Raw genomic sequence first — 141,549 nt, forward strand, 5'->3', positions numbered from 1 at the left:
TTTCCAGCTAGTTGTAAGCCTTTATAATAAATGAGACATTTCTGCAGTTTGGATTTTGTTATAGAACAGTCATCTCTTGAAACATTATTGTCCCCTCGCCTCCCCCAAAATTTAAACAATCCAGAAATCGATAACCTGCAGTTACCGTTACAAAAAGTATCTACTAGAAATCCTAAACTTTCTCTGAACTAGGCTCTAGGAAGCAGGGAGTGAAAATAATTGAAAACAAATAGGGCTTATCAACCTTCTTCAAATTGGCAACATACATTTTTGGTGATATGTTGCATTTTTACCACTGCCAAAAAAAACCCAAACATTTTAAACTATTTTTTGACTATTTCTTCCTGCTTTGCATGCACCTAGCAGGCTAGTTGAAATTTGGGATTTGTGATTAAAACAGCTGTCAAAATTCTAAATTTCAACCAAAAAATGGGAGGTCGGATTAAAATTTACAAAATTCCACCTGGATGGACGGAGCCTAAATGCCCCAAACCTGAGGGTGTTGCAGCACTCCCCTCACCCCCTACGGCTCATGCATATGGCACCCAAGCATCACCACTGGACTGAAACTTTGCCCAGGACACCTGACCATTGAATGTAGACACATTATTAGGGTCTGCCCTTTTTCCACCAGCTCTGAAGGATGCCTAGAAGTCCCCACAGACCAGATGGATAATCATGATGCCAGGAGAAATTTTAAAACTTGACCCTTGTGTTGGAGCATGATGTTGCTCTCGGTCACTTTGTAGAGAGTGGCAGAAGAGGTCACCAGAGGGGTTTGCTGAGGAAAGTTTACTGGTGCTAATGACGACCAGGAGCTCCCAATGGTGGAGTGCAGGTGCTGAGCTACACACACACACACACACACACACACACACACACACCCCCCAGAGCTGGGGCTAGTGGCTAGGACCTTGTATATGGAGCTGGTGGCTGGGACCCTGGGGCCAGCACCAGAGCCTTCAGGAACTGGGCCGATGGCTCACTGGAACTCTGGGGCCTGCTGAGGTGAGCCCAATGGCCGAGCAGGACCTGCAGCCAAACGGGATCTGGGGCCAGAAGCAGAAAACCCAGGCAGCAGCAGTTCTAGCTGCTGGTACCCCAGGGGGCAGGAATGTGGAGCCCAGATGCCCAACACCTGAGGGTGCTGCAGCACTCCCCTGGCCCCTACATCTCATGCATATGGCACTCAAGCATCACCCCTGGACTGAAACTGTGCCCAGGACCAGCCCACAACATTTTGGCACCTGAGGCGGGGAGCTCAAATGATGCCCCCATGCTCCCCTCACTGCACCAGCAGCAGACACAATTGTCTATATTCTGGGTCCTAGCGCCCTCCCCACCACACACAGTCTGGCACCTGAGGCGGCCGTCTCAGTTCACCTCATGGTAAGGCAAGTGCTTCCCAGGGCTCCTGACCTCTCAGTGTAGACACATTGCTTGGTGTCTGCCCTTTCAGACTGTGGTACCACTGGCCTAGTATCAAATGCAACCCTGATTTACTGCTCCCCCATCTTTCCCTGTCTTGTTTTTTTCTTTCCTGTATTCACTGTATTCATCTGGGGGTGGGTCTGTGTTCACTCTGGGAGGGGGAGAGGGAGGGTTGAAACAGGTGCCTCTTGAGTGAAAAGAACATTTCCTGTTTGTGGAATTCCTGCAAGCACCTATTCTTGGCCAGAGCTGCCTGCAAAACAGACTCCATCATGGCCACAACGGTGCTAAAGTTACACACATTTAATGGCTCAGTACCCAAAAAGGCATGCTGGAAAAAATGTCCCCCTAAGAGAGGAACTATGCAGTGATATAACTAGTCCAGACCAAGCAGTCACTAAGGAAGGTCCTTATTGGGAGAAGGGAGGTCTGCATTGTATACAATCATTGGTATAGAATTGAAGGAAGACCTATGGGTCCTCTCTTCTTTACATGTAGTGAAGATATAGAAAAAAATCTTTAAAGAAAGGTTTTGGCTCACTGATCTCCTCCAGCCACCTTTCAACAAAGTAGAGCACCATGGGAAATAAAGTTTATTTTTCAAGGACCAAACATTAATGGTTAAACCTGGCAATATATAACATTTGTATGGTCCCCATCCCCATAGTACTGATTGCCTGACAATCATTAATGTATTTATCCACAAAACACCCCTGAGAGGAAGGGATGTCCCATCATTCCCATTTTATAAATGGGAACTGAGGCACAGGGAGACTAAGTGACTTGGCCAAGGCCACACAAGAAGTCTGGGGCAGAACACAGAATGGAACCCAGGACAAAAATAAGTCCCAGGCTAGCTCCCTAACTACGTTCATTTCTAAAACAGGTACATTTTTCATCACCATTGCTATGAAGAATTCATCCCCCTCAATTTTTTGACCAAGACTGTCATATAGTCAGAATAAAGGAAAAACTGAGAACTGGTTGAAATTTAAGGGCTTGTCCCTACAAACACTAGCACGTGAGTAATTCTACACATTTGAGTAGTCTCAATGACATCTCCAGGACTGATTATAGGAGCAAAAGCCAAGATTTAGGCCTCTGATTTTTGGAAGCTTTATGTCTGTGTTTAACTTTATGTACATAAGTAATTCCATTCAATCATTGGCACCACTCATACACTTCAAGGTAAGCTTATAGGTAAGTGTTTGTAGAATTGTGACCTTCACAAACGTAGCTACTTATTACTATAGCAGAGTCTAGGGGCCCATCAGTACTTACTGCATAGTAAGAGACAGGCCCTGAGGTCTCAAGAAGTCTGTTGTCCAGTAGATGAAAGGTGCAAGGGGAAACTGCAGCTAGAACATTTCAGTCACAGGGAAAGCCCCAGGACTCACTTAAGTTCACACCATATTTCTGTAGTAGAGATGTGAATGGAACTGAGATCAGAGCATTAGCTACTCAGTCACAGAGCCTTTCCCCCAAAGGATTATCTGCACCGCTCTCACCTGCCACATTCATTCGTCCCAGAAGTTCCTCTGGTTTAGAGAATACAAAGGCAGAGCATGTATTCTGGTGATTACTGCAAGATTTTGTGGTCTTTTCTCTCCTGGCTTCTCTCTAGCATGCTGCTTCTCAAAGAGTAGTCCATGAATGGCAGTGTTCTGCGGAGCCCATTCCAGGGGGAGGTGCGAAAAATAAAACAATTTGGGAACCAAGCATTAAAATAGGATGAGAATCTTACAAAAATGCATAAAATGGCTTGAGAGTTGTTGCTCTTATGACACCCGATGCTGCAGTTGTATTGAATTTAGCGGGTGTTCTATGTCCAGAATAACAGCCCACTCAGGACCTTTGAGGATGAGCTGTAATCTAAATCTATAATTAAAATAAAACTCCTAAGCAGCACTCTTTTATATCTCCTAATCTATGTTTCTACCTTTCTCACAGCCTCAGGCATTTTTAAAGTCCATTGCAAGACATAACACTGCTCTCCTCCCAGAAAGTTAAGTGATAAGACCTCTGATAACATCTGTGTTCAGACAGGTGTACTTTGTGCTCCACTGAAGAATGTCCCATTTTTCATAGTAGGATACTGCTTGGGAACCTCATTAGAAACCAAATTACAACCTGCATCAGATTTACACTAATGTATTGACATCTACAGCACTTGTTAAATGAACCGTAAATCCAATACTCTAGAGTCATTTTCAACTGAATCAAATCAGGTTCCAGTCAGAAGAATTGCAATTGTGATATACTTAATGCCTGGCACTTTCATGGTGTCTCTGGCTAGAACATTTCAGTCACAGAGAGAAATTTTTAAACCCATGAACAGTGCAAACTAAATTGGATACACTGCATGCATACTAAAGATGGTGCCAAGAGTTTAAGGACAATAATTGACTCTAATTGACTAGTTGGTAAAGCAATCCAAGCATCTACAGTTCTTTATACTAATCTGCTTTCAATATACTTTATTTCCTTCTCTCAGTTAATTTATATTTTTGTGTTCTAAGTAGCATTTGTTTTCATTTCCTAGAATCCATGCTTTTAGCCTTTTAACTTGCTATCACTTCACAGAAAATAATAAATTGGGTAACAAATGCAGATTGAGTTGTGTTACTAAGAGGACAGTAGTCATTACTGTATAGGGCTTGTTTGCATCGGGAGTTACCCCCAGTGTAGCCAGTCCTGATTAAATCCATGTGAGGATGCTCTTATTCCAAAATAAAAAACCTTTATTCCAAATTATCTTAATCCATTTGAATTAAATTAATTCAGAACAAATCATTCTTATTCTGGAGTCAGTGCATACATACAAGCAGTTAATTAGAAATAGTTAATCCACTTTAAATTCACTTCCTACATTATTCTGGATTAATTTCCATGCACAAACGAGCCCACAGAGTTCTTGTATTTGCTTAAGTATGGATTGACATTAGAACAAACTCTGTGCCTCAAGGACATAATTGTGCTTGAATTTTGTGGTTTTTTTCCACCAGTTAACATCTTGTAAAATTGGCCTACACACCCCTGAGCATGTGTGAGAGTGAGGGCAGCATGCTGTGCTGCTTTCTCTTTCCCTCAGAGGGCAGATGATTTCCCAGGAAATCTATCTGAAAAGTGGTGTCCCAGATTTGGCTGTGCTCAAGGAGCTGCAGTAGTTTTGATTAAATGAATGCTCCCAAAAAGAGTTAATGGTGTTAATATGACCCTGTAAACGTCCACCATCAGTCAGCTTTAAACAAGGTATGGAGTTTCACAGAGCCCTCAGCCTGCTTAGTACCATGGCAAATGCACAATTAAAAGCCTTTTATTATTATTAAAAGACCCAGAAAAGAAGAGGCAGAAAAAAAGACAGTGAGGAATTGTTGAGATGAGTAGGAACTGTGGTTGCTGCCATGGTTCCTGTCTCCAAAGGCCCTACATATTTTGACTAAAAATACAGGAAAATGGAATTTTAATTGGAAATCTACATAGCTCACAGCCTCAGCCAGCTACACTGGTTAACAGCCGCTATGGATCTGGAACATGGCTCATGTTTTCATTTGGTAAAGGAATTGAAAGATCTTTCTCAAGTCTCTAGTTTTCTAAATCCTGGGCAGATTATCTCTGTTGACACTCTTCTTCCTTGCTCTGAGCCGTGCTGTCTCTGTGGCATTTGCTTTCCTGCAGAGCGGTTCATTGCAAAGGTGGCTGTAGGAAGGAATAAAAGGCCACGTTAAATGTATGCAGCCTGGAAAGCAGCAACGTTGCTCACTCTGAAATCAATTGGTGAACTTCTATTGTGAGTCAAAGTATCTCAGCAAGGATGGGAGAATTATCCTCTGCCATCTCTTTACAGGGCCATATTGTCTCAAGTGCTGTTAGGCTGTGCTCTCACACTTTAGTGTGTTAACTGCTTTTCACATTGCTCTCTGGTTCCTCTCCCCAAAGGCCTAACAGAAGGTCTCTGAGCTGGTGGGCTTCAATATATTTTTCAGCCTGCTGACACCCATCAACAGTGTCTTAGTTGAAATTATAGCCATTCAATATATTGCTTTCCTTTACACTGCTGCTGCTGCCTGGAAATAGGACCTGTCCCTTATTTTACAGGGATGGTTCTTCTGATCTTCCCGAACCATTGTTCCTCAATGCATTCAGTATGTCCACACACCTGATAAAACCCAAGCCACGCTGGTGGAGAGCCATGATAGCAACACGAGCTAAGCGTCTGCCCCAGAAGGTTCTCCAATGAGTGCAGGATATCCCGCCCAGAATGGAGAACGTGACAGGTATAGGTGGGACCAGGGGCCCAACTAAACTGAAGATGAATGATAAATAATTATCCTCACCTTGTTGTTCAACTGCATTTTCCTGTTACCCTCTGAAGTGTTCCCCTTCTCCTTTCTCTGTCCCACTCACCTTCAGCACATTAGAATCATAGAACCCTAGGGCTGGAAGGGACCTCAGGAGGTGATCAAGTCCCACCCCCTGCCCAAAGCAGGACCAACCTGAACTAAATCATCCCAGCCAGGGTTTTGTCAATCTGGGACTTTAAAACCTCTAGGCTACTTCCATATTGCGCTCTCTTGTGCAAGAACATATGCAAATGAGGTGAGACGAAGAATATCACCGTGCCTCATTTGCATACTTAATGCGCCGCCATTTTGTGCAAGGGGCTTTTGCGCAAGAAGGAGCAGTCTACACTGCTCCTTCTTGCACAAAAACCCCCTCTTGCGCAAGAGCCGTTCTGCCGCTTATATTCATCGCTGCGCCTCACTTGCATATGTTCTTGCGCGAGAGAGCGCAATGTAGATGTAACCCTCGGGATGGAAATTCCACCATCTCCCTAGGGAACCCATTCCCGTACTTCACCACCCTCCTAGTGAAATAGTTTTTCCTAATATCCAACCTGGACCTCCCCCACTGCAACTTGAGACCATTGCTCCTCATTCTGCCATCTGTTACAACTGAGAACAGCCTCTCTCCATTCTCTATGGAACCCACCTTCTGGTAGTTAAAGGCTGCTATCAAATCCCCCCTCATTCTTCTCTTCTGCAGACTAAACAGACCCAACTCCCTCAGCCTTGCCTCATAAATTATGTGCTCCAGTCCCCTGATAATTTTTGTTTCCCTCCACTGGACTTTCTCCAATGCATCCACATCCTTTCTGTAATGGGGGGCCCAGAATTGGACACAATACTCTAGATGTGGCCTCACCAGTGCTGAGTAAAACGGAACAATCACCTCTCTACACCTGCTGGCAATGCTCCTCCTAATTCACCCTAATATGCCGTTAGCTTTCTTGGCTACAAGGGCATGACCTTGCTCTGGGCTGCTATCAGTTTTTCTCTTCCCCTTCAAATTGCCATGCCAGACTATGTTTCTATTACACCAATTTTACACATGGATACCAAGGATCCCTATAAGCTATGTATTGGGTGTCCACCCAAGAGAGATTAAAATGCCATCCTGCTGAATAGCAGAGTTTCCACAGCCAGCAGCATGTGTTTCTGTTGGTGGTGCACATCTGCACATGTCTTGGTGCACATTACAACATTTATTCAACATGTGGATGGAAAAAATTAGAAGGAAGGTGGGTAGGTGCCTCGTGATTTCAGTGGAGTAATTCCTGTTTACACTCCTGATGTAAGCAAGATCAGAATGAGGGCCTAGAGGTACACCACTGGGCTGTCTGCAGAGTAGCAATTTTCTGCAGGGATCCTATCACATGGGGTAGCTATAATGGTTTTCAACCAGCATCTGTGGATTGCTTGGGACCTGCAGACTATGTCTAAGGTTTCCCAAGAGGTCCACACCTCCATCTGAAAATTGTTAGGGGTCCAGAAACGAAAAAAGGTTGAAAATGGCTGGGGCACTATATGGGGAGGTTGTACTGCCTCTGCTGTATCTGCACAGGGGATAAATTAGGGAAATCACTCATTAGCTTTCAACATTTTACCAGCATTAAATTCATTTGAAAACATGTTTAAGGAAAATAATGAGCCTGATGCTCTGTTGCCTTATAGCTCTTACAGCTCATGTAGCCAATTATACCAGAGCAAAGTGGTCGTACAACAGCCATGTCAGCAGGGTAGCATGACAGCCACCATATTGGCTGGCACACCAGGGACTCAACTAGGGATCTTTTTAACTAAACCTATTAACTGCTTCAGCTTGAGATAAAGAGTCAAGGCACCGTAGCTAGACTGTACCACACTTGTCTGTGGATCAGAAATAGCAGAGACCTGTCACACGCATGGACCAGTGGGTTGCACGTGCATATCACATCCACTTAGTAGTCACTTTGCGCTCTGTAAAGGACCAAGAAAGTAAAAAGCCACGGCATTCCAGGAAAGCTTTTTCCATAGCATGGGGGGAGGGGAAGGCAGAAAATAGCTAAAGATTCTGCCCAGCCATGGAGAGATAGAGTCAGAGAAGTTATAAAGTAGTTCTGAGCCAGATGCAAAAGAGTTAAAAATGATTGGGGTGGAGCTCTGCAAGAATTCAAAAGCCAACAGCAGATCCAAAAACATGTACATGAAGGAAATACACAAAATATAGAACAATGAAACCGGAAAGGAAAGTTGTTTCAGTACAGAACTCTCCAAAAATAACAGCTGCAAACAGGCTAATAGACTAATGATCTCATGGAACAGAATGTGAGTAGACTCGTGGTAACATAGTATCCGTGCCCAGTTACAGAACAAACAAAAGCAAAAAACCCAGACAGTGCTAGCGTACATAGCCAAGTAACTGATGCATGAGACCATAACCCCCTCTGCAAATACCTTTGAGAGAATCTTCTGCCTGTTGAACTGGAGGCTGTGCTTCAGTCTCTCATTTCCATTTACATTGTTGGTCTTCACCCAAGCTAATTATGCCCAAATCAATTGTAAGGGTGGATTTAACATTGATTAAGAAAAATTCAACAGCGTCCACTAATGATAAACAGGTTCCAATGCATACAAATAAATCCCTCAACTGTCTCCTCCTTGCACACTGACATAGGTATTTAGTTTATTATTTTAAAGCACCCATCATCATGGACTCAGTGCATGTGACAAAAAAGCACAGAGATACAAGTAGCTCCCTCTTCCTATACTGCCACCAAAACTATAAGATAACCCTCCTCTGCAAGGATCCACAGCCAAACAAATGCTTGACTAAAAGGATATTGGATCTCAAGGTCAGTAAACTAGGGCTCTGTTCATAGAGCAGGTCCTGCAATAAAGAACACTCTACTGAATAGGATGGCTAGATAGAATGTAATTCAGTGAAGACATGTGCAAATTACTAAGTAAGAAAAAAACAAATGCACATCTACAATATGGCAAGTACGGATGTAAAAGAGTAGTCAAATAGGCTTATCGGGTAGTCGAGTCTACTACTTGCATTTCCCTCCCCCTTTTTGCCTCTATATCAGAGGCAGCAAGGGGGGGGGGAGCAGGAATCAGTGCTAGGGGGAGCTGGCTTAAAAGCCGGTTCCCCCCAGTACCATCTCCACAGTGTGGTGGGAGCCAGGTAGCTCTTACTACATTTAAAAGGCAAAGCCGTAGCGGTCTGGACCCGGTGCGAGCCAGGACTGAAGCCCCCACTGTAGGTCTGCAGTTTAAACGAAGTAGGAGCCAGGCTGCCTGCATGCCCAGCTCCTACTACATTTAAACTGCAGAGCCCCAGCGGCTCCTTATCAACTAATCGTGTTCTCGATACAAATTGTAGCGAGCGCACAATTAGCCATGTACTCAATACTTAACACCCTTAATGCCGAGCCCTTGGCAAAATGGCAATACTGCTGAAACTGGGAGTTATAATGGATCACACCTTGAGTATGAGTCAACACTGTGACACAGTTGTGAAAAGGGCCAATAGTCCAACGTGTAACAGCAGTGCCATTTGTAAGATATGGGAGGCATTTTTCCTTCTCTCCTCAGTACTAGCGAGGCCTCAGATGGAGTACTGTATTCAGTTCTGGGCACCACACTTTATAAATGCTGGGGACAAACTGGAAAGAGTCCAGAGAGGAGCAGCAAAAATGATAAAAGGTTTAGGAAACCTGACCTAAGAGGAAAAGTTAAGAAAATACTGAGAGGCACCAGTAACAGTCTTCAAATGTGTTCCAGACTGTTAGAAAAAGGAGAATGATCAATTGTTCTCCATGCCCAATGAAGGAAGGACAAGAAGTAGGGGGCTTAATCTGCCACAAGGGAGATTTAGCTTAGATATTAGGGGGAAACTTTCTAACTGTAAGGACAGAAAAGCACAAAATTAGACTTCCAGTGGAGGTTGTGTAATCTCCGTTACTGGAAAATGAAGAATGGGTTGGACAAACACCTGTCATGGCCGGTCTAGATTTTCTTGGTACTACCTCAGCACAGATGACCTCTCAAGGTCTCTTCTAGCCCTATGAGTTTAGCATTTTTAGACCTTGCCAGTATAGAACCAGATATTTAACAGACAAAATAAATTGATGGGGCTCCATTGACTTTTAATGGAGCTTTGTCAGTTTATGCCTGCTGAGAATACAACTCTTAATGCTGAATATATCAGTCTTCTGCTGATTTACAGACAGAATCAGTCCATTGTCTCTGTTTTTGCCTGAATTCTTCCCTGGACTGACTACTGAATTCTGAAACAGAGGTAAGCAGACCTGGCATACTGATGACAGTACTTGATTCCTTAGTTAATGTGTTTTGAACTTGTAAACTGCTACACATGGTACATGTAGAAAAAAACTTTTTCTGTTTTTCAACTACCTCACTTTCCATATGAAAGTCAGCCTGCCTGTTTACAAGGGAGCAGTTCTTTGAGGGAATTGCAGGTGAAGGAATTCCCTTATAGAGTCAGAGAGAATCATTGTTTTCTATCTCCCAGGGTTTTTTCTTTTTTGTTTTCTTTAATTTAACTTTGAAGTTACCAAGGCTGACAGTACATGTTTGGATCCTTGTGCATGGAAAACATAACTGTGTGAGTACAAAGAATTATTTTTAGTATGACTTGAAATGATGGAAGCAAAAAAAAAGCATTTTGAAACATTCCTTCTACATTTGAAAATTGTGTTTGCTTATAAGACAGAGCATTAGTCTCAGCGGAAGATTAATTTGCTCTTTGCTGAAGAAAAGTACTCTTCAGGAAGAAAGTAAACGTTCTGAAGACAGATCTCAAGGGAAGTGGTAATGAAATATTGTAAAATGCATTTCACCTCTAGGTCACTGGTTCAAATCCAGCCTATGTTGGCAGTAACTTAAAACTTTTAACATCTAATGGCTGTTCAATGGTCTGTGTAATATGAGTTTCTGTGGTTGTGTCTACATTGCAACCGACAACCTTATGAGCCTTTTAGCTGTTAGGCCAAGGACTAGATAAGCAATGTGAGTGATGATTCTTCTCCATTTCTTTTCAGGATAGCATTGATGCATGTTGGCAGGGTGGTGTGGGGAAACTTCCCCTTTTGCTGGCAGTATTGTATCTGATCTGGGGTTAAACAAGTTATTTCAGGCTCCAGGGTTTGTCAACTGAGTATTTCTCACAAGCATTAAATTCCTTTCAAAATGAATGTTCTAATAGGCAGCTACCACCCAAGAAAATGTGCCAGAAACAAGGCTTGATTCACTGCCAACAAGTCTATATCTATAAATAACTGTTGTTTTAAAGAAATATGTATTGGAGACCACAGACAATTCTGATCACTTTCCAGGTGAGCTAGAAAAGACAAATTCTACCTGGAAGGGGCAGCTACAAATAGAAACCCGAAAAATATAGCAGTAATGAGGCATTAATGCCAGATTTTGCATCCAATTCACATACTGAGTCACCTTTATTCACATGAGTAATCACACTTCAACATTTAGTATATTTATTGTCTCCCAATTTGTTGTTTCCCAATTTGAGCTGGAAAGTTTCTGAGGACAGATTCATAGTTGTCCTAGTGATCCCAGGGGGAAACAGTTGCTCTTTCTCTAGGTCCCAGTAACATTCATTAACAGCCCAAAGCAGATGAAAACATCTGAGCCAAAGTCTCAGGCCCAGGTATGTGAGACCCAGTGCATCAAGGAAGGAGCAGAAAAGGAGAGAGATTGGCATCACTAAAGTTACGTCCAGACTGCATCCCTGTCGACAGAGGGATGCAAATGAAGCACATCAAAATTGCTAATGAAACAGGGATTTAAATATCCCACGCCTCATTAGCATAAACATGGCCACAGTTTTTTTTTCCGAAACTGAGGTTTTTTTTAAAAAAACGGCAGTCTAGACGCAGATCTGTTGAAAATAAAGCCCTTTTCAACAGATCCTGTATTCCTCAAAAAAATGAGGTTTACAGGATCTGTCGAAAAAGGCTTTATTTTCAACAGATCCATGTCTAGACTGCCTTTTTTAAAAAAACTCCGTTTTGAAAAAAGCAGCAGCCATATTTATGGTAATGAGGTGCAGGATATTTAAATCCCTGCTTCATTAGCAATTTTGATGTGCTTAATCTACATCTCTCTGTCGACAGAGGGATGCAGTCTAGAAACCTCAATACCTCCATGTCCCAGGGACAAGCAGGCATGGGAAGGTGCTGCTGAGATCCCCTCTGCTTCTTCCCCCTCCCAGCAGGCTCCTCAGGCAGGGGCTCAGTGTCTCTTTCCTTGCCACACTTGCTCAGGGGCAGATACTGAAGAGAGAGGCAGAGAGAGAGAGAGAGAGAGAGAGAGAGAGTGTGTGTGTCTCTCTCTCTCTCTCTCTCTCTGTCTTTGGCCCCTGCCTCCTTAGTGATGGCTTGTGGTGGGAAGGCTTCCCAGCACAGGGTCAGGAGTAAGGCAGGCCTCTCCAGAAACCCTGTGAGCAGGAGCGCAGGATTCCTGTGTGGCAGCCTCATTGTGGCTGTGTGCTCTGGATTGGTGCTCCATGTAATTCACTTGCACAGGCTGCTGTGCAATCCCCAGGCTGAGAAGGCCAAGTGAGGAGCACACAGATCCTCTCCGCTTGCCACCTCTCACCAGGTGTGTCTTGGGAAATGAATGCAACTCACCTGATGGGCCGCCCCTGGCTTCATCTGACCCTTGGGTGACACCCTGCGCGGGGGGTACCGGATCCAGGAACAGGCTGACCACCAGACTGGCGGGCATGCTGCTGATGCTGGCCTCTTCCTCTTCCTCCTGTTCCTCCTCCTCCTCGTTGTCCTCCTCCACAGCCCTCATGGAGGCTGATGGCAGGTGTGTCCAGGCTGGCATCAATGACAAGGAGGGGGAGGTGACTTGCCTCCGTCTCAGGAAGCCATCCGGGGGGCATAGAAGTGGCAGGTTTGGGTTGCCACTCCTGACCGGGAACTTCTTTCCCTGGCCATGGTGTAGGCCTGCCTCAGCTCCTTAATCTTCATTCTCACCTGGCTGTGCCCTCTCTGGACCAGGCTGTCAGCCATCCAGCCATAGACATTGGCATGTCACCATCTGCTGTGGAGGTCCTGGAGGTTAGACTGATCCCCCCAGATCTCGATCCATCCAAGATCTCCGCTTCGGTCCATGAGGGAACCCTCCCCTTTTGCCCTCGGTCAGGGGCTTCCATGGTGGCTGCCAGCTCCCTCGTAACCATGAGAGACTCATTGGGAGCACAGGGATCTGCCATAGCAGCAAGCAAGGCAGTGATGGCTGCTGGCATGTGGCACAGGGCTAGCAGAGTCTGTTTTGTGCCACAAGCCCTTTCCTCCGTGGCTGCAGCTTTAAGGGCCACAGGGGAAGGGGAACTATAGAGTCCTGAAAGAGTCGGTACCAGGGCACCTGTAAGAATCTCTGGAGGCCACTTATTTCAAAAAACCCAAGCTGAGCTGGCTACACACACCCTATTTTGATATAACTATTTCAAACTAGGCGTTACTCCTCATGAAAATGAGGATTACAGAATTCGGAGTAAAAAGCCCCTTATTTTGAAATTATTTTGAAATAACAGGCTTGCTGTGTAGACATGCCTTCTGAGACTTACAGAATGATTAGGACATAAGCTTTCATGGGTAAAACTCATCAGATGAGTTGGAGTGGAAAATACAGAGGCAGGGATATATATAAGAACAACAAAAGAAGTTACTTGTCAAGTGCAGAACCAGTGTTAATGAGGCTAATCAAGTCAGGATGGATGTGTCTCAGTCACAGCATTTGATGTGCAGATGTGAATAATGAGAGAGGGGAAATTGCCTTTGTACTGCGTTAACCTGTTAAGATCCTCATTCAGTCCTAAATTGATTATATTGAATTTGCAAATGAATTCCAGTTCAGCTATCTCCCTTTGTAATCAGGTTTTAAAGTTCTTTTATAGAAGGATGGCAATTTTTAAATCCACTACTGAATATCCAGGCAGGTTAAAGTGTTCCCTTACAGGTTTATGTGTTTACCTTTCCTGATGTCTGATTTTGTTCATTTATCCTTTGGCGTAGAGACTGTCTGGGTGGGAAAGTTAAGGATTCCCCTGACACGGCAATCCATGAGTGGTGAATAGTATATTATCAGAAGTTCTCAACCTTTTTTTCATTTATAGACCTCTAAAAAGTTTTGAATAGAGATGCAGATTCCTTTGGAAATCTATTCTCTAAATATAGTTGAATTCTGTTCAGTTTTCATTCTTTCATGGAACACTTCAACATAGTCCACAGACCATATACATTTATACGCATAATAAATACTTACCCTAATAGGTCTCCTGGTGTCTGTTTTATAGGAATCACATAAGGCATCTGTTTCTTTAAACTGCTGATTTCTCAGCAATCCTCAGTGACTAATAGTTTTCTCCCTTCAGATATATAATAAAAAGTGGCCTTGCCCTTTCTGTCACAAAAAATCTGCTCTCCAACTGCGCTGCCTGAAGGCTTTGTAAACGCTGCTTCCAACCTCTCCGGGAAGCGAGGGGAGAACACAGCAGCTGCTCTGGAGATTTTACCTGATCACATGGGCCCAAAGAGATTCAAAAGACACCACCAGACTGACAGCTTAGTGTTTCTGCAAGGTGGTGAACTTCTCAACAGTTGCCCCACTAAACTGCACCGAATCCACTGATGAGGTCATAATTTATGAGCTCTGCACTACTTGGGCTGTTTTGCACTAGTGTTTAGCGGAGCCTTCAGCTCATTAGTTCAGGCCACTAATAGTTGGCTTCTTCCTTCTTCATTATCAGCCTCGATGGATTTCCATTTGCATGAAGCCACACAGGCTGTTTCTTGTTACCTACACTTTGCTTTTTAGAGGAATTGTGCCAGACATTGCAACCAGGAGATTAAGGCTTGGTTTACACTTAAAAGTTAGATTGACATAACTATATCATTTGGAAGTGTGAAAACTTCACACCTATAGTGTAGATATGTTCTAATACTGGATAGAATCCATCAAGGGTAACCCTGAACTTCTTGCAGTCTACCTCAACAAATCAAACTCACTGGAAGCATGTACACAATTTATATGTATAATTATTACCTTGGACATCTAAGGGCCTTTTTATACTGGATATATTTGACAGGGGGCTAAGCCACCACAGCACCATTTTACTCCAGTGTAGAATATTTATACTGGGATTTGCACTACTGTCACATGTCTGTACAGGTAAAATAACCAGAGCATAGTTAAGCTACTAGATCCACTCATGTACCTCAAATCCATGTGGACAGGGACATCTGCCAGGTGTAACTGAGAGGTTTTTTTGTTTTTTTGTTTTTTTGTTTTTTTTTAAAGAATAAGACTTTGCATCTCCAGGGAACCGAGAGCACTCAGCTCCCCACAGAAGGCAATCAGCACACACAGGATCTGGCCCTTGATTTGTTGGGCAATTTTGCTAACATAACAGCAAAACTAGATGCTGCAATTGCAGCCACATAAGTAAACCCTGGCACCAATGTGGGTTCAGTTACAGTAACGTCTTTTTTCTTTCCAGATTGTACAAAGTTACTGTCTCACATGGGAATTTTAGGTTCAAAACCAGATGCAATTTACAGAAACTTCCACCATTGCCCACGACAGCAGCCACATGCTTCTTCACCAGATTACAAAAGCTGATCTACTATCCTGATTGTGTTAGCCTATTTGGAATAAAGTAACTTTTAATAAAGTGCACTGATGGCAGAGAAAAATTGATATGATCACAGAGCTGGTATAATAGGATTTAATTCTGCTTCAGATGTGCTAGTTTTAATAAAAAAAGGATTGAGCAAATCTAAAATAAATTACACTGAAAGGTCAGGCTTATTGCTTGTACAGTTATGTTAACTCTTCCACGGACATTTTTAGAGACTGTATTTATGAGACCTTATGATTTTTGGAAGCAAGGTATAAAATACATCTTCAATTTTTCCATTATTTGCAACCTTGTTTCATTTTCAAGTGTCAGTTCTCAGCACTTAAATACAGTGCTCTCTAACAGAAGTAATCTAAAATGATGAGTTGTTTATGGAGTGATTGTGTTAAGTAAATTAGTGAAACAATCTTTCCTTTCCTTTGGAAAGCTATACAATTCTACTAAGGGCTTTTTTAAATGGAATGAGGATTCATTTGTGTCTTTTTGTGACATTCACTAATTCTGCATTTGGATTCTAATTCACTAATAATTCTACAGACACATCATCTATTCAACAGGAAAAAACTGTTAATTGCCCCCCTTGGGATTAGTACCTCAGATCCCAGTCCTGTAAATTACTCAGCGCCAGAGCTGCCTGCCGAGAAGCTTATTTTATTATTATTAATTTTCCAGTATAGCCTAGAGGCCCCCAATGAGATATGGGTCCCATTGTACCAGGCACAATACAAACACAAAGCGAGACTTAGTCTCTGCCCACAAGGAATTTACACTGTAGATGAAGAGGTAAGAGGAGGAGTGGGAGGGAAACCAGGAACAGACAGGAATTTCTCAAGGTCACCAAGCAGCAAAGTTGCAGAGCTAGAAATACACTGATTCCTAGTGCAATGGGAAGCAGCCTGCAGAATCAGAACATAAAAACTGTGGGCCAAAATCCACCAGGCCATCACCAGCTGCAGCGCCACTGATTTTACTTGTGTAGTTCCACACCTTTGTGAGATTTCACGTAACTGCGCCCATAGCCAGTTGCACAGGAAACCCTTTTTTGTTACATCACTGAGGATACAGTGCCTATCTTGCACATCTGCAGCCATATGTTTTTCAACTCAGGTGCATGTGGGCCTGGTACTGAAAGGATTGATTAATATTTAAAGTTTTTATTTGAGGTCAAGCCTGATAATGATATCACTGAGGCTATCTCTAAACTGCACAGTTATTTTGGAATAAGCTATTCCAGAATAGTTATTCCAAAATAGCTTATTTCGAAATAGCACATCTACACTGCAGGGAAGCCTCAAAATTAGTCTGAGCCAGGTTTCCCTCATGTAAACCTGGTGAGGGGCTATTTCGAAATAGCAGAAGTGGAGTGTCTACACGCCTTAGTTCTAAATAGCTATTTCGGAATAGGCATTATTCTTCGTAGAATGAGGTTTACAGAAGTTGGAATAAGACGTCTGTTATTTCGAAATAATTTAGAAATAACGGAATTGCTGTGTAGACGCTTGCATAGTTATTTCAGAATAACGGCTGTTATTCCGAAATAACTTTGCTGTGTAGATGCACCCTTAGAGGTGGACCCAGGACCCAAAGGGCCCAATTCTCCACTTTAGTGACACCAGTTTTACAACAATGACACCCTGCTAAATTCAGCCTAAAGCTAACACAACAGAGCAGGAAACTACTTTCAGAGGAGTTTGGCTACAAGGTTTTGGTTCAGTCCCTCAGGAATGGGGCCAGCTGCACAGTCTGCATTTCCACACTATATCATGCCATCCAGAATCAGAATCCACTTCTCAAAATCACTGAGAAGTTCTGCTTAAAATCTTCTGGTATGACCATGCTCCCAATTCCAAATGTTCTCAAAGTAAATGGGTGTTAGGAGCTGGGGTTTTACTTGGTTCCATTCTGCGCTATAGTTGTGTTAATGTCAAGTGCCACTAAATTTGATAATTTACTCAATGCGCTGACCATTCTGAAGATATTGGGCTCGACTCCCTGGTAGGTCAAGTCTACTATGTGCTGCTCCAGAAGCACCCAGGATGCACACCAAGGATGCACTTGGGTGTATTTAGCCAGGCCCATGGTGATAGACAGCTACCAGTACAGGGCACATGGCCAGGATATGGCTGGGGCATCCCACACAAATCCATTGTCACTATAATCTCTTGTGAACATTGGCAGCAGGAACAACTTACAGTAGCCCGGAGACTGCTCTAAGTTTCAGTGGGAATTGGACCAACCCTTAGACAGCTCCGAGACTGGTACATGGAAAAGAGGTTAAACCTCACTTTTGCACTCATCCCCTCCCAAGTTGCACCAAACATCAATCACCATTCAGCAGCAGCACAGCAGCCAGGCCTCAACTAGCTTATCCCGAGCCTCCTGCACTCTCCCATGGCATTTATTATTATGTCTGCTACTTGTACAGATGCCTCTTCCACAGTATGAAGGAGAGAGCTGAAGATTCTTAAAACCCAAAACTCATCTCTGATTTCATTATGACACAAGCTCTAGCTTTCTTTAGGAAGCAGGCGGGGGGAACGAGCTTCCTTCCATGGTGCTGCAAATATAGTGAGGGTGCAAGGAAAAGCTGCCCAGGAGCCTGCCAACATAGAATCGAGATATGGAAGTGTACATTAGACAGCTCCAATGTAATACCATGATCATAGGTACCAAGTTATGGGACAATCTTGGATTATTTTGTGATATCCTATTGTTCCAGGAACTTCGTTTGGGACACCTGACGTAGTGCAGCTTTTCATTTTTATGCATTTGCATTTTATAACTTAATTTTTTTTCCTTTGAAAGGGATTGCTGCCTTAATTTGAATTCACTGCGCTTACTAGGTGGAAACAGTCAGTGGATTGAGAATCCAGTGTGAACAGTGATTGCGACAAAGCAAAAATTAACTTTTAACCATGTTTATTACAGTAATGCCAAGGAACCAGCCCGGACTGGGGCCCCATGTTAGGAAGCACCAGGCAAACAGAGCAGCATATGGACCCCACCCCAAAAACCTTACAATCCCAAAGTTGAATGGGTTCATACGCTATCAAAGCTGGTTTTTTGCCCAAAGTGAAAGCTACCCCCAACATTTGTGCAGTGCTTCATGACACTGCTGCCAATGAGTTTAACATTTTCTGGAGGAGTTGTCATTCTGAGAAATTATCCGTATGTTGCCACAGAGTCAGAACCTGGCAGCAACAACACATGCACACATTGTTTTAAGGACATTTTTTCTGTGTTGAAAATATGGTCACCTTCACACGGGGCTATGTATAGCAATTCCCATTGACCTACATACTTGCATACTCCATAGTGATTCATGTACCCCTTTCCCTTCAATATAACTGGATCTCTGTCATACATCATGATAGCTATCCATCTATCTATATCAGAGATTCGGCTACATATATGCACACAGTGAGCAAGCAGCCTTTGTGTAGAGGACCTGCTATTTATAACCTGCACAAACTGCTGCCATGATTGATGCAGAATCCTCTGATCTCTAGCAAGAATGCAGACCCCATCTGACAAAACTGACTATTCTGGTTTGTCTTATTTTGATAGGCTTCCTGCCAACTGGGCTCTCTCCCTATTTGATCAAGGGCACTCTGTCTTCAATTAGTCTCCTTATTTTGCTCTCTTTTTAAGAGCCCACTGAGTGAGGCCAATGAAAGGGGCAAAAATATTGTAATTACTCAACTTGTATTACAAGTTCTAATGATTAATAGCAATATTTTCTATAGCAATTCTCCACTGGAGATCTCAGAACACTTTATAAACTTTTATTTACTGGGGTTAGATCACCTTACAAAAGTTCTGAGCCCAGGTTGCAGGCACTCGCCCTGCTCTAGAAGGCTTATCTTCCCAATATACTATACATTTTAATCAGAATATATTTGGAACCTCACCATACAACCTGTGAAAGAAATCATCCGCAATCTCAAGACATTACTGACAATTCTCAAGGCAAAAATCACCCCTTTGGCTTCTCCAAAAGCCTATTCAAAAATACACACCTTGCAACATTTTCAAGTGTTAGATGAGTCAAACTGTTTGGACTTGATATGGGGAATTGAATTCCAGAATTGCATTGCACTTATACCGATGACCTGGGTGCATGTGGGCAAAAAAGCTAAAGATTCTACAGGGTATATGGAAAGCTAAAAACCCAGTGGCTGGGTGCTTTCTTACACAGTAGATCCTTGGATTTCCTGGTTCAAATCCTGCCTCTGCCCCTTTAGAAGAGGTTTGACTGGGGTGACCGACAAAGTGGCAGATTACTGTTTTCTGCCCAGGGAGGTTGTGGAAACTCCATCATTGTAGATATTTAAGAGCAGGTTAGATAGGCATCTATCAGAGATGATGGTGTTTTGTCCTGCTGTGAAGGCAGGGGACTGGACTTGATGACCTCTTGAGGTTGCTTCCAGTTCTAGTATTCGATGATTCTATTGACAGCCTCTTCCTTTATAAACCAAAGGAGGTTCCACACAAGCAATTCTATTAAGCACAGCTGCAGCAGCATTGCATGAGGGTACAGACAGTCTCACTGGTAAGATTTTCCTAGATCACTTAGCAGGGGTAGGCAAAAATTTTTGATGGGGGACCACTCCAAGAATTTGGAAAGTGGTCAAGGGCCACACTCTTCCATATTAATGGAGGTGAGTGGTCTGGGATGGAGGTTGGGTGCAGAAGGGAGCTTGCAGTAAGGGATTGGGGTGCAGGAAGGGGTGTGGAGTCTGGGAGGGAGTTTGGGTGAAGGAGGCAGTTGTGACCTGGATTAGGGGACTGGGATGCAGCTGTTTGGGTTATGACCTTGGGCAAGGTGGGGGTTGTGTCCTGGGGAAGGGGACTAGAGAGCAGGAGGAGGTGGAGGGGTTTGGGCTGTGATCTAGGGCAAGAGGGAGTTATGACCTGGGGCAGGGGACTGGGATGTAAGAGGGAGTGCAGGGGTTTGGGTTGTGACCTAGAGCAGGGGATCAGGGTACAGGATATGGAAGGGTATATGGGTGCAGGAGGAGGGGTAGAGGATGGAGTAGTGGTGCTGAAGGGGGGACAGAGGATTTGGATTGTGACCTAGGACAGGAGAGGGCTGTGACCTGGGGCAGGGGATTGAGGTGCAGGATCTGGGAGGGGATATAGGAGTAGGAGGGGGCAGAGGGTTTGGGTTATGTGAAGTAGGAGGTTAAAGGATTGGGGTGCCAGAGGCAGGCTCTGGCTGGGAGACTTACCTGCATGACTTCTCAAGCAGATGCCCTGCCTGCCCTGCCCCCACACTGACTACAGGAGCCATGTGGTTTTTGAAGAGCTACAAGCCTGAGGGAAGGGGAGAAACCAGCCAATGGGATTATACTGGGGGCAGGAGCAGTGGATAAAGCCTCTCCTCCCTCCCATAGGCTCATAGCTGTACAAACAGAACCCTGCAATGGCCACTTTTCTCAGCAGTGTGTGGTGGGCAGGCAGAGAGTCTGCCTAAGGCTACCTGCTGCATCCGCAGGCTGGATCCGGTGGCTTGGCAGGCTGGATCCGGCCCGTGGAGGGTATTTTTCCCAGTCCTGACTTACAGGGTAAAATTAATCCCTTAAATTTAACGTTGAAAGCAACAGGCAGCCACTGAAGCTTCACAACCTACCAATATAGAAGGTGATGGGTATACAAGAATCACAGCCACCTCTTTGGTGGCATTTAGTAGTTGTTAAATAGCTCACAGCAAAACTAAATTATGGGGCTCAGAGCAAGAAGTGTCCAAGACACCATATCCAGTTGTAGCTGCTGGGGAAATTTAGGAAGAGATGATGTATCATCTGGTTTGGAATTAAGTTGCAGCACCACAGTTTTACAAATGTGTCAGAGTTCTAACTAAAAAAAAAAATTGCTTAAAAACAAGTGGTCCTGTAGCATCTTAGACTTAGGGTATGTCTACACTACCACCCTAGTTCGAACTAGGGTGGTAATGTAGGCAACCGGAGTTGCAAATGAAGCCCGGGATTTGAATTTCCCGGGCTTCATTTGCATCTTGCCGGGCGCCATCATTTTTAAATGTCCGCTAGTTCGGACTCCGTGCCGCGTGTAGCTGCGCGGCACGGAGTCCGAACTAGCGGACATTTAAAAATGGCGGCGCCCGGCAACATGCAAATGAAGCCCGGGAAATTCAAATCCCGGGCTTCATTTGCAACTCCGGTTGCCTACATTACCACCCTAGTTCGAACCAGGGTGGTAGTGTAGACATACTCTTAGAGACTAACTTAAAAATAAATTAGAGTTCAGGTTACCTTCTGCTTTTCCAGAAGTCAGTTTTCCATCTGCAGCAACGCGGCACCCTCTATGGCTAATCTGAATTAGTTTTCCTGCAGAAAGTAGAGTGCTATTTATGGAGTCACAAATACTATTTCTTGCATGTCAGGTGCACAGCTTCTGGAACTGTTTTTTAGTGCTTCATTGAACCTTAGCCCCTTGATATCAATCTCTGCAACCAAGGCAAAGATTAGCGTTCAAACGCTTTTGTTACTCTTTTGCATCTCGTGAAGACACCTTTTATGCCAAAGGGAGAGAGCTCTCCCATAGGCATAACAACTCTACCTTTGCAAGTGGAAGCAGCTACGTCAGTGGGCTCTCTTGCTGACATAGCACCATGCACAAAGGTGCTTAGGTTGGTGTAATTTACATAGCTCAGAGTGATGGCTTTGTTCACATTCCTGAACTGTGTAAGTTATACCGAAGTGGTAATGTAGACCTGGCCAAAGTTCCTTTACACTGCTCTGGAACCATCTCTTTGTTATATCTCTTACGCTCGTGAGCAACTCCTCTAAGTCCTGGTTTACCCTAAGGAGTTATTCTGAAATAACCCCCCTTATTTCGAATAATAAGCAGAGTGTCCACACTACCAAGCCTGTTATTTTGAAATAAGGGGCTAGTTATCTCGAAACCGGTACTCCTGCTTTTCTTGGGGAATAATGCTTATTTCAAAATAGTTATTTCTAAATAGCATTAGTGTGGATGCTCCATTGCTGCTATTTCAAAATAGCTACTCCCCAGAGTAATTCTAAGTAATTACTTCCCAGTTCTTCTGGGGCTTTAAGTCGAGATAGCACCTCCACATTAACGGAGCTTGCCTCAGACTAATTTCGAGGCTCCCCTGTAGTGGGGACATGCTATTTCGATTTTGTTATTTCAGGAGTTATTTCAAATTTAGTTATTTTGAAATAATTTCCTGGTGTAGACATGCCCTAACAGAATTACACTGGCATAAAATAGACACAAGAACCAGATCCATTATCTTTATATTACTGCCTTGGTACTACAAAGCCAGACTAACTGATATGCTGTGACCATGTTGTGATGCAAAGCAGCCATAAATCTGGCTCCTCAGTCGGAGTGAGCTGGCTTTACAGATGCTTTATGTGAGCAGAAGGGTGCAAAGCAGCTGGACCACATTGTTGAATCTGGCTCCGAATCTCCCCTGTCCTGCATTGACACCTATACACAGTGAATAACAATTGTTGCCAAAGCAGAATGTTAACATTCACACCTGTGCACAAAACTGGGCCAAATCCACTAGGTTTGCATCACTGGCATGGGCAAAGTGCGGCTCAAGCTTGAAGCCATTTTACACTAGGATAAACTAGATACAGTGCAACATGGCACTAGTCACAAAATTTCAAATTTTTCAATGAAAAAATTGAATGTTTTTCACCCAGTTGTAGTGCAAGACAATGGAGAATCTGGTCCCATGTCCATATAATGAACCCTTCAGCCCTCTAGGTCCCATTGATCATTTTTCTAGGAGAGTTTCTGAATTCATAAGCATGCCAATGGGTTATCTAGGGACTCTTGTTTTCTAAGAAAATGTATAAGAGGTAAGTAAGCCTAAGTTTGGCCTTGTGTTTGTATTTCTATCTTTTAGGTATATGAGCAAATAATTTACTCTGAATAGGCTCTGTGATATGCTATTAAAAAAAACCAGTCAGGAAAGACTAATTTTTTCATTTTTTGCTTTGTGAAACCTAAATCAATAATTACACCTATTGATCTAGCACATAAATTCAGAACAGTAATTTACATTGAGTAACTTAACCTAATAAAAAGGCAACAACTGTATTTGCTGAAATTGATTTCCCTTTTGTTTTCAAGATAAAATCTGCAGACCCGTGGAATAATGTGTCTCTAAGTCTTAGTGCAAAAAAGCACTTCATTATCAGCAAGTATCACAAAAACTAAAAATCCTCACTGTGGATATGAACATAAACTATAGTCTGACCAAGTTCGATAGGATTTTTTAACACCAGAGTTTCTTGTACCTCTGCTAGATGTGAATTGTGCAATGTGAATCACGGCAAGGTGAATTTAAGAGCCCAATAAAATCACTTTGTAAGGGAAACACAGGTAAAATTATTTCAGGGACAGCTGCCTACATAAGCTGTAAAGTGTTGCCAGAACATTTTGTTTTGAAAGGGTAATCTTTTTATTTATTCCCACTTTTGCAGGATTCTTAGGCCATCAATACAAAAATAAGTTGTACAAACCCAAAATTCTATAGATTCCAAAACCTTCTAGGGATGTTTACCAGTGTCTGCTCTACGCACAGAATCCTGCCACCAAGTGGTCAGTTGAGTTGGTATGAATATAGTGTGAGAAAAATCACTCAAGGCTGGCTGTGGAGAAGTTTGGAGCATTTTATGGAGGTGCCGCATCAGCGAATAACTTGAAAATATACTATCATAGAATCATAGAATAATAGGACTGGAAGGGACCTCGAGAGGTCATCGAGTCCAGCCCCCCGCCCTCAAGGCAGGATCAAGCTCCGTCTACACCATCCCTGACAGATGTCTATCTAACCTGTTCTTAAATATCTCCAGAGAGGGAGATTCCACCACCTCCCTTGGCAATTTATTCCAATATTTGACCACCCTGACAGTTAGGAATTTTTTCCTAATGTCCAATCTAAACCTCCCCTGCTGCACTTTAAGCCCATTACTCCTTGTCCTGTCCTCAGAAACCAAGAGGAACAAATTTTCTCCTTCCTCCTTGTGACACCCTTTTAGATATTTGAAAACCGCTATCATGTCCCCCCTTAATCTTCTTTTTTCCAAACTAAACAAGCCCAGTTCATGAAGCCTGGCTTCATAGGTCATGTTCTCTAAACCTTTAATCATTCTTGTCGCTCTTCTCTGTACCCTTTCCAATTTCTCCACATCTTTCTTGAAATGTGGCGCCCAGAACTGGACACAGTACTCCAGCTGAGGCCTAACTAGTGCAGAGTAGAGCGGCAGAATGACTTCACGAGTTTTGCTTACAACACACCTGTTGATACAACCTAGAATCATATTTGCTTTTTTTGCAACAGCATCACACTGTTGGCTCATATTCAACTTGTGGTCCACTATGACCCCTAGATCCCTTTCCGCCATGCTCCTTCCTAGACAGTCGCTTCCCATCTTGTATGTATGGAACTGATTGTTCCTTCCTAAGTGGAGCACTTTGCATTTCTCCTTATTAAACCTCATCCTGTTTACCTCTGACCATTTCTCTAACTTGCTAAGGTCATTTTGAATTATGTCCCTATCCTCCAAAGAAGTTGCAACCCCACCCAGTTTGGTATCATCTGCAAACTTAATAAGCGTACTCTCTATCCCAATATCTACATCATTGATGAAGATATTGAACAGTACGGGTCCCAAAACAGACCCTTGAGGAACTCCACTTGTTATCCCTTTCCAGCAGGATTTAGAACCGTTAACAACAACTCTCTGACTACGGTTATCCAGCCAATTATGCACCCACCTTATCGTGGCCCTATCTAAGTTATATTTGCCTAGTTTATCAATAAGAATATCATGCGAGACCGTATCAAATGCCTTACTAAAGTCTAGGTATATGACATCCACTGCTTCTCCCTTATCCACAAGGCTCGTTATCCTATCAAAGAAAGCTATCAGATTAGTTTGGCATGACTTGTTCTTCACAAACCCATGCTGGCTATTCCCTATCACTTTATTACCTTCCAAGTGTTTGCATATGATTTCCTTAATTACCTGCTCCATTATCTTCCCTGGGACAGACGTTAAACTGACCGGTCTGTAGTTTCCTGGGTTGTTCTTATTCCCCTTTTTATAGATGGGCACAATATTTGCCCTTTTCCAGTCTTCTGGAATTTCCCCTGTCTTCCATGATTTTTCAAAGATCATAGCTAAAGGCTCAGATACCTCCTCTATCAGCTCCTTGAGTATCCTGGGATGCATTTCATCAGGACCTGGTGACTTGCTGACATCTAACTTTCCTACGTGATTTTTAACTTGTTCTTTGTGTATCCTATCTTCTAAACTTACCCTCTCTCTGCTTGTATTCACTACGTTAGGCACACCTCCAGACTTCTCGGTGAAGACAAACAAAGAAGTCATTGAGCATCTCCGCCATTTCCAAGTTCCCTGTTACTGCTTCTCCCTCCTCACTAAGCAGTGGGCCTACTATGGATCTTTTTAACAAATTAAATGGGTGCAGATTTTTGGTATCACTGCCTAGAAGAGTTAAACAAACTCTTTGTGACACCTCTCTCTATTTTAGGATTTTGTATGAGCTTTGGCTAATAAACATTGGTAAGCTAGCATTCCCTACTGAAAACAACCTGCAGATTTGGAGGAAAATCTGCATTGTGTTATATGGTTGCCTACACAGAAGGAATCTAGACAAATACACAGAGGCTACATCTACATTGGCATGTTCTTGCACAAATACTCTAACGCAAGAGTTCTTGCGTTAAAGTATTTGCACAAGGGAGTGTCTACACTGGCATGTGCCTTTGCGCAAGAGATGTGCTTTTGCGCAAGAGCATCCGTGCCAGCGTAGACGCTCTCTTGCACAAGAAAGCTCCAATGGCCATTTTAGCCATCAGGCTTTCTTGCGCAAGAAATTCATGTTGTCTGTCTACACTGGCCTCTTGCGCAAGAACAGTTGCGGAGGAGGGCTTACTCCTGAGAGGGAGCATCATAGTTCTTGCGCAAGAAGCACTGATTTCATACATTAGACCGTCTTGCGCAAGAACTTTGCAGCAAAATCATACCAATGTAGTCACAGCCTGAGTATTTTAGTATTGTTGTGATACGATGTGGGAGTTTAACCTACTTCCTATGGCTAGGGCCCAACCAGTTTCATGGTCTGTTTTTTTCAATTGCACAGTCATAAAATGTTAAAAATGGTAAGTTTCATGATTTCAGCTATTTAAATCTGAAATGTCGTGGTGTTGTAATTGTAAAAGTCCTGATCCAAAAAGGTCTAGGGGGGTCACAAGTTTATTGGTGGGCACTATGGTATTTCAACCTTTTCTGTACTGCTGCTGGTTGCCCAGACACACACCTCTGAGGCCAGCACCAACACAGAAGTAAGGATGACATAATATAGTATTGCTACCCCTGCTTCTGAACTGCTGCATGCAGAGCTGGATCTTCAGTCAGCAGCCACCACTCTCTGGCTGCCCAGCACTGCAGACAGCAGCACAGAAGTACATTTCCCTGTCTGTAACATGTTCTTCATGGCCCCAAATTTAATAAGGCCCTACCTATATCTAATCTGGTAATGTCATGGAAGCTGGCCATGCCTCACACCTGCACTGGTGACAGAGAAGCTACAGCAGCTTACCCAAAAAAGCAAAAATGTATTTAATAGTCTAAATAAACCACTATAGTCTTGAAGCTTAAGCTTATTTGAAGGTGCATCTCTCAGTATCTTCAACAGTAGCTGCACTTATCTGAAGGCAAAGGACTTGAATTTTAATTACTTTAAATTTCAGTTGAATTTAGCACTCTTTAAAGATACTTGGAGTGAAGGCCTCAATTCATTGCTCAATGAGAGCACAGACTAAAATTAATGGAGATTGAGTCCAGTCCCCTGCCTTCACAGCAGGTCCAAGTACCATCCCTGACAGATTTTTGCCCCAAAGCCCTAAATGGCCTCCTTCAAGGATTGAACTCACAACATCCCTACATGTGCACCTACCCTGACCTGGAGGTGACTAATTGTTTCACAGTTTAAACCTTTTGCCTTTTTGTTCAAATTGCCAACAAAGGTATCACTTGGGATGGTTTCTGTGTAGTGAACAGACCCTACATTGAGACTGATCTATTTCAGATAGGCCTTTTACTCCTTTTGTACTTAGTATTTAAATAAAATTGCATCAAGGATCTAACCTACAACCTGTTCAAATAAATTGAAAGATTCCCATAGACTTCAATAGGCTGGATCATGCCCTACAGACATATATTTTCAAACCTAGAAGCATAAAGCCAAATTTTAGCACATGAATGACAGGGCTGATTTCTCAGTTCCATTTTCATTCCATTTTTCATTCCTCGCTTGCCTGGAAGCTAATGGAGGTTCTAATTGCTCAACACCTCTGAAATACTGGCCACCAGTTCATGAAAAGATGGGTTTACGTGCCTAACCTTAAACACCCCCACTTTGGCCTTGTGAACACTGCTAATTAGCAGCCTCAATCACTACTAAGTCTTCCTTTTCAAGGTGAATACCTCAGTTTACTTATGAGAAATATTTTCACTTTAAGAAAACAAATATTATTGTCAATTCCAGATAATAGCTGAAAATGCTCCTTTATTCTTTCTATTCTAGTTCTTATATTATGCCCATTACTATAGAATCTGAGCTCAGTCTACTTATGCATTCATTGCTGAAGAACTAATTTAACAAAAGAATAAAGAGTAATACTAGCTTAATGGTCAAATCTTATATATAGTGCATAGAGGAACTACCTATTGACATACACATAAATATGTACAGAAAGCATACCGTTTCCCAATTCTATAATTTACAATGTTGCTGACCTCACTATAAAATGTTTTACAAACAGTCCCTCAGTTTGACTGAAGCCTAATTAAAAATTTGCTAGATAAACTTCTTGAAGGTCCCCAAATTAAGATAGAGACATTGCTTTAGCAAGAAAGACTAAATGTTATGGTTATTTAAAATCATAGACTGATTATTTCTTAAAGACATGAAAATATTCTTTGAAATTGTCATCAGATTTCATGCAGCTTTTGCAATCTGTGAGAGCCATATTTTGCATCATTTGCATATATAAACTTAACAGTTCACAACTTTTGCTGTGAAGAGTAAAGTCCTAAACTTCACACAAAACTCCTATTGTGTGAAGACTGAAAAGTCAGCTCCTACTTTAAATAGTGTGATTTTCTTGGAATTACTTTAATGAATTAAAAGATCCACAAAAAAGGGTATTTACAATTTACATAGATATCATGAAAGGGGAATAATTTTCAATAGCTGAAAGTAGACAAAATAAAATTATAATTTGTGACTCTAAAGAGAAACCATGTACTGTATGTATCATCTTTTTTAAAAGTAAGCCCTTCCTTTGATTCAGTGAGCATGGGGTTAGGGGGAGTGGTCCTTAAATTAGTATGATTTGCTTTCTCCTGAAAAGATATTATTGGAGATTAAACACATTAATCACTTTCTGCTCTCTAGAGGTGGGCTCATTCTGAAAAAGAACATTGAAAAAGATGCATAGGAAAGCTTGCCTTGATATTGCCTTTGAGAAAACTGATCTGTTCAATGAATAAAGCAGGTTCTTCATTTTCCAATGCTGGCAAACCAGCGTCTATCTTGTAGTCAAGTTAATATATTAATTTTAAAAAATAGATTTAAAATATTCAGTCATTCTTAGCACTCTGGCTGAAAGCCCCTATTGCAGGGGTGGGCAATAATTTTTGCCCAAGGGCCACTTCAACAATTTTTGAAGTAGCCCCAGGCCACCCTGGAAGGGGCAGAGTCTAAATGGGAAGGGGCAGGACTACCCCACCCCTGGACAATGATTGGTCAGGGGGGTGGAAGAGCCCCTTTCCCTGCCTTACTATTAGGCACCCTTGCCCTAGAAGAGGCTTGGCATGCTCCCCCACCCCCAGGCCAATCAGACTCTGGGGGCGGGGGAGCGCTCTAGGCCTCCTCCCACCCTGGAAGAAGCACGTGGTACAGGCAGTCCCCGGATTACATACAAGATAGGGACTGTAGGTTTGTACTTAAGTTGATTTTGTACTTAAGTCGGAACTGGCGTCCAGATTCAGCTGCTGCTGAAACTGACCAGCAGCTGACTACAGGAAGCCCGAGGCAGAGTTTCTCTGCCTCGGGCTTCCTGGAATCAGCCGCTGATCAGTTTCAACAGCAGCTGAATCTGGACGCCTGGGACAGAGCAGCTGGGGCGCTGCCAGGTAGGTCCCTGCAGCGCCGCACCTCGGCGCTGCAGGGACCAACCCGGCAGCACCCCAGCTGCTCTACCCCAGGTGTCCCCAAGTCAGCTGCTGCTGAAACTGATCAGCGGCTGATTCCAGGAAGCCCGGGGCAGAGCAACTCTGCCTCGGGCTTCCTGTAGTCAGCCGCTGGTCAGTTTCAGCAGCGGCTGACTTGGGAGACGCATGGGGCAGAGCAGCTGGGGTGCTGCTGGGTTGGTCCAGTAGCGCCGCTTCTCGGCGCTACTGGACCAACCCAGCAGCACCCCAGCTGCTCTGCCCCAGGTGTCCTGATTCAGCCGCTGCTGAAACTGACCAGCAGCGGCTAAATTAGGACGCCTGTGGCAGAGCAGCTGGGGTGCTGCCGGGTTGGTCCAGTAGCGCCCCTGCGGGTCCAACCGGCAGCGCCCCAGCTGCTCTACCACAGGCGTCCGCGAGAAAAGCCTGGTCCACGGGGGGGAGAGGAGGGAGGAGCGCACTAGGTGCATCCCCTCCCCGCCCCCAGCAGACCAGGGAGACGCGGAGCAAAGCTGCGGAGGACCCGGGCAGCGAGACTGCGGCGCGTCTGGGCGGTCCGCGTCTCCCTGGTCTGCTGGGGGGGGGGGGGGGGGGGCAGCAGACCAGGGAGATGCGGAGCAAAGCCACGGAGGAGCCGGGCGGCGGGACCGCCCAGACGCGCCACGGTCCCGCTCAGATCCTCCGCGTCTTTGCTCCGCGTCTCCCTAGTCTGCTGGCCCCCCCAGCCCAGCAGACCAGGGAGACGCGGAGCAGCTTTCCTCGCCCCGGAGGATGTGGGCGGCGGGACCGCGGTGCGTCTGGGCGGTCTCGCCGCCCGCATCCTCTGGGGTGAGAAAAGCCCAGTTCGTAAGTACGGATCCGATGTAAGTCAGATCCGCGTAACTCGGGGACTGCCTGTATTTTGAAGTGCCGCGAGCTCCTCGCAGGGCCGGGGCAGGGTGAAGGAAGCTTCATGTAGCTCCCGCACCCGCAGGTCCTGATTGGTCTGGGGACAAGGGAGTGCGCAAAGCCTCCTCCACTCTCCCCCGCCGCTCTGCAAGCAGCGTTCAGCATTTCAAAGCGCCACATGCTCCTAACAGGGCAGGAGGAGGCTTCACACGCTTTCCCACCCCCATGCGATAATTGGACTGGGAGCAGGGCCGCAGCAGGGCCTCCACAGGCCGTATCCACCCACTTGGCGGGCCAGATCTGGCCTACAGAAGCCCTTTTGCCTACCCTTGCCCTATTGGTATATAATTTCACCTTCGGGTTTTATATAAACAAAAAATATTAGATATTGTAAACATTTTAGAAGACAAACCTGAATTGGAATGATACTGTATGTACTGATACCTTCGAGTCAACACCGCAGCATAATTCTCCTTTTAATCCTAAAATGAAAATTTAGACATTATGCATGTGTACAGAAATAATACATTGCACATCAGAATGTATAAACTGAGTTCAATTTAAAGGCTTATCTATATGGTTCAGCAGTGCACACCAGAGGGGCATCAGCTATACAGAACTCCTAAGTGTTGTGCTCTGACTGCCCATGCAGATCCCGAAAAACTCTAAAAAGGTACTAGGTGCATGTTAACACACTACTGGATTACATCAATTTGCACTAGGTACCTTTTAATACATCAGCAGGGTGTACAAGGGACAACTAGAGAGTAACTCTTTTCAATACTCTACAACAAGGCTATTCAACTTTGCAAGCCTCGGGGGCCACAATGATACTCACAGCACATGCCGAGGGCCGCAACTTAAGTGTTGTTGCATATATATGCAAATATATGCAGGTAGCTTCTTTCACATTGATGGGCATGAATACAAAGCACTTCCCATAATGCCCTGGTGCTCCCGGCACCTCCTCCCTGGGGGCTAAAAATGCCAACACCCTGTACTCATCTGTTCCAGCCAGCCCATCCCCTTGCATCTTTCAATGCTCACCTGGGAGACGCCTCACCACTGTGAAGCATGTTCCCAGTGGAGGCCATGTTCAAAGGATCCCACCCACGGGCCATGTGTTGAGCCCCACATAAACCCAAACTGCACCACAAGCGGCCCATGGGTTGCGCGTTGAGTAGCCCTGCTCTACAATGTATACCCTTCTGTTGAGCACTGCCACACAATGGAGACAGGCCTTACGTCTTTCATCAGGAATGGGTCTCCTCTTCAGAGTTTGACTTTGAAAAACACTGAACACACTGGCCCTAAGCTAGCAAAACACTCATGTACATGTTTACATTTAAGTACGAGTAAATTCATTGATGTCACTGGGACTATTCACACTGTTTTGCTGGATGGAGACAAGAGTGCTCAGCTCTTAGCAGGAGCAAGCCGGTAATCTATGGAAAACCAAGACAGATGTCTATACCAATATGTATCTGTGTTTTTGCATCCTGCAGAATCCACTGCAGGCTGCAAAGTTTCAGATGTCTTATCAGCACACAAGGTCCATGTTTCTTCTATAGCTTTGAATTATTTAGTGATCACTGAATTTACTCAATCCTTTCATTACACATGGACAAGCAGCATACATCTGCACGAAAAGCCTTTGTGCAATCCTGTGAATAGTCTCTGTCTATCTTGACAAAGCACTTGCCACAGCATGTTGCCTAAAGGTTACTTCCATCATGACACTGAAGGGGTTCTGATTAATTTGCTTATACTGTATCATTTGCTCCACATTTCAAAGAGAACTGGATTCTTATTTGTGTCTCTCTATGTAACATTAACAACAAATCAGACAAGCAATACTAATTCATCACAAGAGCAATTTCCTATGTGATATATACATACACTAATGCAAATTGTGAATTCCTGATTTCCCAATACCATAAAATAATTATCAGAATGGATGAGTACAGTTTCCTCACTCTTTGTTTGTAGTAGTACAAGAGCTTGAATTTTGGCATGATATATTACTAGTTGGGTAACATTTTTGTTGCAGAAGTCTCTAATCTGGGACCAAAATCAAAACAAATTCAAGGATTCAGTATAATCAGTTTAAAACATTAAATCTGTTCTTTTCCCTTCCAGAAATGTAAGTGCTGGACCTTTCCCTGTACCCCGCTCTCCTTATCACATGCATATCCTGAGCTGTGGAAGGTGCTAAACAATTGCATTTATATTCCTTTCCCAAAGGCAAATGAATACCTCCATAACACACATCAATTACAGACACCTGCTCAGACCTGAAGTCATTCCTGAAACTCCTAAGATGGCACTGCATTGTTTCTCTATCACACCACTTATTTAATTTTACTTTATTTTATGGCTCCGAATTTTCAAATGTTCCTCATAAGAACTGAACGTAATACAAGTTATTCATGTTTCGATTTTTATCTAAGAAAAAGCAGGACAATTCCTTTAATTCAATCCATCTAAATTTGAGTCCCTGAAGCACATCATTTAGCTATTGCTAGGTGCATATTGCATACATCTCTGCAACCAAAACAAAAGGAAAAAGGACTCATTTTATTTAATCCTGGCCAGCAGGTATTGCCAATTTTCTTTAGTTATCACTGTGGGACATGATGGATGGGGAGACTCAATATTCTGAGGAACTAGTTCATAATATAAAAGTGATGTTGAACCACAGACTTTGAGAACACATTAATCTAACCAAGAACTATAAAATATAATATATAACAAAATTCCTTTCTTGGAACAACTATCATTCTTTAGAGAAACTGAACTGTCTGATCAGGAAGATAATCTCTAGAACAACTGCACAATCTTGTGCTATTAAGCTGGTATACCACTTCAGTCAAGAAAAATGAGCATGTGGCAAGCAATGCAAAGACCACCATACGAAAGGAGAAGAGTTCCAGATATTAGCATCTCAATTGCCTGACAGTTTGCCATCCAATCACATGTTAACAAATTGGCCATGCAAAAATATATAAATGAAACCAAGTAATGTGTAGTAAATGGAGAGATACTTTTCTCATTGCAAGACTAAAAATGCTAACTATTCTCCTGATTCAGCAATGTTGCAGCAATGGAACGCGGCTTCAGATTTAGCCACCTAAATCACCAGAAATTCAATTGATTCTTCAGATCATTCACCTCGCTCTTCCACCCTCCCCCCCACACCTTTCTATTTATTTTTAGAGCTTTGGGCAAGAGAGTTGTGACATGGGAGCTGAAGAGCTACTATAAATGAGGAGTCTTGCACTATGAACAAAGTTTATTTTTCAGCCTATGTAATTCATTCCTGACTTGTAGGGAAAATCTGGTAGAAGTAGCATGTCTATTGCTCTAGCATAAAAGAATGTTGTTTGAAAAGTTACTTTCCTTGTCTTAGAGCACTTATCTTTTGGGGCCCAGTTGGATTACATTAGAAACATATTGATAGCCATCACAAAGCTGTCTTTGTTATTAACTCATCATCATATTAGTGGGGTTATGATCTAGGCATTTTACATCAATAAATAGATTTTAAAAGTGTAAATCTTGCAACATACAAGCCTCAGTAATTGACTTGTGTCCTACTACCAAACATGAATCAAGCCAATAAAAACTTTCAAAAGCTTAACCAAAAATAATATACATTTTATCCTGAATCGTCTCAAATTTGAGTTGTAGTGGAGAGAAGTGCCTTTGCTGAGAAGGACTGGTCAACAGCCTTGCAGAGATGACCTGACAGCAATGGCAACTCAGTTGATAGTAAATTCCACAGAGGCACATCAGTGGAGAATCAATATCTTTCTAGTCCTGCACCCTCAGGACCTGACTGGTGCCGAACCAGAGAATTTGTGAACTACAGGAGGTCAATATTGTCTAGAAGCATTACCGATACTTCCATTGCTTATTGGGCTCACAGAAGACATTTATGGGTAAATTAAAGCTAAACAACAGCACAGAACACAGAGAGCCAGGACTGGTAGCTATAAACAAACTTTATGGGATTGCTGGAAATTTGGCCACACCCATGATAAGTGGACATCTGGCTAACCAAAATCATGTTGGACCTCAGACCAGAAAGGTTCAACCGGTATTTGGCTGACCATGAAGACAAAGTTGTTAGGCTAATATTCACATACTACAGAGCAGGCAGAACTTATATATAATGCATAACAAAACAGTGGACGAGAGTATATTTCTCCTCAAATCACTTTAATTCAATTTATTTTCCGACAGCCATATAAATTTAAAGTATGAAACAACAATACAGCTATAGAATCTAGGTTTTCTTTTAAAGCAGCAGCATATAAAACATATAAAAGCTAAAACCTCAGCACAAGCTTCAAAGAACAAGGACTGAGTGAATTTTGCTGAAGACATATAATTCACAAAATACGATACATTAAAAGCAATGGTTTTCAACCTTTTTTCATTTGCAAACCCCTAAAAAATTTCAAATGGTGGTGTGGACCTCTTTGGAAATCTTAGACATAGTCTGCATACCGCCCCCGCCTCCAATATCGGCAGACCAGAGGTTGAAAACTATTGTTCTATGGTAATGACAACCTTTCAATGACCCCTTAATTTGGGGACACTAAGGGGACACAGAGCACAGGTTGAAAACCATTGCACCAAAGTACTGGAATGCACAAAATATAAAGCTACACATTATTTAAGTAAAGAAAGGCATTGTATAATATACAAAATTTGCAAAAATTAAACAATGACATTTTTCTGAGAGTACCATGAATACACAGAAGCTGGCAATTAACATTTGTCGATGGAAAAAAAATGTGGCAGTTTTATATTTCGCATTCAGTTTCTCCACTTTACGACTTCACTTTCTTAGCATCTTTCTTTCCAGAGTTCTCTGTTGCTGAATCTGCTTTTCTTTTCTGCGACTAAACAAAAATAAACAGCTTATTTTTCAAATGTTAAAAAATATGAGCACATGTTGTTAAATATATTATGACTATATTAAATTTTAGAATGATATCACTATTCAATCTGAAGACAGAGGCTCTAGTTTACAATGCAATGTATATTACAATCATTCCTATTCATACTAGAAGGCAAAAGAGCACAACAGAGGGCAAACAAGGTCCCCCCCCCCCACACACACATATATGAAGTTAAAGTTGAAATAAGCACAAGGGCCTTTCATGATGAGCAGTATTTTACTACACAAAAAGTTTTATTGGTTCAGGTTTGTGCATATGGTTTTGCTTGTTCTAATGAATTCATCTGAAGAACTATTTAATTAATTACTTATGTCCTCCAGTAACTAGTGTTTTACAGATAGATACATATGTGAGGTTAAAGTAAAGTCCTATATAGTTTACTAGAAGATTTACTCGGTGTTGCTCAGGTCCTTAATTCAAATACGTTTGTTTTTCTTCTTTAAATCATTGTTCTGGAGGGGGGCTGGTAGTGAAGGGTTCAGTATGCAGGCTGCCCCAGGAAGAGAGGACAACCCCAGTCGTCTCTCACTACAGCAGCTTAGGGCCAGGTGAGACGCACCTGTCCATGGCCGTTGCAGACAAAACAGACAAATTCTCTGAAATAAATTGTTGACAGCTTCTCTTTCTTCACTCCTGATCCCTGGTAGTCCAATGAGATTATAGCTGTCCTGGTTCCACAATCAAATTCCAGTTACAGCCCATTGTTCTGGCACAACCAAAACCTTACCTTGCTTTAAGTTATGATAAAAGGAAGTTGCATACTAAACTAGCTCTTGCCATTTAGGAGGACTTCTTGAACAAATGAACTTGCAGATGGATAGACAGACAGAAACACTGATGCACAAATTCTCTCAAATATATAGTAGATGTAATACTACCTACTTACATCTTATTAGGGTGTTGGGAGAGGGAATATCTTCTCAAGGAATGCACACTCTTTCAGAAGACATATCTCTATGCTACCTATATGGATACCCTTTAAAGGGAATCAAAGACCTAAAATTCTGATCTTCAGGACTTGCTAACTAAATTTCCCAGGAGAGACAGATGGACATCTATGGTACCTGTATAATCTCTAACAGTTTTGTAACCTCTGATTTCTTCAAAACAATTACCTTACTTCACACTTTATTCTAACTACACAAATCAATAAATGTTGAATCATTCCCCATTAAGAGATAAGCAAATGCTGATAAATTTACCGCTGGAACTTTTGTTCCCCTTTTTTTCTTTTCAGCTCTCTCTTTTTCTTCTATTTCCATATTTTCTTTTTCTATCAAGGATATGAGAGTATTGCAGCGTCTTTGGAATTCCTAAGAAAGGTAATAATCAAACATTAAATTCTGCATCACAATAAACACTGAAACTCACTACGAATTTCAAAACATCCGGAGACATATTTTCAGAAGTTCTCGATGACGACAACACGAACTATATTACCATATTGTTCAGGTTCCATCAAGAATTATGGGAATTGATGGGTACTGAACAGTCTTGAATTTCTGCCCAGTTCATTTAAGTGCTGAAATGGGAATGAGCTCTTTTGATAACTTGGCCCTTTATTGTTTATTTGAAAGCATCTTGATGCATGGTTATGATTTGAAGGGTATTTCTTCATATACTACTAAAATAATGCGTCCCTATGCATCCAACATAGATTAATTTGGCTCTGTTTCTTGCTATATGTTCCTGTATTAGCAGTAGGATGCTCTGTAAGCATTAGCACAAGGATTCATGAAGTGATAAAAAATGTAACTGCCATTAAGTCAATAGTAGAATATCTTAACATGAGTACTCTACTAATTTGATCATCATTAAAAAGTTTCTTTATAAACAGTTTATATGACTCTGTGTCCCCTGCTCTAAAGAACTTACAGTTTAAAACAGATAACGTGAATAGAAGACAAGAAATAGGATTTCACATATAACTGCAAAATGATTTCTGGTAAGACGTGTAAGAAATGAAGGATTCATGATAGAAATGGGTTCCCGGGAGGATATGAAGGAAGATTTTATTGGGAGCTTCCAAGATAGGAAGCCAGAGACTATTTCAAATTTATGAAAAACATAACATGAGCTGAAAGATGAAGGAAGTAGGGAATTATGTATACAGGTTTTTGAAGGTGAGGTGATAATGGTAAGAGACAGGAAGCCAGCTAAGTAAGTGAGAGAAAGTGCTGCTATGGCAAGAGATTACAATCTGAAGAGCCAAAGCATGCAAAAAGATAAGCATTATTATCCCCATTTTACAGATCAAAGTGTTTATTTCTCTTTGCCCCTTGCCATGCACAGAAAACTGGCTCATGAGGGTTCCCCATAAAAATATATTGGGGTTGCAAGGTCAAATTGTGATGTTACTGAAACTTCTTAGAGGAAATGAGTGGGATTCTTACCGGAGGTTTCCTCATATTCTCTGGAACGGAGGGCTAGATTCTCCCGCACAGGCAAGATTTGGTTTCAGTGGAGAGAAAAAGCAAAGATTCTCTGGCTATGTTTAGTCTATGGGGTTTTTCTGGGATACCAAAACTCCACCGTGTCCAGGGAATGCGTCTGGCTCTTCTGCTTTTTTTTTTTTTTTTCGGAAGAGCAGATGTGTTCTTTCAGAAGCCCTGTCTTCCTCCTCCCATGAGGAAGAAGGGCTCTTCCGAAAGAGGGGTTTTTCCGAAATTTGGCCCTATGCAGACAGGCCAAATTTTGGAAAACAGTCTTCTGAAAAATCTATCAGAAAAAGGTATGCAAATTGCAGAGCGCAATTTGCGTACCTTTCTCCGATAAGGCCCAGTAGTGTAGACATAGCCTATGTGAAGCTAGGACCAATGTTTTAAATTTAGCAAAAGGAGCAATTAAGCCAAATAGCTAAAGGATTTATTTCGTTGATATACAAGAGACTGAAAGAACATTCTGATCATTACTGCAAATTTTCTAAAGCTTTCTGAGACAGTACACATACCTTTCTTCCGTACTGAACTGACTTCCCAGATGGACAAGTTCAAGATAGTTCTACAGCACTTGTGAAGATTTGTGAGAAGATACAACAGTAAACCCAAAAAGCACACTTGAGCCACAATCTGGGCTTTCATCAGAGATTTGGATTTTACTAGCCAATTATCTGAATATAACAGACCACGAACCTCTTGAATCCTTATGAATAATAGCTCCTATTTCGGTTAGAATCTTTAACTTCACAGAGCTGTGGCGAGACTGAAAGGATGGTCTGTGTACAAAAGTGGACTGTTCATCAGAACTATCAAACACAAAAAGATACAATGCATGGCTATATGGAGACGTGTCTAGAAGACCTATGGATGCTAAAAAAAGCTCCCTTTTGAACAGCTGTTACTCAGGCTCAAGCTATTCTAAATGGAATTTTTTATTCTTCTAAAAGCAGTTTAGCCATTTGAGAGGTAAGACTGCCCTGAAACCTTTTGAATGTTTTAGCGCTATAAATAATACCTGTATCTACTTTTTCAAATGAGCTGGATGTTCTTGTTTATTGCATTTGTGGAGGAACAGGGAGAAGCATGAGAAATTAACAGGTAAAATTAAAACATTTATTGGGCTTCACAGAGGAGAGAGAAATTCTATAATAAAGAAATTCTATACTATACTTTAAATTCTATACTATATTACAAAAAAAAAAGTGAGATGACGGAGGTCATTCTGTCCCCATCCTCCCATGAGTAAGTGTGTAATGAACAATCAAAGGTATGCATGGTAGAGGAATACAGATTTTCCCAAAGATTTTCCGAGTTCAATTAATTATTGTAGTACGCAGACCTACAACAAATAGATTTTAAAAATGACATGATCTTCTGTCTTCCAGGTTGGGAGTCTAAGGGTACGTCTAGACTACAGGCTTTTGTTGACAGAAGTTTTGTCGACAGATACTGTCGACAAAGCTTCTGTCGACAAAGAGCGTCTAGACTACATTCAGTTCTGTCGACAAAGCAAGTTGCTTTGTCAACAAAACCCTGTAGTCTAGACACAACCCTATATGCAATAACACCTTCTGTCGACAGAAGGTGTTATGCCTCGTAAAATGAGGTTTACCAGCGTCGACAAAACTGCTGAGTTCTGTCGACGTTATGGCGACAGAACTCAGCAGTAGTGTAGACGCAGGTATAGTTTTGTTGACAAAAGTCCACTTTTGTCGACAAAACTCTGTAGTCTAGACACACCCTTAGCTTTGCTTTTAGTTTTTTATTTACTGGATTGGTTTTTCCCTCCATGCCATCTCCAGGAAGTCTGCCTTCCTGAATGAGAGAGTCTGATAACCCAACATTCAGAACAGACTTCCTGAAGGCAGCAAATCTATGGATATGGAAAAGGAGGTCTGTCAAGTTTCTTAACCTAGAAACAGCGCATTTTCCACCATGAATAATGGTGGATTTTGTCCTTCTTGTGTCTACAAGGTAACTAACCTCTGTGGTTAGACAAAGTAGTAGGAGGCTGAGGCAAATAGCTACTGCAGAGGACATGGCATCACTGAAGATCTAGTTGAGATAGCTTGCTAGCTCCAAATATAAGGCAACAAGGGATACTCTAAGATGGTGGGAGAGAGGCCAACAACATTTGAGCATATCTGTGGTATCAGAATGGGAAGCAGCCAAACATTTAGGGTTTTACCTTTTTTCCTGTGGATACTGACAAATTTGTGGAAGCCTGCTGATTTATGAAAAGGGGAGGAAGAACCCGCATTTTAACCTCTGTAGCAGAACCCTGACTCCTAGCACTTCAGGTACACAAAGTCTTCTGTAGCCAATAGATGGCCATTTCAGACGGAGCGGTTTGTAACAGCCCTCTTATTTTTCAGGTGGAGGAAGGTTCTCTGTATGTGATGGTATCTTCTGAAGCACAAAGATTCTCCGACGAAGAGTGCCTCGTGACCGCTTTTGTTCCTCACAGAGCAGCACTGAGTGGATCCTGTGTGTTCTAGTCTTGCTTGTGACTAGAGAGTATTTTATTCTTATTCATCTGTTTATCAGTCATTTGGTGGGGTGTAGTTGTGGGAGGAATCTCATAACCTCCTGCAGAAACCAATACTTTCTTGAAAGTCCTCATATATAGCCATGAAAGTTATCTCAAGTGGTTTATATAACTGAAAAAAGCTACAGCTTATTGTGCTATTGTGTTAAATACAGGACAATAACCTATTGTGGCAGGGTGCTGCTGAGGAAGTTTCATTCAGCTTCTGCCACCCAGCCCCAATCAGGGGAAATAGATTGGGGCTGAGTAAATAGCATTCGTTTGTCTAATTACTGAATGCACCTGTGTAGCGAGCTTTCCGCTCCACCACAGCGCCCCTGCCGTCTGCTCGGGGAATTATATCTGCCGGCAGGTGGCGCGGTCTCTTCGGGACACTGCCCTCCGGCAATGTCCACAATAGCCTGAGCTTTTCCCCCTTCCGGGGGAAGGTTCGTTATAGGCCAGCCGGCCTTTAGGAGGCGGATCCTCCGCCTTGGTATACTGGATGGCTAGTCCGTCCTATGGCCCTTCCGTGCCGTAGAGTAGTCCGAGCCCTGGCCCTTTAAAAAGGTCCGGTCCGGGTGCTGGCCGGGTGCCAAACCCCTTATACAGATGCCCAGGCCCTCGAGCAGGGCAGGGCAGCAACTGCTGGCCAGACCCCAACGCAAGGCGGGGCCGCAAACAAACCCACAGGTCTGTAGGAGCTCCTAGTTCAAGAGCGGGGCCGGCAGTGCATCTGTCGCAGTGGCAAGGGGGGTGGGAGACTGCCACCCGGTTAGTGGGTGGCAGGGGGCGCAGGCCCACCCACTCCACTGCGCCCCGGCCCAGGGGCCCTGGATGCAGCCGTTCCGCTGCTACGGGCTCAGCAGGGGCTCCAGCCCGCAACTTGCTGGCCTAGGGCTGTCCTCAGCCCATGCTACCCCCTGGGCCTCTCCTCGTCTCCCCCCCCCTTCCCCAGTACCTGTAGCCTCAGCGGCCTGTCGGGGAGTTGAGGCCCACGTCGTCTCCGCAGGGGCTGGCGGCCCAATCCAGGGGTTAAGAGGTCGGAGCTTTGTCGTGTCCCGTGGGGCTTGTCCAGCCCGGCGTTCCCGTACCCACCAGGGGTCCAGCTGGTCCAGCGGTGCGGTCCCGTCCTCTGGGTCCGCGAGTGGTTCAGCTGACGGGCCGGGCCAGGCCTTAGTAACCGGGGCAGGGAGTCTCTGGCCCGCCTCTGGGAAGGTGGCTGAGGGTGGCCTACCCCGGGTCTTAGCCTCCCCAGGCAGGAGCTCCAGCCAGGCCTCTGGCTCCCTCGGAGGCTGGCCTCTGACTGAGCTCCCAGGCAGCCTTCTTATAGTCCTAGCCCCGCCCTTTGACTTCCGGTCAGGTGAGGGGGCGGAGCTAGGCTGGCCCCAAAATGGCTCCCAGAGGGTTTCTTCTGCTTCCGGCTCAGAGGGCGGCCATTCCACCCCTCTACACTCCTCCCCCCTTAAGTCCAGTTCCCGGTTTCCGGGACTGGGCTTCTGTTCTTTCTCTATGCGGGACAGGGCGTCTGCATTTGCGTTGTCCCTCCCCGCTCGGTGTTTCACTGTAAATACATACGGTTGGAGGGACAGGTACCATCTCATAATACGGCTGTTGGTGTCCCGCATCTGATGGAGCCATTGTAGGGGTGCATGATCTGTAAAAAGGATAAAAGAGTCTCCAAGGAGGTAATATCGCAGGGCCTCGATGGCCCATTTTATCGCTAGGGCCTCTTTCTCGATTACGGCGTAACTGCGTTCCCGAGGAAACAATTTTCGGCTGATATACAGCACTGGGTGTTCTTCTCCGTCAACTTCTTGAGACAGCACCGCTCCAAGTCCGTAGTCCGATGCATCTGTCTGGACAATGAATGGTCGGGAGAAGTCAGGGCTAAATAGAACCGGCTCACTACAAAGAGCCGCTTTTAGGTTCTGGAAAGCGGCTTCGCACTCGGCCGTCCAGGTGACCCTTTGAGGCCGGTCTTTTGTAAGGAGCGCAGTGAGGGGCGCCGCTAGGGTCGCGAACTGCGGCACGAAGCGGCGATAATATCCGGCCAAACCCAAAAATTGCCGTACTTTTTTCTTAGTGGTCGGCGCTGGGTAGTTTTGGATTGCCTCCACCTTCCCCACTAGCGGCCGGATTAGGCCCCTTCCCAGTTGGTACCCCAGGTAAGTTGTTTCCTGCCAGCCAATTTTACATTTTTTTGGATTGGCGGTCAGGCCTGCATCTCTAAGGGTCCGCATGACGGCCGCTACCCGCAAGAGATGTTCCTCCCAATCTTGGCTATAAATTACCACATCATCTAAATAGGCGGCAGCATACGCTGTATGTGGTGCTAGCAAACGGTCCATCATTCTCTGAAAGGTTGCGGGTGCGCCATGAAGTCCGAAGGGCATTCGTGTAAATTGGAACAGTCCTGAGGGGGTTGAAAAAGCCGTTTTTTCTCTTGACTCTGGATCCAAGGGGATCTGCCAATATCCCTTTGTCAGATCAAGGGTGGATATAAATTTGGCCGTCCCTAGGCGGTCCAGAAGTTCATTCGTTCGTGGCATGGGGTAGGCGTCAAACTTTGAAATAGCGTTTACCCGTCTAAAATCGATGCAAAAGCGGACACTACCGTCCGGCTTTGGTACGAGTACAATTGGACTACGCCACTCGCTCTTAGAGCGCTCTATCACTCCCAGTTGCAGCATAGACTGTACCTCTTTCTCGACTACCTCCCGCATCCGGCGAGGGAGAGGACGAGTCCCTTCCCGCACGACCTGGCCTGGAGGGGTCTGAATCCTATGCGTTATCACCACGGTACGTCCAGGTCGGGTTGTAAAGGTCTTCTGGAATGCAAAGATGAGACGGCGGGCTTGTTTCACTTGGGTCTCCGAGAGGGTGTCTCCAAGCTGTGGTTCCTGTTCCTCTGCCAGTTCGGGGGTTTCAGGCCCTAACGCAGGTTCTGACGGGTAGGGGGTGATCATCAGGGCCTCCCGTTCTCGCCAAGGCTTCAGGAAATTTACATGGAAGATCTGAGTTTTCTTTTTCCGGTCCGGCTGATAAATCTCATAGTTCACCGGCCCAACCTGGCGGGTGATCTCATAGGGTCCTTTCCAACGTGCTAGAAATTTCGACTCCTCTGAGGGGAGGAGGAGTAGTACCCGATCCCCCGGTTTAAAACTTCTTTCCTGGGCTCGTCTGTTGTAGTTCAGCTCTTGGCGGGCCTGAGCCGCTTGTAGGTTTTCCTGTGCCAGGGCTCCGGCTTGTCTTAGTCGTTCCTGGAGCTGAAAAACATACTGCAACAGGCCCTGTGAGGTTGAAGGGGTTTGCTCCCATGTTTCCCTCACGAGATCCAGGACTCCCCGGGGACGATACCCATATAGGAGTTCGAAGGGGGAGAATTGGGTCGACGCTTGGGGCACCTCCCGGACTGCAAGCAGCAGGGGAGGCAACAGCAGGTCCCACTGTTGCAACTCTGCTTGAGGAAACCGCCGTAGCATCCCCTTTAGAGTCCGGTTAAAGCGTTCCACCAACCCGTCGGTTTGGGGGTGGTATACTGAGGTTTGTAATTTACGGATCCCCAGTATGGCACACACCTGTCGGAGTAACTGCGATGTAAAATTAGTCCCTTGATCCGTGAGGAGCTCTCGAGGAAGCCCAACCCGAGCAAAGATTTTTACCAGCTCGGAGGCGATGGTTCGGGCGTAGGTGTTCCTCAGTGGTATGGCTTCAGGAAATCTGGTGGCATAGTCCATTAAAACCAAAATGTGGCGGAACCCCGCTTTACTCTTGGGCAGCGGGCCCACCAGGTCAATTGCCACCCTTTCAAAAGGAGTCCCTACTACTGGCAGGGGGACGAGCGGGGCCTGCGGCACTCCCGGGTCGGAGGCTAACTGGCAGTTTGGGCAAGATTGGCAATAGTCTCGTACCTCCCGGTGCACCCCGGGCCAAAAAAACCGGGACAGTACTCTCGCCAATGTTTTTTCAGTTCCCAGGTGCCCAGCGGCAGGAATATCGTGGGCCAATTGCAATACTGCCCGGCGATGGACCCGGGGCACAAGGATCTGGGTCTTGATCTCTTGAGTCCGGGGGTCTTGTACCACCCGATAGAGGCGGTCGCCTTTTATTTCAAAATGGGGCCACTGGGCTGCCCTCTGGGGGTCCACCACGCTGCCATCGATCGCGGCTACCTGCTCATATGCTGCCCTCAGGGTCGGGTCCTCCCTCTGGTCCCGGGGAAAGTCTGTCAGGGCCAGGGCCGGGGCACTGGCCTCCACTGGCGCCTGCGCCCTGTCGAGCTCTTCACCTGCCGGGGCCTCCTGGACCTCCTCCTCCTCCGCAGCTGCCTCTTCGGGCTGGTCTGCCGGCAGCGTTTCTCCCAGCAGGGTTCCCTCTACCTTTCCGTGACCGGCCGCTCCCTTGTGAGTGACTTCGCGCATCAAATCTGCAAATCCGGGCCAGTCGCGGCCTAGGACAATCGGGTAAGGGAGTGTCGCCGCTACCCCTATGATCATTTCTGCTGACCTCCCTTGTATGGTAAGTCTGACCTTTGCACGGGGATAGGCCTTCACATCGCCGTGTACACAACGCAGGTACAGCTCCCCCTCTGGCTTCAGGCCCTCCGGCAGGAGGTCGTGTCGCACCAGGGTCTGCGCACAGCCGGAGTCCAGAAGGACGGCCACCTTATCTGTATCCGTCGGCGCTTGGAGCACAAATTCCACCTGGTTGACCGGTAGGATGTAACTCTGCTCGGGTCCCCTTGGTCCGTAGTCGCACCCTACCTCCAGACAGCTCCCTTGCCACCCCTTGGGTGGTTCCGTCACCCCCTGGTCCAAGCCCTTCGGAGGTAACCGTCCCCTCTCGGGGGCTGTCGGGAATCGCAACGGGGAAGAGGGCGTGGGACTGAGCGTCCTGGGTCGGGGTGCTGCAGAGCACGCCCCTAGACTAGTAATGTCCCTAGGCCCCACCGTGTCCATTTGCCCCATGCCAGTTTCGGGTGGACTTACCGCCTCACCCCTCGGGGCCCGAATCCCTCCAGCCGGGTAGGCGGGCCCAGGGGCCGGTCCCGGTACTGACCTGTGGGGCTGAGTCCAGGAACTGAGCAATTGTTGGAGGTGTTGGTGTTGCAGCGCCTGGAGGTGCTGGAACTGAAGTCCTAGCTGCTGTACCAACTGCCCGTGTTGTGTGACCAGTTGCTGAGCCATCTGCCAGTGCCGGGCCACCAGTTGTTGCAATTGTTGGTTCTGGCACTCCGCCACCGCCTTCACCACGCTGTCCAGTTCCATCCTGGCTTTGGAGAACAGAACACAAAAACCCCAACAAACCCCAACCACCAAAAAAAAAAAAAAAACCTAACCCCACATTTTTTTTTTTTTTTTTTTTTTTTTAAACCCCACTGAGGCACACACTCAGCCCCTTACATCAGGGGCGGGGTCGGAGTGCCCATATTCTCCACCATTTGTAGCGAGCTTTCCGCTCCACCACAGCGCCCCTGCCGTCTGCTCGGGGAATTATATCTGCCGGCAGGTGGCGCGGTCTCTTCGGGACACTGCCCTCCGGCAATGTCCACAATAGCCTGAGCTTTTCCCCCTTCCGGGGGAAGGTTCGTTATAGGCCAGCCGGCCTTTAGGAGGCGGATCCTCCGCCTTGGTATACTGGATGGCTAGTCCGTCCTATGGCCCTTCCGTGCCGTAGAGTAGTCCGAGCCCTGGCCCTTTAAAAAGGTCCGGTCCGGGTGCTGGCCGGGTGCCAAACCCCTTATACAGATGCCCAGGCCCTCGAGCAGGGCAGGGCAGCAACTGCTGGCCAGACCCCAACGCAAGGCGGGGCCGCAAACAAACCCACAGGTCTGTAGGAGCTCCTAGTTCAAGAGCGGGGCCGGCAGTGCATCTGTCGCAGTGGCAAGGGGGGTGGGAGACTGCCACCCGGTTAGTGGGTGGCAGGGGGCGCAGGCCCACCCACTCCACTGCGCCCCGGCCCAGGGGCCCTGGATGCAGCCGTTCCGCTGCTACGGGCTCAGCAGGGGCTCCAGCCCGCAACTTGCTGGCCTAGGGCTGTCCTCAGCCCATGCTACCCCCTGGGCCTCTCCTCGTCTCCCCCCCCCTTCCCCAGTACCTGTAGCCTCAGCGGCCTGTCGGGGAGTTGAGGCCCACGTCGTCTCCGCAGGGGCTGGCGGCCCAATCCAGGGGTTAAGAGGTCGGAGCTTTGTCGTGTCCCGTGGGGCTTGTCCAGCCCGGCGTTCCCGTACCCACCAGGGGTCCAGCTGGTCCAGCGGTGCGGTCCCGTCCTCTGGGTCCGCGAGTGGTTCAGCTGACGGGCCGGGCCAGGCCTTAGTAACCGGGGCAGGGAGTCTCTGGCCCGCCTCTGGGAAGGTGGCTGAGGGTGGCCTACCCCGGGTCTTAGCCTCCCCAGGCAGGAGCTCCAGCCAGGCCTCTGGCTCCCTCGGAGGCTGGCCTCTGACTGAGCTCCCAGGCAGCCTTCTTATAGTCCTAGCCCCGCCCTTTGACTTCCGGTCAGGTGAGGGGGCGGAGCTAGGCTGGCCCCAAAATGGCTCCCAGAGGGTTTCTTCTGCTTCCGGCTCAGAGGGCGGCCATTCCACCCCTCTACAACCTGCCAGTCTCATTATGCAGGAGCCAAAAGGCTGAAAGTGAGTAAAAGGAAAGCAGAGACCAGGAGGGAAGGGAGGATCAGGGAGAGGTAGGAACCTGTGTCTCTGTTGCTAGCCAGGCCCATGTTAGGCTGAGCCACTGTAAATAGCCAGAATAGAATAGGAAATTGGTGGTGGGAAATGGACATAAAGAGCACATATGTTCACCAGCCTGGAGCACCCTGAGTCTGTGAGGAGGGTGGCCAAGAGACTGAATACATAGAAGTGCAGTGTGTACCCCATCACACCTAGGAAGGGATATGGAAGTGGATAGACATAACCATCATATAAACTCCAACTACAGATAATACCAATTTCCCTGATGCATGCAGCTCTCCACAGATTCACTCTCTTGGAGACAACAAAACTAAAGAGAGATGTCTTTATAAAACGACTTTATGTCTTTAAATCTGACTATAGAGTCTGAACCATAAATGAAAAAAACGCACCACCACCAATGAAACTATGAAACTGCTAAAAGACAATTTTAAAATGGGAAATAAAAACAAGACATTTTATCAATAAAATACAACATCGTTTCTGAATAACTTAAGACTGCAAAAAATAGATAACATGGTAATATCAATACTATGTATTAAAAAAATTAAGAAAAAGCAAAGGAGCTACAAGGCACTGTACATTAGTCCACTAACCCTTCACATCTGAGGACTTGGATTTAAGTCTGAACTTAGATCAAGAGTGAAAAATTATTAGTCAAATCGCTGGATGTTCACATCACTAACCCACTAGTCTTTACATGGCTGACTCGGGAGTGGAACTACAATGGTATGCTATGTCCAGAGAGTGGGGTATTAACTATGGCTAAATATGCATAGCTCTGTCTATGCTATGCCTGCCTCAAGCCAGCATGAGAAATCCCTCATTTTGAGGGCATTACGTTCATTCACAATTTTTAAATAATACAAAGCAAGAAAACTGGGAAAGAACTGGATCCTCGTCATAGAAATAATGTACACAAAACAGATCTACCAATCTGAGAATCTTTCTGCAATGCAGTATCTGTGTAGATATTTTGATTATCTAATTAACACAGCATGTAGGGAAAAAAATGAAGACAATGTTTTGGACTACTTATAGCACTTTTTCTGTCACACAGCCCCTTTTGCAGTTTCTTCGGTATAACTAGAAAAGGCACCTAAATAATTTTTTTACATTTCCCATTTTACATGTTAAAAGACACTGAAAACTTATGTGCATGCCACTATGCTTGGACTGAGCACTACATAGTGAAGTGATATTTATAGTAGATGGGTCATTATTAATAGTCAATACCCACTTTTCTATATCAGTCAGTAATCATACAATTGCAATACAAAAAGCACAGAAAGTATCAGTATAGTCAAAGAGATTAAAGATTCCATGTTATATTTTCTGTGCACGGAAAATTCTAGACACTAGCATTGCTTAAGTCTGAGTGACAGAAGGCCTGAATAACTTCTCGTTGAAAGTCAGGGTCAAGCGAATAAGAAAGGGCAAAGGAATTGCATATCGCATTTGTGTGCCCAACCTGACTTTAAAAGATGGTACAACCTCAGCGTCAGACACTGAATCAAGCTCCTGCTAAGAACTGCACTGACATGGCATACGTCAGACCTATGTTCATAATCCAAGGAGGAATCACTTCATTTGGACTATCACCCTTTTTGATACTGCAATGAAAAGAATGAAATTCTACTGAATTGCCAATATTAAAATTGTTACTATTTAATTCTATTTTGAGAGCATCACACAACATTTACTTAAGCTGTTCAACTATAAAGGCTACAAGGGAGGAAATTAAATATCTGATTAGAAAGATATGTAAAAAACTAGCAGAATTCATGCAATCAGAAGAAAAATCTTCTGACCACCCATTTTGTTACATGATGTCTTCGGGCTACACATTATGCCATGCCATTGGTGCAACTGAGTAAAAATTCAATATTGAGCTATGCTGCCCCAGAGGGAGCTTCTAAACATGTATACTCAAATAAGCATAAATCCCTCCCAGAGTTTCCAGGTGTACAAGTAAGGGAGGTGAGCTGCCATAAAACAACTATCCATAAAACACTATAACAAGACCCTCAGCACAACTGGGGATGAGGTTACAGCACCTTTGTGGCTCAAAAATCCTGTTATTTACAGAAATCTCAGAGATGGTCTAATTTATATATAGGCATCCCTGGCTCCCATAAGGTGGGTTCCTACTAAGACTGTCATGCTAAAATGCTGAAGGAGAGAGAGATGCTTTAAAAATAGCATCCAGCACTATTTTCCCAACCCAACTATAAATCAGTGGTAAATTGGTCAGTAGCATCAGGCCCTATTTCGGATTCAAATTACTTAGGCTGGGGTCTTGTTCCTTCCCACCCAATCTGTGCACACAAGGTATCCTTCCATGTGTGCATCTGCCTCCATCTATTCAAGAGAGAGGGAAAGAACTCGTCTGCCTCCACTGCTTCATGCCCACCCAACAGGCCTTGTGGAGGCATTTCTATGGCAAGGACAGAATGGAGGATAGAAACTGCTGCCTACTCAGCCACTGCAGTGGGTGGCTAAGTGGAAGCGCAGGAACAGATGGAATTCAGGGCAGGAGGGTGGCTGCGTGGGGACACAGAGCCAAATTAGGACAGGGCAGTGAGGGACACAGGGACCCTTAAATCAGAGAGCCTAAGGGTCAGCCAGGGTCTTCATGGGGGTAGCTCCCTAACAATCCCCCACCACACACAGAAACCTGTTCCATACTTTTTCCCACCAACAACCCTCCAAGTTCACATCCAGTCGCCTTCCCAGCATTTACTTCCTTCTCCCTCAGCTTCCCCATTACACCTTATTCCCCCAAGCCTTTGCACTGCTTCTGAGAGGTACAGGAAATAAGTACTGAGATTTAAATTAATTGTTACTTAAAGTTCTGTGTTAATATGCCTAGTAAGGAATCTACTTGTCAAAACATATTTCCTGAATCTTTTTCATTGTCTATATTGTTACAGAACTACTTACTGATGGGGTATTTTGTAATAAAATTACGAAAATAATTGAAACTGGAGTGATTATGTTGTGTTATTCTGACACACAAAATATACAGAATTTTGAAGAATTTTAAAATATTGTCCACAAAATTTTAAACATTTGGCACAGAATTCTTCCACGGGTTTTGTATATGTTCATAAAATGAACATAAGAGTTCTACCCCTTCTTAGTTCCATCCATTAATTTGTTAAGTCTGAAAACTTCACAGATATTTCTTTGCACTGTTTATGTTATGGAATAAAATTCTATTATTTGAAAAATAATTCATCTTTATTCATTCACAACATATGCTGCAAACAGCCTAGTAGTTTTGAAAGCACCGACTTCTGAAAATACAGTATCACAATTCACAGGATCAGTGACAAATGATGCAATAATTGTAAGTATGCAGCAAACACCACAAAATTAATAGGTGCGTTGGGAGTGTTATATTCATATATAGCACCACACACATTTCTATCAGGCCCAAAAACAGCAGAGCCAAATACAGTACAGTCTACGAGAACACATAACTGTGGCTTACTGTTAAAGTGCTCCAAAGCCTACCAGAGTTGTATAGTTCTGTGTTGAGTGCTTCTAACAGTCCTTGAGTATGGCTTTTCAAATTCAGTAGACAGCCACTCCATTTCCACTCCCTCAGCAGCTTTTCTCCTCTGTTTCAGGGATTATTATAATAGGCAGCTACAACTACTGGGATTTTTCCCCCACTGAGATCCAGTCTTGTGAGTAAACACCACCAGCATCCCATCAATCTACCAAAAAGCATATTTAACAGTCATTCTGCCCCTGGTAAATGGGTAGCTGATTTTTAACTTGATGCTGTTGAAGTGTCTGGTATACAGCTCCATGAGCCAAGGGAGTAAGGAGTCTCTGAGTATTACTACTGGAACTTCAACATTACCAATGGTAATCTGTCAGTTGTGAAAGAAAGTCCCTTCTTGAAGCTTTCTGAACATTCCTGTGTTCTGAAAAATACAAGTGTCATACACTTTCCCTGACCACCCCACAGACAATGTCCGTGAAGTGTCTCCAGTGCACCAATGCTGCATAACCATATAAAAGTAATCCTTTCTGTTGATGTACAATGTGGCAAGGTTGTCTGACACCAAAACAGGGATATGTATGCCATCTGATTGTCTCATGCAGACAAGCTTCTGTCGGGATATTGGATGCGTCTACTGAAAGTGAATTCTGTCTTCAATCTCAAGAGTTCTAATACGCAACAATTCATTTATTTTTTTTTACAGGGAGTCAAGTTAATGTAAATGAGCAAGGGGCAGTAGAGCCTTTCCCTCAAGATTGTTTGATTCTTCTTCTTGTTCCCTCTTGTCATAGCTACAAAAATCAAGATTGCAATGTAGAAAGGACAAACACTGCTTGCACCAAAAGACAGAGAATCTATCATGAGAACAAAAGGGCATAGTCAAGCCAAAGGGTATGTGGACAAGTCTGGACTACCTCCTTTATTCACAGAAAACAGGCTGTCTGTCAGTCCAAAGGTCTTGGACAGGCAGAGAGCTCTTCCCCTAGAGAAATGCAGAAAAAGAGATTCAGAGAACAGGCACAAATTACGGCTTTGTGAGAATAACACTGATTCAGAAGGTCATGATATTTTCCATTCCTGATGCATGGACACAAATAAAATAAAGAGAAAGATAATAATTACTAATCCTGAACACTTTAAGTCTTTGGGCAGATAAGAAAAACTATCATTTTATAGAAGCTTTAACTCTGTTAGTGAACTTGTACTGGGTAGACCATTTGCTTTTGGAATAAAGAAATGCAACAGAATTTATATTTGTTTTCTGAAGAGAAATATTCAGAAGGAAATGAACAGGAAAGAGAAGATGGAGGAAAGTTAGGTTGTTTATATGGAATTCAAGAGACATCTAGTGGCTGGTAAGACACAGTGAAGTTTTTCTTGGAAAGATGTGTAACAGTCCTTTTCAGAATTAAACTGTCTTGCCGACCTTTCTTACTACACGTTTGGCTATAAATTGCAAAATAAAATAAAAATGATACTTTTAACAAAAATCAGGATTTTTGTTGCACAAAGAAACTACAATCATCACTAATGATTCCCTACGCATTTTGTCATGCATCTGGGGGTATGTCTACACTACAGCACTAATTCGAATTAGTGCATCTAGACTTAAAAACTAGTCTGAAGTTAAGGCTCGCCGGAAGAAGTGCCAGCAGGGCATCAAGTTACGACTTAGAATGTGGAACTGCTGTCTCAGGCTAGCCGAGGGCTGTGCTTAAAGCGACCCGAGCCCCACCCCGGACAGACAGTTCTCAGGGTTCCCCGCTTGCTTGTCTACCTCGATGAGGGACAGCAAAGCGGTCCTGTCTTGGAGTGCCCAGAGTGCCCACACTCGGCACATCACAGCACTTGGCCATCAGCCCGGCTGCACTTGCCGCAGGCTGTCATCCGGGTGGGTCAATCGGGGGGCTGTCAGGATCCAGGAGACCCTGCAGGAGAGCTTCCATCCTGAGGAGCTTGCAGAGCCACCCCAGTCCTCCCCATTGGGGGCTCGTACCCCATTCCTCCCTCACCTCCTTCCACTTACCCCCTCCCTAGCCCCCCTTCCTGATGTAAAAAATAAAGCACATGTGTTCAAAAATAGAAACTCTCTTTGTTTAACAAAACTGGGCGGAGGGGGGGTTTAACCTCTGGGGAGACTGGGAAAAGGAAGTGGGAGAGGGGAAGAGAGAGGCTGGGAGAGGGGAGGGGGAAACCTGCAAGAAGGGAGCTGGAAGGGAGAAGCCAGGGGAAGAAGGAGGAGGAGAAGTATAAAACTATGGTACGCCCACATCTTCAGTACTGTGTACAGATGTGATCTCCTCACCCCAGAAAAGATATTTTGGCCTTGGAAAGGGTACCGAAAAAGGCAACTAAAATGATCAGGGGTTTGGAACAGGTCCCATATGAGGAGAGGCTAAAGTGACTGGGACTTTTCAGTTTGGAAAAGAGGAGACTGAGGGGGGATATGATAGAGGTCTATAAAATCATGAGTGGTGTGGAGAGGGTGCATAAAGAAAAGTCCTTCCCATAATAGAAGGACTAGAGGACACCAAATGAAATGAATGGGTAGCAGGCTTCAAAATAATAACAGAAATTTCTGCTTCACAAAGCAAAGAGTCAACCTGTGGAACTCCTTGCCACAGGAGGCTGTGAAGGCTAGAACTATAATAGAGTTTTTAAAGAGAAGTTAGATAGAGTCATGGAGGTTGGGTCCATGGAGTGCTATTAGCCAGGGGGTAGGAACGGTGTCCCTGACCTCTGTTTGTGGATGGCTGGAGATGGATGGCACGAGACAAATGGCTTGGTCATTCTCTTTGGTCCATCCCCTCCGGGATAGCTGGTGTTGGCCGCTGTAGGCAGACAGGCTACTGGGCTTGATGGACCTTTGGTCTGACCCAGTATGGCCGTTCTTATGTTCTAAGCTCAGGGTCTGGGGTCTCACTGGATCACCTTGATTTTCATGCAAACCTGCTCCTGGGTTCGCATGTGGCCTTTGGCGGCCAGGCTGGCAGCTATCCTGCCCTAGACGGCCACTTTCCTGTGCCTAGTGCGGAGGTCGTGGACGTTGGAGGCCTCCCCCCAAACCTGGATGAGGTCCACGATCTCTGCACTAGACCAGGCGGGCGCCCGCCTCTTACGGCCCCGGGCAGGCTCCTGGGAGCTGCCAGCCTGGTCCCGGGAAGAGGGGGAGGGCTGGGTGGCAGCGGGTGGCTGGCTCGTGCCGTGCCAGGTGCAGGGTCTGCTGGCTGGGTGCTGGCAGGCTTGCACCCGGCACGGGCACCGTAGCCAGACCGTGCCCCTTTAAGGGCTCCGGGGCCGGGAGGGGGGCAGAAGAATTTCCCTGGTTGTGCCCAGAGTGGCCACCAGGGCAAGCTGGGAAGGGCTAGCCTCCCACTAGTTCGAATTAAGTGGCTACACAGCCCTTAATTCGAACTACTTAATTCGAACTAGGCGTTAGTCCTCGTAGAATGAGGTTTACCTAGTTCGAATTAAATTCGAACTAGTGGTTTGCACGTGTAGGACCTATGAAAGTTAATTCGAACTAACGTTTGTTAGTTCAAATTAACTTTGTAGTGTAGACATACCCTGAGAGAGGTTTGAGCGATTAAGAACTCAACTCACCTCCCCGAGTTGCGAACGGTCAAGTTACGACCGTTCGCACTTATGACCAAAGCTCCCACGGAGCGATCCCCAAGCTACGAACGCAACCCGCGCTTACGAACAGCGCGGTCACATATAACTCAATGGGGTCCAAGTTACGAACAGATCAAGTTACGGCCAAGTGTTTGGTCCGTAACTCGTTCGTAACTCGGAGAGAGGCTGTAAACTAATAAATGTTAGAAATAGTAATTAGCTCTAAAAAGATTTAGCTGTATTATATTATGAATTGTTTGTAACTTGAGAGGGTCTTGCAGCCCAAACATTATCGATGACTGTGTCTGTGTTCACTGTATATTGTTATAACTCCTGTGTACTCAGGCATTACTGTAAGTATTATAATAGTTGAATAATCAATGTAATAAACTAATTTTAATAGACTAATTTGAAAGAGAAGACCTAAAACAAAATATACACTATGTTTTTGGACCTTCAATTTATGACAGAGACCCCTCCCTACATTTCTCCCCCATTGTGTGGCCACTTATTCCTCTCCCCAGGGGAGAACAATAAACTATATAATAAAATTCGTGCTTTAACCCAGGGGTAGGCAACATACCTCTTGCAGGCTGAATCTGTCCCTCCAAGCCACCGGATCTGGCCCGCGGACTACCCTGCCAGGACCCTCAGGCACACAGCAGCTGCTGTTTTAAGCACAGGGCTGCTCCCTGTGGCTCTCTACTCTGGAGGGAAAAGGAGGTTTCGGGTAATCTCCTCACCCCCAGCCCAATCCTCAGCTCCTGTTGGCCAGAAACAACCAGCCAATAGGAGCTGAGAGATTGGCCTGGCAGATGGGGCAGTGCAAGCTTCTCCTCCCTCTAGGAATTGAAAACCACATGAAGGGAACTACCTGCAGTTTCAAGCAGTCTAGAGCTACAACAGGCAGGGAGCCCAGCCTGCCTTGCGGGTGCTGCAGAGCTGCTGGCCTGGAACGCTTAGGTAAGTGCCTCCAAGCCAAAACCTGCCTCTGGCACCCCAGCCCCTCCTGCCCTCCAGCTCCCTCCTCTAGGTCACCATCCAAACCCTCTGCACCCCTATACCCCATGACACAACTCCCTCCCAGACTCTGTACCTCTTCCCATAACCCTCCCCCAAGCCAGAATACTCTCCTGCACCCACACACCCTCCTTGGTCCTACACCCCAATCCCCTGTTCCAGGTCACAACCCCCTTCTTTACCCAGATTCCCTCTCAGACCTCCTGTCTCCTGCACCCCAGTTCCTTGCCCTGTGCACCCTTCTGTACCCAACCCCCACCTCCTCCACAGAAAAGTGTGATCCTTGACCACTTTCCAAAATTTTGGAGTGGCCCCCCACCAAAAATTATTGTCCACCCATGCTTTAACCTCTGATGAATTTACCCACAGAAGATTAACAGGCTCTTAAAATTAACTTGGCTGAGTAAATAAGATACGATAGATGTGACCCTGTATGTTTATAGATTTAAAATCCAACACTACCTGAAAAGGAAATTTAAGTTTGTAAAAATGGTATTGCCCATTAGTTAATAAGGGCAGATTTGGAAGGTAATCAAGGGGCTAGAGAGAAAATTGAGGGGCTGCGAAATACAGGGATAGGAAATGTTGGTAGTTGGTATGTCAAAACAGGCCACTTTTGCTGTGTAATTATAAGCAGCAGTTGAGGTCTATTTTTGAACAAAGGACATTTATGGTCCTTTTCCTACTTAAATGTACTTCTAATTTTTCTGTGCTATGTTCAAAACCTTGGATGAGTATTTTATAAATAAATCCTAATGGTGATGCATGAACAAGGAACATTAGGTTTGCTTGCAATAACTAGAATATGTAAAAAAGGGAACAATCAAGATTTGCATATAGAACTATACTAATTTAATTTGGTCATACTGTAGCATCTAGTCAATGATCTGCTCTGGAAAACAGGTATGGAGGCCAGGCAGAATTTCAATATACACTGTGTGATGTGCTCCTTTCACTTTTATCAAGCAATTCTGCTCCCTGCCCCCTTTTGGAGAGTTTCAATTCAAAGGGACACAAGAGTCATTATGGGAGAGACAGATACCAGTGATTACATCCCCCCTGTCTTCCTCCAAACAATTACAGGTTGCGCCTCTATAAACCAGAACTCTCTGGTCCAGCAAGAGCAGAGTCCAACATGCTAAAGGGGTTGGGTGGCCAGGAGCCGTGTGCGTGCGTGTGTGGTGGAGACTGGGAGCTGGAAAACCCGCCATGCAGCTCATGCAGGTGGAGCCAGAAAGCCCGGTGGGAGGAGCAGAGCAGGGGGTAGGGCTGGCAGCAGGAGGGCTTGGTCCAGAAAAATCCCTCATCTGGGACCAGTTAGGTCCCAAGGGTGCCAAATCAGGGAGGTCCAACCTGTACATTAGTGCAAATACAATATGGACTATGACCAAGAAACTGTTATGTCCAAGCTTACCAAGCTCTGTTTGAAAACAACTAAAATGAGATGAAAATCTATTTTAAAAGTTGTGACCTCATCTTTGTAAAAATATTTCATTAAAATAATCATATGTGTTTTTAAAAAATATATTGGGCCTTATCCTGCAACATTTACTCAGGCAATCTCTCACTCAAGTCAATGGCACTTGTGCCCAAATGAAGACTAAAGGACCAAGACTACAGTTGCATACAATTACACTACAGGCAGTCCCCGGGTTACGTACAAGATAGGGACTGTAGGTTTGTTCTTAAGTTGAATCTGTATGTAAGTCGGAACTGGCGTCCAGATTCAGCCGCTGCTGAAACTGATCAGTTTCAACAGCGGCTGAATCTGGATGCCAGTTCTGACTTACATACAGAATCAACTTAAGAACCCCAGGCGTCCCCAAGTCAGCTGCTGCTGAAACTGATCAGTGGCTGATTCCAGGAAGCCGGTGGCAGAGCAACTCTGCCTCGGGCTTCCTGTAGTCAGCCACTGGTCAGTTTCAGCAGCGGCTGACTTGGGGACGCCTGGGGCAGAGCAACTAGGGTGCTGCCGGGTTGGTCCAGTAGCGCCGAGGAGCAGCGCTGCGGGACCAACCCAGCAGCGCCCCAGCTGCTCTACCCCAGTTGTGGGCAGAAAAGCCTGGTCTGCTGGGGGAGAAGAGGGCACTAGCTGACCAGGGAGACGGGGAGCAAAGCCTCGGAGGACGCCCGCAGCGAGACAGCCGCAGCGCGCCTGGGCTGTCCCGCTGCGGGCGTCCTCCACGGCTTTGCTCCGCATCTCCCTCGTCTGACCAGCAGACCAGGGAGACGGGGAGCAGCTTTTCTCGCCCCGGAGGACGCGGGTGGCGGGACCGCAGCTCATCTGGGTGTCCCGCCGCTCCCGTCCTCCGAGGCGAGAAAAGCGCTGTTTGTAACTGCGGATCCGACATAAGTCGGATCCGCGTAACTCGGGGACTGCCTGTACTCTACTCTGAGGTGAACAGATATTTGTTATTTGTACTCAGCAAGTCTTCCCCAGCAGTAAGTAAATTCAAGTAGAATAGCTGCATTCTCTAGCTTGAAAAGAGAATACAACTAAAATGAAGAGTATCAATTTAACTGATACCTTTGTCAACTTTATACTGTCTGTCTGATTTATGATAAGGATGTTAAGAGCTGGGTAATTGGCTAATGGTGTAGTCGATACAATTTCTACGGGCTACATGATTAGTCAATAAGGGAAGGCACTCAGTCCAGGCTTAAGCCTGGTCCAGAAGCGATCTCTGCTGCAGCTCTGCAGTTTAAATGTAGTAGAAGCTGGACGCACAGACAGCCTGGCTCCTACTACATTTAAACTGTAGAGACACAGTGGGGGTAGGTCCCCGATAGAGCGTGAGCCAGGATTGAGCAAGCCCAACTCAGTCCTGGCTTGCACCGAATCCAGGAGCTCCCCTCACTGTGGCTCTGCATTTTAAATGTAGTAAGAGCCACAGTAGCGCATGGGTGGGGGGCAGGCAGGTGGCACTGTGGAGACGGTGCTGGTAGAACTGGCTTTTAGGGATTACATCTCTAATTTATTATCCAACTAGTCACAAAATAGTCTATTGTAATATGATCTAGGTTCATTGTCATAACTTTTTTTAAAGGATTACATTACAGAATTCTTCAAGTTTTACCTACTATAAAAGATACAACTGGTTTCTCATTTTAGTCCTGAAATACAAATACAAGATATAAAGTATTGTAAAAAAATAATGAAATGCTATTTTATATTACATCAAATTCTCTTCCGCTTTTGATAGCCTGTCAGCTAATTCTGAAAAGTGATTCAATGTAAGACTACTTACAGATACATTGTTTGGATTATTTATTTTTAGTGTGGAATGAACATACAACAGATTTGTAAGGGCATGTTTATCTTTGCATTAATCTCTTTGGCTGACATGAGACTCAGGCTTGCCAGATTTTGTAATCTGTTTGTTTCAATTTAATTGAAAAGCATTGTTTAGCTGTGCTGAGAAAAAGGGCACCGTATCTTATGCTAGGAACTAGTGGTGAGAACATTGACCAAAATGACCACTCTCATACCTGTTTCCCACAATTCAGTGTTCTGGTACCGATCCAAATTCCACATAGTTCACTTAAAGAAACATGAAACATTATCTACAAAGTCTAAGCCATATGTAATTGATGTTTGTACTTACCATAGCAGTTCTAGATTTGATAAACCAATCAAATCTGAACTGGGGAGCATTGCGTACACACTGCCTTAGTTCTTCATAGACATTTTCTTTGTCAAAGCCCATCTTGTGTAACATGCATATCAAGAATCTATCTTCTTCTTCTGTGTAGTTTTTGCCTTTGTTTGTTCCATACTGAATACGCAGCTGATGAAAAGGGGCTTTATACCTTGCAATCTGAATGCAAAACAAAAATAAGACATTATTGGTGGATGTACAACACTAAATTAAGACTTTACCATTTCATTGTTACCAGAAGTATAAGTGAAATGTTTTTGTTGTCATAAACCATATTTTTATTCTGCTTTCCCCCCCCCCAAAAGCTTTATAAATGTTTATAAACTATTTAAACTATACACAGTGATCACCCCCCTCCTCTACTGAAATCTAGCCAACTTCGGTGTGGAAAACACCAATGCTACCCAAATGTTTTCTTTCTATAGAGAACTAAACGACACTTTATTCAACTTTAATGGCAAGCAAAAGATAGTACTAGAAAATTAATAGCAAGATTGATTAAAAGAACAAAAATTGCAACTGTTACTTTGGCATCCAGAGCTTTCTTGATACTGATCCTTCGTTGGATTCTTGCCTCTCCTCGTTCAATCTGAGCCATAATCCTCTCAATGTCCTGCAGTTCATTGCAACGTTCCCAAAAAACAGCTAAAAGAACAAAAACATTCAATCTGCAAAATAATCTTTTTGTTACGACTTTGTTTGGATAAAGAGTTCCGTAGTGAAACAGTCTAATATTAAATAATACAGAGTTTCTGTTCCATGATATTTGAACATTTACCAAACACTATTTAACTAGGCTATCTAGAAAAAAAAAGATGCATTAGTGTTTATCACTATCTTCAGAGGTGAGCCTCAAATAACTCATTGCACGGAGTTTAGTTTATGTACTTTAATAAGGTCTGTGTGGATAAAATCTTGCACAACCCTGTCTATTTAACAGAGTACATATTACGGTTAACTGTTACCCAGTACTTATTCCTAGAATCATAGAATGCTAGAACTGGAAAAGACCTCAAGGTATCACCAGTCCAGCCCTCTGCCATCATGGCAGGACCATCTTGATCATCCCTGATAAATGTATAACCAACCTGCTCTTAAATATCTCCAGCGACAGAGATTCCACAACCTCTCTAGGCAATTTATTCCAGTGTTGAATCATCCTCACAGTTGGGAAGTTTTTCCTAATGTCCAACCTAAACCTACCTTGCTGCAATTTAAGCCCATTGCTTCTTGCCCTATCATCAGAGGCCAAGGAGAACAATTTTTCTCCCTCCTCCTTGTAACACCCTTTTAGATACTTGAAAACTGCTATCATGCCCCCTCTCAGTCTTCTCTTTTCTAAATTAAACAAGCCCAGTTCTTTTAGTCTTCCTTCACAGGTCATGTCTTCTAGACCTTTAATAATTTTTGTTGCTCTTCTCTGGATCTTCTCTAATTTCTCCACCTCTTTCTTGAAATGTCGTGCCCAGGACTACTTTGCATTTGTCCTTATTAAACTTCATCCTATTTACGCAGATTGTCCAGATCATTTTGAGTTATGACCCTATCCTCCAAAGCACTTGGAACCCCTCACAGCTTGGTATCATCTGCAAACTTAATAAGTGTACTCTCTATGCTAATATCTAAATAATTAATGAAGATATTGAACAGAACCGGTCCCAAAACAGAACCTTGCAGAACCCCACTTGTTATGCCCTTCCAGCATGTTTGTGAACCGTTAATAACCTCCCTGAGAAAGGTTATCCAGCCAGTTATGCACATACCACTATCCCCTCTAAGGTGCATGCCTGAGCAGGTGCTCACCAAAAATTTGCCTCCCGCCCACCTCCTAGGCAGAGCTGCACAGTGGCTGCTTAGCTGCTCCATGGCGGGGCTCCAGGGAGGGGTAGAAGGCGTCTGCCCCCTCTCAGGAGCAGCAGGGCAGGTACCACGCGGCCGTGGCCCATGCTTAAAACCTTCCCCAAGTCTGGAGATGTGAGCCGCATGGCAGGCGGCAGCTGCTCCAGCAACCCTGGCCAGGGCCAGAGCCGCATGTTGGACAGCAGAGGCGGTCCAGAGCCGGAGCTGCGTGTCAGCAGCCCAGGCTGAGGCCAGAGCTGGAACTGCAAGTCGGGTGGCAGTGGCAGCCCTGGCTGGGCCCAGAGACGGTGCTACGTGTGTTGGGCAGGTACCCACTAGCCAGCTCCAAGTCTGGGTGAGGCGTTCCGCCAGCTGCAGCAGAGCAGGCAGCTCTCCCAGGACTGGGAAGGCACCAGCCAGACAGCAGTGCCTGGCTCAGGGCAGCCGGTAGGCTGTGAGAGGCAGGCACTGACCAGCTGTGCCAGAGGCTTGTGGGGAACTTCTCTCCCTGCCCCCGAGGGAGTAGCCTGGCGGCAGCATGGGGCAAACAGGGCTGGGAGGCTCGCATGGCCCCATGCAGCTGGCAGGGGGCTGTGCCTGTGGGTGCAGGGAGGCGGCCACGCAATGGGCTTCCAATAGGCAGGGCATGCGGCTGCCTTCCCCTGCCACTGCGCCCGTCTCACTGTGCAGGGCCCCCACTACAGGTGCAGCAGCTGCATGGAGGGCACAGGCGAGTGAGTGTCAAACTCTCCAGAGAAGCATCAGTAAGGGAGCCCCACTCAAGCTCCACCCCCAAAGATTCCTCAGGGGATGGGGAGAGAAAGGGATGGAGGTACAGGCAGAGGAATAGCAGAGAAAGTTACATTGCAGCAGGGCCTGCTGCTGCTGCCTGCTTGTGCTTGGTCTGTGTCTCTTCTGTGGGGAGGCTTCTTCCCAGCAGCCAGGCAGACAAGGAGTAATGGAGGAGCCCAAGCCCACCACAGAGAGCAGGAAAAGATTGGAGAGAGGTGCAGGCTGCAGACCTTAAATGGAAAAAGATGAGCTGATCCCCTAAAGAAAATGGGGCGGGAGGGGAACACAAAGAGACAGCAGAGGCTGCTGCTGATGTTCCAGCATTTTGATCAGGAGGGTTTGGGCACTGCTTTGCAAGGAGGAGAAATGTGCTCAGGACCTATCCTAAGGGAAGAAGGTGGGAGTTTAGATAATGTTGCTGCAGCAGCCCCATGGAGCTGAGATAGGTCATCATGCCAAGGGCTGTAGGCTGCAGCTTTTCCCCAAAGTGTCTAGTGGGAAGAGGGGGGTTTTGGCAAACTTTTTTGAAACTGAAAAATTTCCTGCTTTGTTTTGGTTTCTTTCTAGCTTGAATAAGGGATTTTTTTTTTCAGACTAAAGAAATTTTTGATGCCAGGATTAAATCACATCTGCAGCATAAATGCCGAATTGCAGGGTTGGTCAACAAGCAGATTGCGGGACAAATACAGTACATTAGCACTTAGGATCAACCATAATAATAAGGATGCATGGGTTAAAGTTCTGATTTAACAGCTCTTTTTATCCTTTGTGACTGGGAAAGAGCCATTTTAGTATTCTTTCTTCCATAACATTTTATATATAGATACAGATATTTGTTAGTAAGTAATGGGTGCAACGGTGGCACACATCCAAACAAACGCACATGATCTCAATATTAGTGCATAAGACAAAACTCACTCTGCTCACAGATGGAAAATCTTAGAGGGGAACACTAGCACCCACCTTGCTGTAGGTCTATCTAGGTTGTATTTCCCCAGTTTACTGATAAGACGGTCATGTGAGACTGCATTCACCTTACTAGCATGTTTACCGGGATAACCAGTTAACCAGCACTCAGCCTGGCCGTAGCAGCCCTTCACCCACGATGCAATGGACTCTGCCCAGCACAAGCAAAGTAGCCCCTTGACTACAGCACAGTGAGTTCTGTCCGGCATGCCATAGCTGAAGTAGCCCCCTGTCCATTGTGCGGTGGGCTTAGCCCAGCCTGGCCAGAGCAGCATGGGACCACTTCAGGGGACCACTTCGTATGACACGGCGGGCTAGTTAACTGGTTATCATACAGTTTAACTGCTTAACATTGTAAATGGGATTTTACATTCCTGGTACATTTTATATCAATAATAGCGAAGATTGGTAGTCTAGTGGCAGTGTAACATACTGCCATGTGAAGGAACCAATTTTTGGTCTTTCACTTGTCCTCTTTCTTAGGTCAGCAGGGTCTGGAGCACATTAACTCATTCTTGGAGTCTTCTTTGTGACATCCACCAATCCAATAACTACTTAAAAAAAAGCTCTGGAGAGACTTTAGTCCAGCCTTCTTTGAGTACAGGAAGAACACTAAAGCATAAGATGTTAGGAGAGGTGAACGGAGGAATGCTCAAGGAAATAAAAGGAAAAAATTTTTGTGTTCTTTGCCACAAGCAGAGGGCCTGATTTCATACATCAATTTATGCAGTACTGTCATTTTGAGGAAAATGTTCAGAGCTGTTGACCTGCATTTTTTTCCTTAAAGGGCTCAGTCTGCTATATCAGAATACTATACTAACAGTATAAATTAAATAATCTGTTCTTTTTTATTTGTTTCATTCAGTTCTGACATATGCACCTACTTTGCTTACACCAGTGTTGAAAGCATTCTCAATATGGGCCAAATTCAACTTTGAAGTAAATGGGCGCAATTTAATTTAGTTCAACAGAACAGCCTTTATTTACCTCAGAGCTCTATTTGGCTGTCTATCTATAGCCATATACCCATAGTAGGCGATGTCAGCTCTGTAATCACTGCCAAGAAAACTGAAGACCCACACCAAAAAAAAAACCCAAACAAGTCAGCCCTTGTACGACGACACTGAATCAGTTAGTGCAGAATAAGAATAAATAAAGGTGATTTCACAGCATAATTCACACCCGTACTTCACGTTTTCTAAAAGGAAATATTCTTTTAACACTTCACATTCTTCCAAACTCCCCACTTTGTAATTTCAAAAATCATATGACAAAATATGCTTGTAATGTTAAAAGATATATTTGAAGTTAGCAAACCTGAATACTCTATGACTTCCTCTGGTGATTTTCCTTCCACCTCACGGGCAATATTATCTATATCATCACGGCCATATTTCTCATTAGCTTTAATAAACTGATTAAAGTCTCTTTTGTTCCAGTTTGTAAAACCCTGAGAGCAGAGAAATAAAGACGTTATTATGGAGTACAGGTGGAAAAATGTTGCTAGAACTTTTGTCTTGGAATGTACCATTTACTCCAATTGTTAATGCTTCAGTACTGTGTCACATAATAATTACAGTGGTTAATGGTCTTTCAGGATTTCCATAAACTATTATCCAGGGTTTATTACTCAGTCATAAAAATCTCTGGTGAGTTATTTTTATGCATAACCCCTCACTGCATCAGTAAGAACAATTTTTTTCTTACCTGTAAATGGTATTTCTCCAAAGAAAAAAAAGCTCAATCCACATCCTAATGGATTTTCATTTAGCTCACACTTCAGTAGGCACAAACAAGACATAAAATGACAGAAGTTTGGGGAGCACCACTTCTGGTGCCTTTGAAAATCACCTGACCACCTAAACACCAAACACAGTAGCAATTACTTAGAATACTTAAAAACCATGAATTAGGCACACCTGGATGGAAGCAGAAGTATACTAAGAAAAGATCTTCTGTGTCCTGACAAGATGCAATCAAATGGAAACTCTATAACACTGTCAAACAGCAAGTCAGTTATGCAATGTAGGAATGGAAACAAAACTACGAAACAGCTAGATGAGATACAGTGCACAAGATCATCATTCAAGATGATACATTGGTTTTGGGACAAGGACAACAAAAAGAGTAAGCAAAAAATCTCCCGACAAGCCTGATGGGTGGTCTGTATTGCACTGCACTTATTTAATCAGAGAAATACCATTCACAAATAAGAAAAAATTGTGGATTCTCCAAATGAACAGGCTCAGTCCACAACTTTGGAATCTGTATAAAACAGTCCTATAATCACAATACAGAATTCTTTTTTAAATGCTGATGCTAGTACTGATGGCTACATCAGCAAAGGCATACATTTTTATACTACTGAACCTGAAGTTGTGAGTAGAAAAACCAAAGAAAACCCCAAAACCTGTGGCTATGCAAATCTTTTCTAAAAAAGGTAAAAGATAAATAATAAAAGGTATTTCCTCTCCTACTTTATCGCTCTAGTATCCTGAGACCATCTACACAGTCCAGACAAATAAAGCAGCATTGATTCTCTGTCCATTAGACTGCAGTACCTTTGGTACAATATGCCCATTTCTCATCATAAGAGCATAAGAATGGCAATAATGGGTCAGACTAAAGGTCTGTTTTGTGAAAGTGGCCAGTATCAAGTGCCCCACAGGGAATGAACAGGTAATCAGCAAGTGATCCACTCCATGATGCTCATTACCAGCTTCTAACAAACAGAGGCTGCCCATCCTGGCTAATAATCATTAATTTATCTAGTTCTTTTTTTAATCCTGTTAAATCTTGGCCATCACAACATCCTCTAGCACAGAGTTCCACTGTGTGTTGTGTGAAGAAATTCTTCCTTTTATTTGTTTTAAACAAATTGGCTATTAATTTCATTTGGTGACCCCTAGTTCTTGTGTTATGAGGAGTAAATAGCACACTTATTTGTCTACTTTCTCCACACCAGTCATAATTTAATAAACCTCTAATATGTCCCCACCTTAACTGTCTCTTTTACAAGCTGAAAAGTCCCAGTCTTATTACTCTCCCCTCAAACACAAGCTGTTCCATAACTCCAATCATTTTGTTGCGCTTTTCTGAGACATTTCCAATTCCAATGCATCTTTTTCGAGATGGGCTGACCACATCTGCACTCATTAGTCAAGATGTGGGCATACCATGGATTTATTAGAGGCAATATGATATTTTTGTTTTATTATCTATCTTTCTTAATGATTGACAACATTCTGTTCACTTTTTTGACTGCTGCTGCACACTGGAGTGGATGTTTTCAGAGAACCATCCTTAATGACTCCAAGATCTCTTGAGAGTTAACAGCTAATTTAGACCCTGTCATTTTAAATGTATAGTTGTGATTATGTTTTCCATTGTGCATTACTTTGGATTTCTCAACATTAAACTTTATTTGCCATTTTGCTGCCCATTCACCCAGTTTTGAGAGCTCCTTTTGTAGCTCTTTGCAGTCTGCCTGGGATTTAATTATCTTCGGTAGTCACTGCAAATGTTGCCACCACACTGCTTACTCCTTTTTCCAGATCATTTATGAATATGTTGAATAGGATTGGCCTCAGAACAGATACCTGAAGGACACCACTATTTACACCTCTCCATTTTAAAAACTGATTATTCTTACCGTTTGTTTCCTATCTTTTAACCAGTTGCCAATCCAAAAGAGGACCTTCACTCTTAGCTCATGGCAGCTTAATTTGCTTTAGAGACTTTGCAGAGGGACCATGCCAAAGGCTTTCTTAAAGTCTCTAAGTATACTTATCCACATGCCTGCTGACTCCCTCAACATATTTTAATAATTGGTGAGGCACAGTTTTTCTTTACAAAAACCATGTTGACTCTTCCCCAACAAATTATGTTCATTGACATGTCTATGTTCTTTACTATTTTGAGTGGCTATCTGCATATGTTAACCAATTACCCAATACTGAAGTCAGGCCTACTAGCCTTTAATTGCCAGGATCACCCTTGGAGTCTTTTTAAAAATTGGAATTACATTAGCTATCTTCCAGTCATTTGTTACAGAAACTGATTTAAATGATAGGTTACAGTCTACAGTTATTCGTTCTGAAATTTCACATTTGAGTTTCTTCAGAACTCTTGGGTGAATACATCTGATCTTGGTGACTTATTACTATTTATAATTTTGTTCCAAAACCTTCTCTATTGACACCTCAATCTAGGACAGTTCCTCACATTTGTCACCTAAAGAGGATGGCTCAGGTTTGGGAATCTCCCTCATATACAAAGCCATTAAGACTAGGTTTTCTAGAGTATAAAACTATAATCTTTCAGACATACTCTACTCCTAAATAATCAATTATTAATACACCAGATCATCAGGACCAGTGTTCAGGTATCAGGGTATTGATCTCATTTGGTCAAGATGAATAAGATTTAATTTAGGCCATGTTTCATCAGGCCATGTTAAGACATTTGCCTTTCCTGTGAGATGATTTTTAAAAATCATCTTTAGCAAGAGTGGGTAGGGTTGAAACATAGTGAAAAATCCACAAGACTGGGAATGCATCCACTATGTAAACTGGGGCATCACTTGCAGATATTCAAGAGAATGGCAATTATTGGATAAGAAGAATCCATTGAGACCTGAGGACCCCAAAAATTTGGTGAAAATAGACCCTATGGTTTGTGGGATTGTGAGGAAAGAATGCAGTATTTTCAGAGATGGTATATACAACCGGTATCTGTATAACAACATGATTCAACTAATTCAGCTGTATAACAGCATGATTCAACTAATTGTATATAATATATAAATTATTATATATTTTAAAAATAATGTTACACGTCCTATCTTAAATGTAATGAAGAAAAACATGTTTTGCAAACAAACAAACAAAAAACCCGTAAGTGGGTAACATAAAATATTCTCTATGGGTCAAATCTAGCTTCCTTTACTCACACAAACAGTTCCACTGATTTCATCAAGAAGATTTATGTGAATCAAGCAAGTAGAATAGCCTTGATTTAATATATAATATAGGCAAATTAAATTACAGAATGGGATAACCATGGAAGATGACAGCTAAAGCGCCTCACTCAAATACAGCCCCTCCACACACATTCAAGGTTGTAATAAATATATTAAGAATGGGAAAAACAGAAATTTGATCAATAGCTTTTCAATCGAGCAGACGAAAGGTGTAACAAGATTAAATGGCCCCAAATTGAAGCTAGACATATGCAGTCTAAAAATAAAGTGCTTTTTTTTAAACCACTACTACAACTTCCAAGGATAGTGGTGGATTTTCCATCACTCAAAATGTTATAAGTCAAGACTGGATTTTTTACTAGAAGATATGCTCTAATTCAACCACAACCACTACTGGACTTTAAACAGTAATTAATTCATGGAAGTCCTATAGCTTGTATTATGTAGGAATTCAACCAGATTGCCAGAATGGTCCCTTCCATACTAAAATCTATGACTACATCAAGAAATCTTTGGGAAGAACCAAGGGCCACCTTTTCCAAAACACAGCCATCTCCGTGATTCTAAGAGATGTCATATACAAATTCAATGATACTTAGTGCCATGTAGAAAGTCTTTAAAGAAACTGCTATTGTGCTGCAACTCAGCTATTAACTCATGGCATCACTACTGCATATGTACACCTAATGCAGTGTTTCTCAAAGTGGTCCACGGACCCACTCTGAGAAAGCTGCTACCGGGCCGCTCTGGTTTGTTTACTTACTGCTCCACAGCCACAGAGCCTCACCGCTCCCCTTGGCTGCAAACTGTGAACCACAGCCAACAGGAGACGCAAGGTTCCGTGGCTGCGGAGCCAGTAAGCAAACAAACCGGAGCGGCCCGGTAGCAGCTTTCTCAGAGTGGATATGTAGACCACTCTGAGAAACACTGACCTAACACAAAGATTAAGTAAACAGAGTAAAAAAACAAGAAACCTGTGCATCAAATTCCTGAAGCACTTTCCTGGTATTGAATCAAGCAAAAGTAAAATACTCTTTAATGACATGTTTGCTTCAATAAGGACTAAAGAGGCATAAAGGGTAAAATTTGGCCCCAGATAGGAGCACAAAAACTCATGTATGGTAAAGGTACAATACCAAAGGATTCTGATTTTATTTATACCACCAGAAATCCAAATTTAAATTACAGATATACATTACATAGACTTTGGAAGTATATTACTTCGTTAAAAGAAATACAAAACATATTAAAAAATCCTTACATTGCTCAATCTGATGATCAGTTCTCTCTCCTCACTCTTTACCCTGTTTCTCTTGTCCTCTCTCCCCTTCCATATTCTGTGGTTTTGGTTTCCTTACTTAAGTCTTTAGTCTCCTTTCCCTCTTTCCCACCTGATGATTTTTAGTTAAATACAACCAACAAGATGGATAGAGTAAATCATTATTTAAATGTCTTTAGTTTAAAAGATTGCTGCATTTAGACTGGAGGGATATTTTTCATTACACATAACCATTTTGTGTAGGCAGGGAGGTTAATTCCATCACATTTTAACAGTTTTGTTTTACTGTATACAATACTGAATGAAAAATGTAAACTGCCATTTTTATAAACATTGCAGTCTGGCATGCATATTTTTAATAGTCATCTTTTGATGAAACGCTATGCATTAAATACTTCAGCTTTTATTTTTTTACTTGCGTAAGCAGCTTTTCTTTTTCTTCAGTTTCTTCTGGAGTATGAGGTGCAGACTCATCAATCTTCTTTTGTTCCTCTTTTTGTACCTGAGCTGCATTTGGAAGGTCAGGGTTCCTAGGGACCTAAAATCAGCAATAAAAGGATAAACAAGAAGAAAAGAACAGCTATGCATACTCATATCAATCTCACTTTACAATCTACTAGATATTAGAGAGTTGTCCATCTGTTTATCCGTTCAAGAACTCCTCCTAAACAGTAAGAGCTAGGACCACCAATTTCGGTATACAGCTTCCTCTTGTCAACATTTAAAGTACTGTAAGGTTTTGGTTGTGCCAGGATAAAGGTGACGTGCCTGGAATGGAACTGCTTGCTTTCTGTTCCCCTTCCTCACTGTCAGGGAGGGAGAGGAAAGTGAACAGTTTGCTGCATTCCTCTCACTCTGGCTGGGGAGGACCAGGGTCAGACATGCTGTGCACTTTGTTCACACTCCCTGACAAGGACAGGAAGGGTAACAGCAAGCAGCTTCAACCCCCCTGCACTCCACCCACCCACATACACCAACCTGCCCTGAATCCAACACCCCCAAAACTCCCAGCCCCACTGCCGACTACAGCATCCCCCATATCTCCGGCCCCTGGCCTGAACTCCTCCTTTCTCCCCAAACCCTGACTCTGGCACCAACCCCACATCCCCAGCCCTGAGCCCCTCCCTCATCCCCCAACACTGATTTCTGCACCCCCACACACACACAGCCCTCTGACTTGAGCCCCTCACATCCCAAGCCCGTCTTGAGCCCCCCTCACCTGCACTCCACCCCATATTTAAATTTCTTAAAGGTACTGTTATATCACAACCACCCCCACCCCAACCTACTGCCCAGAGGAGTTCCATGGGGGCGGGATGGCAATGCAACAGTACCTGTAATAAAATTAAGTTATTTTTACTCCTGGACTGAACCAAGATGAGACAGAAAAATAGGATGAACTTGGAATAGGATTGCTTTTCAATAAACCTTACAACAAGAAAAAAAGAGATAAAATGGAGAAATTTGGAGTAGTGCTCTATTTTGGCACAGATAAATCTATGCTTAAGATTTGAAAACTAGAAGAAAATGTTATTAGAAACCAAATTGACAATAGCCCTTTTTTTTTGTTAGTTTGTTTTGTTGTTAAAACATAGCGAATAAGAAGAGTTTATAGGGATGAAGAAAATACCCTTGATGTCATTCCCATTTTAAAAAAATTACTAAAAATAATTAAATGGAAAAATGTTAACAATCCCTTTTTTTAGTGCTTTTTTGTAAAAGTTAAAAAAAAATGCCAGTACTTCAAGGGAAAAGTTGTAAGAAAAAAAAAGGAGCCAGCATTGCCCTTTTAAGACATACGAAGCCCAGTCGATTGTCAGCCATTTGCATTACAGAGGTGCCGGTACGCTCCATTCTTTCCAGGTAAGCGCTGACTGGAGGTACTAGTCAATACTGCCACAAAAAAAGCGTTGCTTTTAAAAAAAAATAAAAATAACACTATTTTTGAAAAATACAGTCATTTAAATAAAGCATGTACATTTTCCTGTATTTTAAAAAATAACTTAATTTAGTTACAGAGTTGAGCAACAGCCGACAAATCTGCTAGTTTACTCTAGAAAGTTAAGCTTGATAGGATTGATGCCATCCTCACCACTGAGCATTAGTTACAAAAAGAAATGTTTCTGATACCTTGACATACTGGTAGAAAAAAAATTGAAACATACTACAGTACATAGCTACTGGAACCATTTTTTTCCCCCAGCTGCATTTATAGTTTACAGAAATGTTGAGGTTGAAAATATTGTCCCTTCAGGCAAGGTGTATATTACCAACTATAAGTCATTCATCGACATTTGCTTTTTCTTGGCTGATGGGCTCTTGTTTCACTGAAGAGTAATGTTAAACCTCACTGGTAAGTAATCAAAGGATCTAAGTTAATTAAGTTCCTTAAGAGTAAAGCAATTCCTATCTATGATAAGTGCTGTTAGATCCCATGAAAATGATAAAAGTACATTCTCAAGTGATTAGGAACTAAAGCAGACAATGACACTTAACTATTTTCTTTCCAGTGTGAATAGAAGAATTTAGACATTACTCCCCTGCCCACCTCACCCCCATTGTGGCTTAAGAGCCAAGTGTTTTTAAAAAATGTTATTGTTCGACCCTCTCACACAAGGTCTACATCTACACTGAAGAGTTTTTGCACAAAAACATCTGTTTTGGCACAAAAGCTCGCTGAGCATCCACATTACAAGTGCAATTTTGCACAAGTACAGTAGATCGTCAAAAAACAGGGCTTTTTGCGCAAGAGTTATTCCTCTTTCTACAAGGAATTAGCCTTTTTGCGCAAGAGCTCTTGTGCAAAAAGGCGTGTGTGGACAGACAACAGGGGTTTCTTGTGCAAGACCCCCTATAATGTGTTTTTAATTATATTTAACTTTAGAGGAGACTCCCCATTGTACTTCCTTTTCTAAGTCATATACTCAGGGGAGATACAATGTTACAGATGTGGTGATTGGTCGTTATCTTTCAAAAAAACAAAACAAAGAAAAAAGGAAGATCTCCTCTGGAAAAGCTTCTTCTGAAAGAAGCTTGCAGTCTAGTTGTAGCCTCGGTGTGGTTCTCAGTAAAGGGAAAAGCTATGTGTGCACAAAAAACCTCATATTATTTCATGTTTCTATGGAAAAACATAATAATTCTGCACAAATATAGGACAGCTAGAAAGCCTCTAAATTACCTATTAAAATGACTTTAGTACTTTCATTTGTCTTAAGAATTTAGCAATTCTCATTATTACAACAAATCTGGATACACTGATGCTAATACATTTCATTCATTTGAAATAAAAGAAAGGACATTATTACCTTATAACCTATAGTCTTACGATAATAAAGAATTTCTTTTTCCAGAAGCTCAAACAATCGTGGTGGAAAAAACTGGAAATCCTGAATATTCGGCTGTTTGGGGGGTCGTGGAGCCTTTAAAAATACACATTCATTAATACAGTTACACAATTTTCTATTACTTTCAGTTACCATTGTTCAGACAGAAGTGACATTTTATACTGTAAAACACATATGTGGATTTTACTACAAATTGTATAGATTAAAAATCTAATATATATTATGTTACCTTTGGAACTTTCGGTTCACTGACACGCAATGCTTCTCTAAAATATGCATCCACTGCATAGTTAGCTTTGCGCTCTCTTTTCGGAGGCTCTATCCATTCCATCATACTCAGCTACACACAAACAAAAAAACAGTTTAAATAACTCCATCTTCCTAAAAATCATTAAAAAGGTGATTATTGTTGTCAGTTTGGGTTGACTATTTAAGATGCTTGTGATGGATAGAAAGAGTAATGTCCTTTTTTTCTGGGCATCTCTGTATTCGGTGACTAACAGGTTAAACTCAGGTAGCTTGGAGATGTTGACAAGGAGCCAGGAGAACCAATGGTAGAAGATGTTGAGATTTAAATTGAAAGGAACACTGCTTGTTTTTTCCCCCTTTGTGTGAGTTTAAGTCAGGAGCTGGGGGAACAAAAATAATTGAACCAGGCATGCCTACAAAGAATACTGAACATGAAAATGGACCCTGAAGCACAGATATGTGAGTAGATAGGAAATGTCTCTTTAGACATGTCTCTTTAGACACAATCAAGTTCTTGTATTTGGTTAAACTTCTCTGTACTAAGTCCATGTCTCCCTTTCCCCCATACACTGTTACTTTAAGATGAATCCTAGGTATGAAATTCTGTATTTTAATTTGTTCTTTCCTCAGTTGCTTTATAACCCCTAGCAACCTAGTGTGCTTTACCAAGTATATATTTTTGTTTTGTTAATAAAATCACCCTTTTGAAGGTTATGATTTGATTCTTGTGTCTTGGAAGGTAATAGGTGGTCTGTGTATGCATGCCTAAGACTGAGAGGTCAGCTATCAGAGATTACCATTTCTTTTTTCAAGCTCTCTTATGGTAGAAGAGCTTGGGGAACCCTTATGGAAGGAGATCCTAAGTGATTTCTTCCTGGGTTCAAGAAGAAAGGGCTTCTTCTTTTGCTTCTCCTTCTGCTGCTTCTTCTGCTTTCTCTCTCTCTCTCTCTCTCCCTTTTCTCTCTCTTACACTCACACTCACAGTGGTGGCAGCTACCTCCCAAGGTCAGGGAATAAGAACATAACATAAGAACAGCCATACTGGGTCAGACCAAAGGGAGTGAACAGAACAAGTAATCACCAAGTGATCCCCCTCCTTTCATCCATTTCCTGCCTCTGACAAACAGAGGCTAAGAACACCATTCCTACCCATTTTGGCTACTAAGTATTGATGGACCTAATCTCCATGAATTTATCTAGATCTTTTTTTTAACTCTGTTAAAGTCCTAGTTTTCACAACATCCTCTGGCAAGGAGTTCCACAGGTTGATTGTGTACTAAATGAAGAAAAAAAATCCTTTGTTTGTTTGTTTTAAAACCTGCTGCCTATTAATTTTACTTGGTGACCCTGGTTCTTATGTTATGGGAACAAGTAAATAACTTTTCCTTATTCATTTTCTCCATACCTGTCATGATTTTACAGATCTCTATCATATCACGCCTTACTCTCCTCTTTTCTAAACTGAAAAGTCCAAATCTTTTTAATCTCTCTTCATAGGGGACCCATTCCAAACCCTTTATCATTTTTGTTGACCTTTTCTGAACCTTTTCCAATACCAATATATCTTTATTGAGATGAGGTGACCACATCTGTACATAGTATTCAAGATGTGGGCGTACCATGGATTTATATAAAGGCAATACAATATTCTCTGTCTTATTTTCTATCCCCTTTTTAATGATTCCTAACATTCTGTTTGCTTTTTTGACTGCCATTGCACATTGGAGCCAATGTTTTCAGAGAACTAGCCACAACGACTCCAAGATCTCTCTCTTGAGTGGTCATAGTTAAATCAGTCTCCATCATTTTGTATGTATACTTGGGATTATTTTTTCTAATATGCATTACTTTGCATTTATCAACATTAAAATTCATTTGCCATTTTGTTGCCCAATCACCTAATTTTGTGAGATCCTTTTGAAGTTCTTCATAGTCTGCTTTGGTCTTATCTATCTTGAGTAGTTTAGTATCAGCTGCAAATTTTGCCACCTCACTGTTTAACCCTTTCTCCAGATCATTTATAAATAGGTTAAATATGATTGGTCCCAGTACCAGTCTTTGAGGGGGCACCACTAGTTACCTCTCTCCATTCTGAAAACTAACCATTTATTCCTACCCTTTGTTTCCTGTCTTTTAACTAGTTATTAATCCATGAGAGGACCTTCCCTCTTATCCATGACAACTAACTTTACTTAAGAGCCTTTGGTGAGGGACTTTGTCAAAGGCTTTCTGGAAATCCAAGCACACGATATCTATTGGACCCCCATGTCCTCATGCTTGTTGACCCCCCTCAAAGAAGTCTAGTAGATTAGTACGGCATGATTTCCCTTTACAGAAGCCATACTGACTTTTACCCAACAAATTATGTTCATCTATGTATCTGACAATTCCATTCTTAACTATGGTTTCAACTACTTTGCCCAAGTAAAGATGTTAGACTTACCAGTCTGTAATTGCCAGTATCACCTCTAAAGCCCTTTTTTAAATATTGGCATCACATTAGCTATCACCAAGTCATTAGGTACAGAAGCATAGGTTATAAACCACAGTTAATAGTTCTGCAATTTCACATTTAAGTTCTTTCGAACCCTTGGGTGAATGTCATCTGGTGACTTGTTACTGTTAAGTTTATCGATTTGTTCCAAAACCTCCTCTAATGACACCTCAATCTGGGACTATTCCTCAGATTTGTCACCTAAAAAGAATGGCTCAGGTTTGGGAAGCTCCCTAATATCCTCAGCCGTGAAGACTGAAGCAAAGAATTCATTTAGTTTCTCCGTAATGACCTTATCGTCTTTGAGTGCTCCGTAAGCATCTTGATCCACTACTTGTTTAGCAGGCTTCCTGCTTCTGATGTACTTAAAAACATTTTGCTATTACTTTTTGAGTTTTTGGCTAGCTTTTCTTCAAACTCTTTTTTCCTTTCCTTATTATATTTTACACTTAATTTGACAAAGTTTATGCTCCTTTCTATTTTCCTCACTAGAATTTAACTTCCACTTTTTAAACAATGCCTTCTTTTACTTGATTGTTAAGTCAAGGTGGCACTTTTTTGGTTCTCTTACTGTGTTTTTTAATCTGGGGTATATATTTAAGTTGGACCTCTATTATGGTGTCTTTCAAAAGTCTCTACGCAGCTTGCAGGGATCTTGCTTTTAACATTATACCTTTTAATTTCTGTTTAACTAACTTCCTCTGTTTAACTAACCTAATCAGTGACCTTGGGGAGCTTGTAAGCAGAAGTCTGTAGAGGCAATATATTTTTAAGGTCTCTTCAGGGCCCCCAACTTCTGCACTTGAAGTGCCAGAGTGAGGAACAGCCTTGATATGGTGGCAGCGCTGGTGGGACCATTTTGAACAAGGAACACAGGCCTCAGGATTTTAACAAGGACAGCACACCTCTTATCCTTCACAATGCTACTACAGGTTATCTTACTAAGAGACAAATTCTGATGAACGCATTTTCAACAAACATACCAAAAGATCTCACAGGGGTATGGAGGTGGGGCAGAGAGCACAACAGAACTTTGTATTAGCAAGTTGTATTTTTCCACCATATTTTCAAACAAGTGAACACAGTTCAAAGAGATCTGACATACTCATTACTGTTTTAGGCTCTGCACCTGCAATGACATCTACATGGATAGATCCTGGCACGTCTACAAAGCTCCACAAAGTGGAGCTCTACAAGAAGGCAAGATTCTGCCCGTACCAATATCTTTGCATTTCCAAAGCCTCATGCTATGTTCAAGAATTTGTTAGTGTGACTAAAATATATTTCCAAATATCTATCACAGCCAAGCTCTTAAGTAATCACCAAATGATACCAACAAATGTGTGAATTAACTGTAACCATAAAAACAGGTCCTGCATAACTGATACCACTATGAGTGCTGGTTGAGCTGGCTTGTTCCAGTGCATCACTGAACAACACCCTTATGCTGGGATGGTCCTCTTGTGGCCAGCTAAACAGTTGTAAGAAACCTATACACTACTGGAGTAGTGCAAAACCACCCTAATGCAAGGGAGAATCTGGCCCATTTTCTTTTGAAGTCAATGGGTGTAATTTTTATCACAATTACACAGGTAATTCCAAGAACAATGAGGCATAATGGAAGTTTTGTCTCAGTTAGAGCTACAAGATTTGGGCAATAGTAGCTTTCATCTTCTATAATGGATGTTTATACAGAGACAATTTTTTGATAGATGAACCTGATCAATTTTTTTAATATTGTCATAGAGCAAAATTTTAGAAAAACAAAGTACATTTTTGTAAGTGAATTCCTTGCTTCTTATTTTGAGCTACAGCATTGCTAATGAAATATTTTATACTTGTGAAAACATGATTCAGCCATGATTGTAATTAAAGTTATCACACTGCTACACATATGAGAAAAAGTTACCTTCTGTTTTTCTCTATAATCTTCACCTTCAAAGTTGTATAAACTCATCTCTGTGTCCATAGTGAAGTTCCTTAGAGAGCTCTCTCCCATTTTTTGCAAACGTTCATTCATTTCAGCGGTCTAAAATAAGACAGATAAAATTAAGTTACCGTTATTAATGCAACTAAGATGTTTTAAATTCTATATTAAGACTCTAAAAATTAGCTTTGCTCTCAAATTTTCTCCCTTTTTGTTTACTTCCATGGGTATTAGTGCCCGTTCCTTCAGTAGGACCTGAAGTATTCCTTTTATTCCTGTCCTTTTCTCTCATGCACTGACACCTCCTATTAAGCTACGTTTAGTATTTCATTATGATTTGGCCCAACATCTCAAACATTATGCTGGTACCAAATAATTTCAACATTTATGTACAAATCTTCTGAGCTGAAATGGTAGTTCATTAGCACATGTAGTGTTTCAAAAAGATCTTACATCTATTAGAACGGTCATAGGATTTCTAAGAAATAATTCAACAATACACATTTCTAAAAAGCTTATTTAATGAAGCAACTGTGTTAAAACTTAACATTTTATCCATTTTGGGGGGCTGGAGGATATGAATTTCACTGCTTTTTTTGAGGGACCTTAAAAATATCTTATGAAAGACTAGAGATTGTAGCATATTCAGGTAACTTACTGAGAAGCAGGAAATGATAGCATAACTAAACAGACCTCCAGATTTTTCCCTTCAAAGCTATTTCCTATTATAAAGAGAAGCAATAGATAGCTGCTAGTACAATAAATACAAATCTTGTCAGATTGCTTTTTGTGGATGAGAAATAAAACAAGACTTACATTTTAACAGATTTGGTGATTCTGAACTCTTTCTTTTTACAGTTATGTTCCAAATTCCATGTGAACCTATGTTCTCACCTTTTTTTCGCCTCTTTCTAAAATGGTGGTAATATCTTCCTCAGTCAGCTCACTGTCCTTGGAAGCAAAAACATGTGTGGCTCCATGCCGGATCATTTGAAGCATTTCATCTTTTCCTAGTTTGTTAGACTGCTGGTCTATGAGTCTTCCTAGCATTAGAAATATATTGATTGCTTTAAACCAAAGTGCTCAGCCCTTCCCCGTTTCAAGCCCAACCTAAAACACCCTTTCCATCTAGAAAGGCTGTTTCTATCACCAGCCTCCCATTTAGCCACACAGAAAGAGGAGTACAGGCAGTCCCCAAGTTAGACAAGCACTTACAAACGGGGCTCTCTCGCCCCGGAGCTCGCAGGCAGCGGGACCGCCCAGAGCACAGCGGTCCCGCCACCTCGACCTCCGGGGCGAGAAAAGATGGTCTGGGTGCCCCTGGTCTGCTGGGGACCGTCTCCAGCAGACCAGGGACACTGGAGCAAAGCCGGGGAGGCAGAGGGGTCCCGCACCTCTGAGGCTTTGCTGTGGCAAAGCCGGGGAGGCGCGGGACCCCTCCGCCTCCCCGGCTTTGCTCCGGGTGTCCCTGGTCTGCTGGGGACCGTCTCCAGCAGACCAGGGACACCGGGAGCAAAGCCGCAGCGGTGGTGGGGTCCCGCGCCTCCGAGGCTTTGCTCCCCGTGTCCCTGGTCTGCTGAGGGGGGGCGCAGCTAGTGCGCCCTCCATCCCCCCCAGCAGACCAGGCTTTTGTTGTGGACCCTGGGGTAGAGCAGCTGGGGTGCTACCAGGCTGGTCCTGCAGGGACAAACCTGGCAGCCCAGCTGTTCTGTCCCAGACTCGAGATTCAGCTGCTGTTGAAACTGATCAGTGGCTGATTCCAGGAAGCTGGGGGCAGAGCAATTCTGCCTCCAGCTTCCTGTAGTCAGCCCCTGGTCAGTTTCAGCAGCAGCGGCTGAATCTGGAGCCAGTTCCGACTTACATACAAATTCAACTTAAGAACAAACCTATAGTCCCTATCTTGTACATAACCTGGGGACTGCCTGTAGTACACTGGGCTTCAGCTGAAACTGCAATACAGTTTTAGTTAAATAAATTACAAAAGTGTACATAAATGTGTGCCTGCTGTACTGTAATGGTCTTAGAACATACCCTTTTTTTATAGTATGCATATTCAGAGAAGCCTTACTCAATAGCTATTTAGATTTTACTATTTCATTTTCTTAGGAGTAGATGCACTCTTTATTCTTGCACACTTTACTCTGGTAAAACTCCCATTAATGTCAAAGAAAGCGCAACCTGAGTAAGAAGTGAAGAATCAAGCCTTTAAACAGCTGCTTGCCATCTTAGCTTCAATTAATATTCCAATATTATTCACATCAGGCCTGATTCTTTAGTGTCTTACATTTTGCATGGTTATTTAACCCTGTGCAAAGTTAATTAACCAAATTCTATCTCCAGATGTGTACACAGTATTTGATACCTTGTTGTATAACTATAGAGTCCAGCCTCAATTTTAGCTCTGCTCTTTCTACAATCCTGTCTTCAACAGTATTGTCGGTGATAAGTCGGAATACACGAACTGGCTTCTTTTGACCAATGCGGTGAGCACGATCCTAAACAAATAAAGTAAAAAACCTATTAGATAATAGTAACATAGCAGGAATTTGGCTGAAATATTTTAGCACAAGCATCAGAGGACGTGTCTAATTTGAAATTATTATAGATTGTTTTCTAGGCTTCCAATTTACTATTAAGTATTATTTCATCGGACTGCTTTTTTTAAATCACTATTCGTGCAATATTTATACATACTGACAAAGTTCTGACTGATCTCAGATACACCTTTAAAAATCTAGAGCTAATGAACTGAAATCAGAATTACTCTGGAATTACATCGGTATAACTGAATATTGTATTGTATCTAGTCTAGCAAATAATGCAGTGATTCTGTATGGAAAGTTCACACGAATTACAAACAAATACAACAGGAAAACAAATATGAAGAAATCTGTTGTTCTGTTCTAGTTTTAAAGATCTGCTTTAGTGGTCTTCTGCTGATACCATTATTGGACCTAACCAAGTGAGTTATAAGATCAAGAACACATATTCCTGCGCATCCAGAAATATAATTTATGCTATCATGTGCCGAAAGTGTCCATCTGCTATGTACATTGGACAAACATCTCAGACACTTCGCCAAAGGATTAATGTCCACAAAACAGATATCAGACAAGATCACAAAGAAAAAACAGTTTCTTGCCATTTTAACCAGAAAGGACACTCTCTCAATGACTTAACCACCTGCATTCTGCTACAAAGACCTTTTACATCTGCACTTGAAAGGGAATCCTCTGAACTGTCATTTATGTTAAAATTCGACACTCTCTGGGAAGGAATGAACAAACACTCAAACTATCTTACCCATTACCAAGATAGCTTCCCCAATTATCACCTCTAATACCATTAGCTCACAAACATCCCACTCTCCCGACCTCTAATATCATCAATTCACAGACTTACTTTCCTTCCTTTGTCCCCCCCGCCCCGCATCCCCCTCCTGTTCTGAAATGTGATTTGTCCCTTTCATATGCGTTCATTTTTTTTAATTGTATCCTTTGGTATATATGGTTGTGACTATTTTCTTCCACTATTTGATCTGAGGAAGTGGGTCTGGCTCATCATCTAATAAACCATCTTGTTAGTCTTTAAAGTGCTACATTGTCCTGTATAAGTCATTGGTATAAGAATTCTGGATTGTGTTACACTAAAATCAGACTCCTGGAAGTTAATATATTTTTAGGGTCAGGCCCCAAATGTGGAAAAAGGGCTGAAATAAACAATAATAAATAAGATCATCATACAATAGGATAGAAATGGCAAATCCCACACTCAGCTCCAGAGAGAGTTAGATATGTTTTTTCTACTTGTAATTAAATAGTAAAGTGATTAGACCACTTAAAAATCCCTAAAATACAATAGAATATAGAATTATTATATTAGTCTAATCTAACATAAGAGGGTATGTCTACACTAAGTTAATTCTAACTAACAGACGTTAGTTCGAATTAACTTTCATAGGCGCTACACATACAAACCGCTAGTTCGAACTTAATTCGAACTAGCGGAGCGCTTAATTCGAACTAGGTAAATCTCATTCTACGAGGACTAACGCCTAGTTCGAATTAAGTAGTTGGTATTAAGGGCTGTGTAGCCACTTAATTCTAACTAGTGGGAGGCTAACCCTCCCCAGCTTTTCCTGGTGGCCACTCTGAGCACCACCAGGGAAACTCTTCTGCCCCCCTCCCGGCCCCGGACACCTTAAAGGGGCACGGTCTGGCTACGGTGCCCGTGCCAGGTACAAGCCTGCCAACACCCAGCCAGCAGACCCTGCACCTGGCACGTCACAAACCAGCCACCCGCTGCCACCCAGCCCTCCGCCTCTTCCCGGGACCAGACTGACGGCTCCCAGGAGCCTGCCCGGGGTCGCAAGAGGCGGGTGCCCGCCTGGTCTAGTGCGGAGATTGTGGACCTCATCCACGACCTCCGCACGAGGCACAGGAAAGTGGCTGTCTAGGGCAGGATAGCTGCCAGCCTGGCCACCCAGGAGCAGGTTTGCATGAAAATCAAGATGGTCCAGTGAGACTCCCGACCCTGAGCCCTGAGCTTAGAACGGCCGTACTGGGTCAGACCAAAGGTCCATCTAGCCCAGTAGCCTGTCTGCCGACAGCGGCCAACACCAGCTACCCCGGAGGGGATGGACCGAAGACAATGACCAAGCCATTTGTCCCGTGCCATCCATCTCCAGCCTTCCAAAACAGAGGCCAGGGACACCATTTCTATCCCCTGGATAATAGCACTCCATGGACCCAGCCTCCATGAATTTATCTAACTTCTCTTTAAACTCTGTTATAGTTCTAGCCTTCACGGCCTCCTGCAGCAAGGAGTTCCACAGGTTGACTATTTGCTTTGTGAAGAAGAACTTTCTATTATTAGTTTGAAGCCTGCTACCCATTCATTTCATTTGGTGTCTTCTAGTCCTTTTATTATGGGAACTAATGAAGAACTTTTCTTTATGCACCCTTTCCACACCACTCGTGCTTTTATAGACCTTTATCATATCCCCCCTCAGACTCCTCTTTTCTAAGCTGAGAAGTCCCAGTCTCTTTAGCCTCTCTTCATATGGGACCTGTTCCAAACCCCTGATCATTTTAGTTGCCCTCCCCTCTCCCAGCTCCTTTTCCCAGTCTCCCCGAGTTTTGTTCAATAAAGAGAGTTTCTATTTTTGAACACACATGTCCTTTATTTTGTACATCAGGAAGGGGGGCTAGGGAGGGGTAAGTGGAAGGAGGTGAGGGAGGAATGGGGTACGAGCCCCCGATGGGGAGGACTGGGGTGGCTCTGCGGGCTCCTCGGGGTGGAAGCTCTCCTGCAGCCCCCCGATTGATCCCACTCCCCCCGGATGGCAGCCTGAGGCAAGTGCAGCCAGGCTGATGGCCGAGTGGTGTGATGTGTTGAGTGTGGGCATTCAGGGCACTCCAAGCCAGGACTGCTTTGCTGTCCTTCATCGAGTTAGACAAGCGAGCGGGGAACCCCTGAGAACTGTCTGTCCGGGCTGAGGGTCGGGTCCCTTTAAGCACAGCCCTCGGCTAGCCTGAGACAGCAGCTCCATGCTCTAAGTCCTAATCTGATGCCCTGCCGGCACTGCTTCCGGCCAGCCTTAACTTTGGTTCAGGGTCCACTCCATGTGGACATGCTAGTTTGAATTAGCAAAACGCTAATTCGAACTAGTTTTTAGGTCTAGATGCACTAGTTCGAATTAGCTTAGTTCGAATTAACTAATTTGAATTAAGTTAGTTCGAATTAGTGCTGTAGTGTAGACATACCCTAAAGGAGCATGTTTGTATGTTTGTACTGTAATAACTTGGGACACTATAAGACCTACCGCAACCAAACTTTCCATGGGATAACCTTTACTTCAGGAGAAGGTTTTAAGATACTGTGGGAGGGAAGAGATGAGAGACCAACGCTTCTCCCCGGGGCTGCACGGAGCTTGGCAGTGCAAAGAGAAGCAGCTTCCCCGCCATTGCTGGAAGCATATGGAGGCCCCTCTTCAATACCGAGATTGGCTTGGGGCCCGGCGGCTGACCAACGGGCGGGCGGGTTGCTGCCAGGGCTCATTCTATGCAGAGGTGGCGGGGCTGGTATTACTGCTCAGCTGCCACTTTGAAAAAATGTCCTGAAGGAGGCACATTGGGGACCCAGAGGTGGGGGGGAATGAATGGGGGAGGGGCTGGGCTGGGCTGGCTGGACCATTGGGGGCGAATGGAGGGTAGGCAGGATTAGGGGGGCTGTATCGTTGGGGGGCTGGCTGATCCAGGGGGGCTGGACCGTTGGGAGTGAGTGGGGGGAGGGGAGGTATGGACCATTGGGGGCCAGTGGGGTGAGGGCAGGATTGTAGGGGGTGGGGCTGGACTGTTGGAGGCGAGTGGGGGGAGGGCAGGATTGTAGGGGGATGAAGGAAGTGGGGCTGAACAATCCTGCAGGGAGGGAGTGAGAAATGAAGCCCATGGCGGGGAGGGGGGTCTCCTTTGAGGGACACTGGCCCAAGGGGCAGCACTGGATGATGCTAGGTGGGTGAGAAATTAATCCAAGACGGGGGGAGAGGGATCTCTCAAATCTGGGCACTGGTCCTGGGTTTAATATTGGATGATCCGGGGGGGGGGGGGGGGGGATGGTGAGAGATGCAGTCCATGGGAGGGACAGCTGGTCAAGGGGGTGATGCTGGAGGAGGGAATACAGAGGTGCCAGCAGGCTCAGGTAGTTGACTCATCGTTTCATCAAAAGAGATGGGAGAAGAGTTTGAGGTGTTGCCTTGAAATCTCTCAGATTCAGTAGGGCCAGCCCCATTGATTGAGGCATCCCTATACTCAGCTCTTGGATGAGAATTTGCAGATCCAGCATGCCTATCCCCTACTTCCCTACCAAAAAACATCAACTTCTACAAGGATAATTAGCAAAAACACCACCTGATAGGAAGCAAAACATTGCACTATTGAAGAGGGGCCTCCATATGCTTCCAGCATTGGTGGGGAAACAAGCCATGGTGATTTGGGGGCTCTCCCTTCCACTGTGCTTTTAATGGCTCCAAGACTCATGACATGGGAAGAAAACAGAGACATAGTTTCTATTGTGACTTTTGTATCTAAGATTGCCAAGTCAAATAGCTCTGATTCTCAACATTGTAATGCCTCTTTTTTGAGTCAGAGATTTTGCTTTATGCAGCTATAGAAAAGCACGGGGGGCTGCCATAATAGCCAGATGTCAGGCACTGGCAGCTGCGGTGTGGCTGGAGGCTGGCAGGACCAGCTTCTGCTTTTCTAAATTTTGTTCCTCTGGTTTCCCGGGCAACGCCAGGTAAGTCCAGCTAGTATTTTATATTTGATTCCTTTTAAAGCCTCCATCACTAGCTCTTATGCTCTCCTGCATTATACTAATATAGCACCTTTCTTTCCCCTCCTACTTTTAATCCACACTACTACTATAACAAAGCTGCAAATCTGGAAAAGCACTACCATTACATTCCTTTATAAGCATTTGAGTTCTATCATATCTATTATTGTATAGAGATAATGGGGTAGGGAGGAGGAAGAGGGAACCTTGAAACATATTAAAAGATTACTCACCATAGCCTGCAGATCTACCTGTGGATTCCAGTCTGAATCATAGAGAATAACCACATCAGCAGTTGCCAAGTTAATCCCCAGGCCCCCTGCCCTGGTACTGAGCATAAAAATGAATTTGCTGCTGTTGGGAGCATTAAAGGTGTCTATTGCTTCCTAAAAGAAAACAAACTCATTAAGATAGCAGAATCCTGAAATAAATGATTTTATTAGTAACATTCTCTGGTGTCCATACACCATACCAATAAGTTTAAAAGGCCAGGTTTGCAAAGGCAAACCAAATAATCACTCAATCAATCTAATGAAATGTTTCAGCATCATAAAAAAGTAAAGCCCCACAAGTCCTACGCTGTGGCTCTGTCCTTGTGGTTTAAAATACAAAGATGGAGCCCCAGAAGTCCATGAAGCTCTGTGCAGACACAATAGCTTACAACATTATTTAAAACTGAAGGGTTGGGACCTACGTTCCCAACCAATTACTGTACGTATGTGCCTCAAGTTAACTACTGAATTTCAGCCCACATGTCTATATTTCTAAAAGTTAAACATATTCAGAGTAAATTAATATTGCCTCCGGTTTTTTTTGTTTTTTTTTTTAAAGAGTTAGTAGAACTGTAGCAGACCTCAAGTTAGTCCTTGGTCAAATCTACAGACTTCACTTTCAAATTGCAAGCAGGTATCCAATGGCAGATTTTGTCCAACCCTAAATAACCCGCTTAAATAATTAAGTAGCTCTTGCTAACATCTCTCTCTCACCTCTCTTTCTTCATGTGGTGTCTGTCCATCTAGTCGGCAGTATTCATATCCACGCCACATGCAATAATCCTCCAAAATATCCAGTAAGCGGGTCATTTGACTGAAAACGAGAACTCTGGAGCCTGGCAGATTGGTACAGAAAACCAACTAATTTTAATATAAATCTTATCACAGAACCAAACAGGAAAATGTTAGATGCACACAAAGAATTAATGTGAAATGCAATAGCACGTTTACACAATATTCCTCCCTAACTGATCAGTTTATTCAAATGGTTCTATTTTTTAAGCTTCTTTTTCAGTAACTGATTTTAAACTCCTATTTTGCACAAACTGTATCACACAAAATTCCCTTTTCAATACATGTTAAAAGCAGTGTTGGAAGAGACCCCAAATGTTTGGCGCTTGAATAAACAATCTAAAATATGGACTTTTTTTTCAAATCTTCTATGACTCCAGTCAGTCTATACAACCATATACATTGACACTCTAAACAGGGATTGGCTCTCCAGTTCTTGTCAACTCTTATGGAAATTTCTCTGCCATATCAACCTGATAGGTGGTCAGAAGGTCTGGTTTCTCCTCTGACCTATACCTTTCTCATCTCCCAAATTTCCCAGCTTTTAAATGGCTTTTTATTCTATTTTCATTTTCCTTAACTTTCATTATTTCTTCACTTCATTTTTTCCCTCCTACCTTACCCCTCTTCATCACTTCCTTTCTGTGACGTTCTCTTCCTCTAGATCTTGCCTGCCACTTCGAAACGCCACAATACCCTTTTAGTTTGTAACAATTAAGACTTGTAGGTGGAAACGATTTTTAAGCTGGACCATTGTATTTATTAATATTCTTTATATAGCTGCTGTCCTATAGATTACACTCACCCTGTTCTTTGAGTTTTGCTAGCAGTTTATCCAGAGCTACCATTTTACCACTGTTATTGACAAGATGCGTGTCAGTAGTGTAAGGAGGTCCAGGTTCAGCACCATCAAATAGGTATGGATGGTTACAACACTTTCGCAACTGCATCAGAATATTCAACAGCCGCATCTTATCCATTTTCCCAGCGGAATTTAGAATATCAATATCTTTCATCAGGATCCTTGTATACCTGAAGTTTTATAGGCAATAAATAAGAAATGTGCAGCTTCTAATTTTTGCACATTTAAAAACACAAGTAGTCTCTAAGATGTCCTGTAGTTACTTGGTTTTTTTGTTTGCTTATAAGATGGATAATGAAAACCTTCACTTTTACATTATGTACAATTTGACAAAAATTAAAAGGAATATAAATTCTCATGCTCCAGTACACAAATCAACATCTGACTAAAAAAAATTCCCTTATAAACAGGTTATTCTATAATTATCAGCTATAGGGTTTCTTGCATTTGTTCTGAAGCATCCAGTTACGGCCACTGTGTTAGATTTGGATTAGATGGACCTCTGGGTCTGATCTTTAGAAATTCTTGTTTTCCCATCACTATCTTTGAAAACAACATAAAAAGAAATGGCTGAAAAAAGAATCCAACCCCCTTTTCCATTTCACACCTGTGCACAATTGCTTCATGCTTCTGTTTTAGAATTAGCTCTATTTCAGTTTCTGTAAATATCCTTTTGGCAGGTAATAGGGAAGAACATTCATGAAAGCTGCCCCCTAAAAGCAGGCCAGGAAAGTCAGGTCAGCATGCTAGCACGTAACTCAGGTAGTTCCACTGTGCATCAAGAATGAAACTAACTACACACAAATTTTAATTAAATGCACACCTTTAAAAAAAAAACTGAAAAGATAAATATCCATTTTTTCTCTACTCCCTTTCAGTTTCAATATATGTTTTAAACTAGCAGATACAAATATTTCAAATTAATTGATTTATAATTAATTGATTTTTCTAATTTTCTAAGTCCCTATATATGCTGAGCAAACTTATTGTAGAGACACGGCTGCAAAAACAAAGAAAAATAATATAAGACTAATATAATGTACTTAATTATAATTTCTAAATTAATGCATGTTTACATTAATGTAAATAACTCACCATTCTCTCTGCATTTTGCTGAGCCCAAGGTAAATCTTTACTTCCTTTTTTGGAGGCAAACTCTTTTCTACCTCAGCTTTTATGCGACGTAACAAAAAAGGCTTCAAAACCTAAAAAATAACGTATCTGTGAAAACTATTTTTAAAAACAAGCCTGTTTCAAATGAGAGATTAATCAGCTTGATTCTGCAGCATTTGCTCAGTTCAAATACTGAGCAACTCATATTGCTCCCATCATGACCCCATCAGACCAATACTGCAGCAAGCATCATCCGAGTGAAAAATTAAGCTGCCCACTGGTTCCAACAGCTAGAAGGGAGTGAGAAGGACTTTAGAAAGGCTGCTGTAGAATATCTCAGTGCTAACTCTTCAGAAAGCTGCCACCTACATGTTCACTATGACACTGATGTCAGATGGCTCTCCTCTCTCCACATCACAGCAAAGTGGACATCACTCCTCCTTCTTGCACTTTAACTGCCACAAAAATTACAGAAGCACAGGTGATAACTGTCTTAAGGAATGCTGCTGAGCAGATGGAAGAGCATCAAAGTCATTTCTATAAGCCTCTCTGGATCAATGTGTTAGATAGTTCTTCTTTAATCCCATAGCCACAGAGGGAATCTGGCCCCATATCCATCATAATCCATCCATGTAGCCACAGATAGAAGAAAGAACAGCGGAAATTTTAGTAGCCTTTTTTCATGGCTTAGTCAGTAAGATGGACAGGGCCAAGAGTAGACAAGACCATGTGGTGAATGTTACCCCATCGTAATCAATTCCAACATTCACTTATATGACTACATTTATACTGCTGGTTCCCTTCACTAGTGCAGAGTGGGGAGGCTCTATATATTTGGAATTATGTACCTATGGAGTGCCCAAAATGTAACAAGGGACTTTTCTTTGCAACTCAATAGTCAATAGACACAACCAAAAATACACTATTCTAAATCAGAAATACACAAGTTACTACAGACCAGGCATTGCATGGGAACTTATGCTTCCTGACATAACAGTTCAGATAATTCCCTCAGATCCACCTTGCAGATACCGGTCTGTGGAGTCAACATCTACATTTAGGGTATGTCTAGACTACTTGGCAGAGGCACGTAAACTAGGCTACCCGACAGAGTCAAAAAAGCCGGGATTTAAATATTCCCAGCTTCATTAAAATAAACATGGCTGCTGCACTGGGCCGGCTCAGCTGATCGTCGGCACAGCACGCAAGTCAAGACACGGATCAGTCGAAAGGGGAAGCCTTTGTCGACCACTCCTTTATGCCTCGTGAAACAAGGTTTACAGGAGCAGTCGACAAAGGCTTCCTCTGTTGACTAATTCGTGTCTTGACTCCCGTGCTGTGCCGACGATCAGCTGTCCCTTGGCACAGTGCGGTGGCCATGTTTATTTTAATGAAGCCGGAGATATTTAAATCCCGGCTTCTTTGACTATGTTGGGTAGCCTAGTTTACATGCCTCTGTAGGCAGAGGCATGTAATTTAGACATACCCTCAAGGATAGAGTAAGAACGGGACAGATCAGGATGAAGAGTGGGTGAGAGGAGGACAAGGACTGAGATAAGGGAAGATAAACATTGTCTTCATTTTGGCCCCCAAGAGAAACCTCAGATTATATTATTTCCCCCTCCCCAAGAGCCTCTTCTACAGATTTTTGGGCTACTGCAACAGGGTCAATTGCAATTTATAAATTTGGTAACTCAGCTCCAACATCAGAAGGCAGAGGAGAGGGAGAATACAAATATTTATTAGGAATGTTAAAGCTTGAGTAATTGACTAATTGACTAGTCAATGCATTTTGCATCGACACCTCGATTAGTCAATAGGAGGCCTTTGCCTTTGAAGTGTAGCAGCACCCCTTGGGCTGCTGCTACACTTCAAAGGCAAAAGCGCCGCGTGGAGCCCAGAGTCTGCTGGGGATTCCCAACTGACCCCGAGCTTTGTTCAGTGCTGCCACTTTGAAATGCCACGGGGAGCCTGGTGTCACGCTCCTCACGGCATTTCAAAGTGGCAGCACCCTGTGGAGCCTGGGATCGGCTGGGGACTTCTCCATTGACACCGGGCTCTGTGCAGTGCTGCCGCTTTGAAATGCTTCAGGAAACCCAGCATCAGGCTCCATGAAGCGTTTCAAAGTGGCAGCACCGCATGGAGCCCAGGGTCAGTGGGGGAGTCCCCAGCTGATCCAGGCACTACGCGGCACTGCCACTTTGAAGTGCCGGGTGCAGCCTGGGGACATCCCAGCTGGCCCCAGGCTCCACATGGCACTGCTGCTTTGAAGTACTTCCTCTTCTTTCCCCATCCCTTTGGCTGCCTCTTTCTGATAGAGGCAGCAAGGGCGGGAGAAGTGACTAGTCGACTAGCCTGTCAACTATCCAATAAGCATTTGCTTATCAGTTGACTAGTCCTTCACATTCCTAATATTTATGTAAGTTTCCCACAATACATTTTATAGTAAATGGAGGAAAAATTAGACAAAAATTAGATTTTGTTTTAAATTTATTTTGTAGCAATATATTACCATCGCTATTACTTACTGCGTGAAGTCTTTCTACAAGTTTTTGATCACCAAGACAATTTTTAGTATCAAACCATGAGTCAAAGTCCTGTAGAAAAAACAAAATATTTTAAGTATGTATAGTTTCACCTTTAATTTCACTAACAACAGACACATATGGGAACATAAGAACAACCATATTGGATCAGACCAATAACCCATATAATACAGTAGGTGCTCTCTGACAGTGGCAAGATGCTTCAGAGAGACGGAGCAGAACAGGACCATTTTCAGTAATCCATTTCCTGTTATTTAGTCCCACTCCCCTATTTACTTTCCCCATGTCATTCATGATTTTATAAACCTCTACCACACACACCCCTTAAGTAGGTACTTTTTTTTTTACAAAAATATCTCCTTGTATGGAAGCTGTTCCATGTTCCTAATCACTTTTGTAGCTCTTCTTTGCACCTTTTATAATTTGAATCTTTTTTTTCCCCTCAACCAAACGTGGCAGCCGGGGCTTTTTTTTTTTCCCCTCAACCAAACAGTGGCTGGGGGGGATTATTTTTTTTTTTTTTGCTCAACAACATTTTTCCCTTGGCTCTTTGCACTGTATCCACCACTATTTTGGCTCTTCATCTGTAATGGGTTGGCCACCCCTGATCTAGATCATCCTGTAGGGATCAATTGCAGAAGAACTTTGTATGTGCTAGTTTAGGGGTGGTGAGGCCTGCATTCTTTCCCTCCCCTCCTTTTTTTCCCTTTTTCTGATGAGCCAGATGCAAGTCTTTGGGAACATACGCCATTTAAGATAAGCACTGTTGCCAGTATAGCAAGAACAAGTATAAGATAAGGGTAAAGGGCAAGAACACATAAACAACTCTGTTTACCCTAACATACTGATCATGTAAACAGGGCCAAAGAACAAGCAGAACTAGATGAGAACCAGATCAATAACTAACAGCTAAGCCCCTATCAGCACGTAATGAGTAACCCATGGAAATTTCCAAACTGCAAAACAAGGCAAGAAAACAGTATTTAAAGCTCCACCAGAGCACAGCAATTGAACCTCACCGATGGGCTTTGAGTACTGGTGCCTCAGAAGCTGAGACAGTTTCCCACTTCATCTGCAGCCGAAATGGTGTTTCCGGCTAGCCGAAGGGATGTAAGAAATGCCGCTTTTCCTATCATGTTGTTCTTTTAGTTAAGGGGCACAGCTGATAGCTGTCAGGAAATAAACTGCTTGAGTTTGACAGATACCTGTGTAGTGTTTTTTGTACTTTGAGAACCCAGTGTCAGACCTCAGACTTATTCTTGCTGGCAACACATCCCTAATAGATGTCTATCCAACCTGCTCTATCTCCAGTAATGGAGATTCCACAACCTCCCTAGGCAATTATTCCAGTGTTTAACCACGCTGACAGGTAAGAAGTTTTTCCTAATATCCAACCAAAGCCTCCCTTACTGCAATTTAAGCCCATTTGCTTCTTGTCCTATTAACTGAGTTCAAGGAGAACAATTTTTCTCCCTCCTTCTTGTAACACCCTTTTAGATACTTGAAAACTGCTATCATGTCCTCTCTTTTCTAAACAAAACAAGCTCAATTCTTTCAGTCTTCCCTCATAGCTCATGTTTTCTAAACCTTTAATCATTTTTGTTTCTCTTCTCTGGAACTTCTCTAATTTCTGCACATCTTTCTTGAAATATGGTGCCCAGAACTGGACACAAAACTCGAACTGAGACATAATCAATGCAGAGTAGAACAGAAGAATTACTTCTTGTGCCTCACTCACAGCACTCCTGTTAATGTATCGAAGAATCATGTGCCTTTTACGCAACAGTGTTACACTGTTGACTCATATTTAGCTTTTGGTCCACTATGACCCCTAGATTCCTTTCTGCAGTACTCCTTCCTGGACAGTCATTTCACATTCTGTATGTGTAAAGCGGATTGTTCCTTCCAAAGTGGAGTACTTTGCATCTGTCCTTATTAAACTTCATGCTATTTTCCTCAGACCATTTCTCCAGTTTGTCCAGATCATTTAGAATTATTACCCTGTCCTCCAAAGCACTTGGAACCCGTCTCAGCTTGGTATCATCTGCAAACTTAATAAGTGTACTCTCTATGCCGTGATCTAAATCGTTGACGAAGATATCGCACAGAACCGGTCCCAAAACAGGCCCCCGCAGAACCCCAAGTGTTATATCCTTTCAGCATGACTGTGAACCATTAGTAACTACTCTCTGAGAATGGTTATCCAGCCAGTTATGCACCCACCTTATAGCAGTTCCATTTAGGTTGTATTTCCCTAGTTTTCTGATAAGAAGATCATGTGAGACTGTATCAAAAGCTTTACTAAAGTCTCGGTATACCAGGTCCACCGCTTCTTCCCTATCCACAAGATTTGTCATCCTATCAGCTTGGTTTGACATGGATTTGTTCTTTATAAATCCATACTGTTTATCACATTATTATATTCCAGATGTTTGCGGATTAATTCCTTAATTACTTGCTCCATTATCTTCCCTGGTACAGATGTTAAACTGACTGGTCTGTAGTTTCCTGGGTTGTTCTTATTTCCCTTTTTATAGATGGGGACTATATTATATGATGATGTACTTAAAACAAAATTTGCTGCTACTTTGTGTATTTTGCATTTGCTTTGCCCATTTGGTTTTGGCCTGCCTAATTATACTTTTACACTTGATTGGCCAGAGTTTATACTCCTTTCTATTTTCTTCATCAGGATTTGACTTCCAGTTTTTAAAAATGCCTTTTTTTCCCCCCTCTCTCATTACCTGTTTTACTCTGCTGGTTAGCCCTGGTGGAATTCTCTTACTGTGGAATATGTTTAACTTGAGCATCTGTAATTTTTTTTAACTAGTCTTGTCGCCGTTTATGGACACTTTACACCTGTGACTGTGCTTTTAAATTTACATTTAACCAGGTGTTAAATTTCATAACATTATGGTTGACATTCTCTCGTAGTGATGTAAAAATGCAGTCAATGGAGTGAGAGAAGACACACGCCATTATTCTCAGTAAGTTTAACAGCATCCATAAACTTTTTGAGCCAGCTGAATAACTCCATTAGTAAAATAGAACATTACCACCTATTTTTAACAGAAATGCCTGCCCTTTTCCACCTAGGAGTTTATATGAGGCTTACCACTGTAACATCTGAATGCCTATCTTAGTGAATCAAATCAGGCTGCACAATGAAAAGCTGGGGGAAGGATAAGGAAACGGGACTATAAAAAGTGAGATCAGATAGTGACATGAAGCAAGAACAATGGAAGTAACTGCATCAAACTTAACAGAGAGATGAGGAAAGTAACAGAAAAAAAAGCAAAGGAAGGGATAGCTAATTCCAAGTAAAAAAGCATGCAATGCAAATTACATGTTCAACAGATATACAAAACTGGTTTAAACTCACATTTGTAAGCAAAAGTAATATAAGCAAAGAGCAAATCAATTATATGTTATCCACTTTAATAGCATTTTACATCCTCTTGGCACATGTTTAAATGTTACACAAGGAAGCAAAATCTTAGCGAAACAGACCCTAAAGCCTTGTCTAGATTAGGATTTAAAGGTATGAGCCAACACATGTCAACAGAAACGTCTTATTAGTCTATGTATACAAGGCAATTTTAAAATGTCCTGGTTCACATGTGTTGGCCAACATCAAACATTTAAATCTTAGTCTAGACAACAGCTGAGCATTTGCAGAATTGGGCCCTCAGTTTGTAAGAAAACTACCAAAATTTGGATTTTGACAGTATTAAGATGGCATAAAAATTCATTCTCTTCCCTCTCAGAATAAAGAAGGAACTGTATTTTACCAAACTAAAACTTTCTGATAGAAGAATTTCAACTGGCTCTAACCAAATTAAAATAATAGGTAGAAGAAAGAGTGATTCCATGATTTTTAAAAATATTTATCTCATATACTGATAAAGCATCAATTACCATAGTGTCTGAGCACTTCATAATCGTTAATATATTTATCTTCTCAACAATATTGAGAATTAAGGAGCTGACATAAAAAGACTAAAATTTGCCCATGGTCACACAGAAAGTCTGTAATGGAACAAAGGATTGAATCGGCATATCCCAAGTCCCAGGCCACTCTAAATCCTTTCTGTCTGCAGAATAGATCAGAATTACATTATATATATATATATATATACATAGAGAGAGAGAGAGAGAGAGAGAGAGAGAATGCATCTATCTGTGTGTGTCTGTCTGTCTGCGAGTCTGTTTGTTCAAGAACTCCTCCTAAACGTTAAGAGTTAAGGCCACCAAATTCAGTATGCAGCTTCCTCTTCTCGTAATTTAAAGCATGGTCAGGTTTTGGTAGTGCCAGAACAATTGGAACTCTAGGAAAAGGAGAGTTTTCCATAACTTGCAAAGGGAGGAACTGCTTTTTAGAGAGATACGATATGAAAGTCACAACTACAGACAACGAGCCTGCAGGGGAGAACTATGCTGCAGAGTGCTCACTGAGGGCACCCATACCTCCAAGGGAGTGGCCAGTAGAGTTGGGGCTCCACCATCTTGTCTGCCAGCAGATCGAATAAGTAGCCCCCCTTCCTACAAACTTTTCCCCTACTCCCAGCCCTTGGCTGCAGTGCCAGAGAGAGAGAGAGAGAAAAAAGGTCCCTGGGTAGCTGGGGGAACTAGGGGGAGAAAAAGGCCCATGCCAGATGGATCCCCAGCCTTGAGCCCCTCTTCACCTCCCAACTCTCACTCTCATACCCCTTTCACACCCAGCCTCCTGCACTCCCCCCCACCCTCACACACACATCCCCAAGGCCCTTCCCTGAGTCCTGTACCCCCGCACCCCACACACACACACCACCAGCCTCGTACTCTGAAGAACCCAGGCAAGTCTGCTAGTATATTTATCAAATCTTGGCTTACATCTGCAGAATTGAAGACATCGGGTAAAAGAAAGTTGAGTAATGCCCACAGTTCATGGAGGTTGTTTTGTAAAGGTGTTCCTGTCAATAGCAACCGATTTGTTGTCTTGAATTCACGAACAATCTCAGAAAGCTAGAAAAAAATCATAAATGATATTTTTTACTTGTGGCTTAAACATATAAGGCCAAATTATCAAAAATCCAGAGCATCCATTACTTTTGAGAGCACCATGTACTCAGTAGCTCTGAAATGAAAGTCCCAAAAAAATCAAGCTATTATTTTCAAAAGATGCATTTGAATGTGGCTCAAATATAATTTAAAATTTGAAAAAAGTTTGCTACAAAATGCATAAGCAAAGGTTAGAAAAACACTGAAACAGAAGTTTACCTTAGATTTTTCATTCTTTATTCTGTGGGCTTCATCTATCACCAAGTATCTCCAGTTAAACTTTTTGAAAACAGATTTCTCCTTAATTACCATTTCATATGAGGTAACGCAAACATCCCACTCTCCAGGCATCATAACATCACGGATAAAAGCAGCCTAATGTAAAATAAATATCTATTAATTAAAAGATATTAAGTAACAACATGCATAACTTATTTGGAGCTCAATGCCACTTATGTCTGCCAAGATTATTGAAACAAAGGCTACCAAAATTAAGCACATATGGAAAACAATACCTAGAGTTATACTAATTCAAAGTTTTCAATCTCGTGTTTCAGGGCAAAAACTGATCATCAGATGGAATTAGGATGAAAGGAATAAATTGTCCCCATTCAACTCAGTGGGTGTTTACTAATTTTAATTGAGGATAGGTCCATTAATACTTATTAGCCAGGATGGGCAGGAATGGTGTTCCTAGCCTCTGTATGTCAGAAGCTGGAAATTAGTCACAGGGGAGGGATCACTTCTTATGTTCTAATAAATAATATTTCCTGTTAAGTGATCAGTGAAATAGTTAAATGAGACACATCCAACTAATGAACTTATTCAATATGCTTTGAGGGAAAAACCTACTAGGCACAAGGGAATGTTCTCTACAATCCTGTATACTAAATGTCCAAATATTGTGTTAATATAGAGCTAATGGTTTCCAGTGATGCCTTGTACATTTCTAGCATGAGAAAGCTCAACTTAAATCCCTGAAAAATCAGGAAATATACAGAGCTAAGGCAACACAAATGTAAACCAGGACACAGAGTTACGCTACCTGCCACTGCCACAATGGGTACGTCTAAACTCCATGCCTCCGTCGACGGAGGCATGTAGATTAGCCAGATCGGCAGAGGGAAATGAAGCCGCGATTAAAATAATCGCGGCTTCATTTAAATTTAAATGGCTGCCCCGCTCTGCCGATCAGCTGTTTGTCGGCAGATCGGGGCAGTCTGGACGCGACGCGCCGACAAAGAAGCCTTTCTTGATCGGCACAGGTGTGCCTCGTGAAACCAGGATGCAGGTAATCAAGTCTTTGAGACAATGTCATTTCTGGTTGAAATAGCAAGAAATTTTGATGCTCTCTAATATCTGCTTTGTGGGCATTGATCCTTTGGCGAAGTGTCTGAGACGTTTGTCCAATGTACATAGCAGACAGACACTTTCGGCACATGATAGCATAAATTATATTTCTGGGTGAGCAGGAATATGTGTTCTTGATCTTATAACTCACTTGGTTAGATCCAATAATGGTATCAGCAGAGTGAATATGTGGACAAAGTTGGCAACGGGGTTTGTTGCAAGGGAAGGTACCAGGGTTGGTATTAGTATGGTATGTCCTGTGGTTGTTGGTAAGAATCATCTTGAGGTTAGATGGTTGTCTATAGGAGACTATGAATCTGTCTCCCAGAGCCTCTCAGAGTTTAGTATCCTGTTCCAGTATAGGCTGTAATTTATTGATAATGTGTTGGACAGGTTTAAGTTGCGGGCTGTAGGTGATGACAAGTGGTGTACTATTGTTGGTTTTCTTGGGTCTGTCTTGAAGTAGATGGTTTCTAGGTATTCATCTGGCAATGTCCACAAAACAGATATTAGACGGGATCACAAAGACAAAACAGTTTCTTGCCATTTCGACCAGAAAGGACATTGTCTCAAAGACTTGATTACCTGCATCCTGCTTCAAAGGCCTTTTAAGAATACACTTGAAAGAGAATCCTCTGAACTGTCATTCATGCTCAAATTTGACACTTTACACTTAGGTTTGAACAAAGACTCTAATTATCTTCCCCATTACACAGATAGCTCCCCCAATTATCACTTCTAATATCATTAGCTCACAGACATTTACCTCCCCCCCATCCCACTTCTGTTCTGAAATTTGATTTGTCCTTTTCATATGTGTTCATTTTTTTTAATTTTATCCTTTGGTATATATGGTTGTGACAATTTTCTTCCACTATTTGATCTGAGGAAGTGGGTCTGGCCCACGAAAGCTCATCACCTTGTGACGGGCCGGCCCCGTCACTAGCGCCGGCAGCTCGCACCGCGAGCGGAGAGCTGGAGGAGCGCCGGCTGTATTGCCGCACATGCGCAGCAAGCCGGTGTCTGCTTTTAAATGCGGCACCGGCACACCTGGGGGGGGGGGGCGGAACTGACCCGCGGGCGGAAGACAGCGGCCGCCGGTGGAAGACCTGGGCAGGAGACGCCGAGGAGGGGGCGCGGAGGCCTCGGGGGCGGCCGATGAACCGCGCCGGGGGTGTCCGCGGCAGACGGACCCAGGAGCATCCCAACGACCTTCCGACGCTCGGAGGAGCGAACTGAGGACCGCTGGGGAGAACTCGCACCTGAGCTGGCCCGACCCCAACCGCCAAGGAGCCAACAGGTGACGTGGGACTCCAGGGTGGGGAGTCCGCCTGAGGTGGATCCACCGGACCAGAGGGAGCTGGACTTGGCGGACCGCGGGGACTGGGCATGTGGAAGGCCCCAGGGTTTAAGTAAGAGGGTTCCATCCATAACAGGGTAACCCTAGCATAAGGGAAACCTACTACGCCGTATTGGCCGAGAGTAAAGGGGAAAGGGGTAGCGGGGAGCCCCTCTGTGGACTGAACGCGGGCAAGCCCTACCCCACAAACCTTTTGGGACTGGGGGGGGGGGTGAGTGTCCTCCCCCCTCCCTTTACACACCTAATAAACCATCTTGTTAGTCTTTATAGTGCTACATAGTCCTGTTTTTTGTTTCAGTATTTTGAGGCCTGAGCCTTGCTTGGTTGAGCCTGTAGCCTTGGTAAGAAGGCCTCCCGTGCAGACTAGAATTATAGGACTTCCTCTGCGGGGCTGGGGCCTGAATCCCCAGAGACCTAAGCGTGACCCTAAAGTCCTTCAGACTAGGTAGTCTGGCGTTCATTTGGTGAGAGAATAGATCCTTCCCCTCAAACAGTAAGTCCTGCAGTGTATTCTGCACTTCAGAAGGTATGACAGAGACCTGCAACTAGGCCCCACGGAGTATCACAACACCCATGGCCATCATGTGTGCTGCTGAGTCTGCCGCATCCAGTGCGGCCTGCAACGCTGTGGGGAGATGACCCTACCCTCTTCCGTCAGCTCTGTGAACTTCTGGCAGGAGTCTTGTAGCAGGCGTTCTTTAAACTTATCCACTGCCATCCAGGTATTATATGCATACCTGCTTAACATTGCCAGTTGATTAGCAATGTGCAGCTGAAGACCTTCCATGGCATACACCTTCCTGCCCAGAAGGTCCAATTTTTTCGACCTGCTTTTAAGGGTAGGTACCAGTTGACCCTGCCTCTCCTTCTGCCCTGCCACTGGACCACCAGAGCGCATAAATGCTCATGCCCGGTCTGGGGGACAAAATAACACCTCTCCATTCCTTTCTGAGTAGGCATGATTGATGCCAGCGTCTGCCACAAATTGGTGGTAATCTTAGACACAGTCTTATTAAGTGGCAACACCAGCCCCCGTGGTGCATCAGAAGACAAAATATCCACCATGGGATCTGCCAATCTGTGTAGCAGTTCCTGGTGGGCCCTATCATCCATGGAGGGCATGAACGGGGCAAGGTCAGCTAGGGCCTCATCAGGAGAGGACAATGGAGGACTCCCTTATTGCAGACTGGTCTTGGAGTGGCTCTGCCACTTGGGAGGTGGACAGGGACTGGGGCTGGTCTTGAGCTCCTTCACCCTCGGCCTGGGAACATGGCACGTCCCTCTGTAGGCTGCCTCTATACTCTGAGGTGGGGGCCCTGGACTGAAGGGTCACTGATGGCGTACCCCTGGAATGTAACAATCCAGAGCTCTTGTTGGGTGGCATCAGGCCCTGCATTTAGTTATAGGCCCGGGGGTCCAAAAGGGCCATTGTGGTTGCATCAAAGGTAGCCACACCTGATGGGGCTAGTACCCCTGATGCCAGAAACAGTGCTGCAGGGAGGATCTGCAGGAAGATGCACCAGACCACACCAATTCCACATTGAACTCTGATGAATAGTTTGATGCCAACCACAGTGGCGACGTCAAAGGTGCCTAAGAGAGGTACCAGGGCCGGTGCTGTGCCATCGACTCCGGTTTGTTTCAATGAACCAGAGCAGGAGGTGTCATCAGCATCGGTGGCAAAGTGGCTGGTGCACTCTGATACGGTGCCATCAGCATTGGCCAGATCCTCCTGTCTCCCAGTACCAACCTTCCCGGTGCTGAAGAGGTCAATCCCTCTGGCACCAACACTGACATTGGTGACAACAAGGCCACCAGTGCCATAGCGTTTCCTGGTACCAGCAAGGCCACTGGTGTGGAAGAGGTTCCCAGTGCCAACAAGGACCCCGGTGCCAGAGAGGTTCCCTGTGCCACTAAGGTCATTGGTGCCGAGGCAGGATGACTCATCTACAACAAGTGTCTTGCCTGATACGGCGCCAAATCCAGTGCTGGGGGGAGATTAGCGAGGCGGTGAGCTCTATAAGCTCCCTCATAGCATAGAAGGTCTCAGGGATTGACGACCTGACTATTTGGAGGATCCTCTCTTGAACTGGACTCCTTGGCGGTGCCTGGAGGGACCAGAAGCATCCAGGTGCCGAGCCCTCTGCCAGGGTATGGTCTCGATGTCATGCCCTGTGCCCTGCTTCCCCATGGATCTTCTCCTGTGCTGCCTCCTCTTCTTCAGTACTGGGGATTGAGAGCAGTGCCTCGGAGCCATGGTCTTCTGCGGTGCTGAGGTAGGTACTGGTGCTGTGGAGGATTTGCGCATTGACTCCAGTGCGCTCCTTACCGCTGGTACCCCTTCCAACACCAGCTCTAGCGCGGACTCCATGAGGAGCAGCTTTAGATGGGAATCACTTTCCTTCTTCGTGCGGGGCTCCCCCAGACACTTTAGACAGGAGTCATGGGGGTTCCCGCAGGGCATAGGTTTAGCACAAGTCGCGCAAGACTTGAAATTCTGTGGACTTGGCATAACCCTTCCCCAGAGGGAAGAGATAATTATAAGGACAACACTAACTAACTGCTAACTTTACACTTCAAATAACTAACTACAAAGACAACTATGTATATGCTGGATGCAAAGTCAGAATGACAAAGACCCTCCAGCTACCATCATGGGCAGTAAGAAGGAACTGAGGGAGTGGAGGGCCAGCAGGGGTACTTATTCACCATTATGCCAGAGCCACTCTAGGGGGCTCCCTGCTGGTCCGACAGATACTGCTGGGGAAAAAAGGCTCTGGAATCCGTGCACGCAGCGTGCACACCTAATAGAAATGCACATGAGCAAGCACTTGAAGAAGAACTGGGAGATATAGCTGAAGGCCCCCCCCTCCATTCCCACCTCTACATCCCCACTTTTCTGCCCAGCTCTGGCTTCTCCTTTCCCCAAAGGCAACAGCACTGGGGCAAGGGTGAGCCGGATACCCTTCCCCACTGCTGAACACAGCATAGAGAAGATGATGGCAGGTGTAAGAGGCATGCACGGAATGCAAGTTCTTTCCCCTCACTCCCTGATAGTCCGTGGAATGGGATGAAAAGCAATCCACATCCAGGAGCGCATGGCAGCATCCTCTTCTACCCTTCCAAAACTCCACCCTTGTGTGGGGTCCCCTCTCCCCAGGCCTAGGGAAGAGGAAGAAACCTAAGAGAAACAGAGGTAAGACTGGGAGGGCTGAACTATGGCCCAGTGAGGAGAGAGGAATTGAAGGGGTGCAGGATTAATTGCTGGGCAAAAGACTGGCAGATTTGGGGGTGAGAGCTCCTGCAGCTGGGAAGCAAAATCCCCTTAATCCAGAACCAGTGAAAAGGCAACACCAACTGTCACAAGAACACAATCTGGGAATGGGTAGAGGGAGTTCAAAAAATAAAAAGTGACTAAAAAATAATAGAATTTTTTTAAATATAATGTCATGATATTTGGGGGGGGGTCTGATTCATTATGATTGATCTCTTAAAGTTGGCGATATTGTGCATGTTACCAGGAAGTAGCTCACTTTGCAAAAAGCTTGATTGGTTTGCTATTAAAAACCCAGGTGGCTCTTTGCTAGTGTGCTCACAGAACAGAGCTCAGCAGAGAATGGGCAGACCTAAGCTGCTGAGATTTGCAAAGGGCAGGGGTAAGAAAGACAACCATTTTCAACACAGCTAACTGCAGATTGTTGGGATAGAGAGGACTAAGGAAGTTGTCCCATAAAATTGCAGGATACTTCTGGCTGACTCTCAGGACCTGAGCCAAGCCTATATGCAAAGCAACAGGGCTCAGACCCTGGGTCTCTGCTTCGCTTGAACTCAGACCTCTATCCCTTCGGATTCCTGGGATCCTGGCTTAGTGCAATTGCAGTGTGTGTAGACACAATGGGTGGGTTAGGTTTGAGCCCAGGTTCAAGCAAAGACTTGCACTTAAGTGCAGTTCACACCTGTAGTCACTGAAGTTACAGAGTCTGAAAACTCTTGGGTGTTAACGGAGCCATTGTCTTGCTGACCATGAGCATTTCATTCTCTTTGGTTTAAGCTATTAACATGCTGATCTGTAGTTTTAAACTTATTTTTAATAATTTCTTCATCATAATCACCCCCATTACTCAAAGGCAGAGTGGAGTGGCTGAAGGTCATATGAAGAATACAAGATGATAGTTTGAACCTCAGATGTCTACCTGTTCACATATTACAAGGACCAGACAATTTTATAAAATGTCAGTTTGTAGAACTCAAACATTCCCAACTCTGAAGTATTAACTAAGCCTCACTCCATGAAATAGTGAATTTCAAATTAAGTCAGCATATGGGTTTTAGAGCATTTAATTGTCTCTTAAACAGTAAGCAAACTTTCAACCTGAACTATAGCAGAGCTACTGATGCTATGATTCACCAAGTTTACTCTGTTCAGTATAATTTTAAATTATACAAATAATAAATCTTCCACCAGTTCCCTTCAGAGATTCTATAATCTAAGTATTTGTATTGTGCCCATCAACATGTGTTGGGCACCAGTCAAACAGATATTAAGACATCTTTCCATCTTCAGTAAAGTTTTCCTCATAACATCATACCATTACAATTAAGAATAATGGCAGCCCAGAAAAGGTGAAGAGAGCAACCACTAGAGAAAGAAGGCAAAGGGAAGGTGGAAACAAGGCTGAAAAGTAAAGAAAATAATCAGAAGGGACAAAGGGAATACAAAAGTGCAATAATCAACAGAGAAAAGTGAAACCAACAGGGGAAGGAGTTTGGCAAGTGGGTTATAATGTTCATACATTTCTTTACAGTTAAATACCTGTCTGTTATTCTGCTTTAACATTTCCTATGACATCTCCCTCATGATAAGACTGTTAAATGCTATTTTTTCTGCAGCCAAAAAACTACTTCAAACAATTGTATTTCCTGGAACACCAGTTTTTGACATGCATAGCAAAATAGCTTTCAGCTGTTCACTTACTCTGGCATCCTTGTCTCCAATAAGACAAACCGCACGTAAAGATGGAACCCAGCGTTTAAATTCATTCATCCAATTGTGTAAAGTTGATTTTGGAACCAGGACCATATGTGGCCCGGGAATGTTTCGGTAATGCTTCAGGTAGCCTAACAATGCTATTGTTTGCAATGTTTTACCAAGACCCTATATTAGCAAAGAAAAAAAAAGAAATGAAGTTTCATCACATTAAGGACATCAAAACTATTTTCCAATTATTTAATGCTGCTGCTGAAACTGTTTTTAATGGAATGCATACAGTGCAAGTCTGCAACAGAAATAAATTAAAAACTCAAGCTGCTTCAATGTATTATCTCTCTATATATATAAAAAAGTTCTTCCCGGATGTTCCCGCCAGGTGACAGAATGATGTCATCAAGCCATCAGCAACAACAGGCTCTCTCAGTGAAGTGACAGCTTCCAGCGAGAAGGGGGCAGGGGAGTATAGCGAGCAGAGGACGCGGTCCCCATTAGTAATATCCAAATTACAAACCTGAATCCAGTCGTTTTGTGAAAAAAAAAGTTTTATAAGAGAGTTCCATTGTATATAATTATATTCTAGGGACTCCCAATGTTAAGACACAGGATGGCTCAGAACAAAGTTCAATAAAAAAATTAAAATGCCTTTAATATTTTGAAAGTCTTGTTTGAATTATACAAAAACTTATTTTGCTGTTAATTAAATTGCATCTATTATGAAGATCCTTTCACTTATACAGAAAGGGCGCATTAATCACGTAAGAAGTGGAAAGAATAAAAAGTGACCTAATTTGCTGAAGCTAAGATAGAACAAAATATATTCTCTCCTAGGGCCCAATCCAATTGCCATTGATGTCAATGGAAAGGCTCATTGACTTTAATGGGAGTTGGATGAGGACCAGAGAAATCTAGTCCTTCTTCTATACACAAGTGTAATACCAATTTTAGTAACTTATGCAGATGTTAATGGGAAAGCAGACCAGTGGGACAGATGGTAAACTCCAACGTGACCTATCCAGACAAAAATTTTGCCTATGTAGTGGATACCCAAGAATGAAACAAACAACCAAAATAGGAATATTATAGCAAGATCCCAATTGCCCTAATCATAGGACACACTCTGCTAATAGGGACTTACAGTTGATTCAAGTGAGCTATATGTTATACATACACTTCTGCAATATTAAATTGTTTCTTGGAAGTTAACAACTTCAATGGAGGAATTATTTTTTTAAAGATCTAGTAGAAAAAAATTTACTCAATTCCACAAAATAAAATATATTGAGCATAACAATTTTTCAATGACCAATACAAAGAAAAACATTTTTTTTGCAGCAACAGTTGCATCCTAAGTTAGTTAACAAATCCGGTATGACATATTTCTTCTGGACAGCATCATGAGCGAATAATTTCTATCTTTGCTTAATTTTTTTAGACATATCTATATTAGGGATGTAATCAAGTAGTCGAGTAGTGAATCGACTACCCAATAAGCTTAGGCAGCAAAGGGATGGAGGGAGCAAGAGCCAGTGCTGGGAGAAGCCAGCTTAAAAGTGCACAGGGGAGGGAGAGATAGGGGAGGCATAGCTACAACAGTTCCAGAGCCGGTGCTAGCAGGGACTTGCACCAGCTCTGGAAGCCACCTGCACTGCAGCTCTGCATTTTTAATGCAGTAAGAGCACAGAGGCCACCTGCACTGTGGCTCCGCATTTTAAATGTGTAGTAAGAGCCTCCAGGTTCTTACTATATTTAAAATGCAGAGCCACAGCTGTCTTGGAGTCGGCGGGAGCCAGGACTGCACAGTCCCAGCTCCAAGAGCCACCCACACTGCATCTCCCCTTATCGACTAATCGTGTAATTGATACAAATTCTTTATATGGATTAAGAATGTTAAGGAGCAGGTATTTAGCTAATTGTCAAATATCTGCTCCTTGACAGTCTTAAATCTCTAAAAACAATAAAAACCAGTGTCAACTATGCATATATTATGCTCAAAAATAAACATCAGCTTATAACTATATATACAGTAACTAGTCTAAAGGGTAAAAAGCAACAGCCTACTTGAGAAAGTTTATCACTTCATGTATTTCTTCCTGTTCGAGTAAAATAGTGCACAAAGCATGCAATGTAAATCCAAGCAGAAAGAGCCTGGACTAATAAGGATCACATACGTACACAAAAAGAGATCAAAATAGAATAATTACTCAGTGTAAATTCCAAAAGCTTGCTGCTTACCATTTCATCTGCCAGAATTCCATTAACACCATTCTCATACAAGGAGATCATCCAGTTCAGCCCTCTAACCTGGTAATCTCTTAGGGTTCCTCCTTTCACATCTGCAAATGTAAGATTCCTCTAACTAGAAAAATTTAATTTTACTGTGATCTGTTTTTATGAGATCTTACTTAAATCAATCAAAACAAACAGAAATGTATCCAACATGGATACTCACATGAAGGAGACTCCTCAAATCGAACGCACACATTAGATGTTTTTCGACTCTCAGACAGTAGCTCTTCATCTTCCTCTTGCTCAGTGCGTCTGTGACGATAACTGAAGAAAGAGAAAGTTTGCACAAATTTGGATTTTAAATCTTTTCATCAACAGAGCTGTTGGAATATAACCTGACTACATTTTTCAGAAAACAGTACATTAGGATAGAAATCACTGTCGATACAGTTAGTCTATATTATGTCACCTGCTATTTTATAGAACCAGTTTATCATTAAGCAATTATTCCCAGATATTCATTTCACCTCTGAATTATTTAGGCTGAAAGCCAGCTCTTTCCTTCAGAGCAATGATTGTACTGTGCAAGGAGGAAGCAAAAATTCTCCAGGTGGATGGAGGAGCAGACCATACTTATGGACTAGGGCCCCACAATTTGCCACTTGATCAGTACATGTGGCAGGATAAGAAAAAAATTCTTTTAAAAGCTGAATTTCAAAAATAAATGCTTGGATGATTACTAAAAATGATTCAATTTTTTTAAAAACTGTTCAAAATAGCATGTAAGTGCCTCATATAAAAAAACCCAAAATGAAGGAGAAAAGTCTCCCACAACACACACATTTTCTCTTATTGAGCTAGGTATTACAATAGTTTTTTCAAAGAGTTCTAACATACTTAAGCCGCAATTTTTCAACTGCAATTTAAAAGTCAGACAATAAAAATACATAATTTGTTTAAAAAATAAAGTGTCTGAACTTTGACGTTGAAAGAGATGAAAACATACTCCCCAGCTGAAAGTAAACTCTGTTTTTCATCTTTCTTTATCCGTGGTCGTCCCAATTTGACTTTCAGTGGCGAAGTTGGAGATTTCTGTGCTGCAGGCTGAATAAAATGTGCAAAAAGTTCCGTCTGCTTCAAGAGAAATTCAAATCTTTTTGCCCGATCTGTTTTCTAAGTCACAAAACAAAAAGAAGAAAAAATGTGCATATTTTCCTCTCCAACAAATTTATGTTAGAACAAGCAACTTAGAAACTATAGCAATCGTCCTGTCAAGCCAGCTCAGCAGGAGAACACCCAACAAATGATACACACGTGACATGGACCAAAAAAATTTTTTTTTTATTTACTGAGAGGGATGAAATCCGGTCCCACGAATGTCAACGGCAAAACTACCCATTTAAGTTATTGTGATCAAGATTCCACTTGAGAAATGTTTGCAGAGACTAAGTAATATGTTACTATTCCAAAAACTAAAAATCAATCAATGTACAATTCTGCTCCTATTAAGTGAATTAATTTTGCTGTTGGACTTCAGCTGGAGCATCTTCAGCCTCTAAACATTTCTAAGTCCATGAGTCATAGCTGTTACACTGTATTTAACAGACTATAAATAACAGTTGTATAACAGTTTTTAAAGACAGCAACACCATATAATTTCCCTGTCAGTTTTTAAACAGTGTTTTTATAAAATTACGCAACTTAAAACAGTTTTTGTGAAATCCTCTAACCTCTCAATACGTGTTTGTTTCAAATACTAAAGTAAAAACATAAATTAGTATATCAATACATAAACTACTGAATTTCCTCTAAAGAAGAGCTGGGTAGCTGTTAGGTATGAACAATAGCAGGTTATCAGTGGTATTAAGAGAGCATGATTAAAAAAATAAACCTTAAAAGATGCTGATACATCCTTTTTGCCACATGAGGGCAATATACGTTTCACATAAAAACAGTTCCAATCATGATGGCAAGCAATTTAACAATCACATAAGAACAAGTCTTTCTTAAAAAAACTCAGTACTAATACCATTATAAATCAGTTCTTATTCCCTCTTGAATTTATAACTATTGATTTATTTTTGTATACAGATCTTTATTATAGGGGGCATGAGCAATTTTAATAGTTTCATGTACATATGCTTTACTCTTTTAAAAAATAAAATATATATAAAAATACAATGTTCATACAATGCAGAATAATAATGTGCAAACAGCAATAATGCCATTTTATAACTACCCACAAGTATTCGCTTCCAACAAATAAAGAATCAAATCAGATTTGTAAATGTTTGCTCCCACAGTTTTACTTTCTGACTTCTTTCTAAACAAATGAATTCCATAAACAGTGCATATGACCACACAAAAGGAATATAAATGTACTGGCACACCCCACACTTATGCTTCCATTCTCCTCTCCTCACTTCAATGATACGTCACATCAGTGTGAGCTTGAAAAATTCAGAGGGGATGGGAAATGGGAAACAGAGTATCTCCTGGCTCAAATCCAGCCCAGATCAGCAGTGACACTAGTATGGACATTTGGGGGATGCCTACACAGCCTGGATCAATAGATTTGGATTTGTGGGGCTCACAAGAGCACCCTAAAAGTACCTGGACAGTTAGTACTTCGAAGTCATGGCTTGGGCTGGTGCTCAGTCTTCAAGACCAAAAACCTGCCTAGGCTTCAGGGCCTAAGCCACAACGTCGAAGTGCCATCACAGGTGTCACCATCATCTCAGCTGTTTTTAGACCAACTGCAGTGGACATATGAAGATTGCTACTGTGGGCTGTGGTGACTGTACCCTTGGTGGCTTTGGGAAAATGAGCTGGTCACAGAAGGGATCAGCTGCCCTTTATAAGCAAAACTATAATAAATCTCGGCCTCCTTACTGACAGTCTCAGAACAAGGCACCACAAAAACTGCAGAGCAGATGACAGCAGAGCAAGGCAGCAAGGGTGAGGGACTATGGGGCAACAGCAGCAACATCTTCCATGAGTGCTGCAAATGTTGCCCAAGGGGCAGGGTGAGGGCAATATCAGACACTGACAGTGGGGCACTGTGTCGGGCAGAAATCAGCATAGCTAGTGGCAGCATGGCAGCAAAATAGCCCAAAATACAGCAACCCTCAACTGCTAAAATGATTGCAACTATCAGTTACGAACAGCTCAACTGGACTGGAGAACTGCATATTCTAGAAGTGATCTACAAGGTTGGGATTTTTATGGGGATTTACTGATGCTCATGCCTGTCCTGTGAGGAAATAGAGGTATACACTTCTAATATACCTGAAAACATTACCTAATTAGAGATGGCAACATATTTTACTGAGAGCTAGATTCTGCCTGACCCCTATACAAGGGAGGACAAACAAGGATACTTTTCACCAGCTCATGCAGCAAAGGCAACCAGAATGTCCAGAATGTCCACCAGAATGTTCTCCCTTAAGTCTTGCAGGGGGAAGCTATATTAACATGAGGCCCCAAGAAAAGAGACAGGGCTAAGGCTACGCACATTCATCCTACTGCTAATCAGAATAGATGGTAAGACGTGCAGGGAAGTAAGCTGTGCTGCACTATACTTCCACCTCCAGTGGAGTATCCTTTCCTGCGAGGCCAACTGAATCTCCAGCTATTACAGGTAACACCTCTGAAGAGGACAGAGAAATAAAGTAGTCCAGGGTCGGTGTGTCTAAATCAAACTCACAGATCTAAACCAAACTCAAAGCCTGCCACACTTTGTGGTCTTATCTTCGGAGAAGCTGATTTATAGCAAACAATTTTGAAGATTAGAGGATATTTTCCAGGATGCACGCCCTTAATAACAGCACAGCTCTATTGCTTTATTCCCTTACTACTGAAAATACAAGCTATTTGCATATTCCTCTCAGCTTCTGAGCCCCAGAAGGGAACTATTTAGGAGAGAGTGAATCCAAACCTCATACCCTTGCAAAACAGAGGTGGTACTTTTGGGGGACTGATTTTCTTTCTAATCCTTGACTTGTGCTTAGCACTTAAAATGAAGTATTCGCTCAGCCAAACAATTATTTCCCTAAGCCTCTCTGTAAGAGGATCTCTGTAAGTGTTCCTGTCTCATCTGGCATGTCCATCAGATTTCTCACTTTCTGGAAGAACTTTAATGAAAATGCAGCAGACCATTGGTCGCTGGCATCCACCAAAATCTGATTCTGTGACATTCAGAAGTGGGTCTTTTGTGTTCTGCTATGGATTTCTCCCTTAATGTCCATATTTCTATTTTCTTGACCAGCATTCTTTGTTCCTTTAACTTGACCGTATGGATAACAGTTTGCAGTTTTATGTTGTGGAGTATGCCCTGATTTAGGATTCTGTAGAGTTTTCAGAGATATAGTGCGCAAACACCAGCTTCTTGTTTTTTACTTCTTAAATAGGAGAAAACTCTTGATTTGTGTATAAAAAATGCAGAGCTATGAAGTTATTTCCTTTGCATTCTGAAAACTGCACAAAATGTTTGCATGGACTCATGCCACACAAAACACATGATGCTAATATCTTCTTTCCCCTTGTCCCCCCCCCAATTTCACTCCCCTTTGTCATGTGCATTTTAGAATTTGGCCTAGTTTAAAAGTGTGCCAAGTATTTTCTTCTTCTTGTTCATCTTCCATGTGACCTTGTTAAATTCTTGGTATTTGTATCAGGTTAAACAGCACCCAAATAGGCTTTCAAAGGGCATACCTCAATCCTAGGCTAACAAATCAGTTTCATGATTAACCATCTCCCAGCTTTGAAAACTCATCTGTACACAGAGATGTACTTTAATCGCAAGAATTGTATTTAATTAATATCGTTATCCTGATTCCATTTTCCTTCCCTCCCATTGACATCCTGTCTACAATTTCTTGTTTCCTCCTATTGTCTCTGCTTAGCTCATTCAAACAGAAAGTTAGACATCTGTTATGCTATGAAATCACACTTACCATCTTCTCTTCATATTCAGGATCAATTTCTTTTTCTGGTTTAGAAGCCTTAGGAGGAAGTTTCAGTTGAAATGGAGGATCATTTTTCTGAAATTCAAATTTTAAACATTAATATCAATACATTGAACTACTAAAGCAACAGAGTTGCCAAATTAAAAGTGTGCAGACTTCAAAAATTCTATCAGAATCCTCAATTTTAAAATAATACCTAAATATCAAACAAAAAAATTAAAGCACCAAATTATCAAAAATTATTAAAAAAAAATAAGCACGAAAAGAAAATGCATCATCCATTCTAATCAGAGCCTGAAATCCATGAAACAGCCAATAAAAGGCAGAAAAGATCAAATAAAAACCAAGAATTAGCCATATAATTTCCTATGTATTGCCTCACTAATAATCCCACAGTTCATGCCGGAAGTAGTGAGTGCAAGGTTTGTTTACCCATAGAAAAGGCCAAAATTGTCAGGCTGATTCCTATTATAATACTCCTATTTACATTTTTGGCAGCTGAACCTGATCTGTACTCTTGCCCCTTCCCTCCACTAAGTGAACAGTGAAAGGTCCGAGATAAAGATTAGACTTCTCTCCACCATATACATCGAGAAACACAGATTAAATTTGGTTAGACTTCCCTCTGTGGGACAGAGACATGTACAGATTTGAGTAAAGACAGTAATAGGTATATTCCAAGGGTATATTCCAAGGGTAAATTTTCTATTTATTTGATTTTATATTAAACATCTTAAGCATTGCCCCTTGTTGATTATCCCTTGTTTTAATATATTGTCTTCCATACCTATGAATTGTTTAAAATACATATTTATACCTAGGTTTTTTGTTACCCCTTTACATCTCTATATTGAATACTGACTGTGTATCTGGTGACCTTCTCTTATACTTTAAAAAGGTTTTTCCTGCAGGACGACAGAGTGACATCATGTGTCACTCTACATCCCGCAGCCCCTCCCTCCTCCCTCAGCCGCGTGACCTCCCCATTCCCATGGTCCGTGGGAGCCACAAGCCATGTGGCCACCCCCATGCTCCAAACTGTGAGGAGTAGAGCAGCGTGAGCTTCAAGCTGCATGGCTCCCGTGGAATGCGGCTTCCTCCATCCCCTGGGAGAGGCCACACGGCTAACCTACTCTGACCCATCCCCGTCCCATGATCCTCCGCACTGCATGGGCCAGGGATAACTCCTCCACAACATGCCAAGGCCCCTGAGCATCACTCTGGCAGCTGCCACATGGGTACGTGGCTGCCAGAATTTAAATTGAACCACACGGCTCCTCCGCTGTCCAGAGTGGGGGAGTAGAGGTGAGCGGGAGCCGGGGGGGAAAGGGGTCATGCAGGAGCCGCAGGGGCTCGGGTGCAGGGCGGAGGGGGGGGTCGAACAGGAGCCATGGGAGCTTGGGGAGGGGGAGGTTGGGGAGGGGAGGTGCAGGAGCCACAGGGGCTCAGTGGAAGGAGGTACGGGTGCGGGGGAGCCACGGAGGCCTGGGTGGGGGGAGGTGGGAGTGCGGGGGAGCCACAGGGGCTCAAGTGGAGGGGATCAGGTGCGCAGAGGCTCAGGTGGGGGAGGGGGATACACACAACATGTGTGGCATTACCAGTGGTCCAAGGGGAGGGGGCTCATGGAACCCTCGCAGCCTTGCCCCTCATAGCCAGAACCCCATGGCCTCCCCACTCTCAGCCAGAGACAGAGGACCAGGTGCTATACCCCCTTCTCCCTCTCCATCCCCATCAGAGGGAGAGGGATGAGCCAGGCGTGACCTCAGCCCAGCCCAACCCCCCGGCAGCTGGAGGTAGAGAGCTGGGCCAGCGGCGGCCTTGATCCAGCCCAAGCCTCCCCTCCTCCCCCTCCCCACTGGTGGTCAGAGTGGGGCAGGGCAGGCCAGGGCTGCTACACCTTGACTTGGCTCTACCTGGAAGCCAGGGAAGGGCCAGGGCTGCCTACCCTGAAAGAGGGGGGATGGCAAGCATAGTGAGCAGGGGGCACCACCCCCGAGTTTCTAAGAAAGACATACTGGTATTAGAAACTGTATAGAGGAGGCCAACAAAAATTATGAGGTGTATGGAACAGCTTCTGTACAAAAAGATTTAAAAGACTGTGACTTTTAAACTCTGAAAAGAGATGACTGAGGGGGAATAGAATAGAGGACTATACAATTATGATTGGTGTGGAGAAAGTGAATAAGGAAATGTTATTTACTCCTTCACATAACACAGGAACTAGGGGTCACTCAAATTAATAAGCAGCAGCTTAAAACAAACAAAAGGAAGTACTTCTTCACACAATTCGCAGTCAACAAGTGAAACGCTTTGCCAGGAGATGTTGTAAAGGCCAAAACTGAGACCGAGCTCAAAAAAGAACTAACTTTTAACTAACTGGAGAATAGGTACCTCAATGACTAGGGTTCACCAAACCGCGGCGAGCCCTGCTTGCCAGCTGCGCTGTCCAGCGATCTGCACATGCGCAGATCGTTCTGCGCAAGCGCAGATCACCCAAACCCGGCTCTTTCAGGTTGCAATCTACTTGCCACGGGCGAGTAGACTGCATTACTTGTCGAGCCCTGTCAATGACTATTAGCCAGGATGGGCATGGATGCAACTGCATACTCTTAGTGTCTTTAGCCTCAGATTGCCAGAAACTGTGAGGGGATGGATCACTCAGTGATTGTTCTGTTCATTCTCTCTGAAGCACCTGGTATTGGCTACGGTCAGAAGACAGGACACTGAGATAGATGGACCATTGGTCAGATCCTGTATAATCATTTTAAAGGTCTGGGAATTAAAACTAGAGAAAACTATGCTGATAGCTTAAAAACCCCAATGCTTGTAAATGGAACCAATTTCATACTGAAATCTGTGAAATGATGAAACATTCAACTCTAAGTGCCATTTTCACTTGCTTTTCAGGTAGCCTGATATTTATTCAGCTCTTGAAAATGCTTAACTAACTAAACATGTCCAGCTGTTTTTAAGAACACAAACTGGAGAATCATAATTATGCTAAAGGATGTCTTGTTCCGTTTGGGCATGAATGTAAGACTGCTCTGCTTTGCTTAATTATGTCAAGTTCAGTACTTCAAATGCTTTGGAGGGTATTCAATTGTTTTACTAAATTTACAAAAAAATCCAATGAGTGTAGAGTGGCATAAGTAAATGTAGAGGGTGAGTAAGGAATAGTTTAAATGGTACTTCGTAAACCACTAACACTTAACTTCTGCATTGCAGGTCCCAAGATAAACATGGTACTAATGAGTAGGTAGCATTAAATACTTATCTACCATAAAAGACTCAATATTTTTTCAGTTTCATAGATTGGTAGTTCTCAACCAGAAATCTGAGGCCCCTTGGGGGGCTGTGAGCCATTTTCAGGGAGGCCACCAAGAAAGGCCAGCACTAGGTTTTCTGGGGCCCAAGGTAGAAAGCTGAAGCCCAGGCCCCTGAGTCCACCATTTGGGGCTGAAGCCAAAACCAGAGCCATGTGGCTTTATAGGCGCCACTGGATCATGAGGCCAAAAGCTATTACCATGCTTGTGACCCTCAAACGCTACCCCTGGCTTTTATATGCAGAAAATCAGTTACTGAGGCACAGGTGAGCCATGATGTTTTTTATAGCATGTTGGCGGGGGCCCCAGAAAAGAAAAAGTGGAGAACCATGTAGTAAGGTGAAGGCCTGAAATATAAGCCCGTGTATCACAGGCCTGGTGTAAGGGCTGAGGCCTATACCACAATTGTCAAGACTCTGCTAATATAAAGCGAAGTTTAGCTGTGAGCAAGAGGCAGGCCCTGCTCAAAGAAGTTGGCAAGAACAGGGTCAATATTACAGAAATACTAATATCTAAGAGGTACTAAGCACAGGCCATAAGCACATTTTAGAGGGGCTGTACCAGAACACTTCATGAAGAAACACCTGGGTACCAACACACACTCAACAGATAACAGGAACATACCAACCCAAGTTCAGGAAGGTTCTCAACTGACAGCATGATAGATAGTGATCGAACCCGATGTACGAGGTAATGGTACAACAGAGGTTAGCAACCTGTTAAGTCAGGAGTGATACTATCTTGTTTGCACCTGTGTACCCCAAGGAAGTTAGTTGTCTTTGTCCAGCGAGGGGGTAGCGTCATATTCCTGGCACTAACTAAGCTGTTCCATTGTCATGCATAGTGGTTTGGTTGAATCTACTGACAACTATTACTGTACTTTGACAATAAACCTGGCCTGGTGTCTTTGATCCTTATCTGATTTTGTGCTCTCCTGGAATCTGCTGTATCGACTACTTGTGAAAAGTTAACACAATACAGAGAAGGCGCATACACACAGGCAAATGGTTATCACTGATGGACCAGGAGACCTGTCAGGATACCACAACGATGACATATGACTACCACAAACCCCTGTTGTAGATAATTAATTTGAACATCATGACCTCTCACTTAGGGAAAAGAAAATAAATAATTAATAATGATACACCAAGTGTAAATACAACATTACTCTACTTTGGTGAGAAAACCATTGTCAAACACTAATATTGGACACAATCTTCTTGTTACAGAAAACCTGTACTCCTAATAGACAAAAGTGAAAATGATAGTAGAAAATTTGAGATGCTTCCTGCAATTCTTATAGGGAACAAATGAGATGGGTAAATATAGGTGACTTATCTATCTAGTTGCAAGTGAGAAGGACACTTCTCCTGGAAAGAAAGAATTCTAAAGAACTCAAGATCTTTGTTAGAAATAGCTTAGCCTTTATATGTATAAAAAAAATCCCATGAATGAAAACTAATGCACTATCGCCTTCCCAAATCTGAAGAAAGATAGCTCCAGTTCTCTCCTGGTCAAGAATTTATAAGTAACAGCAGAGTGAAACTTGCAAAACCTATTTCAGTGTCCCTTTGGATTTCTACGGGCAAAAAAAGAACTGGGAATTGCAAGTGTGACAGACAAGAAATAACAGGAAAGCTGTGTAAGGAGTGTCAGTTGAGAAACAAGTACACAGCACATTATGGCTTCCAGAAGCTGATGTGGAAGACAAAGAAGTCAAGTGGAATCATGGTCCCGAGTACCTTTAACTTTCCAACACCTCCTTTCTGGAAGCTTTAAAGGGGACAGAGAGTGCTATACTTCGCATAAGGATATTGTACCTTGTTTGTGGTGGTCATTGGAAAGTTGGGGGTGAGAATCATGTTTGTACTTGCCTTTTGGTTACATTTAGAAATATACACATTTTCTATTTTACTTGAATACAAAAAAATACTTTCTTTTAGGCCATCCAGCAAAAGCACATACCCTAATCGCATCCACATATCATGCATCTGACGAAGTGGGTCTTTGCCCACGAAAGCTTATGCTCCAACACTTCGGTTAGTCTATAAGGTGCCACAGGACTCCTCACCGCTTTTGCAGATTCAGACTAACATGGCTACCCCTCTGATACTTGATACCCTAATCAGGTCTATATCAGAATGTATTCAGGTCTATATCAGAAACTTTGTTAGCATGGTAATGTGGGTTACAGGTTTGATTTATTTATTTTTTTAAAAATCTATACTAGCAGAAGTCCTAATATAGACAGTTCTATCAGCAAACAAGTGCTGTTCATTCCAGGGATACAATAGTGTAATTGATTAACTAGTAAACAAAAGCTTATAGGTTAATGCTATAGACTACATGTATCTCTCCTCCCTCCTCTCCCCCCTCCCCGCCCAGGCCAGTACATTTTTTAGCACTCTGGCCAGCAGCCTAGCTAAGTCTTGGCTCACGCTGGGTTCGGGACCTACCCCCACTGCAGCTCTGCATTTGAAATGTATTAGGAGTCAGGTGGGCAGGTAGCACAGCTCAGTTCCAGATCATGCCAGGTCTGGGAGTTCAGCACCCCGCACCGGACATAGGGTGCTGCCATCTCGCACTATGGCCTCTGTATCAGAGGCAGCAGCGCGGCAGTTCACAAGGGGACCTGGTTTTTAAACTGGCTCCCCTCACAGACCAGCTCCCGCCTGGCACCCTGTCCTGCTGCCTCTGATATAAAGTCAGCAGCACGGAGTTGCAGGGGGCTCCTCAGGAGTAGGGACAGAGTACTCTGGCTGCCAGCCTCATCCCCAGGGACTATAGACTAGTTGAGTAACGTATAAGAATTTATGAGGTTACTCAACTATTCAAATAACCGATATTTAACATCTTTAGTTCATTTAAGGAATTGATAAAAGCTATAGCAAAAAAAGAATGCCAATACAAGCACCTTTATTAATAAAAGGATATGTTGTATACCAGTAAGCCTTGTCTTGTAAGGCAATCCATAGTAGGGACGTAAAACATTTTTTAAAAATATTAATCATGTAACCGATAAGATTTCTATCAGTTACAGGGTTAATCGCAGCCTCAGGGACTGCCTTAGCTTCCAACCATGCAGGGCTGCTTGGGTTCCCTGTCCCATGGGGTTGCAAAGGTGGTGCTCTTGCGCCTGGGATGTCTCAGCTCCTAGAAGCCCTTAGAAAAGAATAACCAGTGCCAGTAACCGATAAGCATTAGCTTATGGGTTAACCAATTAAACTCATACATTCCTAGTCAATAGAGCAGTGGTTCTCAACCTGCCACATAAGTCATCCTCAGGGCCATTCAGATAGCATATTTATTGTGTGGATGTAGCCCAGATAACAAAGAACTGCATATGCAGCCCACAATGATAAATAGGTAGAGTACCACTACCTTAGAGAATATATTCAAAGTCTGTGTAGTTAAGTATTCCGTATCATGGAGGAGTCTCCAAATATGTCACAACTTTAACAGTGCAACTTGCGTAACCCCAGGGATCTAATTAACAAAGATGCTAGCTTTAGGCTATGGGAAGGCATTCTAGGCTAGTGGGAAAGTGCAACAGTACATTCTAAACTAAGCCAAATGCCTAACCAAGTCATGGGGAGGTATAAGAAATACTGCTGCTTTTGTTGTTTTTTTATTTTGCCTTTCCTATGCTGAATATTTGCAGGTACATATGTAAAAACTATCCACCTAGTTGCCATGTGGTAGAGTTTATATATAAGAAAAAAAATCTATTCCAGGTGACTATTGAAAATTAGATGAAGTTAATAAAAGCACTGAAATTGCTATTTACAACAACGCATTAACGTGACACAAAGTATAACCAGCATAATGACAAAGTATACTAACCCAGTCTGTCATTACCTAAGACTTCCAGACACTATCATGTTGCTTATGCATCTGAATTGCAATCCAGCTCTGGGGGCACTTTGCTGAAGTCAAATCTATAGGAGGTGTAGCTTTGCATTTCTCAGCTATTCGTGATTCCAAATGAACTAGTGCTAAACAGCAGCAACAAGCTTTGTTTTGTTAGAAACATGTGACCTTCTTACACATAATCAAGACTAATACAATATTTAATCTCTCAGTAGCATATATCAACTTCTACTATTCCATCTAAACATTGTGTCAGGGATTTTTTTGCCAGTTGACAGATGGAAAACTTCATAGCACAAATTGTACCCTGTAGTGTAGGTAATCCTTGCTCACACTTCTAACACCTTTATTGTTCCTTAGTTTTAATGTTCCAGATACATACTACACAGTTCAAAGCCAACTAATTACTACTACGACATGTTTTTTTACTTCTCTCTACTAGGGTTGTAAGCAACTAATCAACTAGTCCTGCCCTCCACTTTGCTGCCTCTATCAGAGAGAGGCAGCACAGGGAGAAGCAAGACCTGGTGCTGGGAGAGAGCCAGCTTAAAAGCCAGTTCCCCCCAGCACTGTCTCTGTGGGGGGCAGGGGAGGTAGAGGCACAGCGGGATACAGCGCAAGTGGGGACTGAAGCAGTCTCTGCTCACACCAGTTCTGCTGTGATTCTGCTTTTGAAATGTACAAGAGCCCCGCGCTCCCTGTGGGGCTTCCACTTTTGAACTGTAGCAGAGTCCGACTATGTAGATGTGCACTCAGAGTCCTGGCTTGCTATCTCTGCAGAAAACTGAAGGGAAGAGGTAAGAGTCACACATGCTCTTTGGAGCTGCTTGATGTGGATTATGAAAGCAATTTAAACTGCATGTGCAGAAGAAAGTAGCTTTGAGTGAAAGGAATAACAGAAGAACCTGAGAGCCAAGAACCAGCCAACAGCCACTGGCAAGCCACTCCCTACTCCTTTGAGTCAGCTACATTGAACGGTCAATGGGGGGACGGACTGAAGTATCATACCCTTCCCACTCAACTTCAAAAGTGTATCCCAATAGCTCAAACTTCCCCACATTCCTTCCTCCATCTCATCCAGAAAGTAACTGTTTACAAAGGCTTCACTAAATGGCTCTGCATATAGGTAACCTGTTCCCAGCTAGGTAAGGTGAGCAAAGTCCTTTTTCCAGGCTATAAAATGAGACTGGTGGTACCCATGGGGAGGGCTGACAGACAGGGAGAGGCTGTAGAGATGCACACTGCACAGGGGGATATAGAGGGGCTGGCACACTGTGTGGAGGGGTATCAGATGGGTTGGGTGCAAGGGCAGGGACGTGATTGGCAGGGTAAGCAAACAGGGTGGAGATATGAATGGACAGTAGGGAGTGGAGCAGGGATGGGACTGAAGGCACAAAGGGGGCAGAGGCTGGGTCACAGGGCTGACGGTATGGAGGCTGGATAGGGCTGCTGGGCCTGCTGGCAATATGGGGAGGAGTGGGGGAGTGTAAATGGATGGGCTGAGGGCACCGCAAGGCAGGACAGGCTGGGCCAGCGCGATCAGGTGGTAGCTGGGCCAGGGGCACGGGGAGTGCGGATGGGGCCGAGGGACGCAGAGCGGGGCACAGCCAGGATGGCGGTACAGGTGGGCGCAGACTAACCCACGTCTCCGCACAGATCTAGGTCTGAGAGTTGGGAGGGTGACGGAGGGGCCTGGGGACTGTAGCCGCGGGGGGGGGCAGGGACCTGCGGCCGGCCGGGTCCTGGGACGGGGCTGGCAGAGGAGCCGGGCGCCCCCATCCCCAGACTCTGGCGCGCGCCCGCCCCCCAGGCGGTACCTCCTCGTCGCTGGGCTCCCGCGAGGAGGCAGCGGAGGTGGAGGGCTCCTCGCCGTCGGAGCGGGCGGGGCTGGGGTCCATCTTGTGTCGACAACCGGCTCAGGGGCTGAAGACCCCCCGCCCCTCCACCGCCCCCCGAACACCAGGCGGCCCCGCCCCCTTCTCCCGCTCACAGCCAAGATCGCGAGACTTCAGAGGCAGGCGCCGCCGAGAGCGGCGGACAGCCCGGGAACCCGGCCATCCGTGCGCGCGCATGCGCTGTAGAGTTGAGCGCGCGCGCGCAGGGACGCCTGCTCATCCCCGCTGGGTGAGCGGGAGCGTTGGCGCAAGGGACAAACCTAGCAAGAAGCCGAGGGGTGGGGGAAGGACCTGTTTGCCCCTCCCCCCTCCAGGTCACAAACCCAGCGGGACAGAACCGAGGCCAGGGCAAGAAGCTGAGGGCGGGAGGAGCCGTTGCTGAGAAGGGGGCGGGGCACAGAACTGTTTTCTCCCCCCGCCCGCCTCGTTACGTTGAGACGTTCACGCGGGAGCTGGGCTTTGGCGGGTGTCAGGTCCTGCCCTGTGCCCCGCAGTGTGGGTCACGCTGTGAGCCTCAGCGCGCCACGCTAAACAGGGGCTAGTGTTTCATTTCAGCCTCGCTGCATGCATCTTGCTTCAAAGAGACGTGAACACCCCATCACAGAGGGAAACTGCAGAACTTTCTTTCATGCTTAAATGTGGCACTTTACGAATGGGCCTTAACAAAGACTCCAATTACCTTAACCATTACAAAGAGAGCTTCCCCACTTATCACCCCTGGGTAGCCATTCATTGGCTCATAAATAGTTATTCCCTCTCTCCCTCACCCCACCTTCTGTACTAAATCTGATTTGTCAGTTTAATAATGTTCACTTTTTTCATTGTGTTCCTTTGGTATATATGGTCATGACAATTCTCTTCCAGAATATGAGCTGAGGAAGTGGGTCTGGCCCATGAAAGCTCATCACCTATTAAACTATCTTATTAGTCTTTAAAGTGCTATCATAGCTGTGCCCAGGCACACCCTAGTGTCTCAAAAAAAGTAGCTTAGTGTTTTAATTTAATCCCATGATATGCTCTTTTAGTGTTAAAGTATAGATTGTTGTATTATGCAATAAGCTCCGAATGTAGAAATGTATAGAAAGCCCCTGTTCGCCCGCAGTATGTCCTTTATGACTGAGTATTCAGTTAATGTTCTCCTTTAAAAAAAAAATAAATAAAATTCCCTGGTGCACACCCTAATGAAATGTGCTGCACACGCCTATGAGTGCTACATAGTTTTTCCTTTTGTTTTAGTGAGAACAAGGAGACTTCCGTGTGCACACAGAGGAGCCAGGAAGAAGACAAGAACACAAGATGGTTTGGGATTGTTGGGAAAGGACAGAAGCAACCTAGAGAGAGAAGGGCATGTAGCCTTTGGAGCATATTCCTGGGCCTACAGAATTTGAATTAGAACCATGGACTCCTTAGTCTCTATATTCATTTGCTATCAACATGTATCCATGAAGCCCACTGGCAAAGTGGTAAACTTATCACCTTCTAGTTCTTGATCCATATTCTTAGCCAATTACTGTCACCGCTTACTCAAGTAGTAGAGATTGTGTTGTGAGTTATGTTGATAACCTCAGCTGAGTATTGGTGCCACAGAATGGAATTTCTGTGTGTGTGTGTGTGTGTGTGTGTGTGTGTGTGTGTGTGTGTATTTATTTATTTATTTATTTATTTATTTATTTTTAGGACATAACATTAAAAAACTTAAACTAAAGTAATGCTCAGGTTGCATAGTTAAGCACTCAGACTTGTAGCCTGCAGATCTATATTATCCCTTTTATTATATTTTGTTAGTAATGCAAGACTTGCAGGAATTTTATCCTGTATGAAGTTGGCTTTAGCAGTAGTGTAGTGTGGTGTAGTAAGAATTGGTTAATATCTTTTTAGAAATTAAATTGAATATCCTTAATATCTCTTTAGAAATTGTAAAGGGCTTTTTGGCGAAATTTTCAGCTGGGTCAGAACACAGGGAACGGGTCCAAGAGGGACATAGAGTGATCATATTCATGTATACAGGCAGTCCCCAAGTTACGCGGATCCGACTTATGTCGGATCCGCACTTACGAACGGGGCTTTCTCGCCCCGGAGCTCGCAGGCAGCGGGACCGCCCAGAGCGCAGCAGTCCCGCCACCTCGACCTCCGGGGCGAGAAAAGCTGCTCCAGGTGCCCCTGGTCTGCTGGGGACCGTCTCCAGCAGACCAGGGACACCGGGAGCAAAGCCGGGGAGGCGGAGGGGTCCTGCGCCTCTGAGGCTTTGCTCTGGCAAAGCCTCAGAGGCGCGAGACTCCGCCGCCGCTGCGGCTTTGCTCCCGGTGTCCCTGGTCTGCTGGAGACAGTCCCCAGCAGACCAGAGGCACTGGGAGCAAAGCAGCAGCGGCGGCGGAGTCCCGCGCCGCCACTGCAGCTTTGCTCCCCGTGTCCCTGGTCTACTGGGGGGGGGGCGCAGCTAGTGGCCCCCCCACCCCCAGCAGACCAGGGAGACGTGGAGCAAAGCCCCGGGCCTGTGGTAGAGCAGGTGGGGCGCTGCCGGTTGGTCCCGCAACACCGCTCCTTGGCGCTACTGGACCAACCCGGCAGCACCCCAGCTGCTCTGCCCCAGGCGTCCCCAAGTCAGCCGCTGCTGAAACTGACCAGTGGCTGACTACAGGAAGCTCCTGCCCCGGGCTTCCTGGAATCAGCCACTGATCAGTTTCAGCAGCAGCTGACTTGGGGATGCCTGGGGTTCTTAAGTTGAATCTGTATGTAAGTCAGAACTGGCGTCCAGATTCAGCCGCTGTTGAAACTGATCAGTTTCAGCAGCGGCTGAATCTGGACGCCAGTTCCGACTTACATACAGATTCAACTTAAGAACAAACCTACAGTCCCTATCTTGTACGTAACCCGGGGACTGCCTGTATTCAAAAGATGTCCCAATATCACCATCCAATCAAGTATGTGTACCCACAAAATCTCAGGATGCGGAAATCTGTTTATGGCCATAAGAGATTGGGTATTAATGATGGAAAGAGGCCCATAAAATGCTATGGCAGTAGTTGGGAGACAGGAAAAAGCTTCAAGTATTTTTCTCCTTCACATCAAAGCGCTTCACTTCACTTTACTTATTTTTTCTAAGTTTCTCTGCTTCTAAGTTTTCCATACTTTCCAAGTCCCAGCAGCAGAGGGAGGCTGGCCCTTCCAACGCGTTGGAGAGGGTATGTGAGTATGGCATTATACTAGGTAACTATTTCTGTATGCTTATAAGTATAATTATATAACCAAACTTTGTTAATGCTACCCTCGAGGGTGATTGAATTTATCTTTGCAATCAGTGCTGTGTACTTTGTATTGTTTGACATCTTAATACCAGTCACAATAAAAATTGTTTTAATTTGGTACTATCCTCATTGTAATCGTGGCTGCTGTTGTGGCCCCCCAGATCAACCTCCAGAAATAGAGCTTTATAGCCCTCAACCTTTGTGACCTGGGAAAGAAAGACAAACCTGGAACCTTCTAGTCAGATGGGCAAGCCATATCCATATAAATTATATCTTTCTTCACCCCTAGGCTACAGATCTTAGGACGTGATAGAATTAAAGTTGCCTGTGGACTTAAATTGCAGCGAGGGAAGTTTAAATAGGACATTAGGAAAAACTTCCTGCCAGGGTGGTTAAGCACTGGAATAAATTGCCTAGGGAGATTATGGAATCTCCATCATTGGAGATTTTTAAGAGCAGGTTAGACAAATGCCTGCGAGAGACGGTGTACATGGCACTTGATTCTGCCATGAGTACAGGGGACTGAACTTGATGATCTCTTGAGGTTCCCTCCAGTTCTGTGATTCCATTTTTGGCCACAGAATCACATAGGAATTCATGTTTAACTGATTATTCACTATAATCAACCCTTTCCCTCCAAGTCTTTTTAAGTGTCACTGCTTCTGACAATAGAAATTCCTATCCTATAAGTATAGCTTCCAGTCTTTGTTCAAAGATGTCTGCTTTTACATTTGGCCATTTAGAAATGCATATTGTTTGCTTGTTTTGAGCTTACTCAAGCGACCCAGATAGCTCTCAGTGGCCTGTTGTCTTCCTTATTTATCACTTGCCCCATCTTTGTGTCATCTGCAAACTTGTTCAGTAATGATTTTGTGTTTTCTTTCAGGTCATTAATAAAGATGTTATAAAACGTAGGGCCAAGAACTGATCCCTGCAGAAGCACATGAGGAACATGCCCTCTGAGTGGCGATTCCCCATTTGCAAATTTATTTTTATATTGATCAGTTAGCTAGTTTTTTTTAACTATTTTGTGTCTGCCATACTGACTGTAAAAAATTAGGGTATGCCTACACTACAACGTTAATTCGAACTAAGCTAATTCGAACTAACGGATCCAGACTAAAAAACTAGTTTGAATTAGCGTTTTGCTAATTCGAACTAGCATGTCCACATTAAGTGGACCCTGAACCGGGCTTAAGGATGGCCGGAAGCAGTGCCGGCAGGGCATCAGAGGAGGACTTAGAGCGTAGAGATGCTGTCTCAGGCTAGCTGAGGGCTGTGCTTAAAGGGTCCCGACCCCCACCCCGGACAGACAGTTCTCGGGTGCCCCACTTGCAAAGCAGTCCTGGCTTGGATTGCCCGGACTACCCACACTGGGCACGTCACACCACTCAGCCATCAAACCGGCTGCACTTGCCGCAGGCTGCCATCTGGGGAGAGGGGACAATTGGGGGGGCTGCAGGAGAGCTTCCACCCCCAGAAGCCGGCAGAGCCAGCCCGGTCCTCCCCATTGGGGGCTTGTGCCACATTCCTCCCTCACCTCCTTCCACTTACCCTTCCCTAGCCCCTCTTCTTGATGTACAAAATAAAGATAACGTGTTTTCCAAAATGGAATCTGTCTTTATTGAACAAAACTGGGGGAGACTGGGAAAAGGAGGTGGGAGAGGGGAAGAGAGAGGCTGGGAGAGGGGAGGGCAACTAAAATGATCGGGTTGCGAACAGGTCCCATATGAAGAGAGGCTAAAGAGACTGGGACTTTTCAGCTTAAAAAAGAGGAGATGGAGGGGGGACACGATAGAGGTCTCTAAAAGCAGGAGTTGGGTGGAGAGGGTGCATACAGAAAAGTTCTTCATTAGTTCCCATAAAGAAGGACTAGAGGACACCAAAGGAAAGGAATGGGTAGCAGGCTTCAAACTAGTAACAGAAAGTTGTTCTTCACAAATCAAAGAGTCAACCTGTGGAACTCCTTGCTGCAGGAGGCTGTGAAGGCTACAACTAGAACAGAGTTTAAAGGGAAGTGAGATCAAGTCATGGAGATTGGGTCCATGGAGTGGTATTAGCCAGGGGGTAGGAGTGGTGTCCCTGCCCAAGGTTTGTGGAAGGCTGGAGAGGGATGGCACGAGACAAATGGCTTGGTCACTGTCTTCGGTCCATCCCCTCCAGGGTCCCTAGGGTTGGCCGCTGTCGGCAGACAGGCTACTGGGCTAGATGGACCTTTGGTCTGACCCAGGACGGCCATTGTAAGCTCAGGGTCGGGGGTCTCAGTGGACCCCCTTGATTCTCTTGCACACCTGCTCCTGGGTGGCCAGGCTGGCAGCTCTCCTGCCCTAGCCGGCCACTTTCCTGTGCCTAGTGCAGAGATCGTGGACAAAGTCCACAATGTCTGCACTAGCCCAGGCGGGTGCCCGCCTCTTGCGGTCCCAGGCAAGCTCCCAGGAGCCGCCAGCCTGGTCCCGGGAAGAGGGGGAGGGCTGGGGGGCATCGGGTGGGTGGCTCGATCCATGCCAGGTGCAGGGTCTGCTGGCTGGGTGCTGGCAGGCTTGCACCTGGCACGAGCACCGTAGCCAGCCCGTGCCCCTTTAAGGGGGCCGGGGCCGGGAGCGAGGCAGACGAGTTTCCCTGGTGTTGGCCAGAGTGGCCACCAGGGAAACCTGGGGAGGGCTAGCCTCCCACTAGTTCGAATTAAGGGGCTACACACCCCTTAATTCGAACTAGCTAGTTCGAACTAGGTTTAATCCTCGTAAAATGAGGTTTTCCTAGTTCGAACTAAGTGCTCCGTTAGTTCGAATTAAATTCGAACTAATGGAGCACTAGTGTAGCGCCTATGAAAGTTAGTTCGAACTAACGTCCGTTAGTTCAAACTAACTTTGTAGTGTAGACATACCCTTAGAGAGAAACATCCTGTGGTACCAGAATATTATATCAACACCATTACTTTCATCAAGCAAACTTGTAATCTCATAAAAAAATCTCATTAATTTGACAATATCTGTTTTCCATAAATCCATATTGATTGGCATTAATTATATTACCATCCTTTAAGTCTTCATGAATCCTGCCTCAGACATTCCATTATATTGCTTGCAATTGATGTCAGGCTAATAGACCTATCCTAGGTCATCCTATTCGTCCTTTTTAAATAATTGACACAAAATTAATTTTTTTCCAGTCCTCTTGTGTTCTGAGACTTACTGAACATAAGCAATCATAATCCAGAGAGCTACCTGTCCAGTAGTTTTGACATTCTTGAATACAAGTTACACTTATCTGCTTATTTGAAAATATCTACTTTTAATAGCTAATGTTTAAATTTTCCTGAGTGACTCTTGCAATGGAAGTTATTCCATCATCAGATATGAATACGTCTTCTAGCTTTTTCCCAAAACGGAGCAGAAATATGTATTGAATGCTTCTGTCCTGCTATTGAAATTCTACCATTTCCATCTAATAACGACCAATATATTTTAATAATAGACCAATACTATTGTTGGGATTCCCTTTGTTACTGATATACTTAAAATTCCTTTTTCTTGTCCTTAAATCTTTTGGGCATAGATTTCTTCTTGTGTATTTTGTATCCCTTATCGATTTTCTATAATTCCTAGCGTCTAATTTATATACACTGCAATCAAATTCTTCTTTTTACCATTTGTTTTGTGTGCGTGTGCACGGATCATTTAATAGTTGCTTTCACTTCCCCTCTGAGTCAGGTTGTTTTTTTAACCAGTGTAGCCGCCTTTGTCAGTTGTGACATTGTGGCTTTTGGGGCATCCAGTAAAATGCTCTTAAATACTTCCCAATTATAAGCCATGTTTTTGTTTTCAGAACGTTTGGTCATCTCTTTGTACCAATTCCCTGTCTGTAAAATAAGGATAATAATGCCACCAACTTTCATAACTGTGTTGTGAAGATAAGGTAAGCAGAGAATCATGTAGTCCAGTCACCTATTCTGAGGCAGGACCAAGTAAACCTAGATAATCCCTAACAGGTGTTTGTCTTTCTTGTTCTTAACAGCTTCCAAAACCAGGGGATTTCACCACTGCCTTTGGAAGGCTATTCTAGTGCATAATTATCCTTATAGTTAGAAAGCTTCCACACACACACCCATAGCTAACCTAAATCTTCCCTCCTACAGAATAAATACATCACTTCTTGTCTTACCTTCTGTGCATTTGGAAAACAACTGATCACTGGCCTCTTTATAACACCCCAGCCCTCTACTTCAGCCCAGAGCCCCCTCTGAACATCTCAACTCCCCCAGCCCAGAGCCTCCTCCTGCATCCCAAAACCCTCATCCTTGGCTCCACCCCAGAGCCTGCACCTCAGTTCCCAGCCCCAGCTCCCTCCCAGAGCCCACACCCTTCACTCCCCTATATCATAACCACCTGCCCCAGTTCAGATCCCTCTACCACATCCTGAACCCCTCATTTCTGGTCCCATCCCAAGCTAGAGCCTTCACCCCCCTCCTGCAACCACACTCCCTACCCCAGTCTAGTGAAAGTGGGGGAGTGAGGGTAGGGATGGAGTGAGCAGGGTCGAGGCCTCAGAAAAGGAGTCCAGCAGGACATGAGTGTTCAGTTTTGTGCAATTATAAAGTTAGCAACCCTATTCCAGATCCTTGCTCCATTCTGCGTCCAGTTCCATTCCAGCCTTGACTCCTGTCTGCTTCAGTCTAAGCTTTGCCACTTTGCCTGGATCCTAATACTCACTTTGGTTCTAATCAAAGATTTGGCTCCTCCACCTTGGCTCTGAATTAGCCTTCAGGTCGGTTCTGTTACTGACCTTTGGCTTCGCTCCCTCATGTACTCCTTATCCACAGGGCCACCAAGTGACTGAACAGTATCATACATATTAGCAATCTGTTGTGGACTCCTGGACGCTGACTTTACCCTCAGCACAGAAGCTGTATCTATGACCTCCGTGATGCTGAACCATAACCATGGTCCTGCTCCACCCACTAGATAGGGTGGTCAGTCCTGAGCAGATTACACATTCAATCTGCATTTTGTGTGTGTGTGTGTGTGTGTGTGTGTGTGAGAGAGAGAGAGAGAGAGAGAGAGAGAGAGAGAGAAAACTACTTTTGTGTGTGTGAAAGAGAGAGAGAGAACTGTACTTTAGTGTCAACATTTTCAAACTTTGGATCTGCAAAATTAGGCACTTACTTCCATGTTAGACTCCCCACCTAGCTGTGATTTGAGGCATTGCTGAGCACCTTTAGAAGTCCATAAGCTGTGTATGCTTAACTCCTTCCTCATATAGGCAACTAAAATAAGTGGTTTTAAATTCCCAAATGCAGACATATTGGCCTTCATCAACTTGCTAACATGTATTACCAGAAACAGATTATGTCATCATAATTTTCTGCCACATTGCTGTATTATCTAAAGTCTGCCACCGAGTAGTATTTCATTCAATTGCCACTAGATAGCAGTGTCATACTATATATAATCTCTTTACTTGGTCCAAAAGATAAAACCTCCCAGTTTCATGCTAACAATGCCATCCATTTCTTAATATCAAATAAACCCTGTTAAAGTATGTCTGCACAGCAGGGTTAAAGCCGAAATCAGCTATGCAACTTGAGCTACGTCAATTGCGTAGCTTAAGTCGAAATAGCTTATTGGCTCTGTCTTCACAGCAGGAAGTCCAAGAAAGAGCACTCTTCCTCCGACTTCCCTTACTCATAAAATGAGGGTTACAGGTGTCTGCATAAGAAGTCCTCAAGCTCGACATTATTTGACATTATGTTGAAATAACTGCTTGTAGGGTAGATGTGGACTATGTTATTTTGGAATAACGTTAGGTTATTGGTTAATGTGTAGACGTACGCTGCTTTTGCAGTGGTTATTTGCAATACTTCAGCTCTGTTTAAACTGCTGAACTCAAGAGTTTGCTGAAAAGATTGCTTACCTCAATACAGTGTAAGTGCTGTAGTGCTGCAATCATCACTAAGGGCATGTTTACACTACTGCCTCAGACAAAATAATTTCTGTCACTCCCTTCTCCCCTGAGCAATGCAATTTTTGCACTGTCTTAGGGATGGAATAGTGTAGTCAATTAACCAGTAAGCAAAAGCTTATAGGTTAATGCTATAGACTACATGCATTTGCAGGTATATTTTTTTAACAGGCTGGCCAGCAGCCTGGCTCAGTCCTGGATCACTCCGAGTCTGGGACCTACCCCTACTGTGGCTCTGCATTTAAAAGTGTATTAGAAGCCATGCAGGCAGGCAGCCTAGCTGAGTTCTGGCTCACACGGGTTCGGGGAGCTCAGCCCCCTCTGTATCAGAGGCAGCAGCGCAGGGCAACAGCACAGCTGTTTTTTAAACTAGCTCCCCTCATGGACCAGCTCCCGCCTGGCACCCTGCGCTGCTGCTTCTGATACATAGCAGCTTCATGGAATGATTGGGGGCTCCTTGGGAGTGGGGCCAGAGTTGAGTAACCAATAAGAATTCATGAGGTTAATCGACTATTCAGTTAACCAATATTTAACAACTGTACACTCAGCAGTAAAGGCTCTCCCACCGTAACTTTTGCTTCTTGCCAAGCTGGAGTAACTGCTAACAGGAAAGTACCCATTTTCACCAAATGCACTATAGCGCAACTGTATTGGTCCTGCTAATTGACCTAACCCCTGTCAGAGGGTGCTCCACTCACTGCAGTATGGCGCCTCCTCCTGGCCACTCTGGGGATTAGCTCAGCTGGGCAACGCCCAGTCCCACAGTTGCACACCATCACTCCAGATCTCTCTCTTTCCCTGCAGCCTCTATCTCGGTCCAGGAACCAGAGCATCTTCTTCATGATTCAGCCCTCTAGCTCGCTCACTTAGTGTTCCCTACTTTCAGGGTATAACAAAATCCTTTTTTTCAGCAGTCCTAGGCAGTTTTCCTAGTCACTGCCTCAGATGCCACTTTGGGCCAGACCTTGGTGGGGGTGAGGAGTCGAGGACAACATACCCCTCTGCCCTAAGCACCACCTCTTCCTGCCCTGCTCCACCCCTATTTCACCCGTTCCCCAAAACCTCCTTCCTTGAGCTACATGGCCCACAGGATTAGCAGTGGGGGGGGGGGGCGTGCTCACTGCCAGCAGCAGGAAGCAGAGCAACCTGGCCCCAGTGTGCTCTGCTCTCCCAGCCACATCACTCGACTTCCCACCACTGGTGAGTGCAGAAGCAGTCCCACCCCTTTCCTCTGACAACACGGCTGTCAGAGGAGAGGCGTGGGGAGCAGACAGCAGTAAGGCAGGGTTGCTCTGTTTCCTGATGCCACCAATGAGTGAGGGGGAGAGTCCAACCCCTGTTGCAGGCACCAGGCCCCCTGCTAGTCTCCTGGGCCCCACAGGGCCCTCCAAGGCACAGGACCTGGGGTGGCTACTCCAAATCCTCCTTGAATTGGACAACTCTGCTGCCATTTTTTCAATGGCTAGGAGAGGAATACAGGTCTGTCCATTGCTTCTCCCCTAGACTGCTTGCTACAACTCATGATTCCTACCCGAGTGTACCAGTCCCAAACCCGCCTCCCCACTCTTCCAAGGGAATGATTACTGCACATTTCCTGCCTTGATAATCCCAACCAACCTTGTTCCTCCTCAGCTGGGCTCCCTCACTCAGGCCACATCTCCACTTACCAAAGGATCCCCAAGTTCCGGCTCTCCACACAGCAAGTTCCCATGCCTATGGCGCTACCAGGTCTTCACTGGTGCTGCATTCCCCCATGTGTGTCACTGAGCTTCTGGGAACACAGCCTGCAATTCTCTGTGCTTCAGTAACTGGAACAACTCTATTATTCTTTCCCAGTATGAACTGTGGCGAACGTATCTGACCTTTTGGGCAATTCTGAGAGGGAATTGTGGAAAGATTTTAGATGACTATCAACACTCAGGTGATTTAACCTGCATCCCCACCACAATGGAGGGGAGAGGGTTACCACTCCAAATGAAAATGGAACTAGGATTCTAACCTACAGTTTATCTGCTTCAGTTTTCTGTGTTAGCAGTGTGCTTGGGCGGCAGCCCAGGAGAAATTCAAATGCCACCCAGCTGATTAGCAGTGCACCCACAGTTAGGTTTTGTTTCTACTGGTAGCGCACATGCACACATGCCTCAGTGCACATAGAAAAAAATATTCCGCATATGGATGGAAAAAATCCACACGTGGATGGAAAAGATTAGCAGGAACATTGATCCACATGCCAGATGGCCTGCGCTGAGAGTCCACTAACTCTGGTAAGAACTATATGTGTGGATGGGATTGGAATTAAAGGCAAAATCTGAGTAAGAGCCCAGAACGGTTGCAATGAAGACATACTGAGGGGCTTGCAATGGTCACGCAGTGTGCACTGCCAAATTCTCATCCAAAGAGAATAAAGAAATAGATTATATTTAAAAAAATGGTCATAAGTGCCATGCACAAAAACAAGGGAAGCTCTCTATGTCCTAAAGCAGCTGAGGGCCTGATAGGATGCAGAGAGAGATCTACCTGTGCAGTCTCCAAGCCATCCTCAGGCCTAGAACCAGATAGAAAAAGGTCAAAGAAATTATAGCTCCAAGATATTGCCAACATTTATAAAGACTTGAATGGAAAAATATGGAGAACAATAATTGGCATATATTCGAGGGAGAAGGTGGAGCTGGAACACCAGCCATCTGCAAGATGATAGACTAAAAATGCTGCTGTCATGAACAGTACTAAGTAAGAATTTGGATTTTTCTACTATTGCTTTAAGTTATGATTTGATCACTTCCTTAGATCTTTTCTCTGGTATCTATTGTTTGTAATAAATATACTGTTACCCTCTTTTTGATCCAAACATTTAGTTAATTTTAGGGTCGTGCAGGTTGTTTCCATTAGAAGAAATTGATGATAAAGTCAGATATTTCTTTGATTCGGTCCTTTATATACAAAATGTACACAATGTTGTATTTCCCTAAATACAGGAGGAAACAGTTTCTTTACTCAAACTTCTAAGACCCTTTCACTCTGGCAGTCCTTCCTTGCCTTTTTCTCAGCCATGCTACCAAGGGTTCTCTAGCAGTTTCCAGTTATGCCTACACAGCAAAGAAATACCCACAACTGACATGAGTCACCTGCTTCAGGCTCGCAGGGCTGGTCTGTAAGGAAGACTATTTCATTGCCATTATTATGTAGACTTCTTGGCTCAGGCTGGATCCTGAGCTTTGGGACCTTCCCGTCCTGCAGCTGAGCCCCTGGAGGCCCTTTTTGTCTGTTTTAAATTTGCTGTGTAGATAGGGCTTGCCTTCAGTACATGTGGATCACTGCAGCTGTCGATCCACCAGCGGTTGATTTATCGTGTCTGCTTACATGTGATAAATCAATCTGTGAGTACTCTCAACTCCAGTACTTCACCAGGATGAGAAGAGCAGCCGGAGTCTATGCAAGAGTAGCCCCTGACAACCTTACCACATAAAACACATCACGGTAAGCATGTCAACTTCAGCTACATAAGTGAAGATGCATAGCTTAGATCAGTTAGGGGGTGGGCATAGTGTAGACTAGGCCAGTGTTTCTCAACCAGTGGTATGAGTACCCTGGGGGGTACGTCAACGCAACTGAAATTTGGAAAAAACTGAATTATTTTTGTTTTAAGTTTTAAGCACTTTATTATTTGTGTACTTTTTACACACACAAATTTCATCACTCGCCTGGCTACAATTAAGTTGTTTAAACAAATGTGTTGCAATGGTAGAAAAAATATTTGTGTGTCTGAAAGCTAGAGGTACTGGGCGTATTTATATTTTTAAAGGGAGTATTTAAAAATTATTAAAGGAGTACTTTATAAAAAAAGGTTGAGAAGCACTGAACTAGGCCATACACTTTGGGGCTTTGCGCCTTCTCTGTCTTCTTTTGTGATGTTGCTGCCCATGTTTTCATACACACACATCCACAATCAAAACCAGTCCCACACCTTGCATTTCCATTCTGCTCACTGTGAAAGTCCTCTTCCCAGGAAGTCACATTTCTGAGCAGATTTACCTATGACCATTGTTTCACATAGTGTCTCCCCTTGTTTCTGCAATCTCTAAACAAAGGGCATTTAATTATTCCCATAGTTTTAGTCTGAGTGGAAGTTGACTGTTAAACTTGCCAGTTTCAACAAGGTTTTTCTCACCCAGCCAACATAACAGTATTATAGGTGATCCTCTATTTTGTAGCATTTACTGCACAGGGGATAATGCAGTGTTACTTAAACTGTGTTCTGTGGCACACCAGTGTGCCGCGAGGCAGTAAGAGGTGTGCCACAGAGAACAACAGAATTCAAAATGGCCGCCTTTTTTTTGGCTTCGTAACTTTCCCCTTGACCTTTTTGATTCTTTTTTCCCTCAGTAACAAAAAAAATATTGTTTTAAAGTTTAAGAAACACTGGTATAATACATATAGGTTAAACTCAGGATACTCCCAGTCCTTTTAACCAGCACTGATGCCCTATAAATACATGCAGCATACACGCTCCTCTAGCAAAGCACTTTGTGGCTGTGTCTAGACTGGCCAGTTTTTCTGGAAAATCAGCTGCTTTTCCAGAAAAACTTGCCAGCTGTCCACACTGGCCTCTTGAATTTCCGTAAAAGCACTGACTTCCTACTGTAAGAAATCAGTGCTTTTTGCAGAAATAATATGCTGCTCCCATTCGGGCAAAAGTCCCTTTTGTGCAAAACTTTTGCGCAAAAGGGCCAGTGTAGGCAGCTCAGATTTGTTTTCTGCAAAAAAGCCCCGATCGTGAAAATGGCGAAAGTGCTTTTGCGGAAAAGCGTCTGTGCCAATCTAGACGCTCTGTTCCGAAAATGCTTTTAACGGAAAACTTTTCCGTTAAAAGCATTTCCGGAAAATCATGCCAGTCTAGACATAGCCTATATGTTTCATTTAGGTCTCTTGGGGTTTTTTTAAATGAAAATACCTCATATTTGCATAAGAAACTTCATCTAAAGTTTGAGACATGCTTTTGGCTTTGTGAGTGATAATGAAAGGTGTCTGATACTCCTGATATTGTCTCAGAGCAGAACTGGTGAAACAGGTCATTGTCCCTGGCCTACATAATCTCTTTTCTTTCTCTACTTTTGATGACAAAGGTGCTACTTAAACCCAGCTGAGCTAGTTTTATTGATGGATCTCTGAGAACTGTACTGAGACCACGAAATCACTCTTGCCATCTGCCATTTAAAAGGACATTAGCAGTCTTGAATCAAATATCAAAACCTGAAAAATAATTAAGGCAAGTCAAAAAATGGGTTTCAAAACCCTCCTTAAGCACTTCTCTGGTCCCCATCACCACAGTATTGCTATAAAAAGGGTAATGGCTGCCCATTAAGGGTCATTGACCCAGTCACCCACAGCAAAATGCCACTCTGCAGAAAATGGCAAGTCCATACTAACACACATAGGGGGTCTTTAAGGCTAGAAACCCAGGCTCTCCAGAACATATATTCCAGAAAAGAAGCAGAAGCAGACAGTTTCTGGCTTGTGGATGCCTGGGGGTGGGCGAGAGGAGACAGAGCTGTCTCTTAGGACAGGATAGGAGCGCAGGATAGGAGATTTTCATCAAAAAGGGTTGCCCTGTTTGTTATTGTGTTTCAGAACACAAGACTCATGCATCTGTAAAAAAATCAATTGCATGAAGAAACTCTATCTTTGTCACAAATTTCTGTCCCAAATGGAAAGTCTGACCTGAGAGAACTGCTGCTACTCTTCAGAGGGTCAGTGGCATTTACCTGCATAGTTCTGGCTTTCCCACTTTTGTGAATTGGGGGAAGAAACTGACAAAATCATGCCTGTATATTATTGTAGCATAAGCCAGCTTTTGGCAAAGTGAGATTCTTCACTGTCTGTGTCAACAATGGTCACCCTCTACGTGCAGCTCACAAACGCGACATGTTTCTTCCAGCACAAACACAATGGGGACATAAGTTCAAGTACCTGTTTTCCTCTTTTATTATTACAGTGGCTCCATCTTTCAAAAGCAGGTAGCTGGCCATTTGGCCCCACTCATTGGCACAGAATGACAGACTGAACAGGAATGCTTACTCACTGGCATTGTGCATTCAGGAATGCACTTACTAACCCAGCACAGAAGTGCAAACATGTGTGATGTGTTGCTGTGCTTACCCGTAAACAGGGTTTGATGCCAGTTTATGCTGTGAATAAATCCTGCTGCCTTTAATCTGCACACTGTCCTCTAACAAACCAGATTCATACTTCAAGGAAGTGGGAGGCAAAGGGGCTGATAACACCCAAATAGAAAAGAAGGGAAGCATTTAGTCTGTAGGAGGGATCTGAGTGGTGACTGTCAGGGACAGCTGGAACATGTATAGTATATCATTTCTTTTTGTGAGACTGGGTTTTTCTGCTTGCTGTGGGAATGCTGGAGAAGCATGTTAACATTTTGCTGAGTAAGTGTGGCACCAGTTCCTTATGTAAACAAGGATCAGTCACCAGATGAGCAAAAAGGGCTGTTTTTCCATGGTAGCGGCTGTCTTCTGTATGTCTCCATATCCAGTGGGGGAGGGGGGGAAGGGGAGGATTAGTTAAACAAGGATGCAGCTTTGTAATTAGATACTTCAAAAATATTCCTATACAGCTCCATTTAGATGCGTACACCTGGAACATGACAGATGAAGTATGGCTATTGTGAAATAATTTATTCTCTGCATAAGTTCTAGACAGTGCCAAATGGGATTTTATTTACTTTTGTATTTATTTTTCACAAATGATCTTCAGGGAAATGTACTTGCCTTGTGACAAGTATCAGAGGGGTTGCCGGGTTAGTCTGTGTCTGCAAAAAGTACACAGAGTCCTGTGGCACGGTAAAGACTTACAGATTTATTTGGGCATAAGAGCTTTCATGGACAAAGACCCACTTCATCAGACTCACTGGAGTGGAAATAATAGAGGCATAAATATACTAGCACATGAAAATAGCCTACCGACCGCTATGCTTACCTGCATGCCTCCAGCTTCCATCCCGGACACACCACACGATCCAATCTTTACAGCCAAGCACTGAGGTACAACTGCATATGCTCCAAACCCTCAGACAGAGAACTACACCTACAAGATCTTCAACAAGCATTCTGTAAACTATGATACCCACACGAGGAAGTGAGGAGACAGATTGACAGAGCCAGACGTGTACTCAGAAGCCTCCTGCTATGGGCCAAGCCCAAGAAAGAAACCAACAGAACACCACTGGCCATCACCTACAGTCCTCAGCTAAAACCTCTCCAACGCATCATTAGTGATCTTCAACCCATCCTGGACAATGATCCCTCGCTTTCAAAGGCCTTGGAAGGCAGGCCAGTCCTCACCCACAGACAACCCGCCAACCTGAAGTATATTCTCACCAGCAACTACACACCGCACCATAATAACTCTAACTCAGGAACCAATCCATGCAACAAACCTCGGTGCCAACTCTGCCCACATATATACACCAGCAACACCATCATAGGACCTAACCAGATCAGCCATACTGTCACTGGTTCATTCTACTGCTCATCTACTAACGTTATATATGCCATCATGTGCCATCAATGCCCCACTGCTATATACTTCGGCCAAACTGGACAGTCCCTACGTAAAATCAATGGACACAAATCAGATATTATGAACGGCAACATACAAAAACCTGTAGGGGAACACTTCAATCTTCCTGGACACACAATTGCAGATCTAAAAGTAGCCATCCTGCAGCAAAAAAACTTCAGGACCAGACTTCAAAGAGAAACTGCTGAGCTACAGTTCATCTTCAAGTTTGACACAATCAACTCTAGATTAAACAAAGACTGTGAATGGCTCGCTAACTACAAAAGCAGTTTCTCCTCTCTTGGAATTCACACCTCCAGATCAGCTGCTAGAAGTGGGCCTCATCCTTCTTGACTGGATCCACCTTGTCATCTCCAGCCTGATTCTGGCCTGCATATTTATACCTGCCTCTGGAAATTTCCACTACATGCATCTGACGAAGTGGGTCTTTTCCCACAAAAACTTATGCTCCGACACTTCAGTTAGTCTATAAGGTGCCACAGGACTCCTCGCAGCTTATGAAAATAAGAGAGCTATTTATCAAGTGGAGGACCAGTGCTAACCTCCATTTGATAAGATAACTTCCTTCTTTTCATGTGCTAGTACAGTGGTCACCAACCAGTAGATCTGGTAGATCTTGGAGTCTCTGACAGGTGATCCTGACTTGTTTGGTCAGGAGGCTATCAAGCACTGGCACTTCAGTTGCCCCTCTCACCACTGTCATACTGCTCCTGCCCTGTGCCTTGGAGCTGCCCCCCTGGGAGCCTCCTGCTTCCTGTGCTGGGTGAGGAAGGGAGAGAAGAAGGGGTGCTGATGTCAGGGTGTCTCTCCTCCCCCCACTTCTGTACCCTATCTCCACACAGAGAAGTGGAGGGAGCTTGGTAATGCAAATCTCTATCACTCTTACATGCTGAAGCAAAATGCAGGACAATGTAGCACTTTAAAGACTAACAAGATGGTTTATTAGATGATGAGCTTTCGTGGGCCAGACCCACTTCCTCAGATCAAATAGTGGAAGAAAATAGTCACAACCATATATACCAAAGGATACAATTAAAAAAAATGAACACATATGAAAAGGACAAATCAAATTTCAGAACAGGAGGGGGATGCAGGGGGGGGGGAGGAAGGAAGGTAAGTGTCTGTGAATTGATGATATTAGAGGTGGGGAGAGTGGGATGTCTGTGAGCTAATGGTATTAGAGGTGATAATTGGGGAAGCTATCTTGGTAATGGGTAAGATAGTCTGACTATTTGTTCATTCCTTCCCGGAGAGTGTCGAATTTTAACATGAATGACAGTTCAGAGGATTCCCTTTCAAGTGCAGATGTAAAAGGTCTTTGTAGCAGAATGCAGGTGGTTAAGTCATTGAGAGAGTGTCCTTTCTGGTTAAAATGGCAAGAAACTGTTTTTTCTTTGTGATCTTGTCTGATATCTGTTTTGTGGGCATTAATCCTTTGGCGAAGTGTCTGAGATGTTTGTCCAATGTACATAGCAGACGGACACTTTCGGCACATGATAGCATAAATTATATTTCTGGATGCGCAGGAATATGTGTTCTTGATCTTATAACTCATTTGGTTAGGTCCAATAATGGTATCAGCAGAATGAATATGTGGACAAAGCTGGCAACGGGGTTTGTTGCAAGGGAAGGTACCAGCATTGGTATTAGTGTGGTATGTCCTGTGGTTGTTGGTAAGAATCATCTTGAGGTTAGGTGGTTGTCTATAGGAGACTATGGGTCTGTCTCCCAGAGCTTACATGCTGTGTGTGTGTCTCCTCTCTCTCTCTCTCTCTCTCTCACACACACACACACCTTCACTCTCATCTCCCGACCCAACACATACAGGGAGGGAGGGTTGTTGTTACTACTTTTACTATTTCCAAAGTGGGTTATTTTGGGGTTTTGACTGCTGTGTGCATTTCATAATTTTCATTTCTCTCTGGGTACGTCTATTCACTAACGTAGTGAATACAAGCAGAGAGAGGGTAAGTTTAGAAGATAGGATACACAAAGAACAAGTTAAAAACCACTTAGGAAAGTTCGATGTCAGCAAGTCACCAGGTCCTGATGAAATGCATCCCAGGATACTCAAGGAGCTGATAGAGGAGGTATCTGAGCCTTTAGCTATGATTTTTGAAAAATAATGGCAGACAGGGGAGATTCCAGAAGACTGGAAAAGGGCAAATATTGTGCCCATCTATAAAAAGGGGAATAAGAACAACCCAGGAAACTACAGACCGGTCAGTTTAACGTCTGTCCCACGGAAGATAATGGAGCAGGTAATTAAGGAAATCATATGCAAACACTTGGAAGGTAATAAAGTGATAGGGAATAGCCAGCATGGGTTTGTGAAGAACAAGTCATGCCAAACTAATCTGATAGCTTTCTTTGATAGGATAACGAGCCTTGTGGATAAGGGAGAAGCGGTGGATGTCATATACCTAGACTTTAGTAAGGCATTTGATACGGTCTCGCATGATATTCTTATTGATAAACTTGGCAAATATAACTTAGATAGGGCCATGATAAGGTGGGTGCATAATTGGCTGGATAACCGTAGTCAGAGAGTTGTTGTTAACGGTTCTAAATCCTGCTGGAATGGGATAACAAGTGGAGTTCCTCAAGGGTCTGTTTTGGGACCCGTACTGTTCAATATCTTCATCAATGACGTAGATATTGGGATAGAGAGTACGCTTATTAAGTTTGCAGATGATACCAAACTGGGTGGGGTTGCAACTTCTTTGGAGGATAGGGACATAATTCAAAATGACCTTAGCAAGTTAGAGAAATGGTCAGAGGTAAACAGGATGAGGTTTAATAAAGAGAAATGCAAAGTGCTCCACTTAGGAAGGAACAATCAATTCCATACATACAAGATGGGAAGTGACTGTCTAGGAAGGAGTATGGCGGAAAGGGATCTAGGGGTCATAGTGGACCACAAGTTGAATATGAGTCAACAGTGTGATGCTGTTGCAAAAAAAGCAAATATGATTCTAGGTTGTATCAACAGGTGTGTTGTAAGCAAAACTCGTGAAGTCATTCTGCCGCTCTACTCTGCACTAGTTAGGCCTCAGCTGGAGTACTGTGTCCAGTTCTGGGCGCCACAATTCAAGAAAGATGTGGAGAAATTGGAAAGGGTACAGAGAATAGCGACAAGAATGATTAAAGGTTTAGAGAACATGACCTATGAAGCCAGGCTTCATGAACTGGGCTTGTTTAGTTTGGAAAAAAGAAGATTAAGGGGGGACATGATAGCGGTTTTCAAATATCTAAAAGGGTGTCACAAGGAGGAAGGAGAAAATTTGTTCCTCTTGGTTTCTGAGGACAGGACAAGGAGTAATGGGCTTAAAGTGCAGCAGGGGAGGTTTAGATTGGACATTAGGAAAAAATTCCTAACTGTCAGGGTGGTCAAATATTGGAATAAATTGCCAAGGGAGGTGGTGGAATCTCCCTCTCTGGAGATATTTAAGAACAGGTTAGATAGACATCTGTCAGGGATGGTGTAGACGGAGCTTGGTCCTGCCTTGAGGGCTGGGGGCTGGACTCGATGACCTCTTGAGGTCCCTTCCAGTCCTATTATTCTATGATTCTATGATTCTATACTTGCTCCCTAGTTCGAGCTAGGGATGAAAATGTAGGCAACCGAAATTGCTAATGAAGCGGGGATTTAAATATCCCGCACTTCATTAGCATGATCTCGCTGGGGTGTTTCTCCGCTCAACAGCTGATTCGAACCAGGAAGTGCGCGCCAGGATGCGTTAGTTCGAACCAAACCCTTTGGTTCAAACTAACGTTACTCCTCATTTTTTTGAGGAAAAATGAGGAGTAACGTTAACCAAGGGGTTTGGTTCAAATTAACACGTTCTGGTGCGCACTTCCTGGTTTGAATCAGCTGTTGAGCGGAGTCACATGCCAGCGAGATCATGCTAATGAAACGCGGGATATTTAAATCCCCGCTTCATTAGCAATTTTGGTCACCTACATTTGCATCCCTAGCTTGAACTATGGAAAACGTGTAGATGTACCTTGTTACACTTAAATTGAATTATTTGAATATAGTAGTGAGTTCTAAAATGCCTAATCTGTTGTGGCTGGAGTAATTATCCTATGGTAATTGTTGCTCCCAAAGTGCCTGGCATTTCCCTGCAGCCCCTGACAAAGGCAGAGCAGGGGATCTCCACATGCTGTCCTTGCCTATAGACACCACTCCTGCAGCTCCCATTGATGAGTAACAGGGAACGTGGCCAGTAGAAGTTGTGGGCTCAGTGCCTGAATACGAGGGGAGCACATGGCACCACGGAGCTACTACTTTATGTGACAGCTGCTTTGGGAAGTGGTGCAAGGCCAGGGCAGGATTAAACCTGCCTTAACTCCACTGCTCCACCACCGGGAAGGTGTCTCAGTTAAACAGTGCACCTCCAGAGCCTGCTTCCTGAACCTCTGTCCCAGTCCTGAATCCCCTCCTGCACCCAACCTCCTGCCCCAGATGTGAGACCCCTTGCACCCAAACTCCTTCCCAGAGGTTGCACCATGAAATGCATCGTGGACCCCAGTTACCCTCCCTGGGCTAAGCCCAGAGCCCCTCCCACACTCCAAACCCCTTGGCCCAAGATCAGAGCCTGCACCCCAACCCCCTATCCCAGCCTGGTGAAAGTGAGTGAGGATGGGGGAGGAAGGGTGATGGAGTGAGCAGGGTGAAGCCTCAGAGAAAGGGTGGAGCAGGGGCAGGGCCTTGAAGAAGGGATGGGAAGGAAGTGGGGCAAAGATGTTTGGGTCTGAGGTAGATCAGGGGTCTCCGACCTTTTAAAGTATGAGATCCCTTTTTGAATTTATGTGCAATCCAAGATCTACCTCAAACCCAAATACCTGTGCCCCTCCTCCTTTGTGCCCCTTCTCCAAGGCCCCGCCCCTGCTCACTTCATCCTTCCTCCCCCCCCCCCATATTTCCTCCCTTTCATCAGACAGGGACAGTGGATTGGGGTGCAGGCTTTGGTTTTGGGCTAAGGGATTTGGAGTTTGAGAGGGGCTCTGAGCCTAGGTCAGGAGTTGGGTTGCAGTAGGTGGTTCAGGGTAAGGCTCTGTAAGGGAGTCTGGGTCTTGCGGGGCTCAGGGCTAGGGCAGGAGCTTGGAGTACAGGAGGGGGTTCATGACTGGGGCAGGGATTCAGGATGTAGGCTCCAGCTGGACACAGCTTACCACAGGTGAATCCGGTGGGGTGGTGCAGTGAGGCTAAGGCAGGCTCACCCCTGCCCTGGCCCTGCACCACTCTCAAAAGCAGCCAGCAAACTGCCTCCCTCCCAAACCCTGTTATGCCCCCCACCCTTTCTGTAGAGATAGAATACAGGGTGGGAGAGGGGAACAGCTCCAAGGCAAAGGCAGGAGCAGGGGAAGTGCCAGCCCTTGACAGCTTCTTGGCCAAACCAGTCAAGATCACCTGTCAGAGGCTCCAAGATCTACCAGTAGATCCTGATCTACTGGTTGGTGACCACTGAGGTAGATCTTACATTGCATTTAAATTGAAAAAGTGATCTGAGGTTAAAAAGGTTGGAGACACTATGCTAGCATATTTATGCCTGTCTCTGTAATTTCTACTCCAGTGCATCAGATGAAGTGGGTCTTTGCCCATGAAAGCTTATGCTCAGGTGTCTTTAAGGTGCCACTCGATTCCTCATTGTACCTGCCTTGGACACTCAGCTCTGGTCACTTTGCTCCTTCATAGTCACATAAGAGCCTGGAATAACACTGCAGTGCGGCATCTTGGGGATATGAAGAAGGAGGAAGAGAATGGAAAGATGCAATTAAGAGTATGGAGCAAAAAATGCTCATTTCAGTTGGGTTCTCACATTTTTGTTGTGATAAGCCCATGTTTTGTTTCCCTAAATCCATCAGTCCACTTAGCAGCAGCTGTAGCAATGGTTTTAGA

General features: G+C 43.8%; 1 protein-coding gene across 1 annotated transcript; it reads right to left on the reverse strand.

Annotated features, from left to right (window-relative positions):
* Positions 1–34,802: 34,802 nt before the first annotated feature.
* SMARCA1 (SNF2 related chromatin remodeling ATPase 1) lies at positions 34,803–118,931 on the reverse strand. Its single transcript, XM_075940968.2, has 24 exons — positions 118,771–118,931; positions 109,746–109,832; positions 105,797–105,963; positions 105,014–105,114; positions 104,797–104,897; positions 102,550–102,729; positions 95,084–95,239; positions 94,697–94,828; positions 89,807–89,875; positions 87,261–87,370; positions 86,109–86,335; positions 85,226–85,347; positions 84,473–84,625; positions 79,270–79,402; positions 77,802–77,950; positions 76,890–77,009; positions 72,467–72,577; positions 72,199–72,312; positions 69,309–69,431; positions 63,951–64,083; positions 59,563–59,681; positions 58,983–59,195; positions 36,775–36,885; positions 34,803–35,512 (listed from the first exon to the last, which is right to left on the reverse strand). Exons 1-24 carry the CDS (start codon positions 118,849–118,851, stop codon positions 35,441–35,443), a joined length of 3,084 nt encoding a protein of 1,027 aa, XP_075797083.1. The 5' UTR covers positions 118,852–118,931; the 3' UTR covers positions 34,803–35,440.
* Between the last annotated feature and the right edge of the window lie 22,618 nt (positions 118,932–141,549).

The sequence above is a fragment of the Pelodiscus sinensis genome, chromosome 13, assembly GCF_052426305.1.
Source record: "Pelodiscus sinensis isolate ZL-2025 chromosome 13, ASM5242630v1, whole genome shotgun sequence".
In the NCBI taxonomy this organism is placed as follows: domain Eukaryota; kingdom Metazoa; phylum Chordata; order Testudines; family Trionychidae; genus Pelodiscus; species Pelodiscus sinensis.

Excerpts from the sequence above, each read along its gene's own strand:
- SMARCA1 (XM_075940968.2), bottom strand. The coding sequence starts at position 118,851 with ATGGACCCCAGCCCCGCCCGCTCCGACGGCGAGGAGCCCTCCACCTCC. Across the intron at positions 87,371-89,806 it reads TTGTAGAAAGACTTCACGCA|GTTTTGAAGCCTTTTTTGTT; the intron begins GTAAGTAATAGC and ends GTTATTTTTTAG. Across the intron at positions 69,432-72,198 it reads GTAAGACTATAGGTTATAAG|GTCCCTAGGAACCCTGACCT; the intron begins GTAATAATGTCC and ends TGCTGATTTTAG.